This window comes from Lissotriton helveticus, chromosome 4_1, assembly GCF_964261635.1.
Source record: "Lissotriton helveticus chromosome 4_1, aLisHel1.1, whole genome shotgun sequence".
Classification (NCBI taxonomy): Eukaryota; Metazoa; Chordata; class Amphibia; order Caudata; family Salamandridae; genus Lissotriton; species Lissotriton helveticus.
In genome coordinates, this window is record NC_136063.1 from 2,110,125,187 (window position 1) to 2,110,269,365 (window position 144,179).

Sequence of the window (144,179 nt, forward strand, 5' to 3'; positions counted from 1 at the left end):
CCGCTTCCACAGTAGACACGAAATCCACTCGCACTCTGCACAAACATGGAAATATAAATACATGTTCCGGAACTGAACCATCAGCGCTAGACTCCCCATCAAAGAATGCGCTAGGTAAAGTCTATCCATGTGCACAAAAGCAGCAAGTCGAAATGTACATTATCAAAGGGTTCTTCCTTGGTCTTCCAAGTGTCAGGGACTAAATTTCCATATCCTCGCGGTGAATGATAAAATTCAGGCAATTTAATCCTCTGTCAGTGGGTCCAAATGTAGATCGTCGCCATAAAATGTAGTATGTAGTTAATGAACAAATCCCATAACGAAGTGATCCACTTTAAAAGTAGGTTTAAGAGAAGCAAAGGACCCACTACCTCCTGCTATCTCCAACAGTTTCTATGCAAGTTTTCAATAATGCCAAGTACTAACATTCTAAAGACTAAAGTTCATCATACAACATTCCTAAAATGACATACAAGAATTCGATATACAGCATTCTATGAAGATAACTCTAAATTACATTACCATATATTACACAGTCACAGGTTATTTATAGGTCTCGCCTGCCAATGCGCTTGCGCATTGCAGCTCGAGACATATAGAGGCGCATCAGGAAAGCTTACAAAGAGGGCTTTGGCAGGTGGATTACGCACAGTGCATGTGTTCTGTGCACGCGCTTGCCATTTGCTCCCCGATGCTTGGCATCAGACTTCAAAGTAATCCCTTCCGCTCCCTGCCCCCCACCACACCAGCCACGTCACAAACCACCATTTGCCTTGCAACAGACATTTGTCTGTGCCTCCCGCCTCCCGTCACACTTCAAAGCTGCCGCTCCCCGGCCCCCGCATCAGAGCAATGCTCTCATCTTCCAATGCTCTGGGCTGCCGCAGCTCGGTACCCAGCCGGTTCTCTGCCTTTATTTGTTTGCCTTCCTTCCATCTTCAGCAGCTCACTAAGTAACATCGCGTTTCGCCACAACTCTGCTCTTTGTTCCAAAGCCAATGAATCACCCTGATGTGGCCTGCTTTATCTGCCGGTCTGCTTGCCAGCGTGTGGCTTTTACTTAAACTGGGACAGCTCTGGATTCCTTACCGCACACCGCTGCGGACACCAGTTTGGAGGGCCTACCATTAAGCTGTTTTAATGTTCGCAAGTGCCAGTTCCCAGCTTTTCACTGCACTTCATCGACCTGTCTGGTATCGGACACAATCCTTCTGGCGCTTGGACTTGTTACAATTGAGTTTTTTAAAACCAATGAACTTCCACAAGGGGAAATAATTTATGGTAGTATGTAACCAGAGTGTGAGGTTTGAAGAAGTTGCCACTCACTTCATTACGTTTGTCTTTATAAATTTCCGTGGGCAAGTGTGGCAGGAAGGAAGCACGGAGTACAACACACAGTTCAGTTCAGGTGACCCAGGCGCGTGCACAAGACTTCGCTCCCCCTCCCACAAAGTAAGACAAGACAAGACAAGTTAAGAACATCAAAGCGACCGGACGCTTTGATTCCATTTGCCAGCAGCTACTTCACGCGCTGCAGTTCATAAACAGGACCATCTGCTCGTGAAACATAAACCTGTCTTTCCACCAACACACCAACAAAAACGCCACAGCAATGCCGAGAGCTTGTTCTCCTTCTGCTCTGCTTTACTGTCCCTGTCTCCCCTTCTTTCTTCTACTTTCTGGCCCTTCTTTTCTCATGTTTCCTCTAATTTCACCGTTTTGCTACCTTTCTCTTCCTTCCTTTGTCCCTCTTTTTCTATTCTGTTTTATCTTCCTTTGCACTGCTTTCCTCTCCTCTCATTTTCTTCCTACTTCCTTTTCAGGCTTTCTCTCTCTCTCTGAGTCAAGGGCTGATAATGAAAATAAGCCCCGATCCCTACAAATGAGTGTAGACCTGCCAACACTGGCAGAAATTAGGCAATGTCTGGGCAGGCACTGGCAGGGAAAGCCATTCCATTGGATTAACAGATAATCAGCTATGGACAGCGCTCTGTAGAAGGTTTGACGTAGGCTGTGAAGGTATCATAAATTTACCTAGTTAGTAGTAGATAGTGTGAAGGAAGATAACGGACTACAAGAAATATTGCCTTTAGTACTCTTCCAGCCACAGACGCTGCTTAAATGTGTAAGTCAAAATTTTGTCCGTCCGCTCCTTCTGTCTGTCTCTTCTCTCTCTCTCTCTCTCTCTCTCTCTCTGCCCCAATCTATTTATCAATCCTTTAGATCTAGCTATCGAAGTGGAATTATTCTCTGCATTTTTTACGATTAATCTAATGACCATAAAAGGAAGCAGCTTCCGGTACTGTCTCTAAGACCATTTCCGCCATAGCTATGAAGCTAGCGCTTCTGCAGTTTCCTAGGTGAGAACCTATCATTTAATACACATGCAGCGTCGAGAAGCCTCAGAGAAACAGATCCTTGCGGAGTTTTTCGGGATGCTTTGAGACTAGAACACTTCCAAGTATATGTCCAGGACAAAAGGCAGAATTGTACTGACAAGGTACGAGTCAATGAATGTACTGACATCTATTTATGAGTCGTTCAGCCTATAGACTTCACAGAGGAGCTGAATTAGATTCGAATTCCGTTTCGCCCTCATGGCGCCATCCAGTGTAGAGAAGAAATTGTTCTCTTTACCCATTCACGCACCCCACTAACCATACGCACTGCGCATTCTGGCATGTTGTTGTGTTTGGACTGATTGGGGTTTGAGATTCAGCCTGACGTCATTACCGGATGACCCCTCTCAGAGCACACTATTTCATTCCACATATGAGCCGCTTCGAAACAGAGGCAGGCCAAGACCAGCAAAGACACCTCAGGCGAACCATGCAATCACGGCATCCGCCATTTAAGAATTTGATATCTTAAAATTTGTGTTTCATTCTGATTTGGCACCCACTTGTCTTGGTGGCAGAGGGACCATAGCGTCCCTGGGGGGCATATTTACAAGCTACGTGCGCCGCCAGTACGTCACTTTTTCCCATATTAAAAGTGAGGGTCCGGCGGCGCAAGTGGCTTGTAAATAAGCCCCTTTCTTTTCACAGAATCCCTACATTCCTCCTGGGCTTCCACACACACACCCACGCAACGCCCCCCACCCACGCAACGCCCCCCCACCCACGCAACCCCCCACACACACAAATCTACCCACACACAACCACACACAATCCCACACACACACACCCCACACAAAACCTCCCACACCCACACAGTCCCCCACAAACACACAACCCCACACACACAGCCCCACACACACAACCCCCCACACACAACACCACATACACACACCCGACAAAACCCCCCCTACACCCCGACACACAAACCCCCACACAACCCACCAACACACACAACCCCCCACACACACACACCCCCACACACACACATAACCCCCTCACACACCCCCACCCACACAGCCCCCCCACACACACACAACCACCCACACACAACCCTACACGCACACACAACACACACACACAACCCCACACACACACACACCCCCCACACACAACCCCCCCACACACACAACCCCCAAACACCCCCCCACACACACCCCTATCTATCTATCTATCACCCTCACTCTATCACCCCTCACTCTATCTAGCGCCCCTCACTCTTTCTATCGCCCCTCACTCTATCACCCCTCACTCTATCTATCGCCCTCACTCAATCTATCTATCGCCCTCATTTTGTCTATTGCCCACACTCTATCTACACACACCCCTATCTATCTATCGCCCTCACTCTATCTATCTGTCGCCCTCACTCTATCTATCAATCGCCCTCACTCTATCTATCACCCCTAACTCTATCAATGTATCTCTCTATCGCCCTCACTCTATCCATCGCCCTCACTCTATCTATCTATCGCCCTCACTCTATCTATCGCCCTCAATCTATCTATCTTTCGCCCTCACTCTATCTATCGCCCTCACTCTATCTATCGCCCTCACTCTGTCTATTGCCCTCACTCTGTCTACACACCCCCTATCTATCTATCTATCTATCTATCTATCTATCTATCTATCTATCTATCTATCACCCTCACTCTATCTATCTATCGCCCCTCACTCTATCTATCGCCCTTTCACTCTAGCTATCTATCTACCTATCTATCTATCGCCCTCACTCCATCTCTCTATCGCCCTCACTCTATCCATTGCCCTCACTCTATCTATCGCCCTCACTCTATCTATCTATCACCCTCTATCTATCGCCCTCACTCTATCTATCGCCCTCACTCTATCTATCTATCGCCCTCACTCAATCTATCGCCCTCACTCAATCTATTGCCCTCACTCTGCCTATTGCCCTCACACTGTCTATTGCCCTCACTCTATCTATCTATCGCCATCACTCTATCTATCTATCACCCTCACTCTATCTATCGCCCTCACTCTATCTATCTATCGCCCTCACTCTATCTATCTATCACCCTCACTCTATCTATCGCCATCACTCTATTTATCTATCTATCTATCTATCTATCTATCTATCTATCCTATCTATCTATCGCCCTCACTCTATCTATCTATCACCCTCTCTATCTATCTATTGCCCTCATTATATCTATCTATTGCCCTCACTCTATCTATCGCACTCACTCTATCTATCTATCACCCCTCACTCTATCAATGTAACTCTCTAACACCCTCACTCTATCCATCGCCCTCACTCTATCTATCTATCGCCCTCACTCTATCTATCTATCGTCCTCACTCAATCTATCTATCGCCCTCACTCTGTCTTTTGCCCTCATTCTGTCTACACACACCCCTATCTATCTATCTATCTATCGCCCTCACTCTATTGATCTATCGCCCTCACTCTATCTATCAATCGCCCTCACTCTATCTATCACCCCTCACTCTATCAATGTATCCATCCATCACCCTCTATCTATCGCACTCACTCTATCTATCTATCTATCACCCCTTACTCTATCAATGTAACTCTCTAACACCCTCACTCTATCCATCGCCCTCACTCTATCTATCTATCGCCCTCACTCTATCTATCTATCGTCCTCACTCAATCTATCTATCGCCCTCACTCTGTCTTTTGCCCTCATTCTGTCTACACACACCCCTATCTATCTATCTATCTATCTATCGCCCTCACTCTATTGATCTATCGCCCTCACTCTATCTATCAATCGCCCTCACTCTATCTATCACCCCTCACTCTATCAATGTATCCATCCATCACCCTCACTCTATCCATCGCCCTCACTCTATCTATCTATTGCCCTCACTCTATCTATCACCCTCACTCTATCTATCACCCTCACTCTATCTATCGTCCACACTCTATCTATCTATCTGTCTATCTATCTATCTATATATCGCCCTCACTCTATCTGTCTATCTATCTGTCTATCTATCTATCGCCCTTACTCTATCACCATCACTCTATCTATCGCCCTCCCTCTATCGCCCTACCTCTATCTATCGTCCTCCCTCTATCTATCCATCGTCCTCCCTCTATCTATTGCCCTCCCTCTATCTATCGCCCTCCCTCTATCTATTGCCCTCCCTCTATCTATCGATCGTCCTCACTCTATCTGTCGTGCAGGCCTCAGCCAGACCTGCTAGTGCAAGGGGTTCGCCCTTATGCGCACGAAGTCCTCAGACCCAAAGAAAAAGTTGGCACGGAAACTGGAATTGCAAAACATAGAATTTATTACACCTCATGAGTTGGTGCTAAAGTTCAGACAGTACCCTTCGGTACTATGAGAAGTAGCACACAGGGCTACTGGACACATGGTTTATTTATACCCACACAGGGGCTCAAGAGAAGGCGGTACAAAGCATAAGAGCACATTTTATGTCCATACAAGATAATATCGAGAAGCACAATCGATCAGTGGGAGGAGTCAACAGTCTTGGGGTCTCGGCTAACACATTCCAATCTAGGGTTAATCACCAACAGATGCAGACCCTAACGGTCAGCGGCGAAACACAGAGATGCTATTATTAGACTGTTGCCGGGCAGATTCATAGGCCATGAGCAGAAAAGTAGGACAACGCACATGGTCGACACGAGGCAGCGTGTGGTAGACAAAATGGCTGCCGTGAATTCAAAATGGATGCCGCTAAATGTCAAGATAATGGCTAAAACTCAGATGTCTTTCGCTAACGCTCAACTCAATCGCCGTCATAATACAACAGACAACCCTTTTAGCGTTGGCTAAAGACATATGCCCTCTTTGGATAATCTGTGCATTCATCCCGTATATCTATGCACATTATATTGGCCACTTCTTTATCTAATGATTGTTGCGCTTTTACGGCATTTCGTTTGGATGGTATACAGGCAGTTATGCACATGGAACATAGCATTGGGCCACAGTGTATAAACATACAACAGGTGAAAATCAATGTAATTGCAACACTCAGGATAGTCAGTAACTTCCAACCCCAAGAGGAAATCAAAGCCCAAAACCATCCAGAGAATGTCAAGGTACCATTTTTCTCATGAATATCAGAGGCTATCTTATGCAGTTTAAGAATTGCTTCATATACAGAAGGTGAATTATCAGGTATGTACACACAACTACTTCCGATGACTTTATATGGTCCTCCTCTATCTGCTAACATAACATCAAGAACCATTCGGTTCTGAAGAGTTACAATTCTAGCAACTTGCAGTTCCTCAGTAATGTTACCAAGGGCTACAGCAGTTTCATTGGTGACAACTTCCACAACCCTAGTTAATCGTCGTATTTTCCTGCTATTTAAGGCAGCACCTACAAACGGAAACAAGCCTAAATTAAAATCAACATATTGCTGCAGACTAGTGTCTGTTTGATCGATATCATCAATCCGAATCGTTCGCTTATAACGGTTCATAGAGATGTTTCTAAAAAGTTTAAAATCTCGGTGATAAGAAGCAGGCGCAAGAAAAACAGGGGGTAATAGGAAAGATACATAACAAATACCAGACCATCCTACAGGTAATCTATGATACCCATGACTTCCACATACTAGATATGTGTTATGTGAAGCCAAAAATGTACTATCATTTATTCCATCTATATTCAACACAATAACACATTCACAAACTCCCACGGGAATTCGTCCAGTACTTTGCACACAGAGATAGCTTTAGTTCGTGTTACAGTAATGACAGATTCATTGCTCGTAGTAGAGTCTCTTGTATGAGTAAAAACATAAGGTGTAGAAGCATTGTCCGGTCGATATTCTTCCCACTCCCATATAGTTCCATTCGCTTGAGGATAACCATGTTCATCTTTGTTAGAAAGGCGATCCCAGGGGAGACAGAAGGTGTCTGACTGCCCACCCCGAGACACACCTCTCCGTATAGAATAGGCCGAGCGCCGTAGGGAGGCCTCCGTGGCGAGGCTCCTCTCCTACAATCGTAACAGCGGAGTAATCACACTACTACAGACGGACACCACACGAAAGGATATTCTCAGGATCTTTATATAATCAATGAAGGTACGTTATTGTCGTAGCAGAACACAGGGGTCGAGGGACCCGGAAAGTCTTGGATTCGGGGAAAAACAGGGGGTAGCGGAACAGTCTTGGCACCAACTGGTGCGTGGATAGTTCCAGGGGTCGGGCCGCGACAGCGTCAGCAGGGCCTCGAGATAGTTCAGCGTTGATCAGGCCGCGACAGCGTCAGCAGGGCCTCGAAGGTGGTTCAGCTTGGTCAGGCCGCGACAGCGTCAGCAGGGCCTCGAAGATGGTTCAGTTCGGTCAGGCCGCGACAGCGTCAGCAGGGCCTCGAAGATGGTTCAGTTCGGTCAGGCCGCGACAGCGTCAGCAGGGCCTCGAAGATGGTTCAGTTCGGTCAGGCCGCGACAGCGTCAGCAGGGCCTCAAAGATTCCAGGTGCAAGAGTTCGGATCAGGATCAGCCGCGACGAGGTCAGCAGGGCTTCGACTCCAAGATACAACTGAAGCCCTAATCCAGGGCTGCCTCAGATATAGGACTGGAGTCCTTTGATGTCCGGACCCTCGCGCCTGGGGGTCAGAGGGGCCGGGATGAAGGTGTCCAGACACCCAGCCGGGGGTGGAGCCAGCGCCCAGGGAGGCTGGAGAGCGATCGATAAGAGGCGTACGGGGACGGCTGGAGGCCCATCGAAACTCCCCTTCTCCGGGATCCGCCAAGTGGCCACTCTACCACCTGGGAGGATCTTGGTGCCTCGATGTCGGGGCTTCGCTGGGGCCGGGGCCAGGCGGCTGCGGCCACGTGCTCGTGACGTGCTGGGCCCAAGATGGAGTCGGGCTGGAGATGGGGGCCTGGCATGGCTGCCAGACCGGCCGGGTTGGCGAGTAGGGTCCGCCAGGGTCCCAGGGTGGGAGAGCCGTAGGTTGCCAGGGGGGCTGCTCTCGTCGAGGTTTCATGAAGGTTCGTGTCAGGGGGGTCGACAGCGAGTCGATGGAGGGCCGATGTCGTCCTGGGCCCGCCATGCGGGAGGGGTAGGACCATGCCACGAGGCCGGGTCCAACACACGTCCCCTCCAGCTGAAGGCGGGGAGAGTCACCCATCTTCCTGGGGACTCTCTTTGTCGAGGCGGAAAAAGCGAGACAGGCCATCAGCGTTGGCGTGGTCGTTGCCAGGGCGATGCTCCACAGTGAAGTCCATCCCTTGGAGGGAGATGGACCATCGCAGCAGCTTTGGGTTTTCGCCACGCATGTGCATCAACCACCGCAGTGGCCAGTGGTCGGTCTGCACCCGGAAGTGGGTGCCGAAGAGGTAGGGCCTGAGTTTCTTGAGGGCCCACACGACGGTGAAGGCCTCTCTCTCAATGGTGCTCCATCGCTGCTCTCGGGCCAGCAGCCGCCGGCTGATGAAGGCCACAGGATGGTCAACCCCCTCGGGGTCAATCTGAGATAGGACCGCCCGATGCCGTGCTCTGAGGCGTCGGTCTGGACTACGAACTCCCGGCTGTAGTCAGGGGCTTGGAGCACAGGGGCGGTGCACATGGCTGTTTTCAACGTCTCGAAGGCCACCTGACACGCGGGTGTCCATTGCACTTTCTGTGGCCGGTTCTTCGAGGTCAGTTCTGTGAGGGGGCCCCACAATGCTCCCATAGTTTTTGATGAAGCGCCGATAATATCCAGTGAGCCCCAGGAAGGCTCAGACGGCGGTCTGGGTGACCGGGGGCTCCCAGGCCATGATGGCGTCAATCTTGGGTCGGAGGGGAGCCACGTGGCCGCTCCCCACTTGGTGTCCCAGGTAGGTCACGGACCCCTGACCTATCTGGCACTTGCTGGCTTTCACAGTTAGTCCGGCCCGCCGGAGGGCCGTCAGGACCTCCCAGAGGTGCTTCAGGTGCTCGGCCCAGTGGAGGCTGTACACCGCAATGTCGTCTAGATAGGCGGCACTAAATTCTTCTAGCCCCGCCAGCACTTTGTTCACTAGTCTCTGGAAGGTGGCCGGGCCGTTTTTCATGCCGAAGGGCATCACCTTGAAGTGGAAGTGGCCATCGGGTGTTGAGAAGGCCGATCGCTCCTGGGCGCCAGGGGTGAGGCCGATCTGCCAGTACCCGGCTGTGAGGTCGAAGGTACTGAGGTACTTGGCGGCTCCCAGGCGGTCGATTAGTTCGTCAGCCCGGGGGATGGGATGTGCGTCGGTTGCTGGTAACAGCATTCAGCCCCCGGTAGTCGACACAAAACCGGAGTTCTGGAGGGGTGCCAGGGGCGTCGGCTTTGGGGACCAGGACAACTGGGCTGGCCCAGGGACTGTCGTAGGGTTCGACCACCCCCAGGGCCAGCATTTTGGTAACTTCTGTCTGGATGCAGGCCCGAACTCGGTCGGGGACTCGGTAGGCCCGGCGTCGCACTAGCTGGCTGTCCCCGGTGTCGACATCGTGGACACACCACGGGGTAACCCCGGGGGTGAGGGAGAACAGGTCTGTGAATTGCCCCAACAGCTCTTGGCAGTCTCTGCGCTGTGCGGGGGTCTGGTCGGGGGAGAGAGAGATTCCCTCGACGGAGCCGTCCTTCTCTGCGCACCTTAGGAGGTCGGGCAGGGGCTCGGAGTCGTCCTCGGCTCCATCATCGGTAGCTAGCAGCAGGCTCAGTTCTGTGCGGGCGAAATGAGGTTTGAGCCGGTTGGCGTGCAGAACCCGGAGGGGGTTTCGGGGGGACTCCAGGTCCACGAGGTAGGTGACGGGGCTCTTGCGCTCGATCACTTTGAAGGGGCCCGACCATTTGTCCTGGAGGGCACACGGTTCGACCGGGGACATGACCCAGACCTGCTGGCCCGGCTCGAACTCGATGGATGAAGAGTTCTGGTCATACCAGCGTTTCATGTCCTCCTGACTGGCCTCCAGGTTGGCTTCAGCAAGGGCCCGGAACTTCCGAGTCTGGTTTCGGAGGGTCAGGAGGTACCGGTAGACATCCGGCGGTGCGTTTTGGACTGTCTTTTCCCAGCCTTCTTTGACCAGGCTGAGGGGACCTCGGACAGGGTGCCCGTACAAGAGTTCAAAGGGGCTGAACCCCAGGGATTTCTGCGGTACCTCCCAATAGGCGAACAAGAGGCAGGGCAGCAGGACGTCCCATTTGCGGCGGAGGGGCTCTTCTAGGCCCTGGATCATCCCCTTGAGTGTTCGGTTAAACCGCTCCACCAGTCCATTCCCTTGGGGGTGATACGGGGTGGTGAATTTATACGTGACCCCGCACTGTTGCCACAGGGACCGCATATACTTCGATATAAAGTTGGTGCCCCGATCGCTCACGACTTCCCGGGGGAACCCCACTCTGGAGAAGATCCCCATCTGTGCTCGGCCCACCACGGGAGCCGTGATGGTTCAGAGGGGGATGGCTTCCGGATAGCGGGTGGCGTGGTCCACCAGGACAAGGATGAAGCGATGCCCTTGCGAGGTTTGGGGGTCCAGGGGCCCCACGATGTCGATCCCCACTCGCTCGAAGGGGGTAGTCACTTCTGGAAAGTGTTGGAGCGGGGCCTTCACCTTCCCCCCGCTCTTTCCGCTGGCTTGGCATGTCGGGCAGGTGCGGCAGTGGTTATGCACATCGTTGCGCATTTTTGGCCAATAGAAATGGGTCACCAGGCGGCTGTAAGTTTTGTCCTGCCCCAGGTGCCCGGCGAGGGGCACATCGTGTGCCAGGTTCAAAAGGAAGTCTCTGAATAGTAGGGGGACCACTAACACTCAGCTGGCCCCCAGCTCGGCGATTTTCTGTTCACTGTATAGGAGGCCGAGGTCCCAGTAGACCCAGTGGGACCCCGAGGTGTCCCCGGTAGCTTGGGCTGCGGCTTGCTGTCGGGTCCCCTCGAGGGCAGGGCAGGCCTTCTGTTCCTGCCAGAATTGCTCTCGGGTGGGACCACCCTCCTGGCGCCATTGGGCTAGTTCGGGTATGTCGCTGAGCTCGTGGCTGTCTTCGCGGTCGGGCTTCGATGGCCTGGGCTCGGAGTCGGCTTCTTCATTGACTGCGGGTGGTGGTGGCGCGGGCCACTCCGGCTCTTCGGTCGGGGCGGCCTCGGTCGCCGCCGGGGCTCGGGCTGCCATAGATCGGGTCGTCGCGCAGACCCACTCTGGTAGTCCCATCATTCCTAGGTGTTCTCTCCGCTCGACTTGGGCCCAGGGAGAGCTCTCGAGGTCGTTTCCGAGGAGGCAGTCCACGGGGGCATCGTCCCGGACGGTCACCTTGAGGGTGCCCGGCACCCCCCCCCCCACTCGAAGGGGATTCGGGCCATCTGACACAGAGTCTCGGAGTTGTCGGCGGCCCTCACGGGGCATCGTACGTTTGGTATGATCTGTTCGGGGGTCACCAAGTGGCAGCAGACGGCCGTCACACTGGCTCCCGTGTCTCGGAGGGCTTCGGTCCGTCGTCCATTGATGTGGACCCACTGACGGTATTTTTGAGTGTTGCTTGGTAGCGGGGCCTGGGGGACCATGTCTCTTTTGCCCAGGCAGGCTAGGGCCATGGCGGCCGGTTCATATTCTGTCTGATCTCCATCGTAGACCTCTTCGTCTTCTTCTCCCCCTTCTCCCAGGGCGGCAGCAGCGAACTGGCGGGTCGGAGGCCCAGTGGTGCCGGGACGCTGGTTCATGGGGCAGAGGGGGTCACTGGCATAGTGACTGGGACGCTGGTATCTGTGGGAAGTGATGTTCGGGCGGGGCCCCGGCCGTGCTGGAGGGGGCCCCCTCCTGGTCAGGGATGGCGAAGTGTTATTCTGGGGGGACCCCCGAGGTGGACTCCGTCCCGGGGCCGGCGGGAAGTCTCGGCTCCTGTTCTGGCCTCCTCCGCTGCCACGCTGGCGGGGGTGCCCCTGGCCGTTCCGTCCCGTTTCTCCTATCGGGGTCTGGGGGACCCGGGTGCTCACCCATCGATCCGCCTCGACGGTGAGTTTTCGGGGCTCGGTCAGCTTGCTGCCGAGGAGGTGCTGTCTGAGCTCGACAAAGCAGTTGTTGGAGAGGTGCTCCCAAACGATGAGGTCAAACAGCTGCTCGTAGGTGGACACTTTGCTGCCCTTTATCCATCCTTCCAGGGCCCTGCTATAAAAGTTTACGTACTCTACCCACGTGGTACCGGGGATCTTTTTGCAATCTCTGAACCTCTGTCGGTACATCTCGGGTGTGAGGCCATACCGGATGAGCAGGGCGTCCTTCATGTGGTCATAGGAGGACATCACGTCCTCGGCTAGCTCTAGCAGGGTGTCTCTTCCTTCGCTGACAAATCTCCCCCATAAGCCGGCACCCCAGTCTTTTCGCGGAATGCGGTGCGCGGTCATGGCAACTTCGTACGCCTTGAACCATTGCTGAATATCGTCATTCTTGTAGTACTCTTTGACGACATCCTTCAGGATGTGGACCTTCGGGTCGGCAGGAGATGAAGGGTTCCAGGTTACCGCGGAGCCCGCCTCTTCAATCTTGGCTTTGATCTCTAGTTCTTTGAGGCCACGCTCGTGTTCGTACGTGAGTCTTTTTTCTTCCAGTTCTCTTTGCCTTCGCCTCTCTTCCAGATCTCCCTCTAATCGTAGTTGTTCAATGGCCATTTTCTTTTCTGCTAATTGAAGTTCCCCGTCCAGCCGGAGTCGGGCGAGCTCTAGTTCATGGAGCCGACTCCTCTCTCGCTCCTGGGCGTCTTCGTGGGAGAGGCCCGGTTCTCTGTTGGCGGTTCTCTCTTCCACTGGGGCTATGACGGTACTCACGGGTACTTTTAGGACAATGTCATCGTTAGTTTGGGGTGGGGTCGCTCCGGTCTCCACCCAGGTTTGCAGCGTTTCTTTAAAATCGTCTTTTGTGCTTAGTCCGGTGGTAGTGATACCCAAGGCTTTGCAAAATTGTTTAAGTTCTTTATGGGTGTACTCCTCTAATAGTTCTTTCTGGAATTCTGTGGTCGTTCCGGCTTCCTTAGTACTCATGGTTGCTGTGTGCCCCTGTTAGTAGTGGCGAGTTACTCGCTGTACGATTTGCGCGGGCTCGGATCCCACCGCTGCCACCAATGTTAGAAAGGCGATCCCAGGGGAGACAGAAGGTGTCTGACTGCCCACCCCGAGACACACCTCTCCGTATAGAATAGGCCGAGCGCCGTAGGGAGGCCTCCGTGGCGAGGCTCCTCTCCTACAATCGTAACAGCGGAGTAATCACACTACTACAGACGGACACCACACGAAAGGATATTCTCAGGATCTTTATATAAGCAATGAAGGCACGTTATTGTCGTAGCAGAACACAGGGGTCGAGGGACCCGGAAAGTCTTGGATTCGGGGAAAAACAGGGGGTAGCGGGACAGTCTTGGCCCCAACTGGTGCGTGGATAGTTCCAGGGGTCGGGCCGCGACAGCGTCAGCAGGGCCACAAGATAGTTCAGCGTTGATCAGGCCGCGACAGCGTCAGCAGGGCCTCGAAGGTGGTTCAGCTTGGTCAGGCCGCGACAGCGTCAGCAGGGCCTCGAAGATGGTTCAGTTCGGTCAGGCCGCGACAGCGTCAGCAGGGCCTCGAAGATGGTTCAGTTCGGTCAGGCCGCGACAGCGTCAGCAGGGCCTCGAAGATGGTTCAGTTCGGTCAGGCCGCGACAGCGTCAGCAGGGCCTCGAAGATGGTTCAGTTCGGTCAGGCCGCGACAGCGTCAGCAGGGCCTCAAAGATGGTTCAGTTCGGTCAGGCCGCGACAGCGTCAGCAGGGCCTCAAAGATTCCAGGTGCAAGCGTTCGGATCAGGATCAGCCACGACGAGGTCAGCAGGGCTTCGACTCCAAGATACAACTGAAGCCCTAATCCAGGGCTGCCTCAGATATAGGACTGGAGTCCTTTGATGTCCGGACTCTCGCGCCTGGGGGTCAGAGGGGCCGGGATGAAGGTGTCCAGACACCCAGCAGGGGGGTGGATCCAGCGCCCAGGGAGGCTGGAGAGCGATCGATACCAGGCGTCCGGGGACGGCAGGAGGCCCATCGAAACTCCCCTTCTCCGGGATCCGCCAAGTGGCCACTCTACCACCTGGGAGGATCTTGGTGCCTCGATGTCGGGGCTTCGCTGGGGCCGGGGCCAGGCGGCTGCGGCCACGTGCTCGTGACGTGCTCGGCCCAAGATGGAGTCGGGCTGGAGATGGGGGCCTGGCATGGCTGCCAGACCGGCCGGGTTGGCGAGTAGGGTCCGCCGGGGTCCCAGGGTGGGAGAGCCGTTGGTTGCCAGGGGGGCTGCTCTCGTCGAGGTTTCATGAAGGTTCGTGTCAGGGGGGTCGACAGCGAGTCTATGGAGGGCCGATGTCGTCCTGGGCCCGCCATGCGGGAGGGGTAGGACCACGCCACGAGGCCGGGTCCAACAATCTTGATAACACTCTTTATTCAAACGGAAGAGAAGTCCACCTACTGCAGGTTTTCTGTTAGAAAAGAGAAGAGTGTACCAGGCTCGACAAGAACCATTATGCGAAAAAGGAAGTGGAATAAACAGTGTTCCACCTTTCTTTTGATGAGCTGGAAGCATACACAAATCCAGCAATTTGTAGCATTTGTGGCATCGTGGGTATGATGCAACATTTGAACAAAAGTGTTATTCAGATAAGATTCTCAATGCTTATGCTCATGATAGGGAAGAGTAAAATGCTGATGCTCTTCCGGAATCGGAGTAGTAGGAACCATAAGAATTTTTCGAGCAGGACTCACTATTTCAACTGACCAGGTGATCACTGCTATAATCGTTAAAACAACAAAAACACCTAATACTCCTAAAAACTTTTTCTTGGTAGTATTCATAGTCACAGAGTCTTCTTCAACTAAAAAAACAGAAAAAATAAAAATAGTCAATGAGCTCTTTACTCTGGGCAGACGTTGGTTTCTTCAACACAAACCAAGACAGGTGTCACTACACTACGCAGGGCTGATCCCCCTCCCTTGTCATATCGGCTCTCCGTTTCCACTACCCAGAGCGGTTGCTCAACCAGTCTCGCAACAAAAACAAAACTTCAAAACACTTTCTTTGATCTCAAATCGTAGCGTGCTGCTCCAGGAGTCGCCTGGTCCGGGAATAACTCCACAGATCCGTCAGGTGATACAGCAGGGCATTTCTCCGTAGCTAGGATATCCCGATGATCGGTCAAAACAGCAGGTTCCACCAAGGTCGGCAATACCTTGCGGCAGTGGACACTATGGATCCAATTCCTTTTGTTGGTAACTCGGACTGCCGTTCTCATAGCGAGGAGTACTTGCTCTAGTCCACGCCACCTTGGCTCCAAGCTGCTTGACCTCTCGAATAATTTGATCATTACATGGTCACCGGGAAGGAGTCCATGGCCCTCACCTTGGGATTTATCCGGGAGCGCTTCTCGAACCTGTTGATGAATGGAAACCAAGCTGTCCGTTAATTGTGCCAAATAGTCATTCATTAAAACACAAGGTACATCGTACACAGAACTTGGCTTCGGAACTCCCCAAATATTTATCGGTCGTCCGAACACCACCTCGTACGGGGTAAGACCCGTCCGAGAATTTGGTATCGATCTAATGGACAACAATGCCAATGGCAGCGCATCTGGCCACGTCAACTTTTTGAATTTTCGCAATTTTGAGCTTGAGAGTGCCATTATACCTTTCCACCAATCATGCAGATTGTGGATGGAACACAGCATGGAACTTTTGCTTGATTCCTAATCCCTTCAGGACATACTTGATAACTTCCCCAACAAAATGAGGTCCGTTATCATTCCATAAATGTCTGCAAACACCAAACCTCGGGAAGAACTCCTTCAGTAGCACCTTAGCAGTAGTAATAGCCGTATTATCTTTCGTAGGGTATGCCTCAATCCATTTACTGAAGGCACAAACCACCACTAGGATATACTTTAAATTATTACACCGCTCAAGTTGAATGTAGTTCATTTGCAAGACTTCAAAAGGTGCAGTTGGTGTAACAAAACCTCCAGATGGAACTCATGTCCCCTTTCCAGGATTGTATTGCAAACAAATCAAGCAGGACTGTACTACTCTCTTAGCTGTGTTAGTAATCTCAGGATGCTCCCAAGCTTGCGTAAGCATTTTCGTCATCGCAAGAGCTCCCACATGTGCCACCCCATGCTCCATCTGAACCATAGGTTGCACAAAAGCTATAGGCAGCTTCCATCGATCCATTTGCTTATTTCTCCAACAACCTTCATCATCTAACTCTCCCTCTTTAGACCATTGTTCACGCTCTTTGTCAGAAGCTGTCTTCTGTATCTCTCGCACTTCCTGCCTAGCATCGTGCCATCTTTCAGCTTGCGACTTCACTACATACATAGAAGTGGTATTTCTCTGCATTGCAGTGTCACGTGCTATACGGTCTACAAAAGCATTTCCTTGTCCAATCTTGTCTGTGACTTTCTTATGTGCACTGCACTTCACTATGGCAATTTTCTTCGGCAATGTCAATGCAGTCAAGAGATTGTGCACTAAATGTCCATGCATTATCTGCATTCCATGAGATGTAAGAAAGCCTCTTTCCTTCCAGAGTAGGCCAAAATCGTGCGCTACTCCAAAAGCATAGCGGCTATCTGTGAAAATGTTCACACACAAACCAGCACTGAGCTCACATGCTCGCATCAGCGCTATCAATTCAGCTGCTTGAGCCGATTTCTGTGGTATGCGAGCTGTCTCCACTATTGTCTCAAGCGTGGTAATTGCATATGCGGTTGAGGTCGTACCATCTGGTAATTTCAAACAAGACCCATCAACCCACAATTCACCATCTACATCTGGAAGGGGCGTATCTTGTAAATCAATGCGACCCTTTGTCTGTTCTTCAGTCAGAAAAATACAATCATGTGTGTCTTGTGACTGAGGCTGAGTCACCGGATATGGCAACAAAGTAGCTGGGTTCAAGGTTGCACATCTCTTCAATGTAATGTGGGGGCTAGCAATGTCAGTTCATATCCTGTAAGACGAGCGCTAGTCAAGTGCTGCGTCTTTGTCTGATTCAAAAGGGCATCAACAGCATGTGGTACTAGCACTAACAATTTGTGTGACAAAACTATTCCCTCACTTTGTCGAATTGACACCACTGTAGCTGCAACTAAACGAAAGCATCCAGGTAATGCTCTAGCAACAGGGTCAAGAACTGCAGAAAAGTATGCACACGGTCGTTGCTTATCGCCGTGTAACTGGACCAACACTGACAATGCACATCCATCTTTCTCGTGCACGTAAAGTGTGAAAATCTTTCTGTAATCTGGTGTACCTATCACTGGTGCTGAACAAAGGGCTTGTCGTAATTGTCGAAAAGCACTTTCACATTCTTCTGTCCATGGAAGAGGTACTGGGGTATCTTTCGTCAAAAGTGCTAACAAAGGCTTAACAATGTGTGAGAATCCCAAAATCCACTGTCTACAAAACGAAGTAAGACCCAAAAATGCACGTACTCCTTTCTGTGTGGTAGGAACTGGCATGTCTAAAATTGCTTGTATGCGATCTGATGTCAATGCACTTCCCTCCTTAGACAAAAGGTGACCTAAGTAGGTTACCTTTGGTCTACAGTATTAGAGCTTCTTTCGAGAGACTTTGTGATGGTGTGAAGCAAGAAAAGAAAGCAAAGATAAAGTACATTTTTCACACTGCTCTCGAGTGTCGGCTGCCAACAAGATGTCATCGACATATTGTATAAGAGCCACACCTTCAGTCAGTACGAAAGAATCAAGTTCCCTTTTCAATGCTTGGCTGTAAATACTCGGACTTTCAGTATAACCTTGAGGAACTCTACAAAATCGATACGATGGGTTATTCAAAGTGAAACCGAACAAATATCGGCTATCAGGATGAATAGGGATCGAGAAGAAAGCATTCTTCAAATCGATTACAGTAAACGTAGTGGCAGTTGGAGGGACTAAAGTGAGGAGTGCTGTGATGTCAGAAACTACAGGATATTGTGGAATAACTATCTTATTTACCTCCCTCAAATCAATAATAAGCCTGTAAATTCGTGTGTCTGAATCTCTCTTCAAAATCGGAAGAATCGGGCTATTGCAAACATTGTATGGAACTTCCTCAACAACCCCAACTCGTATCAAATCATGTACAATTCGTATGAGTGCTTCTTCTCCCTCCTGTGAGATGCGATATTGTGGCAAACGAGGTAACTCAGCTCCCTCCTTGACACTAATCTGGATCGGAGGAATAACCATCCGACCCACATCAGTGTCTGAGGTAGCCCATAAGGATTCAGGAAGTGAGGCTAATGCAGTGTCTTCTTTAACCAAGCAGATTCTATCACGTTCAGTGTAGTTATCACTCAAAATGACACGCACCCCTTCAGGAAAACATCGTATTGTGGCTCTAAAGTGCTTTAACATATCAAGGCCCAAAATATTGTCTGGTGTTTTCGGGGAAAGCAAAAACGGACATGGAGCATCAAATTTATCAACAGAGAATAAGAGTGGCTGGGACAATGGGCTAAGAGAAGGTGTTCCATCGAAACCTATCGAAGTAATAGTTGTGCCAGACAGGGGAGCCCTCGGAACCAATTGTTTAGACAAAGCGCTACGTGTAGCTCCTGTATCAACCAGAAACCGATCAGTAGAGCTCAAAACATGTGCTGTAACATAGGGACCCATGTGATCTACTGGAACTTCAACTGATTCCTTACCCCATCCTAGGCAATCCTATGCATGAGCAGAATCCTACAAGTCAGGCTGAACATAATCGGACACTTGATATTGATTTCGCCTATCGAATGTATTCTGTCTCTGTTGTGGGCGTGTATTCGTGTCGGATCGGGCACGATCATTCATATTACCTCGAGGCGCCGAGAAACCTGATCCAGGTCTCCCTTGGCCCCGCCCCCTAGCATCCTGTTGAGGGTATAGCACCGGACAATTACACGCCCATTGACCATACTGCTTACAATATCCACATTGATTTGAAGATACATCCGTTCGACCATAAGGAGCATTAGAAGGCGTTCGGCCACCTCTATCATAATTTCTATCAGAGCCCCTATCGTAACCTCTAGAAGGCGGACCATACACCTGGGCCAACATAACCTTCGTTTTTAACTCTTTCGACTTCTTGTCCTCAGTCCCCTTCGCCTCTGCCTCCTGGCACTCATAATACTGAGCCATCGTCAACACAGTGGCCGGAGAGGACGTAGTCCAAGAACTTTCGCTAGCTTTTAAGCGACTTGCTATTCCAGGTAACAAATTCGAAACATATTTATTGACAAAACAAATGTCTGCCGGTATCATCGGTAAGGGACTGACCGCTAAAATCATGAAAGGCTTTCTCGAAACAAGTAAAGAAATCAGAAACCGATTCATCTGTCTTTTGTTTACAGGACTCTAAAACAGTCCAATCAATCTTTTTAGGGGGAATAATCGTTTTAAGTTTAGTCAAAATAGCTGCAGGGAGATCTAATATTAGTTGATGCGGTTTTTGGGCGGGCTCTCTATCCGCATCCATGCGCTCTATCTCCTTCCACTCGGCACCAAGAACAGCGCGATCATCAATTTTACGAACAGTCCTCCACATATCTGGGGGTAGAATAAGACCGAAAAACAAATCTATATCACATAAAGTCATGACACAAGAATTTAAAGCACCCTCAACTTCTTCGTAAAAGGCGGCTGGGTTTTTACGCGGGTCAGGCAACGCATTTTTAAGCGCCATTACATCTGCTCTATTCCAGGGAGTGTACACCCAATTATAAATAAAATAGCCCTTCGCATCGACAGAATTTTTATCATCATTCTCACCCGTTCCTTTAGGAGGAACATATAAAGGCGCGGCTTCCCGCATAGGTTTCATGACAACTGGTATTATCTTATCTGTCACGAAGATAGGACGTTGCGTCTCTCCGGGCGGATTAGTCTGTGGAACGGCATCCGCAGCCTTTTTCTGCTCCTTCAGATGTTTTGCCTCATCTCGTATTTTAACCAGTCGTCTAATGAAATCATGCGCCTGGGAAAAAACAAAAATACCATCACGTACTTGTTTATGATCAGTTGCAATATCAGCAGGTTCTAAAACTGCGGAATATTTTCGAAACATTTCTACAACTTCATCGGTAAATGACGCAGTGAAATATAACTGCTCCCTTTCTGACCAATCTTGTATAACTATATCAAAAACAATGGTTCCACTGGTGTAATCGAAATGATATGAATTAATTCTATAGCTCAATGGCAATGAAGATTAATACTGAGGATTGACAAGGATGGCAAAAAGAAATGTACGTACAATTGTGTATATTTCTCTCGTTTTTTTACTTCATAGTATGAATTTTGTTGAAATATGTCATACAGTACATTACATACATAAACAAAAACATAGACAGTACACAGAAGTGCAGTGTGTCCCAAGTGTATCAATAAAACCAAACTAACAATATACAAAACATAAATTCTCTTAAGGCACAGTGGTTTCTAAATGGATATATAAAAAAGGAAAAAGACCAAAGAAAGATAATATGATTGTTAAAAGTGCTTCTACACAATCGTAGACACTTTATTTAAGGTTCTATTCCTTGTGGCGTCGACGGCGTTTCGACCCTTAAAGATGTGGGTCTCATCAGGACAGGACAATGACAATGAAGGACATCTGAATTTTATCATGTGTGCATGTGTAATATAGTCTCAAGGTGACTGCTGTTGCACCTGCGGTTAAATTGTAATTGGCGCGGATAGTCCAATATGTAACTTTAGGAGAGTAGGGTCTGCTATCCTATGGTCACCCCAAATTTTTGCTTTTTGCTTCACTGGTTTTCGTCTACTGAGGCTGTGGGCCTGCTGATCAGACCCCCAGCCTGCTGTTCTCTCACTAAATTAATGATACATGTGCTATAGGCACATACCACAATTGGAAATGGACTCCTTGTCAGCCCCTGTATAATGCACTATAGGTGCCCAGGGCATAGGGGCCACCAAGGCCTACCAGGGGCTGCAGCATATATTTTGCCACCCCTGGCTGGTTCTTAAATTGACACAACTGGCTGATCACTCAGCTGGGGTAAGGTGGTGTAATCACCCCTTACTTAGATATAGTATACCTATATCTAAACCTATATCTGGACACATATTAACCTATGAGCCACTCCTATGGAAGGCCTCATCAATCCTGGAGGCAGAGTGCGTGGTTTAATGTGAGATGGAGCTCTAGCATGAGCTGAGCCTGTCTGCAGCTGTCGGGAACAACTCCCTAAGCTGTTTCAGGATAATGCCATACCATATACTCTTAAGTGCATTATAATCCTCGCGGTTATATAGCAACTTTGGTTTGGCTTTATCAAAACATGTCGTGTAAGGTGTCATACGATTTGGAATACTATCCCCTCGCCAGTTCTGGCGACGGGGATAGCATTCCACCCCTCTAGAGGGGTAAGACATGTTACTTTACTTAAATGCGGTTAATTTCTAAAAGGACCTTGGATCCACAAAATGGATGCCTCTGCCACAGACACGAGTCTGACCCCCTGAAGCTGACCGAAACTCAGCCAAATGGGGCCTGGACAAAGGGTTTCCTGTCGCAGGGAGGTGTTACACCCCCCCAGACAGGAGATAGTGGATTGTAGCAGGGAGGTTTGAAAGAAACCAGACACTGCCTGGGGAGCACAAGGCTGCCCCTTGCATAATCCGGCCAAACCGGTTCTGGGGCACTCCAGCCCTCGTGCCAGGGCGGCCTGGATCAAAGGAAGGGGGTGTATCCACCCACTTCCTGGGTCCCACCCATAGGGGGGGGACCTAGCAGGTAATCCAGCCCCCCAGATTCGAATAAGAGTGGGAGCAGTGCCAATGCACTTCAGATTATCCTGATGAAACATAAGAAATGAAACTCTGGACCCTTCGACATCCTACTCGACGTAGAAGCCCAAAGAATCTCCCTTGTGGTCAAGGAGTGACCACCCTGTGCAAACAGGCACCATCCAGCCATCGACGTCTGCTTTGTCGCAGTTCCCGCCGGAACTCGAACGACAGAGATCGACGAGATCAAGCTTGCCTGCCTTCTAACAGCCCGATCCACAGTCCCTGCAGAGCTGAGACCCGTGGAGGCGACCGGAAGCATGGGGCACGCCATCTTGGAAAGACCACGAGACGCTGACCGTGCAGCCCACGAGTGACCCTCAAAGCTGTACACCGGGGTTTGAGAAGCCCCAACCCTGAGCCACTCTTGCACCGAAGTTCAGCCCTCCACACTCGACGAGTGCTGCGTGGGGCCCTTCTGCTTCTTTTGGTTCAACGCGTTGGCCCGGTCACTTGCCAGCCGGCTTGTGGCCCCTGTGCCGACGAAACTTGAAATTCGACCTGCGATTCTGGTGGCCCCAGATTTGCACCAGCTCCCCTGAAAAGGAGCCCCCACTCTGACCCTCCTGGTTCGAGTGAGAAGCAATCTCCCGGTTCCGCGTGGATTGCTTTTGCCAAGTGTTGTTTGCTCCAATCTTGAAGCCGACAGCGCCGACGGCGAGAGCCTGCGTGGGACAGATCGTGACCCGCTCCTGGACGTCGTAGAAGCCCCAGAGCCCACGTGACAGCGGAGAGAAGCTCCTCGACGACCACCTGATTGCGCCCGACATTGCCTGGTTCCGTCCTGGTTCCACCCTGGTCACTGCTGAGTGACCCAGACTCTGTCCCCTCTGCTTTAAGGTACTTTTCGACTTGAGTCCAACCTTGGACTCCACCGGACACTTCTCTTTCACCCCGCCTGCAGCCCTTTCAGCTCCAAGCACCAAGAGCCTGCGTGACGAAACCCGACTCAACTTCGACCCTGTGCACCCGCTTCCTGTGGGTGAGGTAACATTGCAACGCCGGTGTTCCCACACTGGTACACACCTCTAGGGTCTGTGTCTTAAGTTTTGTTTCTCTAGGTTCAGCGGAAGTGTCCTTTAACTCTAACTTTGTAACTTTTACGCACCATTGGTTAACATTGGTGCATGCGTGCACTTTCTGCACTGCACCCGAATCCTGCGGGCTTTTCCCGTCTTCAGCATTGCTTGTCCCGACTGCTCCCAGCGATTCCCTAGGCCCTAGGCCTAACCACTGTTCGATTGGTATCTCTTATACCATTTGTTTAGTATATGGTCTGAGTGGCCCCTCGCCCTCATCCATATTTGTGCAACTTTGTATGTCATACTGTGCTTTTGATTTAACGCTTGTGCCCCTTTATTCATAAAGAATACTGGGGATTGTTTTTAGTAATAAATACATATATTTTTATAATATATACTTGTGTGGTGTCCTTTCGTTTGATATTACAGGATTGTATGTGGTAAAACAGCTCGCTTAACACGACCTCTTAAGTTAAGCCTTTAGGCTGCTTAGTCCATGCTACCCCTAGGATAGCTTGTCTAATAAGGTTGACTTACAACCAGACACCATAAGGGATTGTTTGGTCTGATAACAGGTGGTTCCAGAATTGGAAACATCACCTATCAGGCCAACTTCTCACATTGGTGAGCAGCGGTGCGGATTTGAGCTTGCTGTTGTTTTCCCATTGCAATCTTTTATCAAATTGAAAGATCACATCAAGTACCTCTAGGTACATATAAATCAAAAGCTTAGCATATTTAAGTTCTACTGAACTTAGTAGTTGTAGATTAAAGGGATTAGCACACCCTGACTACAACTCACTAGCAAGGTACATTAGGGAAACACTTAGTGTAGGTAGGTGCATCACTTACACCACACTAGAGTCATGTCTGACACAGGAAAAGCCTCAGGGTCTGCTCCTGTGACAGTTGACCTTACCCAGGCAACTTCCAGCTATGACAAACTAACCCACAAAGACTTGGTTGCCTTGTGCATCTCAAGAGGGTTAAAAATGGGCAGAAGTCCCACCAGTCCTTCCCTGATAGCCATTCTAGAGCAGGATGACTTAGAAAAGGTGAATGCAGTTCCCTTAGAGTCAGGAGATGGAGTGAACCCCCCTGTAACTGATACCCCTCCAGAGGAAGAAGAAGAGGAGGAAGAGGAGGAGGAGGAGGACTCAGATGTAGAGGACCCAGAGAAACAGGATCAGAGGGGTAGCCAGGTCCTAGTTGCCAGGCTTAACCAGGCCAACTTAGACCTACTGGGAAATGGAGAGGGCCAGCACCTCCCCAGATCCCACCATGTCATTCTCCCAGGCAACAGAAGAGTGAGATCTCCCTCAGGGGACTCTCATATTTCTAGTGCCTCAAGAGAATCTCAGAGAGGTATGACTGCCTCTCAGAAGATAGAGCATAGGGCCAGGATGAGGGCTGTCATCTCCAAATAGAGAGGGAGGAGGTAGCCTTGGCTCAAGCTAGACTTGCCTTGGCAAGAGAGCAGAAATTGTGTGGCTTAGATGCCACTGGTGGCAGCAATATTCCTAGAGAAAAAGACAGGAGCTATGATAATAGAAACCTGACAAAAATTGTGGCCCCCTACAAGGAAGGGGATGACATCCACAAATGGATGACTGCTCTTGAGAGAGCCTGCATGGTACAGCAGGTTCCTCAGGATCAGTGGGCTGCAATTTTATGGTACTCCTTTTCAGAGAAAGGGAGGGACAGGCTCCTCACAGTTAGACCTGAGGATGCCAAAAACTACTCTGTCTTGAAGAGTGCTCTTATTGAAGGGTTTGGCCTAACCGTTGAGCAATACAGGTTGTTGGTCAGAGACACCCAAAAAGCACAGACTCAAGACTGGACTGATTTTGTAGATTGTGCCGAGAAACCTGATCCAGGTCTCCCTTGGCCCCGCCCCCTAGCATCCTGTTGAGGGTATAGCACCGGACAATTACACGCCGATTGACCGTACTGCTTACAATATCCACATTGATTTGAAGATACATCCGTTCGACCATAAGGAGCATTAGAAGGCGTTCGGCCACCTCTATCATAATTTCTATCAGAGCCCCTATCGTAACCTCTAGAAGGCGGACCATACACCTGGGCCAACATAACCTTCGTTTTTAACTCTTTCGACTTCTTGTCCTCAGTCCCCTTCGCCTCTGCCTCCTGGCACTCATAATACTGAGCCATCGTCAACACAGTGGCCGGAGAGGACGTAGTCCAAGAACTTTCGCTAGCTTTTAAGCGACTTGCTATTCCAGGTAACAAATTCGAAACATATTTATTGACAAAACAAATGTCTGCCGGTATCATCGGTAAGGGACTGACCGCTAAAATCATGAAAGGCTTTCTCGAAACGAGTAAAGAAATCAGAAACCGATTCATCTGTCTTTTGTTTACAGGACTCTAAAACAGTCCAATCAATCTTTTTAGGGGGAATAATCGTTTTAAGTTTAGTCAAAATAGCTGCAGGGAGATCTAATATTAGTTGATGCGGTTTTTGAGCGGGCTCTCTATCCGCATCCATGCGCTCTATCTCCTTCCACTCGGCACCAAGAACAGCGCGATCATCAATTTTACGAACAGTCCTCCACATATCTGGGGGTAGAATAAGACCGAAAAACAAATCTATATCACATAAAGTCATGACACAAGAATTTAAAGCACCCTCAACTTCTTCGTAAAAGGCGGCTGGGTTTTTACGCGGGTCAGGCAACACATTTTTAAGCGCCATTACATCTGCTCTATTCCAGGGAGTGTACACCCAATTATAAATAAAATAGCCCTTCGCATCGACAGAATTTTTATCATCATTCTCACCCGTTCCTTTAGGAGGAACATATAAAGGCGCGGCTTCCCGCATAGGTTTCATGACAACTGGTATTATCTTATCTGTCACGAAGATAGGACGTTGCGTCTCTCCGGGCGGATTAGTCTGTGGAACGGCATCCGCAGCCTTTTTCTGCTCCTTCAGATGTTTTGCCTCATCTCGTATTTTAACCAGTCGTCTAATGAAATCATGCGCCTGGGAAAAAACAAAAATACCATCACGTACTTGTTTATGATCAGTTGCAATATCAGCAGGTTCTAAAACTGCGGAATATTTTCGAAACATTTCTACAACTTCATCGGTAAATGACGCAGTGAAATATAACTGCTCCCTTTCTGACCAATCTTGTATAACTATATCAAAAACAATGGTTCCACTGGTGTAATCGAAATGATATGAATTAATTCTATAGCTCAATGGCAATGAAGATTAATACTGAGGATTGACAAGGATGGCAAAAAGAAATGTACGTACAATTGTGTATATTTCTCTCGTTTTTTTACTTCATAGTATGAATTTTGTTGAAATATGTCATACAGTACATTACATACATGAACAAAAACATAGACAGTACACAGAAGTGCAGTGTGTCCCAAGTGTATCAATAAAACCAAACTAACAATATACAAAACATAAATTCTCTTAAGGCACAGTGGTTTCTAAATGGATATATAAAAAAGGAAAAAGACCAAAGAAAGATAATATGATTGTTAAAAGTGCTTCTACACAATCGTAGACACTTTATTTAAGGTTCTATTCCTTGTGGCGTCGACGGCGTTTCGACCCTTAAAGATGTGGGTCTCATCAGGACAGGACAATGACAATGAAGGACATCTGAATTTTATCATGTGTGCATGTGTAATATAGTCTCAAGGTGACTGCTGTTGCACCTGCGGTTAAATTGTAATTGGCGCGGATAGTCCAATATGTAACTGTAGGAGAGTAGGGTCTGCTATCCTATGGTCACCCCAAATTTTTGCTTTTTGCTTCACTGGTTTTCGTCTACTGAGGCTGTGGGCCTGCTGATCAGACCCCCAGCCTGCTGTTCTCTCACTAAATTAATGATACATGTGCTATAGGCACATACCACAATTGGAAATGGACTCCTTGTCAGCCCCTGTATAATGCACTATAGGTGCCCAGGGCATAGGGGCCACCAAGGCCTACCAGGGGCTGCAGCATATATTTTGCCACCCCTGGCTGGTTCTTAAATTGACACAACTGGCTGATCACTCAGCTGGGGTAAGGTGGTGTAATCACCCCTTACTTAGATATAGTATACCTATATCTAAACCTATATCTGGACACATATTAACCTATGAGCCACTCCTATGGAAGGCCTCATCAATCCTGGAGGCAGAGTGCGTGGTTTAATGTGAGATGGAGCTCTGCAATGAGCTGAGCCTGTCTGCAGCTGTCGGGAACAACTCCCTAAGCTGTTTCAGGATAATGCCATACCATATACTCTTAAGTGCATTATAATCCTCGCGGTTATATAGCAACTTTGGTTTGGCTTTATCAAAACATGTCGTGTAAGGTGTCATACGATTTGGAATACTATCCCCTCGCCAGTTCTGGCGACGGGGATAGCATTCCACCCCTCTAGAGGGGTAAGACATGTTACTTTACTTAAATGCGGTTAATTTCTAAAAGGACCTTGGATCCACAAAATGGATGCCTCTGCCACAGACACGAGTCTGACCCCCTGAAGCTGACCGAAACTCAGCCAAATGGGGCCTGGACAAAGGGTTTCCTGTCGCATGGAGGTGTTACACCCCCCCAGACAGGAGATAGTGGATTGTAGCAGGGAGGTTTGAAAGAAACCAGACACTGCCTGGGGAGCACAAGGCTGCCCTTTGCATAATCCGGCCAAACCGGTTCTGGGGCACTCCAGCCCTCGTGCCAGGGCGGCCTGGATCAAAGGAAGGGGGTGTATCCACCCACTTCCTGGGTCCCACCCATAGGGGGGGACCTAGCAGGTAATCCAGCCCCCCAGATTCGAATAAGAGTGGGAGCAGTGCCAATGCACTTCAGATTATCCTGATGAAACATAAGAAACGAAACTCTGGACCCTTCGACATCCTACTCGACGTAGAAGCCCAAAGAATCTCCCTTGTGGTCAAGGAGTGACCACCCTGTGCAAACAGGCACCATCCAGCCATCGACGTCTGCTTTGTCGCAGTTCCCGCCGGAAATCGAACGACAGAGATGGAGGAGATCAAGCCTGCCTGCCTTCTAACAGCCCGATCCACAGTCCCTGCAGAGCTGAGACCCGTGGAGGCGACCGGAAGCGTGGGGCACGCCATCTTGGAAAGACCACGAGACGCTGACCGTGCAGCCCACGAGTGACCCTCGAAGCTGTACACCGGGGTATGAGAAGCCCCAACCCTGAGCCACTCTTGCACCGAAGTTCAGCCCTCCACACTCGACGAGTGCTGCGTGGGGCCCTTCTGCTTCTTTTGGTTCAACGCGTTGGCCCGGTCACTTGCCAGCCGGCTTGTGGCCCCTGTGCCGACGAAACTTGAAATTCGACCTGCGATTCTGGTGGCCCCAGATTTGCACCAGCTCCCCTGAAAAGGAGCCCCCACTCTGACCCTCCTGGTTCGAGTGAGAAGCAATCTCCCGGTTCCGCGTGGATTGCTTTTGCCAAGTGTTGTTTGCTCCAATCTTGAAGCCGACAGCGCCGACGGCGAGAGCCTGCGTGGGACAGATCGTGACCCGCTCCTGGACGTCGTAGATGCCCCAGAGCCCACGTGACAGCGGAGAGAAGCTCCTCGACGACCACCTGATTGCGCCTGACATTGCCTGGTTCCGTCCTGGTTCCACCCTGGTCACTGCTGAGTGACCCAGACTCTGTCCCCTCTGCTTTCAGGTACTTTTCGACTTGAGTCCACCCTTGGACTCCACCGGACACTTCTCTTTCACCCCGCCTGCAGCCCTTTCAGCTCAAAGCACCAAGAGCCTGCGTGACGAAACCCGACTCAACTTCGACCCTGTGCACCCGCTTCCTGTGGGTGAGGTAACATTGCAACGCCGGTGTTCCCACACTGGTACACACCTCTAGGGTCTGTGTCTTAAGTTTTGTTTCTCTAGGTTCAGCGGAAGTGTCCTTTAACTCTAACTTTGTAACTTTTACGCACCATTGGTTAACATTGGTGCATGCGTGCACTTTCTGCACTGCACCCGAATCCTGCGGGCTTTTCCCGACTTCAGCATTGCTTGTCCCGACTGCTCCCAGCGATTCCCTAGGCCCTAGGCCTAACCACTGTTCGATTGGTATCTCTTATACCACTTGTTTAGTAATTAGTCTGAGTGGCCCCTCGCCCTCATCCATATTTGTGCTACTTTGTATGTTATACTGTGCTTTTGATTTAACGCTTGTGCCCCTTTATTCATAAAGAATACTGGGGATTGTTTTTAATAATAAATACATATATTTTTATAATATATACTTGTGTGGTGTCCTTTCATTTGATATTACAGGATTGTATGTGGTAAAACAGCTCGCTTAACACGACCTCTTAAGTTAAGCCTTTAGGCTGCTTAGTCCATGCTACCCCTAGGATAGCTTGTCTAATAAGGTTGACTTACAACCAGACACCATAAGGGATTGTTTGGTCTGATAACAGGTGGTTCCAGAATTGGAAACATCACCTATCAGGCCAACTTCTCACAGTAACCGGTTCAAGAATCCATTGATTGCCGTATTATTCAAAATGAGGAAAATGCCTCGCTGCTTTGGAGCCCGATCGCGTCTCACAGCTCTCTCCTTCCGTCACGGAAGGAGAGAGCTGTGAGACGCCATATATTACTAGTGCCCTCGATCACACATTGCTTATTGAAATTCTTTGACCACTACAAGTGTGCCCGGCTGGGTCACTTGTTAGTGAGTAAATCCTTTCCATTTTTTCACCGTGCATGGGTGCACACATGATAAAATTCAGATGTCCTTCATTGTCCTGTCCTGATGAGACCCACATCTTTAAGGGTTGAAACGCCGTCGACGCCACAAGGAATAGAACCTTAAATAAAGTGTCTACGATTGTGTAGAAGCACTTTTAACAATCATATTATCTTTCTTTGGTCTTTTTCCTTTTTCATATATCCATTTAGAAACCACTGTGCCTTAAGAGAATTTATGTTTTGTATATTGTTAGTTTGGTTTTATTGATACACTTGGGACACACTGCACTTCTATGTACTGTCTATGTTTTTGTTTATGTATGTAATGTACTGTATGACATATTTCAACAAAATTCATACTATGAAGTAAAAAAACAAGAGAAATATACACAATTGTACGTACATTTCTTTTTGCCATCCTTGTCAATCCTCAGTATTAATCTTCATTGCCATTGAGCTATAGAATTAATTCATATCATTTTGATTACACCACTGGAACCATTGTTTTTGATATAATTGTTGGCCCTGGTTCCTTTGTGAGTAGGGTTTCCCTTGTTTTTCGTTGAAGACAATCTTGTATAACAGCTAAAAGATCGGAAGCGGAATTTGTGCCACGTAATGCTTTACGAGCAGCTTGTCTGATTTCAGCTGCGCGTTCCGTAGTCAACATGGATCGAGTGTCCCGCGCTTTCTGTTGTCCCGAGTCGGAATCCTCGCCATCCCCGGACGGAGCAGACGGAGCGATATACGGAGGTGGAGGTCAATCTAATAACAAAAAATCATCTTGTGGTTTATTAAGGACAGGATAGAGAGGCTGACGGACAGGATATTGGCCAGATATCTGTAACCTACGTTCTTTCTCCTCTCGCTCCTGTATTTCTTTCGTTTCTTTCTTCCTCAACTCCAGCGCTTTCTCATACACAGTCTTTCGCTGTTCTTTTTCAATCAACGCTTGCTCACGTTTCTCCCGCTGTCGTACTTCTTTCTCCCACATTCGCAGACTCTCAAACATATCACGCCTAGACTTTCGCTCAAACAAACATCGCTCCACATAATAAACCTTTCGCGCATCAAACGACCCATGCACTGGCCATCGTAACTCAGGATCCTTCTTGGTATATTTATGCCACAACGTGCTGTACATTATGGCAGAAAGACCAAACTTCACATACATGTCTCGATTAGGAGTCCCCTCGGGGGGAGCCGGCTGTGATTCCTCAAGTCGTAAACTGGTACCACCAAACAAGCAGCACATCTTTCGAAATGCGCGGCAAACAGGCGTGCTCAAAAATAGTGCAAGATATACACTACTATAGGGAAACAGCGCTTACGGTACTTTCTTAGTACGTTGCGCTATACATATCAAAAGCTGAGAAAAACTCCATGCATCGCCTGCCTATATGAGTTGCAACACATATATAGGCAAAATTCAAACAATCATCTCAAACAAAATCCAAAGTAGACAAGTCTATCCCAAATACAAATCTGCTCGGGTAAGCATTCCTAAGACTACCTTACCAATACAAGAGCTTCCAAATGCCAAAACCTACAACAGGCGCCGCAAAACGGCTCTTACCAATCATAGGTTCTCCAGGTTCAAACTGCCAAGTTCTAAAATCGACCAAACGGTCACTGCACGGCAGACCAGCAGAAGAGATCTCAGTCGAGGACCGGCGCCACCTGGATGGTCGGATCGGAAAGTAGGGAAGGACACCTTGGATGCCAATACACGGGTCTTCTCTGGCAGCGATCGCGTCCTCAGCGAGGTTCCGAACCTTCGTCCTCCGAGTCGCCGATGAGCCCCACGTGCCGGGCGCCAATTTGTCGTGCAGGCCTCAGCCAGACCCGCTAGTGCAAGGGGTTCGCCCTTCTGCGCACGAAGTCCTCAGACCCAAAGGAAAAAGTTGGCATGGAAACTGGAATTGCAAAACATAGAATTTATTACACCTCATGAGGTGGTGCTAAAGTTCAGACAGTACCCTTCAGTACTATGAGAAGTAGCACACAGGGCTACTGGACACATGGTTTATTTATACCCACACAGGGGCTCAAGAGAAGGCGGTACAAAGCATAAGAGCACATTTTATGTCCATACAAGGTAATATCGAGAAGCACAATCGATCAGTGGGAGGAGTCAACAGTCTTGGGGTCTCGGCTAACACATTCCAATCTAGGGTTAATCACCAACAGATGCAGACCCTAACGGTCAGCGGCGAAACACAGAGATGCTATTATTAGACTGTTGCCGGGCAGATTCAAAGGCCATGAGCAGAAAGGTAGGACAACGCACATGGTCGACACGAGGCAGCGTGTGGTAGACAAAATGGCTGCCGTGAATTCAAAATGGATGCCGCTAAATGTCAACATAATGGCTAAAACTCAGATGTCTTTCGCTAACGCTCAACTCAATCGCCGTCATAATACAACATATCTATCTATTGCACTCACTCTATCCATCTATCGCATCACCACAGCATCACTCAGCACCACCACAGCATCACTCAGGGGCACCACAACATCACTATGCGCTACCACAGCATCACTCGTCGCCACCACAACATCACTCAGCGCCACCACAGCATCAATCTGTGCAACCATTCAACAACAACTGGTTCAAATATGTGCTCTCAATGTTTCAAGCTTTATTACAAATGTCACAAAAAGATGTTAATATTTCACTTCTGTTCTTGGATTTTCGTCACAATAAAATACACTGAACATAATCTTCACAAAAGTTTTTTACAAAAGTTTAAGCTATTGCCATTATAAATTACAAAACTTTTATTTAAGCATTAATTATTTAAAAAAATTAAAAGCCATTGTTATTTGTAATATCAATACATCCAAGTCACGTAAATACAACACATATTGCATTACAAATGTTATAGGTGTCACATTTGCAAAAGTTATAACTATTGGCATTGTAAATGACAAAGCTATTAATTTCACTATTTTCAAAACCAACACATAAATAAAATATTTGTCATTTACAATACCAATAGCTCAAACATTCCTAATGCGAGACATATTGCATTGCAAATGCTTGTTCTTAATTCTGCAAAAACAACAATTGATGGACAGAATGCATAACAATGTCATACATTCACCCCAGTACAGAGATCTGGGGCTAAATCCATCGTTTTTTGCACTCCAGACCACCCCAGGTCAGACATGGCCATATGCAAATCAGCCTTGACCCTGTGCCTCATGGGAACAGTTCAGCCCGAACTGCCAAGCCATGTCTTTCCTGGACCGGAATCAAGCATCCAAGGACCGGTTTCTGGCTATCAGCCGTCATCAGCCTGGATAGCTTGACTCCAGTGGTGTGGAGAGCATGGGACTCACGTCTGAGCATACCCATCCCACTCGGGGTGACAAATGCAAAAACAACAATTGATGGACAGAATGCAGAACAATGTCATACATTCACCCCAGTACAGAGATCTGGGCCTAAATCCATCGTTTTTTTGCACTCCACACCACCCCAGGTCAGACATGGCCATATGCAAATCAGCCTTGACCCAGTGCCTCATGGGAACAGTCCAGCCCGAATTACCAAGCCATGTCTTTCCTGGACCGGAATCAAGCATCCAAGGACCGGTTTCTGGCTATCAGCCGTCATCAGCCTGGATAGCTTGACTCCAGTGGTGTGGAGAGCATGGGACTCACGTCTGAGCATACCCATCCCACTCGGGGTGACAAATGCAAAAACAACAATTGATGGACAGAATGCGGAACAATGTCATACATTCACCCCAGTACAGAGATCTGGGCCTAAATCCATCGTTTATTTGCACTCCACACCACCCCAGGTCAGACATCAAGCTGTATTACAAATGTCACAAAAAGATGTTAATATTTCACTTCTGTTCTTGGATTTTCGTCACAATAAAATACACTGAACATAATCTTCACAAAAGTTTTTTTACAAAAGTTTAAGCTATTGCCATTATAAATTACAATAACTTTTATTTAAGTATTAATTATTAAAAAAAAAAATTAAAAGCCATTGTTATTTGCAATATCAATACATCTAAGTCACATAAATACAACACATATTGCATTACAAATGCTATAGGTGTCACATTTGCAAAAGTTATAACTATTGGCATTGTAAATGACAAAGTTATTAATTTCACTATTTTCAAAACCAACACATAAATAAAATATTTGTCATTTACAATACCAATAGCTCAAACATTCCTAATGCGAGACATATTGCATTGCAAATGCTTGTTCTTAATTCTGAGCTTTAACCGAGACAAGAAAAAAAAAATCTACATTTTACCCATGTAAGTGGGCATGCCGAGACATTATTGTGTTTCAGTGGGCGGGAGATGGTATCCTTTTTTAGGTCTCGCGTCAGCGAAAGACCTATTTCTGCCTAGTTAGCGCTGAAGGGACCACAGACCGGGGCACGAGCGTCGATTGCACCTCGTGGACGCGCATGCCAGCCCCCCCCAGCCGTGCACATCTTTTGCTCTACATTCCACAATCACAGCGTCAGCCTCTCTCATTCACGCGCGCACACACAGCTACACTCACGGAAGCACGCACGCACGCACACGCACGCACACATGCACACACACACACACAGACACAGACACACACCCCCACGACTAAGCCCCACTTACCTTACCGCATCAGCAGCCTCGGCGCCTATCCTGACTTCTGCTGCCACCGCTCCTCTGGGCCGGCCATCCACTCCGTGGGCGCATAAGACGGAAGTCCCGCCCCACGACAGCCGTGAGCGTGCACATCCCGACACCGGAAGTTCGGGAGAGTGCACGCTCACGGCTTGTTCCTCCTGTTGAATTTATAATCACAGTCTGTCCTCTTCACCCAATCAATACATCCTCATCAGCCGACGCCCACTGACATCAGACAGAACTCCACACTGTCAGAGAGTGGGCTTTGAGAACGGTAGTGACGTCACGGCATTCACTGACGGACCTTTTCACTGGGACTAGCACACGGGCACGCGCACACACTCACCTCCTGGGGGCGCGCTGCTCTCCTCTACTGAGGTCGGCAAATCACTCAAGGCCGGGACTAAGGTAGACCTGAACAGCGGGAACAGAAAGCCCTGCAGCTGTCTCCTGCCTCGGGAAGTAAAGGCATAAAGAGGACAGCGGGGAGCGCCTCTTGGCGCCCAGCCCACTCACACAGGGAAGGTGAAATTCACAGGGATGCGAGAGGGCGCTTTATTTGCAGACTTTGCCCAGACCAGCCTGTTCTCTGCGAGAAATGGAAAAAAATCTCACTGCGAAGTGCCTCTTAAGGCTGGCTGCATTCCTTCAGCGCCAGGGCAAGGTCCGTCCTCGAGTAGGCCCCAGGCGCATCTCACCCCGCCACGGGCCCAGAGCAGCTCGAAAACCGACTGCGTTTTACTGAAAGTGCGTGACCTGAAGATTCCCATGTTCTCCTAAAATAGACGCCATTACGCTACCGAAGAGACGGCTGCCAGGACTACACTATACTTTAATGGTGCCACTGAGACTCTCCACTAGAGCCGCTGCAGTAAGGGAAGTATAACTCTCATCCACCTTACAATAACACCAGAACCTTCGTAGCTTTTTTTACGGACCTTGTATCTTTCCTCAACGCACTAAAGTGCCTAGAGCACCTAGGTAGAACGTGCGCTCCATGCACATATTTTATATATCCTCTATTTCCCCGTGTAGCTGTGATTGTCTGCGGGGAACTTTCAGCTAATTCACGTTTTATTCTCCAACATTACTTTGTGACTGGGGCTAAAAAGGATGTGCCATCTTAATCGCGTTGTTTCTTTTTAACCATTAAATCTGCATGTAACTTTGTAGGTTATTTTGCTTGCTGCAAATCAGTGTGTGTTTTATATTTTTTTTGTTTTGTGCATAGGTTTAAATAGTCTTTGGGATCAACTTCTAATTTTTCCTGGTTTAATGTGTATAAAAGCTCTGGTAACAGCCCATAAACATCCTGTTGTTACTGGGGGCTTATTCTCGCATTTCAGCTAGTTTTCACGGAACCTTTGAGGAATGCGCTTCCTCGAGATAAGCCCAACTCAGGAGGCGCTTTTGTTAAAAATTGTCTGCATATAGCTGCTAAAATTTGAGATTGCTATATGTGTCTTTTTCTTTATTTTATTGTAATTATAACTTATATTTAACAACTGTAAGCAACACTTTCTCGCCAGCAAAAGCAATCAGTTTTGATGTTCAGTGCAATGCGTAAAGACTGTAAAAGGTTTTCCCCCTACCAACTGTGTGAATATCGGGTTATCATTTATATATATTTCCAGATGTTGCCTAGTTTTGGTCCGCTTGGTATTATTATTTTGGATTACATTTTATTTTTATGCTATGCTCTTTTTGTATTTTGCTAAGCGGGTGATGTTCATGAAATGCAAAAAGTTACATCACCTGCAGATCACTTGCATTCTAGGCCAAAAACACACTTTTTTTTAATTAGAGCTGTTTAGTGTGTGCTGGTCGTCTTTTAAGAGATTACATTTAAACTTGCTGCTTGGTATTAAAGCTGCACCCAGGTGCTCTTGATATTGTATGCTTTATATGCACACAAAAACAAATCACCTCAAAGGAGCTCCGTGGCTTTGTGTCCGTCTTTCTGGAGCCGCAGCTAAGTACTTCACAGTCTTTTAAAGGATAAACATTGTGTGAATTTACTCTCACATCAGTGCCGCAAGCCGGCAGAAAACAGTGACTAAATACCCTTTGCTTTGGATCAAGGTTATGCAGAGACTGCTGCACGACAAATAGCTCTGTGCTTCCTTAGCTCGGTTGTGCTTGAGTTGTCCCAAAACATGCAGCTCCCCTTTAAATGCACCCACCCTCTTGTGTGGTAGCGGTGTGAAGAATGCCCTTGGAAGTCACTCACTCCTGGGCTCTTAAATGCACATATTTTTATTGTCTATTATTTTGGGTTTGAACACTTTTATTTGTTGTTTGTTTTTATTTATTAGCATGTGCTGTAAAATGCCCATCTTTCCCCATAAAATAGCTATTGGTGCAGATATCTGAAGCTGCCCCATGTTAGATGCGAACACTTCATCCAGCCGTATTTTATATGCTAGGATACTTTAGAGTTACTGTACATGCTGCTAGAATGCTAGTGCATCTTAGCGTCACATGATTCAATACCGAAGGCGCCAGCATAGCCTTTCATCTTGTCCAGGTCGATAAGTAAAAACCAGCCCACTGGAATCAAAAAGTAATTAAGTGGGCTCCATATATTTTACCGGCGCAGCAAGGTAAGTCTTCCCTTCCCAACCCGGAGCTGTAAATGGTCCTTCATTTACTCCTTTGGTGACCCTGCCGAGGCTGCTCTCTTCCAATGATACCAGCAGAGCCAGCATTCCTCGCTTTTTTTCAGGAAGCCCAATACGACGGACAAACCTGGCAACCGCAATGGCCTATAAATATTAGGCCCAAAGCACTGCCATTACCAGGCCCAAAGCAACACCATTATCAGGCCCAAAGCAACGCCATGTATTTTGCCCAAATGTTAATGTCAGTGCACACAAGCCTTGGTAGAGCAATAGCAGCGAACGCTCTCCTCAGTGTGGCACACTTCTCTGCTGCACACTGTACTGTAGCGCACACTGTAAGCACACATTTTATATTTCATCATTATTATTATGAGGCTGTACCTGTTTTTCCCTGTGTAGCTGTGACTCCCTGCTGCTTAGGGACATTAATGTAGTTCAGGTTTTATCTTCCAACGTAACTGTGATAGGGGCTAGGAAAGCTGTGCCAGCTTGGCTTGGTGTTAAGGCCGCACCAAAGTACTTTGCAGGTATTCTTAAAATCGTGTGCTTCACGGGCACAAAGAAACCAATAACTTCAAAGTAGCTGCGTGGCTTGACGTCAGTCTTCTTGGAGCCACAAGTAAGTACTTCACAGGTGTTTACAAATAGCATGTATATGTGTAAAAAGCTGTATTGTTTCTGTTAATTAGAGGGCTTGCATTTCCAATGTTTTACTTCACAAAACTCTCTCACCCCTGCTAGTCTTACTCCTGCTCCACCGTTTTTAGGTCGAGCAATTTAATGCTCTGAACCTATTACATGTGACCAAACTCTCTTAAACAAGCGGATTTCTCACAATGCATGTTAAGTATTGAAGCGTGACGCTTCACCAGCGCGCGCTTGGCCTCAGTCATTCCCTCCCACTTGCTGGCTCCCCTGCTCCCCCACCCAACTTGAAAGGAAGCCTCGCACTCCAACATTTGTCTCTCACACCACAGGCTGCTGCTCCCCCCCACCCAGCAATGCCAAGAGTTATTCCCACCCACTTGCTGGCTCCCCTGCTCCCCCACACGACTTGAAAGGAATCCTCGCACACCAACATTTGTCTCTCACACCACAGGCTGCTGCTCCCCCGCCCACCCAGCAATGCCGAGAGCTTGTTTCCCTAACATCCTGAAGTTCGTGCCATGGCGCTCTCGCATTCTACCTCTCGGACGCCCTTGCCTTTCACAAGCTGTCTCTTCACTTTTTAATAGTTCAAGCCCTTTCCAGGCATCAAGGCGCTACACCCCACCCCCCCACCAGCACTATAGGCTTCAATTCATACATCCAATTGTGATATTAAATCCATAACTGGTTCCTTCATTTCCTGATTTACTTCCATCACTCTTTCTTCCCATCTCTACTCCTTCACCCTGCTAACTCTTTACACACTCTTCTTTCATTCACATGCTCATTCCTTGCCCCCCATTTCCCTCATCCTTTTCCGTCTTTCCATAGTTGTATCTACCCCAATCTACCCTAATTTCCCCGACTTCCACTGAGCGCCTCTTTCCCATATTCCCTCCTTGTACCAAGGTCTCTTTTCTCTCACCTCCTGCCATTTCTAATATCTTTTCCTCTGGAAACTTCCTTCTACCACCCTCTGTTCTGCGAGCCCTACTTTCTCTCTTCACTCATCTCTTACCTCCCGCCCCTCTCTCGCGTTGGCCTTTCACCCCAGCCCTTCTTGCCCTTTTCCCCACTCTACTCAACCCCCTTCCTTCTCTCTGTCTTGGGTTGTTTCCTTATTTCTAGATTATTCTCTCACTCGTCTTTTCACCTCGTTCTCTTTTCTCACCTCCCTAGCTTGACTCCGTCTTTCGCCGTTTCCTTCCTTCCTCCCACTGTTTCCTTCACTCCCAGTGCATTTCCTCACCTCCTTCCTTCTCTGTTGTTCACCTTTTATCCAAAGTCTTCAAGGTTTTCCTTCCCTTCTATATGTACTCTCTCGCTCTCCTCGCTTCTTTCCCTTTGGTTACTTTTTTCACCTCCCCGCTGCATTTTCCTTTCCCTTCCAACCTTCTACTTTTCCTCCTTTCCCACCAACCCGTTTATCAAGTTCCGTGTTATTATTGAGCACAACAGTCGGGCTCTGTCCGTTATCTTGCCTCTCTCCTCTCAGGTTGTCCCTTTCCTCCTGCACACACTCCCGCCCCCCCTCCCCCTCCCAATAACTCCCTTGCACATAACATATCACCACGGCTCGGCCTAAACTGGTTATTGAATATAAGCACCGCATCACTACACACTGTATGATACCTATTAATGTGATTATTGTGAGTGTCAGCGTTATTCCTGTTGTCACTGTCACCGTGATGCGAGTTACTTTCAAAGTTACAATTGAGTTCTATGTTGAGATGTTTACAGCGCCGTGCCGCCATTAGTGTGCATCGCAGAGCTGTGCTGCGTACTGTTTTATTATGGTCATTATTCGTATTACTAATTCCATTACTGTTCTCCTGTTCATGTGGTATACCATTATAATTAGTATACTGTAGTATAATATACTGAGTATTCTTTCAATATTTCTGTTAAGTTTTTGTTTCTAGCACGAGTCGTAGTATCTTTCTGGGGAAGTATGTGTCCCTAAGTCCGTTGAGCTTGCCCGAATGATACATGTAGGCTAAAAGCAAGGCTACGGAAATTATACCATTGTGCGGTCGCGTGATTTTCGCATAATTATAGATTTTCCGCATTTACAACATCGTCTGCATATTTTAACAACAATATTTTTTGTTTCTAGCTCAAACGGTTCCAACAATACTAAAAATGCAGCTGCGTGGTGGAAGGCCCTTTTCAAAACTTGTTAACCGCGCTAACTCTTACATATTCACTTGTTCAGAGCACTGTGTTTTCCCCGATCACTTTCGTTCACCCGTATTTAACTCATTAACCAGCAGGTTTAATGTGTGGCATCACTTGCACTGATTGCAGCGCTGTTTCTTGTTAGGCTACGTTACATTTTACTAATGCTTGTTTGCACGTCCATAGGTAAATAGGACCATCTGCTCGTGAATGCTGGCATGCTTGCCTAGCTCCCTCACAGCGCTCGTGGCACATGCATTCTTTTGTGTCAAATTTTTTTTCCACGCTCGCGGCTCCCATTTCACGGCCGCGTTTATGCTCTTAACGTTTCCCCACATCTCTCACTTTCTTCTTAGACGCTGCGGCAGCGCGTTGTCTGTTTTCTACTTCTTGTGACCCCGGGGCTGCATTCCGGGTCTTGGAGTACTTCTTGAAGTCACCACACCGCTAACTTCACTCCCAACGGCGTTTACTAAACACCGACATGGTTGGCTTCGGCAATGTGAGCTTCAAGCACTAAGGTATGCCCGACGGCCATATTTCTCTGAACTTTTTAACCGCGCTAACTCTTACATATTCACTTGCTCAGAGCACTGTGTTTTCACCGATCACTTTCGGTCACCAGTATTTAACTCGGTAACCAGCAGGTTTACTGTGCGGCATCACTTGCACCGATTGCCGCGCTGTTTCTTGTTAGGCTAGGCTACATTTTAATAATGCTTGTTTCCACGTCCATAGGTCACTTTTTTTTGTCCGTGTCACACATCTAAAGACACATTTGCTTTTTTCAGCAAGATTCCTTCTCTTTGTTTTGAGCTCACTCACTGATTAGTGTCACAGATCCATTCAAGTTCTTAACCCTTACATTTGTGTGTCCTAAGCACATTTCTTTTTCTCCTGTTTTCCGCACATAAATGCCTCGGAACACGTGAATTCACTCGGGTATTTTTAGATTCAGTATTTTCACCCACACGCTTCGCGCAAAACGGGGCGCCCTACTCAGCACCTTCTGCTAGAGTCTTTTACTGCTGTAGTTTTGTTTCCTTCACCCCAGACGTAGCATTTTGCTAGTTGAATGTTTTTGTCTTGCTCGCAATCTGTCTTCTTGGATTCAGACACGTATTTCAGTTGTTTTACTTCCCAGAAAATCCCCCCTTTTGCTCGTTTCAAAGTGTAATTAGCATCAACACATGTGATGAACTGTCCTATGATTTAATCGGACTGTATTTACAAGGATTGAACATTTACGTTTCATATGAAGTAATAAGGAAAAATAAATCCACAAATAAACTACGGATATCTTTGAAAGATTATGCCTGTCTCATTGCTTTTCTGTAAAAGCGATTCTCATCGCCTCTGGAGTGCTTCAGATTTTAACCCTCCCACACCAACCACCACCACGTCGTCCACCACCACCATGTCCACCACCACCACATCCACCACTACGTCCACCAACACCACGTCACCACCACATCCACCACCACCACATCCACCACCACCATATCCACCACCACATCCACCACTATGTCCACCACTACGTCCACCACCACGTCCACCACCACCACATCCACCACCACCACGTCCACCACCACATCCACCACCATCACATCCACCATCATCATGTCCACCACCACCACCATCACTACGTCCATCACCATGTCCACAACTACCATGTCCACCACCACCATGTCCACCACCATCACACCCACCACCATGTCCACCTCCACCACCATGTCCATCACCACCACCTCCTCCACCACCACGTCCTTCACCATGTCCACAACCCCCACGTCCACCACCACCACACCCACCGCCACATCCGCCCTCACACTATCTATCGCACTCACTATATCTATCACTCAGCACCACCACCACAGCATCACTCAGGGGCACCACAACATCACTATGGGCTACCACATCATCACTGAACGCCTCAGCATCACTCGTCGCCACCACAACATCACTCCGCGCCACCACAGCATCAATCTGTGCAACCATTCAACAACAACTGGTTCAAATATGTTCTCTCAATGTTTCAAGCTTTATTACAAATGTCATAAAAAGATGTTAATATTTCACTTCTGTTCTTGGATTTTCGTCACAATAAAATACACTGAACATAATCTTCACAAAAGTTATTTACAAAAGTTTAAGCTATTGCCATTATAAATTACAATACATTTTATTTAAGTATTAATTATTTAAAAAAATCAGCCATTGTTATTTGTAATATCAATACATCCAAGTCACGTAAATACAAAACATGTGCATTACAAATGCTATAGGTGTCACATTTGCAAAAATGAACAGTATTGGCATTGTAAATGACAAAGCTATTAATTTCGCTATTTACAAAACCAACACATAAAAAAAAAAATTGTAATTTACAATACCAATAGCTCAAATTTTCCTAATGCGAGACCTATTGCAACTGCTTGTTCTCACCAGGTTTCCAGAATTGTGCTTAGACATTCCTTAACTGAATTTGTTATTATTGTTTGTTAGAAACTCTGAGGGCTCGCTCTTACCAATCAAAGCAAACGTCTGTAGAGTTTTCCCTGTGCTTGCATCAGAGACTGAAGATACTGACATTAAGTTAATGGCGCTAATATTGTAATTCCCAGCCTGCCTGCGTCAGATATCAGGCGGATACAAAACCGTACGATTTAATTCGTTCACGTGCAGATAGACGTCATATTAGAGTGCGCAGGCGCACTACTACAGAAACCCAACCCGGATACTATCAACTTAAGGTTCCAACTCGGCTGATGTTCTGTATAACGGCCATCTTGAATTTTTCTATGTTTATTGATATTAACTTAAACTCTTTAAATAATGTACTGAGTTGAGACTAGCTTTCGTTGTAACAGCACATTTTATTAATAACTTTACGTTGCATAGTTTACAATAAATTATCTAATTACTTACTTTTTTTCGTAGAAATTACAGTTGATTGTACTTGTAAATGGTTCGACCTGTATTTGTATTATTACTAATTCGCTAACTTACTTTCAAAGTTATGTCTTTCCCATAAACAAATTGTGTCTCCGTTCGCTCGTACTTCTATTCAATGTAGCCATTTTTTCCTCCTGCGTCTAAGTCTGTCTTTCCTTTTTCTAGTGCGAAATGGTCTTTGGAGCCCGCCGCTTGCTGGACCAGTGACCGTAGCTGCTTTTCCCTGCTTCGTGATTCTGGGTTTACCGGTCTCATGGCCTCCACAGTAAGTGATGGATCGTGTCAGTATACCGTGGATACCCTGCCATCACATTTTAGAACGTACAGAGGCTACCCGGTCTACCCACCCATCTGAACCAGTGCCCCAGCTCGTCTTTTTCAGTTACTCTTCCACTTTTCTTAGACCCTACGGATGTGGCATTTTCTCACAACGCAGATCATGGGTGGGATGCGCGAGGGGTTTTGGGGGTGATGGATGTGGCCCCAGTTTTTTCAATCCTATGATGGTGGCAGAACTAGTGTACTTTGAGGCACTATCGCAGCCTCACTGCAGGCACACTCTCCAGTATGCAATTTGTGTGAATTATGACCTAGTTTTTGTGCATACATTGCTGGAATTAGTTCACAATGCCAGAAGGACATCGCTTTCCCATCCTTTTTTTTTTTTTGTATAACAATTTTTATTGCAGAGGTATTGCGGGTTATACCATTTATACACCAGTTTAGTCTCAGGATCGCATCCACATCTGTGCTTTCCTCAATCATTTACACAGCCTTACAACCCACATCCCGGAGGCTGGGTGGCAGCTAATCACTTATGGCGTACAATCTCCAGCCACAGATGGCACAATGAAACAACCCCCTCCGCTTTTGGGTGTTCTGCCCCCCTTTGCATCCCCTCGTTTCGTGGTGGCGTATGAGCTCCCTACGTAGTGGTGATCAATTTAATTGTTTTCTCCCGCCCCCCTCCCCGTGTCCCTGGTGTCTGAACCAAAGTGTCATGTTCGTGAACTCGGGCGAGTTGGTGTAAGTAGGATCTAGGAAACAAAGCTCCTCGCTTTCCCATCCTGCCTCTTTATTTAACAGCGTAATGTACTCTTAGTTCCAGTCAGACTAGGCATTGTGTTTGAAATTTGTCCTTTGCATCAACGAGAAGCTAATTTAAGCTACTTGGCGTTAGAAAGGTGTAATTGATTGTCATGTATTTATTTAATGCAATTTTATATAGCACGGACTTTACCCAAAGGTGTCTGAGCGCTTTACGATAGAACCAAGTACGTAACATAAGGAGATTTACATACTTACACGGTACAAAAAAACAAAATACTGGAGTAGAATACATGTTTACAATTTTGGGCTCAGGTGAATGCCTTGGGGGCATGAAAAGGGATGTATTCTGGAATTAATTGTTCAGAATGCATGTTTTGTTGTGGAGTATTACATTAACTTGAGGTGATTGAAGAGGTTAGAGGTAATCCCAGAAAGGATAGCCACGGATGACCAAGAAATTGACGGCTAGTCTTCGATGGGCAGGTGATAGTCCGATGAGACTCTGTGCCCGGTACGCACTGTCGAAGATTTACTCCGAGCAACTTTAAAATAAATAAATAAATAAGCTTAGCATCTTTGTATTCCTTTCTATAAACAGACACACCAAAGGTTTTAATCAAAATATGGCAGTTTAACAATGGGTGTATTTCTTTTCTCCCTCACCCACTCCCTCTTTCTCTTAAATGGTTTTTGCTGGCTAGAGCTATTGTCCTTACACACTAGGCGTGCACAGGGACGGGCGATTAGAGCCCTTTTCAACTGTCTGTTCAGCTGGTTTTATGCAGGGGCAAAACGGCTTGAATGTCAGAACTGGTATAAGCCCAAACCATATTGTGCATGTAACTTTCTATACATGTATATCTTGTGCTCTCCCTGTTATCAACATCCTAAACTATGAAGCCACTTTTACCTTTTCTTTGATATTACAGGAGACTGGTCTAGTGGTTTCTTGTTTGAATCTTGCCACAGAACTATTTCTACAACTTTCAACAGTTTAATTCCTCAGAAGTTACAAGAGAAGAATAAAGCATTGGCAAAGCCAAATTACCTTGTCTTTCTTTATAAAGTGTTTGTCAACATATTGTCTTTTCCAATGCTTATTTTAAATTTTGGAACGGTAAAGTAAAACAACCAAAATGGCCACTGGTGCGTCATGATTCATGTTTGGTAACAGGTGCATTATAATGCATGCTTAATGTAAATGTCGGAATTTGTAAAGCGCACAGCTACCTCCACCGGAGGTGTCCCGGCGCTGTCCGTATACCACTTAGGAACCCTTCCTGGCTTCCCTGGGAAATGTCCACTCCTGGGCACCCCCCAGGTGCAGCCAGGCATCCCAGCGCTTTTGGGGCCGTTGATGACACATATTCACACACACTGGCTGTCTTGTATGGCGTTTATACGTTCCAATATTACAGCCGAGAGTGTGTGGTTGCTGGGAAAATAACAGAGGGAGCGGTCTTTCTCGGATGCATGTAACTTTAAATAATGCTCTGTTAGTCTTACATTCTATTTCTAGTCTCCTCATCCACTCTAGAGACCTCTTGGTGTAATAGTCAAATTAGGCCCTAAGTAATGAATGACACTGGTGGGTGGGTAATATATATTTCCCTGAAACCCAACTCACCATGTGTCCTATTTTGCCAGCAACCCACACATTCATTGTGACACACTGGTGACCATTTTAGTTGTTTTATTTTCACCTTCCAAAAATTAAACGAGCATTGAAAATGCAATAGGTTTGGCCCTCGTTTAAGTTAAAGCAATTCTGTTTGTAATTAAGTGGTTTTTAGGTCTCGCGACCTATCGATGCGCGCATGCGCATTGAGCGGAGCGAGAATTCAAGTCGGCAAACTGCTCGTGAAACCACCAGCTTTTTGCCTGGCGTTTTCACGAAGTTCACGTGAACCACGTGATCAACACGAACGCGCATCAGCCTCCCTTCCTCCTAATTGCATCTTGCCGCAGAGCACATCAAAGGGCTTCGCCCAGCGTGCGCTCTGCGGCTTCTCGGCTTCTCCTCCCCTAACTTCCTTGCATTTCTCCTCCCCCTCCCCAGCCAGCTTCCCCCAGGCCGTGTTCCCCCGTCCACTTGAGCAAAAACAACCCCTATGAGTACTGTGTTCATGTCACTGTGTAGGATTTTCCAGTTTACATGTACATTCAGATCTATTATGCATGTTATACTATAAACTGAAATAGCAACAGCCATACAAGATGAACACGAGATAACTGCTGTGGTATTACGTCGACAGAAACAGAAACGCCGTATTTCCATAACAACTCACGCCTGAACTAAGTCCAATTCTTGTGTAAAATGTACTTCACAGTTGTCCCTCCCTGCAAGCAACATATTTTTAGATAATTACACATCGAATGAGAAAGAGAGGATATGGGTGGTGTCTACAGAGGCCCGTAAAAACATCCCTCTAGGGCAGCGACGAAAGCGCATCATGCGGAGGACAGAAGGCCGGAGGTTCACCCCAAACGGTGCACATGATAACACACAATCGAATTGTTATCTGCAACCAACAGAAGCACAGGGCACTTCCTTGGCGGAAGCACTCATGACAATACCATCCGAGAGCGAGCATGTGGCGCTCCATGTACACTGCTTGGTTACGGCATTTTGTCTATTTTTAAGGCGCGCTTCATCCCGCAGCAGTGAGGCACGTTAGTTATTTGTATTACATTTACCGAACCTGACACAGATGAAAAGTAGAATTGTATATATATATATATTTATATTTTTATCTGGGGCGCAATGGTCTCTTCCACTGACATCACGCGCAATCTACAAACGTAAAGCCCAAGATGATTCTGCGCTGTTGCCTGGCAACGGGTCTGCGTCCAGTGCGCGAAGAATCTCGCACTAAGGAACGAGCTCATTTCCGTCACTATGAGAACGTTGCCGAGTATTTCGCACGTGTGACACACGAAAATCACGGCATGATCTGGCAGGGCCAGGCAGTGAATCATCAGCACCACATGGCAGAAATCAGCGCAGCCCGCGGCCCACCCATGCTCAGGAGGAAAGAGGCCTGCCAAGGCGTGGGAGAGCTGGAGGGAGCATTGTCACGGGCAGGGCTCGCCGTGTGGTAATCTTAACCAAATAGTCAGTGATTTGCTACCATAGATTCTGTGCACACTGGAGCTTTCCTGTTGTGGGTGGCCGTTTTAAAGTGCAGTATACGCAGGGTCACTGGAATTACGCTGCTGAGGAGGGCCACATTATGTGGCAGGGTTGACTAACTTACACTGCAAAAAAGGGCAAATTATGGAGCATCATATTTCGTGACAGTGTTACTTCATTATTTTGGAAAAGATTCTATTTTATTAGTACCACTTTAACACCCAAATACAATAATAAGCAAATGACAGCGACAAGTCATCCTTTGCGAAGGGTCTTACAGTGTGTAGGGACACGTGTTGTCATGTTTTTAGTAGCTTTTAAACCGTTTGAGCTAGAAATGCCCTAGTTAAATTTGTTCATACGTAAATCGCAACAGATCCCAATTTCTTGGAATTGTTTGTATATTCAATGTTATTCTCATGAATGGCGATCTATAAATGCACAAAGTAGGAAGTGTATGTTTGTGTATGTTTAAACATGCCACACAACGTTAATTTGCTAAATTTTTCCCTATTCATCTATTGGAGATTTATACTTTTATCTGTGGAGAAACAATTTTGTGGTTGTTTGCATCCCTTCCCAGCCTAAAAATGGATTTACTTGGGTCTCTGACAAGAGTGAATCTGCAACAAAAAGAGGACTGGTTGATGTTGTAACAAGCTAGCATTACTATTACTCATGTTAATTTTACCGAATCTGTGGAACCCTGAATCTGGATAGTTTATATGAGGCACCTGTTAGAATATGCTTACTGCAGTTTCTCCCTCGTCCAGGTTGCGTTTGATTTCATACATTTGGGCACTCCAAAGATGGAATGTATCAACACCACAGAGAGACACTCTCTGCCCATTGCCAAACGGAGCTGACTTAAACAAGCATTGGCATTGCCAATAGGTCTCGCTTGTGGGACCTTATAAGTATTTAGTTTTGCAGCACAATATCCGATTATGCAACAAGGATATTGTGCTGCAAAACTAAATACTTATAAGGTCCCACAAGCGAGACCTATTGGCAATGCCAATCATGTTCCTGAAAGCCATTTTAAGCCACATTCACACAGAACCCCTCCTTCTGCAGCACACTTTGGTCTCAGCTCTTTATCTGGTCACTCAGCAGTCACTTTGAAGCCTGCTGCCCTCCGAGTAGCTAAGCAGCAGACAGCCGGGATAAAGGAGCTGTTATCAGCCTTTCTCTCCCATAGATTTTCACTTGTGTACACACACAACGGGGCAGAGAATCAGAATTTCTTGCGTTAGTGCACATGCTGCTGAAAGTACAGCTCGGAAACACTGAGTAGTCCGTTGCTTCATACTGTTTCCGAGCTGTGCACACTTTAACTCAGAGAAACTGCGAGTTAATTACATGCACTTCAAAAACTACAACTCTATAAAAAAAAAAAAGGACACACAACTCTCTCTGGTCCACGTGAACATACACCCTCGTGAAATGGCCCCAGAAGTCAAATAGTTTCTGATAATGTCCATTCGGCAACAGAAAATCTACGAACTAGCACAAGCCAGAGATAACGAGTGGTTGTCCTTACTACCAAAAACAAGGAAAGAACGCACTCAAAAAAAGTGCTTGCCAGTCAGCCACTGTTTATTTTTGCATCACGCTTTGACTTTAAGCGCGATGCAAAAATAAACATGCGGCCTGCTTTCCTATACTTTTCTCTTTTTGAGCCGTCCCACTTGGACTGGCTCGTCTGCCTTCCTCCCTGCCGTAAAAGGTTTCCTATCTTTATGGGGCCATGTGTTTGGCCCCATAAAGATAGAGATAGATAAAGGTAGTATAAAAGTATAAAGTTTAGCATAAACGGTGACGCTGGCCAATGGGGGAGGGGCGTGGCTTAAAGCTCGCTAGTGAAAGCTCCTCAAAATCATTAGATCTCGCCAGCGAGACTGCGCATGCGCAGCCTACGCAGGCGAAACCTAAAAACAATAATAACATAAAAGCACTGGGTAAGCTAAGATCATTTGGATTTGCTTGAGCGGGTGCTTTTAAAAAAAATATATATATATTATTTTGCAACTTCTGGGGAGCAGGCTCGACAAATCTAAAACATTTTACTAGTCCTGCAGGTCTAGTAACTTGGAAAATCCCCTCGACCCAACTGCAACCTTCTTGACCTCTGTCTCTGAAAACGGAGCAAAAGTGACAAGTTAACAAGATTTAAAGGCATCTTTATTGCTCAGTCCCTTTGAGCAATAAAACTGCCTTTAAATCTTATCTTGTCACTTTTGCTCCGTTTTCAAAGACAGAGGACCAAAGTTAGTCTGTCTTCCTACTCACCATAAAGAGCGAGTAGGACCTAAAAATAGCTTGTCCTCATCCATTCTCCCTCGCAAATGTGAGCGGGCGAGTGCATTTGTCGCGCCCTGGGGAGTGAGTACAGAAAGAAGTGATTGGTGATTTTCCAGTTGGTGACATAGTAACATGTTGTTTTATGACCAATCCTGCATGACAGAGCCTTCACTCTGTGAACTCTACTACTTTCACATGCCTGATTCACGAATCAATATATTCTACCCCTAGAGAACAAGCTAATTTGGTTCATGTGCAAAATTTAAAAAGCTGAAAACTGAATCGATCCGGCTTTGCACTTTTGCATTGTGTAGGTTGAAAAGGATAAGTGCAAAATGTAGGTCAATAGGCAGAATATTTGAAAATTATTTGCAGATACAGAATTGAAGTGCAAAAAGGATCAGTCAAACACCCGCAACAGAAGCAAAACCCGCAGAAGGTATGTTCGTTGAGTTAACGAAAGTCTATCAAATGGTTCCTTTGATTCTCAAAGTGCTCTTTGTCCAAGATAGAGGAAAGCAGCCAAAGATTGATAAAATGGCAATATTACATTCCTACTCTTTTGTGCAAAGAGCATGGCTCCGAAAATCCAAGTTTTTAGGGATTTGTTGTGGGTCCTTTACCTTATGAGAACATTAAGACTAAGACTACAATGCCAATGCTGAAAGCTGGTGCAAATTGTGCACCTATGACTTACCTCTAACATAGTAGAGTAGTGTAGCATAGATGTAGTAATTAGCGGGTGTCAAATTTGCCTCTGATCAGTTTTTCATCGTTTGTTGTCGTTTACCTGTCCTTTTCAATCCACCCACTTCCACCTTCCTTAGATTTGGAATTGAGCTCTTCTGCTACTGCTTCTCTTTATGCATCCCAGCTGGGCTTGTGTGAACTGAAATCACATTTTTTGCACATGCAATTTTAGATTTTTACCTGCCACAAATTGCTTGCCCCAACTTCTTCATTTTGCAGTTTGTATTTGACTTGTAATCCTTTATCAGACTTGCATCTCAAATGAACAGGTTTGGGGCACCATTGTAATGATGGTCTTTATCCTGAGTTGTGCATAACACCATAGTATTTCAGGTTGCACAGTGAATGTCTCTTGAGAAATGGGAAACTAATATGGGAATCACTATTTTTGTACCCGATTCGCACATTTTGGCATCTTTTTCCTGATGAAGTGCATGGGGGATTAGGAATCCAGTTTTACTACATCCCTTAGTATTCACGATTCTGAATGAAGGCCTAAGTTTTCAAAAGCAGTTAGATGAACTAAGCAGCTCAGCCTCCAAATTAAGATAGGTTTACAAAATTTGAGGCCTGCCACATAGAAGTGATTCTCCTTCTGATCAAATTTTTCACTTGGACTTAATTTCAAAACTGCCTTGATGTAATAATTCTCAATGCTTGCATCTCTTTGACGGAGTCTTCTAGTTCATCCCCAAATCTGAGTTCACTGTCTTTCTCTTTTCTAAGGAAGCATGTGAAAGTTTTACTTCAGAAGTTGGACTCAAACTTTTGGCATGTCATCTCTCTTTTGTCTGTCCTACTTCAGAAGCATTGCATGAGAGTTGCAGCCCAATCTTGGGTTGTATGTCCACTCTATGTATTAATTCTAAGATATTCACAAGTTGGTGGTAGCTGAACTGCTTATTATAATGCAAAAAAACTTGTAATTGATATTCTATTAACAAAGGGTGACCCTATAGCGTTTGAGCCAATTGATAAAGAGCACTGACAACTAGGAATCTGGGAATTCACTTGGTTTGCAATTTTGCAGTAGCAAAATACTTCTGACCAAACTGTTTCTCATCTACAGGCAGGCTTTCTGTTCAGTGGATATTCTGGCAAAAATTCCAAACGTTTTGCCCACGTTTAACTTTATCTGGAAAAAAAATAGGTTACAAGATGTTGTGGTTCAAAATAAATATATCCTGTAGAACTGTTGGAATTTAAGCCCCCTCCGCTCCCCACCAAGATCCTATCTGCCACCTGAAAAGGGTGAGACGAGCTATATCCTTCCCCACCCCCCCCCCCCCCCACCCCCCAACCCCCAATCCTCTCCCGGGCTATTCATCTCACATGAACTCCATCAACACAAAGAATATTGAATTCCACCCCCTTTTCTCAAACATTGAAAGAAATTAGTGCTAGATGTATGAAGCAACTGGATAGCAATTGCCAAATTGCAAATGTTTGCAAATAGCGATTCGATAATTGCCCTTCGTCATGTATGAAAGAACATGCATAAAATTTAACTGATCAGTATTTATTCAGTTTGTTTTTTAGGAAATCACGATTTGTGATTACCTAAAAGGCGAATAGGGTCGCAAATAGCGAATGTCTCATTTTGATTATCTTTACTGATTGTCAATTTCCAATTGGTGATGTCCTTTGTATTAGTCAATTTTGGAAAAAAAATGCAGCCCCATTAATACTGCTGATCATATCATTCAAATGAGGGCCAGGATATCGCTCGCTCTCTCAATAACTGTTTAGAATACTCATATCAACACAAATTCTGACATCTTCAGTATTTTTCTTTCGAACAATTACAACGGGTGACACCCAAGGTGTTGGTCCTGTCACTTTTTCAATTATGTCTTGCTCAAGCAGTGGCTTGATCTTTCTCTACCCTTGCCTGCAAATGAACAGGTATTCTTTGATGTGTGTGCGCTCTGGGTCTTATTGTTTCATTTATATGCAGAGTAATTGTTTTAGTCCTTTAGTTTACCTAATCCCTCAAACAGTTTAGGATATTTTCTTAAAACTGGATGATCCATTGACATGTTACAGTTCATTGCTAACAAACCCATGTTACAGTTGTTTGCTAACAAACCCATGATGTGAGCAGTGGCATTGCTCAACAGACTAGGTCACCGAACTTCACCCTTTAAGACATGTAGGTCTTCTTTTCTTGTCACACCCCCATATTGTAATGTTTCTTCAAACTTTCCTAAACATAAAACAGGATTCTTAGCTCCAAACTGGAAAACGCTAACATTCGAAGGACTTAAAGGAGGTTGTTTAAGGAATTTTCATATATTCAGTTACACACATTGTTAGACGTTGCTCCATTATCTAGTACAAATGGAACCTTTTGTAAACCAACCAATAGATCCACACGTGCGCTTTTTTTTTTTTTGTTGCTCTTTTAATAACAATGAATTGTCGAGGTTCACTTTCTTCTTGCATCATGTAAAGTTGTTCAGAGTACTCCACCTCTTCTTCATAATCTTCAACTCCTACCGTTTGTCTTACATACTTTGTGTTTACAAAATTCTTTACAGGCAGATTTACTTGCTTCCAGTCTTCTCTTTCATTACAAATTTTTTTTTCTTTTTCTTTTTTGAATCTACGTACACTTGCAAAGTGATTGTATCTTCCGCATTCTTTGCATTGCTGTCCCATTGCTGGACAGGTTTTCAAATGTGGGAATTGAAGTCCACTTCTACAACGCAACCTCCTTCTTTGTTTAGCCTTTCTACTTTCTCTCTAATATTTATTTTCTTTGGCTTTTGTCTCACTTCTTCTGTTTTCATTTTCCCGTCTTTCATATTTGCAGCATGTTTCTAAGCTTGCATATCTGTTTTAGCCATTCTCAAAATCTCCTGCAGATCATAATTTTTTTTCTAAAAGTGTCTCCCTAAATTATATTGAGTTTCAACCTTGCATCACAGTCTTATTGCCTCTTCACTGCTAAATTGATCAAATTCACAACATGTCACCAATTATTTTTAGTGTTGTGACATAGTCATCCATTTGTTCTTCTTCCTGGTGACAAGCCATGTTAATATTGTATCTATCTTTCAAAATCTACATTTCTGTGAGGCTCAAACATGTCTTTAAAAACGTCATAAGCCCTTTATACGTATCTCGTTTTTGTTCTGGGAATGTAATTATTAAGTTCTCAACATCATCCCCTACAAGATTAAGTAACAACTCTTTTGCTTGCTCATCTGTATATTTTTTACATGTTGCTTTTAAAAAATGTTCAAATCTCCTCCATTTTTCCCATCTCTGCGCAACATTTTGTTGGTCAGATAAATTAAAGGGCATCGGTCTCCTACAAATTGTGCTTGAGATTTCCTGCATCATCCTCTTTATTATACATTTCTAAATTCATATTAACTGTAGCTTCATTGTTTGTATCTTCAACTGTCATGACTGTATATAGTCTACAAGGCCTGGTGAAACTCCATGTCCCCTCCCGACAGTTGAGATCATCCAGCCCTTTCACTGTTTACATTGCCCAGGTTTTGTCTTGCGCGCATGAAAGGAAGCTCATTTTCTTTCTGAGGCACGAAGCTCTGAAACTCTCATCCAGCTGAGCTCAGGAATTGTCACTCTTTGCTCACCTTCTGTAAGAACCTTAAGACCTTGTTCTCCAGTTGCCAGGTCTGACTCTGTCTTTGGGGTTGTTGTTTAGCAGTCTATGTGGCTCTGCCTGCTGACCTGTCTAGCGCCTGGAGACCCTTGTTTGGTAGCTGTGCCCTCTATAAATACCAATACAATACTGATAACTGGCTGAACGTGCTGTAGAAATTGTTTTCTGTTACAATTTCTATTCCACAACTTCTCCTCCTGGGCTGGTCATACTGATGTTTAATTTTGTCCCCTACTTTCTACCACAGGTAATACCAATGAAAAGCTAGCATTAAAAGTTCCATAAATCAAGGCATTTAGTTAACTCCTATCTAAATTTACTAGTAAATAATTTCAGTTATTGGCATAGTTGCGCAAATCATCAGTGACGCAGAGTGATTTGGACAGGTGCACAGAACTCGTTGGGACCATTCCTAAAATCCTGCATTCCATTGTACATGACACACTGTAGAGCTGAAGACATGAAACAGTGTTGGAGTTTGGAAGCTAAATGGCTTGAGAAATACAGGTACATAGACAAAAGCTGTTCCAAAACGCTACATTAGTGCAAAGCTGCCTCCATAAGAGGTGTTACTCCAAGTTTCTGCCCTGTGTGTCTTGATTTTGGTAATATCCCTGGAATGATCCGTTGCCTGTTCATTGGATAGATTCCACGTTTGTGCTAGCTCCTATTTCTGTATGGTGGACACCTCAGTATTACTCAAAGAATTTGCGCCTGTGCCAGGTACTGCCAACAAAGTTAGTTGGCGGCTCGTGCAATCATTCATGCATCTTGAATCCTCATACATTCAAGAAAGCAATCTTCACAGTAAACTGCTTGAGAAAAGGGTTAGCTGGCAACTGGAGAACCATCTGGATAAATCAATTTTTTTTAAAATCCAAACAAGTACAGCTTTTTTTTTTTTGCCATAGTACAGGAAAAAGCAGCCTCAGTATGCTGCTACTCCTGTAGTTCTCTAATACCTTGAACCCTTCACGGTTGCTCTCATGTTTTCCAGGGGTGACCATTGCATACCCTGCTTCTGCCTAGAATGGGTGATGACCTTGGCCATTATGGTTTTTTCCCAGAGGGGTGAAATCCTTTATGGCTCATGGACCCAATAGAATTGTCATGAATCTTCGAAAAACAGATCCACATTTATCATCAAAGATTCTGACTCCAATATTTAAGGACATTCTTGGATCTGTTCTATGCCTTATGCATAAAAAGAAGAGATCTAAACCGACCGGTTCAGTATCTCCTTTTAACTGTCCTGGAAGTGGAGCTAAACTATATGTTAACCCCTGTTCCCGTATTAGAAGAGTTTGGTGCACCTGATGTGCTTATGGATCTGCAGCAAGAGGGGTTACTGCATTACACTCCTATATCTTACTTTCCTGATTTTATGTAGATTTAGAGTCCTTTCTGCCCAAACTTGGACGTGAGAGTCTCTTGATGTATGCTTATGACATGGTATATTTAGATTAGAGAAGGCTTACAGTGATCGTTGGAAGCACTCCATGTTTACAGAGATGACAAAGATCTCCTTGTTAGCCAAATCAAAAGTTCTGAGGTCAAAAGAGAGCATTTTACTGTCAGTTGGATGATACCAAGTTGAGGATATGGCTGCTTGTAAATATTTGTACTATGAGATTGTGAAATACCCACACACAGTTTGTAACTAGAAATTGGTAAGTAAGGGAAATCATTTTAACCCCTTCAGTGCTGCGCGAATTTCGCTGCAGTGCTGAAGGATTTAAAACCGTATTGGCTCATGACGGAAATGTTCCGTCATCAGCACCGGAGCACCGACGCTGATGACGGAACCGTTCCGTCATGAGCATGGAAGGGGTTAAAGAGCATGAGCAACGCTCAACCAAGCTACAGTGTGGTCAGGGTGCTGCATCATTGTTTAAGTCCTTGTAAACTTGAAAATATTTAGTGACTTCTTTGAGACCCCAGACATGGTGCAACTTTTTCTGGTTTGGTTGTTACAAATAGATGCAATGTCGTTTACATTTGCATGACCGGGAGGAAGCTACAAATAGGCCTACACCGGAGGCTAGAGTGGGAGACCAAAGCAGAATGGAGAAGCTGGTAGTTTGTTAATTTTTTAATTACTCAACCCTGGCAAAACACAAAGTTGTTTAAGGACAGACTTAAATGGGACTAAATATTGTGCCATTCCTTTTCGGGTCGATTATAATTTGGTCAATTTTAGGTCTAGCCTAGCGCAGATTGCGCTGCGCTAGGAGATGACCTCCTGGAATCAGTCTGCACTTTTCTGAAACTCGTGTGTGTGGCGGCCTCCAGCTAATTGGAGCAAGCAGGGGCGCGCAGGGTGCCATCTGTTCCTTATCATTTTTCCAAGGGTAGCTTTTACTTTTGTGGGCGCGCTTGTTATCTGCCTGTTCCCTCCACTCTTTTCATATGTTTCCTCTTCTTTTCTTTATCTTGGCACTCTCCACTCTCTTTACATAACCCCACCTTCTTTGTATATTCAGATCTGCAATGGTGGACGCTTCTCATGTTTGTCTGCTTGCTTTCACTTTTATTTCTTTTTGACAATGCCGGCAATTTGACTTTCGCTATCCCCTACCACACACACCACTCGCGGCACTGCGCCGTCATGAAAATGCACTGTATATCTGCCACCCTCAGCCCGGGCCCCCAGTAACCGTTGCCATGGCCTGTCAACACCACAAGGCCCATGAACACGCGCCAGTATTCCGGGCGAGGCCAAGAATGTGGTGTCCTGGGCAGACACGCCCCTCACATCAGCTGAGCAGTGGCAGTCAAGAACAGAGTGCCTTTGGGGGCTCCCCACCATGGTTGCACCTGGGAACAGCCCCAACCCCGCCACTGTACAGCAGCTGAGCGCATGCAATGTGCTGAACCAGTGAGTGCGAGACAGACCAACCCGCAAAAACACCTCCCAAAGACATCAGCAGCTGCACTGTCTCCATCTTTCCCCACCCAAGTGCAACAGTGTTGCGCTGTGACTCCACAAGAGACAAGGTACCACCAAATCGCCACCACCCCAGCGTTTTTTTGTTTTCTTTTTACCCGAGGAAGGGCCAAACATCCCTGTTGAAAACACTTAACTATACAATGATTGACTGTATACTCCCAAAACTACAAACCGTCCACTAAAGCACCAGGCCAGTGCCCCTCCATCTCTGGTGACATGCAGCAGTCTCAAGATTCACATAGGGCCTCTTGTTGCTCAAATGGGTGCAATCCCTGACATCCATGCTCTCCTCGTCTCCACTGCCCGACCTCCTCTCTCAGATAGTGTCACCCCCAGTGGCCGAAATGTCACTCGCGATTACACCAAAACCATGAAAATGTTGCACACAGCAATCCAAAACCTCAGCAGCCATGTCCACATCCCAAAACTACTCTACTTGTGCTATATTGTCCGCAACATTAAAAGACTCCGTCCATTGTCGGAACAGCGCCAACCCCGCACAGACCAGATGTGAGGGAATGCCCAATGGCTCACAGCCAGCCCCCGCCCGATCTCCTTATCTGGAAAATTCCCTCTTTTGGACTGTCTTGTCTCCCCCACCACCCCTCATTAACCCTGCAACCAGACCAGTCGCTGCCTCCTCTCCAGCTGCCCAAACCATTTCCCCCTGCCCCCCCACCCGTGCCGCGCTACCGTCTCCACCCAAACCTCCAATCACTGTAAATGCGTCTGCCTTCACGAGCACCCCCTGGGTCACACCCGGACCCCCCCCCCCCCCCCCACCTCTGTCCGTGCTATTCCGAGGACACCAAACAATTTGCCCAGGATCACCGAACGTCGATCCACACCTCAATCAGAATGTCACATCCAGTGCCCCAAAGTCGACCGCTCCACCCAGAAGGCCCTTCTACTTCCCCCGGGACCCTGACACTGCCTGCCATTGCCTGCCTCAACAACACTGCGCTCATGATTTCTCCGCCCCTTCTCCCCCCTGCCCCCTCCGCATGAAGAGCACAGTACGGCAATATTGCTTGTTTTGCATTCCTCAGCTTTTACTTTTTGTTCATTGTTTACAGTCCTTTAGGTTGCAGCCTTGCTCTATCTGGGCATGAATTGTATTTTCAGTGTTCATTAAATAGCAGGAAATTCTGACCTTGGTTGTGTGTGGCCGTTCACCAGTGCCACGTGACACAACAAAAGATGCTGTAGCACCCAGAATAATATGCTGCATGGCTAAACACTTATTAGGTCCCAAAGGCGAGACCTATTGGCAAAGCCAATGCTTGTTTAACTGGGAATAGCCTATGGCAATATCCTGTGGCATTTAAAACTGTGTGGACTTTGTAAGATGTGAATAGCACCGTGAAATCATTTCCAATACCTACCCTTTTGTTTTGACTTGCCTCTTCTGGACCCCAGAGTGACATTTGGATCTACAAGCAGTGTATATAAGCATGGGCACACTTTTGTGTGATGTGCATATGGAACATTTTAATAGGAAATCCACTGCATTACTTGTTAAAGGTACAAAGAGGTCCTAAAAATCTTCCCCCTTCGCACACATCCCCAGTCACATGCCTTACCCTTACTTGTTTACTGCCATTATAGGATCAGGGTTGTAATTACAATCTAAACCCAGATAGCAGACTCTTCTCGGAACATCGAAGGATGGTGATATGTAAATTCTAAAATTGCCAAGCTATAAAGGACATCCAGCACCTAAATTTGCTAAAGTATAAAGGACATCCAGCTCCTAACCTAGTGTATGTTCCGTAAGGCATATATGTATGATTATTTTGCTTTGCTTATAACTTTGCTTATAACGCGCTTTGGCTTGTAATTTTACATTTCTGCAGCTGTGTTAGCGCGTTCTCCCCAAGCGCTCTGTTGTGCTCCCCCCTCCTCCATTTTGTTGGTTGTTGTTGTCTTGGTCAGCCCGCCCCGCCTCCCAGCTGAGTCGCCCTCCCACAGAATACAAACTGCGCCTCCCTACCTGGAAGCGCTGTGACTCGCTCTTCGCTCTGGCCGGAGTGGTCGCTCCCAGTGCTCCCTGGCGTGTACTGGTATCGTTGAAGAAGCGCTTTTGTGGATTCTGCCTCCTATCTGTCTCATATAGCTCGGCCTGGCTGCCGCTTTGCTTATAACGCGCTTTGGCTTGTAATTTTACATTTCTGCAGCTGTGTTAGCGCGTTCTCCCCAAGCGCTCTGTTGTGCTCCCCCCTCCTCCATTTTGTTGGTTGTTGTTGTCTTGGTCAGCCCGCCCCGCCTCCCAGCTGAGTCGCCCTCGCCCCTCCCCCTCCACTACCCATATATGACAGTAGTTCCCACGCGCAGCGTTCACGCGCAGCGACCGCTCCCAATCCGCGCCGAAGGTGCGCCGAAGGTGCGCCGAAGGTGCGCCGAAGGTAAGCCCGTCTACGCCCGTCCGCGCCTGGACCGCGCCCAGCGCCAGTCCCCCTGGCCCACCTCCCTCCCACCCCGCCCGCATTACCTACAATGCCACCACGCTCCTAGCCCTTAACCCCGGTCGCGCCCCTAACTGCGTCCAAGCCGCTCCCGGACATACCCATGGACCTTTCTCCTGCTACTCCTGCAAATTCAGCGGCACCGACAACATCTCCGCTACGACCACACCACAGACTCCCGACCCCAACCACCTACAATGCATCCTTCTCAACACCCGCTCGGTCCACAGACACGCCATTGACCTATGGAATATACTAGACACCATCTCTCCAGACGTCGCCTTCCTAACGGAAACTTGGATGAACGCCTCCTCCGCCCCTGACATCACCATTGCCATCACTCGCAAGGACCGTACCGGCCACACAGGAGGAGGAATCGCTATCGTCCATAAGAAATCAATCCGCATCTCAACCAGCTCTGACACCAACCTCGCCAACTCCGAACACCTTCACTTCCAGATCCACATCGACCCCAAGACCACACTCAGAGGCACCCTCCTCTACAGACCACCAGGACCCCGCGCAAAATTCAGTGAAGACATCACGGACTTCATCACTCCACACGCGCTCCCCTCCAAAGACTACATCCTTCTGGGAGACCTCAACTTTCACCTTGAAAAGATCAACGACCGAAACACCACCACCCTCTTGGACAACCTCGGACTCAAACAACTGGTCACTTCCCCCACCCACATCGCAGGTCACACACTCGACCCTATCTTCACCTCCAGCAACCATGTCTCCTTCAGCCACACTACGGATCTCCTCTGGACTGACCACAGCTGCGTTCACTTCACCTTCAACAAGCCAAAACCCATCAACCACCTCCAACCAACTCTGCAAAGACACTGGAACAAAATCACCACCGACCAGATCTCCTCATCGCTCCTTCTAAACACCCCAGCCCACTCTTCTAACCCAGACCAAGCCGCCGCTAACTTCACCCTATGGTTATCCAACACCGCCGACACCTTAGCACCACTGAAAAAACATCAAAGCAAACCTGGCAACAAGAAGGCCTCATGGTTCAACGATGATCTTAAGAAGTCCAAGAAACTCTGCCGCTCCCTTGAAAAGGCCTGGAAAAAAGACCCAACCACTAGCACCAAGGACGCCTTCAAAAACGCCACCCGCACACACCACCAACTAATCCGAAAGGCCAAGAAAACAGCATTCAAGGATCGACTTGACAACAACGCCCACAACAGCAAGGAACTTTTCAACATCGTCAAGGAATTTTCCAATCCCTCGGCCAACTCCAACGACATCACCCCCTCTCAAGCCCTCTGCGACTCCCTAGCCTCATTCTTCCACAACAAGATTGCAGACATCCACAACAGCTTCAACAACCAACCCGGAGACCAACCCGCCCAACCATATGCTGAACACTCTCCCCCCCGTGAACACCCTTAACGACTGGAACCCAATCTCCACTGAGGACACCATCCGCCTGATGAACTCCATCCACTCAGGATCCCCCACAGACCCATGTCCTCACCACATCTTCAACAAAGCAGACTCCGTCATAGCACCGCACCTCAGACGTCATCAACTGCTCCTTCAACTCCGCAACCTTCCCTGAGAGCTGGAAACACGCTGAACTCACCGCCCTTCTGAAAAAACCCACAGCGGACCCCACCAAACTCAAAAATTACCGCCCCATCTCGCTCCTTCCATTCCCGGCAAAAGTAATCGAGAAAGCTGTCAACAACCAACTCGCCGCTTTCCTCGAAGCCAACAAATCCCTCGACTCCTCACAATCTGGCTTCCGAGCTAAACACAGCACTGAGACCGCCCTCATCGCAGCAACAGACGACATTCGAACTCTACTGGACAATGGAGACACAGTCGCCCTCATCCTCCTCGACCTCTCTGCAGCCTTCGACACAGTCTGCCACAGCACCCTTTTACAACGCCTCAGTAACATCGGAATACAAGGAAAAGCACTTGAATGGATCACCTCGTTCCTCTCCGGAAGAACCCAGAGAGTCCGCCTTCCACCATTCAAGTCCGAGGCCACTGAAGTCATCTGTGGCGTACCACAAGGATCCTCACTCAGCCCCACCCTCTTCAACATATACATGAGCCCCCTCGCAACCATCGCCCGCCAACACAACCTCAACATCATCTCTTACGCGGATGACACTCAACTAATCCTTTCTCTCACCAATGACCCCAGCACCGCCAAAACTAACCTACACGAAGGAATGAAAGAAGTCGCCGAATGGATGAAACACAGCCGTCTGAAACTGAACTCAGATAAAACAGAAGTCCTCATATTAGGTACATCCCCCTCTGCATGGGACGACTCTTGGTGGCCGGAAGCCCTTGGAAAAGCACCCATACCGACAGACCACGCACGGAACCTAGGCGTCATCCTGGATTCTTCACTCTCAATGAACAGACAAGTCAGTGCCGTATCCTCATCCTGCTTCAACATTCTTCGCATGCTCAAAAAAACATTTTGCTGGATCCCCACCGAAACCAGGAAAACTGTCACCCATGCTCTGGTAACGAGCCGACTGGACTACGGAAACACCCTCTACGCAGGTACTACCGCTAAACTCCAGAAGAAACTCCAACGAATCCAAAACGCCTCGGCCAGAATCATATTAGACATCCCGCGCAACGAACACATCTCTGGTCACCTGAAAGACCTCCACTGGCTACCCGTCAACAAGAGAATCACTTTCCGACTACTAACCCACGCACACAAATCACTTTACGACATCGGACCAGAATGCCTCAACTCACGACTGTCCTTCTACACCCCCTCCCGCCAACTACGTTCTTCCAGCCAAGCCCTCGCCACTGTACCTCGCATCAACAAGACCACCATGGGAGGCAGATCCTTCTCATACCTGGCTGCTAAAACATGGAACTCACTCCCTACTTACCTTCGCCTTACCCAGAACCACCTAGCATTCAGAAAGCAACTTAAAACGTGGATATTTGACAAATAATCCTCCTCCCCTTCCTAAGCGCCTTGAGACCCTCTGGGTATGTAGTGCGCTATATAAATTCTTTGACTTGACTTTGACTATTATTTCCTCCTGTCTCTCTGACTGACATTGTTTAGCATCTAAATAAGACTGAGCTCCTCTTGGGGGGAAAGGTATAGATTTCTGAGGAGTTTACTTGGCAGGTTCTGTTTGTCTTTCCGACAATAGTTACTTGCTGTGTGTCAAATGTAATCTTTTTGACTATGGGCAAGTCTAAGTGTGTTACGAGCAGAAATGTTATCTTTTATGTGCAATCTAACTCGTAATCGGTTTTTTTAACTGTTGTCCTTCAGGATTTTGGGATCCGAGTGGACCTGGCTTGTAAAGCTGGAGAAGAATTTGTTAACATTTACTATGATACTATGGATAAAAGGAGAAGGGTAGGTCTGCTGTTTTTTTGTTTTTGTTATTCTCTTCCATGAAAATGCATATATATGCCTGTTTGGAATATGTTTTGTGCTTGCAAGTTCTTGCCCTTTTTAAGTTAATGGTACTTCCTTTTCACTTCTCTTTCATAACTGTTGAAAAAAGTATACTCCGTTTTGTTTCTAAGACAGACTGTTGGTGCACGTTTCATAACTTGCCCTGAAGGTGCGAGAGCTCTACTTTTTACCTTGGATTTTTTTTAGGTTGTTTTTACCTTTGCCCACAATTATTGTCCACGTGAAATTGTCTCAATGTTATATTCACAATATAAGCTGCAAATTAAGGTTATTGCTTTTGACTTGAAGATCTCCTACTTTTATCAACTTTTGCTTCCCTGCTGTTCGAGAATAAATATCAACAGTGTTTCATCAAAAGCATTTTAAAGATCAGTGCCTGGTTTGTTGATATCCTGTTGGGGAGCTGTACCATGTCCCGCATAGGTCAATTAGAATAATGGAGATTTTAGGGATATCCACATAAGATCAATTTAGATATATTGAACTATAGTTGGTCAGTTGTTATCAAAAAAACCGGGTATGATCCTGTCTTGCAGTGTACACCACTAATCTAGATGGGGCTGAAAGACTAATGTATATTTTTTACCTACTATTTACTGCCTGTGACCATTCTTTGTTTAGATGCTCACTGCAACAGAGCGTTTGCTGGTTAGAGAGGGTTTGCAGCAACATCCAGCAGTTGTTTTGAACCACTATGGTATTTGTTTAATCACATCATAAGTAGAAGGTGGTTGTATTTTTCCATCACTTCATTGCTTATGATTGATAGAGAGCAGTAAAGAGTTGCTTTGCTCTCCTTCCTGAGTCACAGGAGGCTTTTGCCTACAACCCCTTCCAGATAAGCTGTGCACCATGATGACACTAGGATCAGTGTCCCACATTGTGACAAGCACTCTACGTTCCAGCTAAAGTACATGGGCTACAGCCAATCTGGAACATGTGGGTTAGATGGGTGAAATACCAGAATAAAATTGGGACCGAGTTATGAGAAGAAAATGGAATTGATCGGAATGTGACTATGAAGTGTGACCGTACCAGACTTGTATATTTCTTGATTTGTATATGTGAAAAAAATCTAATTGGTGATAAAATGACCTGAAGAGTTGGCTGAGGCTGAAATTGTTCTAATTTATGTAAAGTTAAAGATTTTGGAAGAAGAATAGACACCAAAATCTTTGAACTATTTTGTTTAGACATATATATATATATATATATATATTTTGTGTGTGTATTCAGAATTTGAGTCTACTTTGGAAGCCTTGTTGAAGGCAGCTGCCCTTGCTTCGTAAGTCTACTCCTTCTGCCCCTTCATCAAGGCTGGCTACTGTCGTCCAACCTTCCTTTGTTGATACTTCTGTTGGTGAATTTCTTTGGCATAAGGTCACCTTGAGGATTACCCCTTTTTCTTATGTTTTTGTTCCTTTCTCTTAATGTGAACTCCTGTGTTTACCATGGTGGATCAGTTACTACATAGTCCTTCTTTCCCACACCTCACATTGTTCAGAATAGAATTCTTTGTTAGTTCAGAACAGATTTGGTGGGGTAGAGGTGGTTCTTGGTCAGGGCAGTTATGGGTTTCCACATCTTGGGCACTTTGTGGCTGGCTTCCATGTATGTGCGCCTGCATCTGTCGCGCAAGTTCAAAATTCCTAGACGTGACACCATTTGCATGGGACCAAGCAACCTTTTACTGATGAAGAAACTTGACAGCTTGTGTGGTTGGTAACATTGTGCCCGAATAATGTATATTTAAGAAGTACTGGCATAAACGTTTGCAAAAGGTCCTAGGTGCTTAAAAACGGTGTGTTTGCACCCTATTGTGATTCTGTTCTCAGATAAAAACTTGCCTCATGGTTGAAAAGATGTTAAGTATCCACAGAATGCAGTGAAAGATGTTGTATTTCTTGACTTTGAATTCTCTCATTTCACTACTTTTTAAAATGTGTTTACATTTTTATTTATTGTTTCCAATTACATTCATCAAACCTAGTACACACCCAGTGTCTAACGGCCTAGTACGGTTTAATTTTTAATGTAAGATTTATTAGCAAAAACAATGATATGTAAAACGATATGTTTGTCTGTATATAATCATTTTACATCGCCTTCCCTTAGCTGCTAAGTAAACTCTATCTAGACAAGGCAACATTAGTGTGGAATGGAAATGCAGTGTCTGGACAAGAGGCTATCATGGAGTTCTTTGAATTGTTGCCAACCAGTCAGTTCCGGATCAAAGTTCTAGACTGCCAACCAGTTCATGGTAAGATTTTATTTCAATATCAATATTTGCAGAATTTTTTTGAAAAGGGCTATTGCAAGACTATATGGAGTTTCCTTTATTACCATGTAAAAGCTTAAGTATGCGAAAGTCCCTTCAGTCCAAGGTGGCTGGCTGGTTATGTACTTGGGGTGTGTCTGGTATGGCCTTCCTTCTGATATGCGGTGTCCTGCTCCACCCCCTTTATGCAAAGACCTGTATTTAAAATTGTAGATGCAAAATTAATTTCCACAATATTGCACAATCCAAGTAGCCATTTTCATAACTGCTGTCCTCTTCAACCATTGCAGTTCTAGATCCTGGCATGTTTTTAGGAGGAAGTTGAAACCTCAACTTAGTAATAATGTTATGCAGATTTGTAGAGTGCACTATCCCTTAGGAGACTATTCTGATACTGAGTAGTTGTGAGTCTACCCAGACCTGTGACTTAGTGGGACTGCTCAAAGTCAGGTCTTCAGCTGCTTGTAGAGTTCAAGAAGTGAGGAGGAGGCTCTTACGTGTGACAAGTCATTCCATACTTTAAGAGCAAGGTATAAGACTTGATTGCCAGATCTGGTTTTCTGTGTGCAGGGGATGTGTGCAAATAGTAGTACTGTTGAGCAGAGGTTGACTGAAAGTTTTACGAGAGCAGATGTGGAGGCTACAATTATGCACATACTTCTATTTGTTGCCCCAACATGCAGCCACCCTTTGTCTTTAATGAAATCAAGATTTTCTCTACATAATAATTGGGGAGTCGTCATCTTGAGGTATGCTGGGCCAGCATTATGTAATTCTTTGAAAGTATGGATGCAGTGTTTGAATTGTGCTCGTTTGTGTATGGGGAGCCAGTGAAGTTGCTGCGTGTGTGTATGGCATTGGAAGTTGAGGGATTTGAGCACAGAGTTCTGAATGGTCCGCAGTTTTACGTGAGTTATTTGTTTACACATCGAGGGTGTGCTGTAGTCTAGCTTGCTTGTTAACAGGAAGTGTGTGACTGTTTTCTGGGTGCTGATTGGGAGCAGTTGGAAATCTCTTGGCATCTTCAGGGTATGGAAGTATGAGGCAGTGATGCCGTTGACTTTCACAGTCATGTTGAGTTTGCTATCGATGCCGATTCTGGGGTTCTTGCTGTGGGTGGTGGAGGCGGGTGTCTGTCCTATCTCTGTTGACCAGCAGATGGAGTCCCACAGTGCAGTGCTTTTCCCAAAGATCCCAATTTCATTCTTGTTGGTGTTCAGCTTCAGACAGTTGATCTTCATCCAGAGGGCAATTACCCTTATTAAAGGTTTCAGCCATGGGAGGATGTTAAGAGGAGTTGGACCAAAGGACTTGGGTGCCAATCTCAAAATAAGATGGAGGTCACCCAAAAAGTGGATATCTGAATTGTGGCAGTCCTTAAACTTCTCACATCTGCAGTCTTGGTGACTTGTTGATATGTTCGTCCTTTTATGTGCTCTAACCATGAATTTAGTGTATTCATAACAAAAGAAACATTCGCAATCAGGTTCTTTGTGGTCATTTCAACGGGGCTAAGCAAAACAAACATCGGAATCAAATGAAACGCAATGGGGAAAAATGGGTATGGGCAAGCTTCTCACACCTGGCATACAACAATCTACAGTAGACGTAACTTCAACATCTGGAAAACAAATTCAAAAGCCTCTCGAAGGAATTCAAGGCAGTGAAAACATCCTTCATTGTGGAACAGTTAAAATCTACACACAATCGCCACTGGTTGCTAGTTTACATCATTAATAAGTTCAGTCCCCCTCCTAGTGTGCTGACAGATCCCTGCCTAACAGACTTTTTAAAGAAATCTAGCTGACTTTTTCCCTGCTAAGTTTATTACAGTCTATGAGCCTGTGATCAACTTAATTGCCAAGGTATGATCACTAGGTGCATCGGTCTGTAGATTTTAAACCTGGTCTCACTCGAGCAACAGTAGAGGTCCAGTCACTCTCTAACCTTGCTTGGGTAGTCCTGTGATCCAAGAGTTGCCTTTATTGGGTCCAGAACCGCTAAAGACCATCTTACTTTTTCTGAGATCTGTATCTCTTTATGAACCATGCCCCATTGAGTTCTTCAAAGGGTTCTTTCCAGCAATTGAAGACCGCCGCTTAGCAGCTATTAATCTGTGAAGGGAGGCCTAGCGCCCAAACAAATATTTAAAAAAATGGGTGGTGGGGGAAGTAGCTTGAATGCGACTGAACTATTAAATAAAAATGTAGATCAATTACTCTGTTGCCTTTTGATAGCAAAAGTGATAGGGAAGAACCTGGCCTCTTGGCTGTCCAAGCTCTTGGAAGAGAGTGAGATCTCAACAAGTATCATGCAGGTTTTTGGCTTAAACACGGCAGGTAGGCACTGTTAGTGGCAGCATTGGGCCAAATAAGAATTTGGCAACATGAGGGGCATTGCGAAGTGATCTTACATTTAGCTGTGGCATTTGACATAGTCAGAAATGATATCTATCAAGACCAGCTAAGGTATTGAAATTCATAGAAAAGGGACTAACTTGGTTCACCTCCTGCCTGAAGGACAGATCTGAGTCTGCAATGCTGTCATTCTGTTCTCCTAAGGCTCAGCTCTGTCTCCTATTCTATTTTTGTCAGCCCCTTGTTGGTTTGATACATATACATATACAGATGACACTCAGGTGCTCCTGAAATTCAATCAAAGATCAACAGATGCTGTTGCAAGGCTGAAACTGTCATCTGAGCAACCATAATTGTGTGACCAGTAATTGTTAAAGCCGAGTAAGTGATAAGATGGAGGTGAGGACTTTGAGCACTAGTCTCCTAATCTGTGGACACAACAGGTTGGGAATGCTAGTTCTCCAGGTTCCACAGTAAAGAACTTGGGAGTGTTGTTTGATCAACGATCCTTTCGACCTCACATGCATTAGGTCTGGACAACCAAAGTAAAAGTAAAGTCCACATTTGTATAGCGCACAATCACCCGTAAGGGTCTCTAGGCGCTGGGGGCCGTCGGGAAGATTAAGCGAGCTATTGCCCAGAGTCACATGGTGCTGGGCTAACCTGCCGCCGGAGCCGGGGATCGAACCGTGGTCCCCAGATTCCAGCGTCAGTCGCCCTGGCCGCGGCGCCACACCTCTCCCCTAACCAGATTCAGCCTACTTTAAACCATGAGGAAAATCTGTTGCTTCTCCCCTGTAGTGCTGATTGGTCATATGGTGGGTGCTTGTGTCCTCTCTCATATGGACTGCTATAAAGCTAGCCAGATGCGTCTGCCCGTCAGTGCAAGAGTAAAAGTACAGTGCATCCAGAACATGCAGTGAAAATAGTGTTAAATCAATTTGATTATGTCTCACGTTGGAAAGGCCGTTTAAGCTGGATGCCCGTAGGAAAGAGGATTATATCGAAGACAGCTTCTTTAGTCCATAAGGCATATTTTAGGCCCCATTTTGAGCTGCTGGTAGATTACACCCTTCTGCACATTGTAGGGTGAAGAACCCTCCACTCAAGTGTCTAAGAGTAAGGAAAAAAAGACATGGCTTTTCAAATCGTGGGTTCTATCTATACTCTGGAATGAGCTGCCACTGGATATTCAAGTGATTCTGAACTTGACTGCATTCAAGAAAGCACTGCATTCTTATCGCTGTACTCCAGTTTAGACACAGATGTGCAGCCACCGCAACTTTCCACCTCTTTGTTGTGCACATAGTTACCGTGGCAGCAAAATAAAGCTACTTTGCAGAGATCAGTCTTGAAATTAGGAAGTGGAACGTGTTGCACGCGTTTAATCCCCACTTCCCCCTCCCCCCCCCCCATTCACTCCATAAGACATTGGAGATAAAGGTATTTAAGGTGCAAGGGGCGGAATTAGACTCATAGACTCTACTCCACTTCAATCTGCTCCACTCCACTGTACCCCAGTCCACCGCCATCTACCCCACTCCAGTACACACAATCTACCCCACTCCATTCCAATCTACACCACTCCATTCCAATCTACCCCACTCCAAACTACCCTACTCCAATCATCCCTCTTCCGTCTACCCCACTCATTGCAATCTACCCTTCTCTAATCCACTCCACCTCACCCCACCGCAATCTAACTCTACTCTACCCCGCTCCACTCTACCCACTCTATTACCCTACTACAATCCTCCCAATCTACACCACTGCAGTCTACCACGGTTCAATGTACCCCTCTCCAATCCACCCTATTCTACCCTCCCCACACCACTAACTTTTAGCCATGCTGAACAGCAATCACACTGGTGTACAACCTGGTTAAAACACATTGCCAAAGCCAGTAGCTCTTGCATAGGCGAGACCTATTGGCCTTGCCAATGCTTGTTAAACTCTACATCCTGTACATTTCATTTTCTGATGTCACATTTATTTTTCACAGAACCTTGCTTTAGATTATTTCTGTTATACATCAGTTAAATCAAAGTTAGTCTTGGAAAGTACAGAATGACTATGAAACCACCCAGCTCTCACCTTCGACTTTGGCTCCCTACTTCTCAACAATCTGAAAGGCAAAACGCCTGTCACCACTACGAGGAGTAGTGTAATTCCAGATTTTCTTTATAAATGGGTATGAAAATTCAATTTTAGAGTTTGTATTCCCTCTTTCTTTTGCTCGCGTGACGAGATTGTGTGAGAAGGGGCTATAAAGAACTATTTTTAAGTGTTTGAAATCATGATATTTAAAAAAATGCTTATATAAAAAAAAAATGAAAAATGAGTGCCATGATCAATAATGATTTTCAGCACACTAGAGAAAATATCCAAAAATAGAATTACATTCTGTTAGGCACACTAACAAGAGTAGAGTAATAATCAATTGCAACAACCCAATACCTTGTGTCTGAATTTAGCAAAGCAAATGGTCCAGTGAAGTCCAAAGCAAATACCTCTGAGGGCTGGCTGGGCAGGATACAGGTTGGAATTATTTTTGTGAAACCTTCAGTGCTTATCAGATAGTAGACCCCTCTGGCTCTTATTTACATGTTTTCTAACATACTGATCTGATCCTTGCCACCAACATGTCAAGGTGGGATAACCCACAGTCAAATGAAAGACTCTGCACAGGAACAGATAATGAAGGTAAAGTTAAAATTTAATTGAGAAGTAATTACTCACGACCGGCTCCAAGAAGACAGCACTTCGGGATCCATCAATGGGCAACCGAAGAATGTCGGATGGCTTCTAGAACCAAAGTTCTTGGGAATGCCGGCACAGAATATAAAGTGTACAATATAAACATATTTATGTAGTACATATAATTATAAACAAACCTGCACATGTAAATCTCTACCCTTAAGAGATTGTCATTGAAGGCATTTTTTTCCTTTTACTCACTTTGCTTGCACCTGCTTTTCTACAAGACTGGAATGCTCTGCAAATGTTTGTGGTGGTTGATTGTGCCAGTTTGACTCGTTGAGTGGGAAATTACTATGCAGGTTTAGAGACTGCTGCGGAGACAGTCCTTGCTCTGTCCTGACTTGAGAGGCACCTCACCAGTAGCAAGAATCTTTGTGAGTTTCTGTGTGGCCAGGTTGGACACCATTGTCCGTCTCTGTCGGAGCATGCCAGTTGCGACTAGTTTCCAAGTGCCCACTGTCTTCTCAGCAGCCTTGTGGCGTACTGTGCCGTGAGCAGAGGCCTGCTATTTTGTTCTCCAGTTTTGTTAATCATTATCAAGTGGCTGGTGTCAACGTGCAAATCTGTTCTCATAATTTTACCAGCAGCTCAGGCTGGGAGCGTTGTAGTCCGTATAGGACTTTGGTGCTCCCAGAGTGGCCTGGTCTCTATTTCTTGTGATCTCAAATCAATAGTAGGAACCATGACCTTCTCAGTAAGAACGATAGACACAGCTCAAATTTTTGAGTTTATATAAAGAATTATTCAGTAAAATATATTAAGTACATCATAAATACGGTTGGCAATAAAGAATATAGGTCCAAAGAACTCAGTAACGTTTGATGAAAAATCCAGCATAGATTTGCCTTATAAAGGTCTGAATGGGGGTCCCTGGTTACAGAGGAAAGGGACATAATTTTACAGGACTTCAGACAAAGGATTTCATGAACTACTACACAAGTACATGGATCTGAGGATATAAACCAATGAGGGAGAAGGAAGCAGAAACATTTTACTACAGAATATATTCAAAGATTCTCTGATAATACTGTTGCATTGAATTCAGTTGCTCTCAGTTTATTGAAGCACTGTAATTTACACATTGTATAAACGATGGTCTTAGGCAGTTGGATTGTCCTTGGTTGGGTACAGCGTGGTGAGGAACCTATCGGACTGCTCACCATCTTAGTGAAAAGCTTACAAATCTTTATTTAACAACCATGATCATGTGTTGTGCGGTGACATCCAAGATTGAATAAAGCATAAGCTTTGTTCATATTGGCACAAGCTCAATCTCTAATACATTTAAATCTAAAGAGCAAACGTCTCCCACAACCCCCTCTCTAATGACTTCTAAATTATCACTTTACATCTTATTATAGTACATCAGTCATCAGGTTTGGGTTCTATTCCTTGGTTTCACCCAAGTCCCTCATAATGTCCTAGATTCCTTTACATCTCTTCGACCTTTATATCAATCCTTTCTTTTGCTTCCTCTCGTTGCTGATAGCTTCTTAAACCCACAGTTCATCCCATTGCTTGATAAAATTCCCTTGCAGAATTTTAGGGTGAGAAGCACACATGCAACACTAATTAATATAATCAAAAGAGGAGTTAATGGCAATTTCAGTATTTCCCACCCATACTTCTAGACACTCACCTACCATAGCGAAACCTCTTCCAATAGGCCCAAATACAGAGCCTATTCCTTACCAGGCACCTGTCTCTTACAGTTTTACAGTTAAGTTAGCTCATTGGTGATATTTGTAATGTTCGCAACATAGCTATTTTGCTGGTTATCTATTTTCTGGATATTGGCACAGCATTCCTAGGCATGAATGACCTTGCAGGCTCTGCCCTTTTTCGCAAGAAGCAAATTCAACTTAAGGTGGTTCTGCATGACCATAGCTCTCATAGCAAGTAATTCTTCTTCTTTGTTAAAAAAAAAAAATTTAACATCTGTTTTTAGGGTTTTTGGTTTAAAGTCAAAACATACCAGGTACGCAGGACAGGAAAAAGCATTGTACATGCCAATGAGTCATAGATCTAGTGCAGTGCAATGGTACATACATACATTCGTCGATTACAAGATGTATTTTATATGGTAGATACAGCATCAGTTTAATCATCATACATGTCATGTGGACCTTATAGTATGTAATACAACCCTCATGCAATAGTATTCTCAGGAATCACATATAACATCATATATACATAAACGATCCTGTGTACTTGTCCAATCAAAGGAACGCCTTGTCACTCCAACATCTTTGTTCTCATGCCCTTGCGGCTATACCAACCACCCTCAGCTCTCACTCTGCAAGTGGATTACTGCCCATCACATCCCGGGCAACTTCACCTCGTATCCTATTACAACTCCTCTCTTGGGTGAGCCAGCAAATATCCCCTCAATGGAGCCCAGACATCCCTGGGCCGAGAGGTCAGTGGTAGCAGTTCCGCATAAGTCGAGAGTCTCTCCTGGCACATCACTAAATCAACTATCCACTCCTTAAACTTGGGTGCCCGCCCTCTACCCCAACGGCACGCCACCCGTCTTTTAGCCATGAGAAGTGCCAACGCAGTAAATTTGCGATGTTCAGAGCGAAGTGTGTGGACATGCCCCTACAGTGTCATTAACGGGGTGGCTGCCACGGATGCAGAAATCATTTCCCTCAGTGCCTGAAACACCTGCTCCCAATACTTCAGGGCACTCCCATGCTAAGTGTAGAAAGTCTGCCCCCTCCACGTGGCACCTATCGCACATGTCATCCTCCGTAGGTTGAACCTATGCATTTTGGCCGGTGTGTAGTACAATCTATGTAAAAACTTATAATGAAGTATCCGGAGTCGACTACTGGCTGATACACGCACAGTTTGTGAACAACTCTTTTCCCACTGCTAGTCAGTCAGTTCCATCGCTAGTTCCGAATTCCATTTCGCTCGTGCTGGAGTCATGTGTTTCTGTGCCGTATGATATATCAATGACACCAACCTTTTGGGTGTGTCCTGCTCCAATCCTATCTGCAGTGGTACAAGAACTGGCGATTCTGCTGGAAATGCAGGAGTAACCGATCTCATCCCATTTATAAGTCTAATATATATAAACACATCTAAAGGAGTTTTCTGCCCCGTCTTGAACACGTGATCAATATCTTGAAAGTGCCCCTCATGGTACAAGTCTCCCCAAGTGAATATGCCAGTCTGCTGGTGGAATCTCCTAAACGGCCCCTCCTGCAGCAGTGGCACGTCCGGGTGGTCCGCAAGGGGCAGTAGAGGCGAATATATCATGGGTATTTCTAGCATACGTTGCAGGCGTTGCCAGGCGGTAATTGTGCCCGTAAGTGCAGTGGCCGCCCTATCCCTATTCGTGGCAGCGACATATAAAGCACCTTTCTATGGGTGTGGGGTGCGACATCCAATGTTCGGCTGCCACCTGTGGCATATATTTAGGCTGCTTCACCCAATACCAAGCGTAATGGGCCTGTGCGCTCAGAAAATAGAGTTCAAAATTTGGGATTCCAAACCCCCCTTCCCATTGTAGCCTCGGCTGTTTCCCTCCCCAAACCAGCCGAATCATCTCTGACCTCCGTGACTTAAAGAAAAATGCACCTGGATAAAAAGGGATGTTCAAGAAAAGGTAAAGCAGCCGGGGGAGTACAACCATTTTAATCAAAGACGCACGGCCCGCCATAGATGGGGGCAACGCCACCCGGCGGGTTACGCATTCAGTTATGGTATTCATGGCCGTGCCATAGTTCAGCCTCAGGAGCTCTTCTTTGTTTCTAGTGAGACTGATCCCCAAGTATTTCAGGTCATCCTCGCACCACTCCAAGGGAAAATCAAGAGAGAAGCGCGCCGTGGCCTCTGTTAATGGAAAAACACAGGATTTGTTCCAATTTATTTGAACCCCTGCAAGCTGCCCAAAAACGATGAACTCTCTCAATAACGGGTTTAGGTTTTGCTGCGGGTCCCGAAAATAAAGTGTGATGTCGTCCGCATACAAGGAGGCTAGTACCTGTCGCAAATTGCATCGGAGTGCCTTATCATTGTGGTGTTGACCTAAACGCGCCGCCAGAGGCCTGTAGCTATAGCAAAAAGCAATGGGGAAAGGGGGCATCCTTTTCGCGTCCCCCTCGAGATGTTAAAAGAATTTGACGTTTGTCCGTTTATAAGGACCTTGGCCACAGGCATGCTGAATAACAATTCTATCCATGACCGGAACAGCGGGGGGGAAACCCATACGTCTCATCACCTCAAATATAATCCCACTCCATACAGTCGAATGCCTTGGTGGCATCTAAAAACACCGCAGCCAGAGGTATATCAGGTGAGACAATATTTAGGATGGCAAACGGTGTTCTCCGGTTGTGGGAGGTGGCCCTCCTGGGCAAAAAGCCCGACTGGTCAGGCAGGATCAAATGCTCCATTAAGAGACTCAGACGCGTCGCAATAAGTTTGGCCAAAATCTTCGCATCACAGTTGAGGAGCGATAACAGCCTATAAGATTCACAGTGCGCTGGTTCCTTACCCGACTTAAGCAACGACAGTATGAGCGCCTCCCTCATTGATGCCGGCAGATGCCCCACCTCTAAAGCATCCTCGTACACTTCTTTGAGAATAGGAGCCATCATATCTATGTATGTTTATAAAATTCTGCCGGAAGGCCATCTGTTCCCGTGGCCTTCCCGGACTGTAGCCCCATTATAGCCTCCCGTACCTCATCTATCTCAAACGGTGCACATAAAAATGCTCTCTGCCCGTCGCTTAGCCAGCCGAGTGTAATATCTCCTAAGAACCCGTCCAAATCTAGTGTATTCTTTCTAGTTGTGGTGTAGAGTGTTTTGTAGTGCTTCGAGAACGCATTAAGTATAGTAGGTGTCTCTCTGCAGCTCTCCCCATCGGAATCCACCACTTCCATTATATAATAATTGCACCTAGGATGCCTTACCTTTTGCGCCGGCCCCTTACCAGGCCTCTCCCCTTCACCAAATTGCTGAGCTACCCAGTGTTTGCCACGAAATCGCACCTCTCTCCGAGCCTCCCCCATATAATCTGTGAGTGAAAGCTGCCTGTGTTGTTCCCCTCGCGTTCTCTGCTAACTCCACTTCCAAGTTTTTTAAGGTCTACTTCTAGTGTCCACAGGGTGTTCAATATATCCCTAAGCACTCCGGCCCCCTTGGCTATACAATAACCTCTGATTGTGACCTTAAAAGCTTCCCAGACCATTTCCAGACTATCGACCGAATCTTTATTGCACTCTGAGAAGACCTCAATCTCTTCTCGCTTTTCCTCCTGGAATACCGTATCAAGCAGGCTAGTGGCATACAGTCTCCAAGGACTGCGTGGCGTGCCAAAGTCAGCAGAGGAGAGTCCCAGTACTACAGGCGTGTGATCAGAGTAGGTTCTAGCTAAGTGCCGTACTTTAACTATCGCCGTCGCCAGTCCCCTTGACACCAAAAAATAGTCCAAGCGAGCCCATGTTTGCGCATGCGCCGTAAAATGCGTACCTTCCTACCCGCCTGGATGAGTATGTCTCCAGGCGTCCACTAATTGGTAGGCAGCCACTATGTCTTGAAGCACTACCTGCGCTTTAGTGACGTGATGCTGAGCAGGGTGCGATCTGTCCAATCTGAGGCAATATGTCACATTAAAGTCACCTCCCCACACAACATGAGCGGAGTCTGCCTCAAAGATCTTAGCCCATATTGTGTCGAAGAACCCAGGGTCATCTGTGTTCGGCCCATAGCAGCATGCAAACGTAACGCGTGTTTCCTATTCAGCCCCACGCGAGGCAATAACGTTCCTCCGAATCCCAGTGAGTATCGTCCAGGCGGAAGGGGACCTGTTTTTTTATCAAAATCGGCGTTCCCCATGCATACGTGGAGTATGAGGAGAATATTATATGTTCTGCCCATCTAGCGGCGAAAGTATCTTGTTTCTACACCCCAGATGTGTTTCCTGTAGCATAGCAATATGCACTTTCTGCCTATCTAAGTAGGATAATATATATCTTCTTTTCCTAGCGTCGCCCATACCCCTAACATTCCACGTTATAATTTTAAGTGTACCCACAGTTGTACTAGCCATACTGTGTAGTTAGTTTCCGATCCGCAATTACATTCCATGCATTCCCACCTCGATCTTGCATTTGCTCATACATATTGAAAGCGTCTCCCTCATGATGCTGTACCATGTCCATTCCTGTCACTCGTTCACCCCTTAGGGGGGAACCTTGTACCCCGCCCACCTCTGTAAACCAAACATCCCAACACCTTCCCCTCCCACTGAAGCAACCCAACTTTGCCAGAATCGGAGTCCCTCCCTCCACCCTCAGTCCCCAAATACAGTAAACACATCTGTATATCCCTTCCACTTAACTGAACATTTTCTTCCAAGGGGGTTTGCCCGTGGTGGGACATAACTAGCTAGCCACGCAGTCTCTCCGCTCTTTGCAAGCCACCCCTGGTTAGTGTCTTGTTCCGCAGGGGGGGAAGCTGAGCCTGGAACATGAATAACATAACCGCAAATGATGCAATCGGAACCTTCTCACCTCACTTGAACCGTTCTGTGTGTTGATACTCCACAGTTCTCTTGCCACCTGACTGATGGATAACGTTATTGGTACTGGGGAGTAATCATTACATATCTTCGTTGTCGCCATCTCGTTCAGGCTGCTGCGCTGCACCTGGGCCGCCTCCACCCCGTGCCGCACGTTTAACTGTTCAGAGATAGTCCTCCGCCTGCTGCGGGTTCGTGAAGAACTTCTGTTTTCCCTGGTGCGTGATCCTGAGTTTCGCCGGGTGTAGTAGGACATAGTCTATTTGTGCTGCTCTGAGCTTTTTCTTGACCTCTATGAATTTGCACCTCTCTTCCTGTACCATCTGAGTAAAGTCAGGATATATTGAAAAGGTACTACCATTGTATGTCCGCGTTTGTTTGTGTCTTGCTGTGCAGGGGGCCACATCGTGATCCCTATAATTGAGCAATCTTGCAATGATGGGTCTCTGGGGGGGAGGGGTGGGGAGTGGGAACGGGGGAGGGTTGCCTGGCGTCGGGCGCGGTCCAAGTGTCCTGTGTGCTCTTTCCACTATAAACTGCGAAGAGAATGCCTCCTTTCTGATGAATCCCATCAGAATCTTCTCGACGTAGTCCTCCATTCTACCTGTATTCGTCGATTCTGGTACGCCATAGCAAGCAATTCTTTATCACAGTTAGAGCTCCTGCTGTATTAGTAGCAAGCTGTTCTACTAGGGTTGGTAGCTTTCACATCTTAACCTAGTTTAATGTAACTCCTATTGAAAATGTAAATGCTCCAAAAATATCACAAAGATCTGCTCCAAGATCTGCTTGCTTCGTTTTATATATTGATCAAGGGATGTCTAGCTCATTAGTGTGATAGATTCTGGGGAAGATCAAAGCTGCATAACCGCTAACTACCCAGTAATGTGGTAAATGGAAATGCACATATAAACATACACATCATACACACCTACTTTTTTTGATACTCCCTTCTAACTCAGCAAACGTCCTGCTTTTGACTAAATATCTAAGCTCACATTCACTCCATCCCAATACCTCTAGTCTTTCATCATCCTCCTGCTTCCTTACGATACATAAAGTTCCCCTTTTAGCAATGTCCGTGCTCAATCTTGGGGGTGGTTCCTTTAAAATCTCTGTTCCATTCCCAATAATGTGCTTGAGACAAACGTTCTTTTTCCCTTTCTCTTCGTCTGATTTTTAGTCTCATTCAACCCTCTACAAAAACTCTTTCGTCTTTGTTAATCCTACAGGTTACATCATACATGCTCTGATTAGTTGTGCGATTAATAGTCGCTGCAATAAAGAATTTTGTCATACTCATCCCTTGATTTAAATTCTTTGAAAATGTAGTAGCCCACAAACACAGTTGCGTCAGTCACGATTGGTACATGTTGTGCATTATTCCGCCACATAGTGGTTGGGTCCGGAATTGTCTTTTTCTTTCTTTCTTTTTTTTTTTTTCCTTCTTGTTTTGGTCACTATTGACCACCATTTGGTGCCAGATACGTCTCCTGTGTGACGTCAGACGGTATCCTGGATGTTGACGTGCGTGGTGGCTATCTTCAGATGGTTTTTCTGCCGTTGGGTCTGGAATCAAGGCGGAAAGCTCTGAAGATTTTTTTTGTTGTTCCCCAAAAAAACTATTAAACAGAAGAAGCTTATCAAAAAACATCGATCATCGACATTACCGAAAGTTATCAGCGATCATCAACGTCGTGAGGGAGGCAGAACCAGAGAACCACGCAGGTCCACAAATGGCGAGGTTGGGGTGATGGAGAATAACCCCTTCAAGTTCTGTTCTAAGTGTCACCACAAGTATGCACAACGCAACCCACACAACGTCTGCAACCTCTGCTTGCCCGAAAACCACAGGGACTGTGAGGCCTGCGCAGTGTTCCTACCGAAAACGCTACGGACGCGTCGAAGTCCAAGACAGGTACACTACGCCACAATGTCGCAGACAGCGAAGAAAACCTCTCTAAGAGACCTGGGTTTCTCGAGCGAAGACGAGGAACATGAAGCACCAGCGGAGTCGACCCACGAGGGATCGGACGTCTAAGTCACAGATGGGGACTCCGTAAAAATCCACGCCGATAAAGGCTAAGGATCAAAAAAGAATGCCGAGAAGGTAGGACAACTTAAAAATGTGTCGGAACCGAAGGGCAATGAACACAAGGCAGCCCAGATGCCGAGCAAAAAGGCGATTGAATGCCAACCCCCGATTTTAAAGAACCCCACAGGACCCAAACAATTGTCACTGAGGAGGGTAAAACGCTGAAACAAGGGGTCGACGCTGAAACCCGCAATAAAGACCACTACACCGCCGAAGACTAACGTCGACGTCTGGGTGGAAAAAGAAAATCTCTGGCCATTGACGCCGAGAGCGCTTTCGAGGTCGAAAAGAAAAGAAGGCTCAAGGAAGAATTGGCAGCTCCTGCAAAAGTAGGACTTCAATGCCTCATTGAAGGATTATCGTATCCTGAAAACACCGGCGCCTGAACCAGAGCGTGTCGACGCAGAAGACGCCGCAGGAGAAGAAGCTATCTTCGACTCTCCCCCGACACCAGAACATCAAGGCGAAGAACCCGAGGAATACGGAGATTTACCGAAAGAGGAGGAGAACTCGGAAAATTTCGAGGAACGATCTCGAACCGAGAGTCCGGAGGAAGAGATTTGCTGCTATCCTTCAAAAGGTGACATAGCATTCTGCAATGACATTGTCAAAAGAGCAGCAAATCCATTTGGAGTCCCTCTAGAGGTGGGCCAAGGGGATACATGTTTCTTGCTAGAAACACAGGCACCAGCTTAAAAAGGGACACAATAGCTGCCTATGCTGCCAAGTATCCTGGACCAAGGCAAGAAGCATTCAAAGAACCAGCTTTAAACAGGGGGTAACCCCCAGAGTAGAGAAGAAGCACAAACCCTCCTCAAAAGACCCAAAATATGTTCAGGAAAGTACAGTACCTGACTATCATTGTCACTACAGCCAGGAGGAGAGGCAATGCAGTCTCCAACACAGGGCCACCACCTGAAAAGGAAAGCAAAAGGGTGGACATGGAGGAGAATGGACAAAGAAGCAGCAACACAGTGGCACATTGCCAACTCTAATGCCCTTTTGAACAGGTACGGACACCAACAGTGAGATGAAGTAGAGGAGTTGCTGAACAAACTCCCCGAGGAGTACAGGAAGAGGGCAAAATCTATTGTCCAGGAAGGGAAAACACCTGCCTAAAGTTAGCCCTGGACTTATGCACATACTGCAAGCAGGCAAATGTGCATAGGAACCATCTTCGGAAGAAATGCCTGGCTCAGAATTTCTGGGTTCAAACAAGAAGTTCTGACCTCAATTTTCAACTGACCATTCAACGCTGAAGCTCTGTTTGGCACAGAGGTGGGTGAATCCCTCCAGCAAATTAAAAAAGACAATGAAACAAGGGCTATGTTAGCCCTACAGCAAAGAGGTTCTTTTAAAAGAGGAGGATTCTCTAAGAGAAAAACCACACGTAGAGGCCGCTTTGCTAAAGGACAGCAAGCGACACAACCATCTCGGGGGCAGAACCCAAACCAACATATGGGTCAACAGTCTAGCTACCAATGTTGGCAACAACAGCAGAAACAACCCTGTCGAGGAAGACTGAATGGCCTAGGAAGAGGCCAATCCTCTAGAAGAAGAGGAAACTGGTCTAACTTACTTAATCATGGAAAAGGACCCACACAAAATACCAGTGGCCAGAAGAATATCCCTTTTCCACAAAGAATGGAAAAGGATAACAGGCAATTGGATATTAAATTTAGTACAATACGGATATTGCATAGAACTCGCAAAGACACCACCTACAAATCCACCAGAAACAAGAAAGTTAAACAGATCAGAAAAAACATTGCTCAACTTAGAAATCAAAGAACATTACCAAAAACAAGCAATTGAAAAGGTACCAATACAACAGTGCTACAAACAAAACTACTTTCCATACTTCCTAGTACCCAAACAGGACCAAACTCTAAGGCCAATCATGGACTAAAGATTCATAAACAAGTTCATACTAACACAGCATTTCAAAATGTGTACCCTTCAAAAAATAATTCCACAGATTCAAAAGGGGGATTACTTGGCAACAATAGATCTCAAGGACGCCGATTTACATAACCCTATGAACAGAAGGCACAGGCAGTACCTAAGATTCCTACACAACGGAACACACTACCAATTCAAGGTACTCCCATTCGGAATAAAATCTGCTCCACGGGTGTTCACAAAGTGGCAGCACACCCGAGAAGAGATAAAAATCCACGTCTACCCTGATTTAGACGATTGGCTAATAAGGGCATGCACAAAACAAACATGTCATAATCATGTTAAAAAAATCATTCCAAACACTGGGTTTCTCAATAAACCACAAGAAACCTTCAACACCAGAAAAAGGGAACTTTCCTGTAGGCAAGACTGAACACAGAAAATGCCAAGGCTTATCCCACACAAGCCAGAATACAAGCTATCCTTCGAGAAACAGCCCTCTACCAGAGGGGACCGTCTCTGACAGTAAGGTAATGAAACTAATCAGCCTCCCCTAGAAGGATAACAAAATAGTGGGAAGCAAAAGCCTACAACAGTATTTCAAAACTATCTCAAAGATTACAAAACATAATGAAAACCGAAAAAAGAATCTGAAGATGGCCACCACGCACGTCGACCTCCAGGATACCGTCTGACGTCACACAGGTACCTGGCACCAAATGGTGGTCAACAGCGACCAAAACAAGAAGAAAATAGAATGTAAGACGATTCCGGACCAAACCACTAGATGGCGGAATAATGCACAGCATGTGAATCCAGAAAATTCTTCGAGCTGCAAAACAACTACTACTGGTAAGTAACCATTTCGTTTTCAACTGGTATGAAAATCTTGTGTGTGTTTGTTTTGCTGTTTCCATTTCTAAGGCCATTGATCAGCACCTACTATTACCTCTCGAAGACAGTTGATCAGTTCTGTCTTTTTGCTCTCATCTGACTTCTGCTGTTTTTGACCAGACCAGGGTGGTCTTGCGGTTTAAATCCATAATCGACATCTCTCTGCGCAAAAGAATTGGTGTTGAATTCCCTCTTACCTACTCCTCAAAGTGGCGTTTTAAACTTTAGGTTCCACTGAGCCAGCCAATGTATCTGCAAGAAGTTGTCTGCAGCTTTGTCGTTTGATATAAAAAGCAGCCCTCCCCAGTGGGGTGTGGAAACTGAATACTGATCTTTTGCAAAGGCAGTTTCTTGGTGTTGTGTACTGGCCCAGGAGTAAAAAAGCTGTTACTTGAGATGTTAATTTTCCAGATTCCTTTTCTTTTGCACTGTTTTTAGTATTGCGTGATTTTCATTGGATTTACTTATACCCATTTGGAAGTATGTGTATGTATTTACAGATGGTCTTTTGTGCACATGATCGACGGCGCATTTTGTCCATGGGTCCTTCCTTTTTAAGGACTCTGGGGCAAAGAACATTCGTGCTTTAAACCATTATTGTTTTAACAATCAAAATGTTTATGGTTGTTTATGGATGGAGGCCAGTTATAGAAAATGTGGTGGTTTTTATTTATTTTTTCTGTGTCTAGTGCAAGTTAGAGTCTGCAAAGATTTTTTAAACGCAAACAATATCACTACTGCTGATCAGTGCGAAATGAAGTGCCATTTGACTTGCGAGTAAACGGGATGGGAGGGTATACACTTATTCATCAAAAATCACCCCAAGACATCTGTTGCTATTTTTTTTACATTGATGTTTTTAGCTTTCAAAAAGAAACAAGCATTGGCATAGCCAATAGGTCTCGCCTTTGGGACCTTCTAAGTGCTTAGCCATGCAACATTGATGTTGTTGCACAAAGGATATTGTCCTGCATAACTAAATACTTATAAGGTCTCAAAAGCGAGACCTATAGGCTATGCCAATGCTTGTTTTATTTTGTTAGAGGAACTCTTGCTGTCAATCCTACAGTGTGGTCACAAAACAATAACGTTCTGAATCAGGTTCAGGCGTCCACTAGGACCAGACCTGGCATAGAAGGCATCCCTCTTTTACTACCCCAAATCAGGTAAAGCTCTGACAATGACTAGGAGTGGCCAGGTGATGTCCCCTGATGCCCTTACCCAAGGGCCTCCTTTTCCCAGCAGGCCGATGTCCTGCCCTGCTGTGTTCACCAAAGAGTCAAATGAAACTAACCACTGCGAGAGAGCCACCTATGGGACGAATTCACCCCCCACATGCCAGCCACTCAGCAGTGAAGGAGGGAATCAGGTGGGTGCCCAAAGCAAGGCTATGCAGGGATCAAGTGGAGGACAGGGTGTGAGCTGGAGCAAGTACCCACCCAAGAGCCCAGGAACTGGGGGGCACGAGCACAATATAGCCGCAGAATGGGTGTCACCAAAAGCAGATCTGAGTGTGATAAGTGACAAAGCGCATGTATGACGAGATTGAGTGTCTTTCACCATTAGCTGAAAAAGCACTTTCTGTTATAAGGCAGACCTACAGACATCCGCAATGTTTGGTTAATGTGGGGGCAGGATTGTGTTTTTTTATGTAGTAAAATAAAGACTGGCCTAGAGGAGCAGTTTCACTTTTATGGACTGATATAGTGGGACAGACTCGGAAGCAGCTGTTGGTAGCCTGGCTCCAGAGACAATTGTGTCGTAAGCATTCTGGGCTGTTTTCATGCACATCTGCTACGTCCGATCCCCGGCGAAGCACCCACCTGGCGCTCCCAGCATCCTCCAGTGCATTTCCCTTCCACGCGCCCGCCATCTCGGGAAAAGTGCGAACTATTATAATAGAGAAAAGGCAAAAAACAACACATTGGTGAGTATTTTAAATGAACATTAAACAATGGCAGAAATCGTTATCTGCAGATGTAAAGTCATTATTGCACTGGGAACCTTAGGCGATTTCGCAATGCACGTGGTACGCGGGCCTGATGTTGTCAGCTGTTCCGTAGGAATTCACTTCCGTCCTTATGAAACCTGCCGTTATTGAACGCTCATTGGCTGCGCAAAAGTGAAGCGAAATTCTGGCCTGCATTCTTTGCTGTTCTACTGCCAAGATTTCTACGTTGGAAGATGTAGGCCCGGATGACAATGTCAATTCTGAAAAAAATACATTTAGTAAACCCAGCAGTAACGAATGAATTCATGCGCAAATACTCTGTTCTTTTTTCTCGTTATCATGTTTGCACATCGGTACGCGGTGCATATTGTGCAGCTGCTAATTAGCACATCGTAGTGCCACTGCAAATTTGGCAGAGGGGAAAGCACGGGAAATAAAAACAAGCAGAAACACGTGAGACGGCCTGCGGCCGTCAAAGTGAAGTGGACACGGCGGGCAGGGGAGGGGGCGGAGCGGGGAGAGCGGCATGAGGGTGTGAAGCAGCAGGGGCCTGAGACGAGGCCGCCTTGCCTTTGATGTGGTAATGCGAGGCAAGCGGCTGGTGGCATTGTGCACGCGCTTTCACGTGCACTGGAAGAAATCGCCTGGGAATCGCCTGATCTCGGTAAGCTCTGTTTAAGCCGCAATAGATCGAGCTCCCGCTCTCAATGCGCATGCGCATTGAGATAGGTCGCTCGACCTAAAAATGCTGGCCAGCCTACTGTCTGGCAGCCGTTTTTTGCTTTCTCTAAAAGTGCCTGTGCTATGACAATATCATTTAAAACCAAGAAGAATTAGGTAGGTACCAGGGGGCAGACTACGGCAACGCCCTCTCCATTTTCTTTGTGCTGTAGGTGTCTGCTTGCTGGCGATAGGTTTCTTTTTTGTTTGCTTTCAGATTATCTAGTTATTTCCTCGTCACAGCCTCTTCTGAACCCCTTTGAGTGCAGTTCCCTTTGAGATGTATTGTAGTAAACAGTCAGAGATACTGCAGTTTGTTGATGGATCTGAGATGTCCCTTTTCTATGTGCTGATGCATTTTCTTCTCTTTATGTCAAGACGAAGCTACTGGAGGCCAGACAACCGTCCTAGTGGTGACCTGTGGAACAGTCAACTTCGAAGGAAATAGACCGAGTGACTTCAATCAGAACTTACTGCTGACAGCACAAGTGACACCTGGCAATACGGTCTGGAAAATTGCAAATGACTGCTTCCGCTTTCAGGAGTCCTAGAGCCGTAGCAGCATCTTCTGGACTGTGCTGGGTCTCTTGAGGTTTTTTTAAAAGGGCAACATCCAGGCATTTCTAAGACCTTTTGGTGTATTTTTACCGAGATTACCCCAGCATCAATGTGTTACCCATTTTATATTTTGTTAAGATAAAACGAGTAACGTTTCTGGTTCAGTAGGTTATTTACACTCCTAAAGTTTAATGCGGATTTCAACACCGACATTGGAAACCGTTTGTTCAAATCCTAAGGAAAGAGGTATTTCCCATTAACAATTTCACAATATTCAGCCTGTTGGAGCAAATTGTGAGGATTTGTCACCTACGAATCCACCCACTACCACAACGCTTGGTTTTACAAGTTTGCCTTGAAGAAAACGCCTCTTTTTTGTGTGTGTGCGCTTCTAATGTTACATTTTCACGATTGGGTGTTCCTCTATAACTGCTACACTAACCAGTTTACACACCCCCAGGCTCCTGCTTCACACCTATTCCTGAAGTGAACAGCTTTCTAAGAAACTACTGGGAGGAGGAGTAGCTTGCTGACAAAATTAGGAATGTTTATGCATGTTCCTTTGTTAATACCAATGATGGAAAGTTGTCAATTTATATAAGAAGGAATTGAAAACGGAAAAATATTTATGAAAAAACATGAAATATATACCTTTGGCGTGGAACAAAACTTTGAAATAAACTACATGATTTTGGAACTCCGTCTATAACAAGAACCTCAGTTTCTTAGCTAAGCGCAAAGTAACTTGCCAAGAGTGTAAGTCGGTTTATTAGTTATGTGTAGCCTTTAATAAAAACGATTTTACTTTTACATAGTTGCCAACATGGTTTTAGTTGCCATGGAGTAGTTGCCAGCATGTCAGTTCTCGGACATCATGCTACTTGTTTGCTGCTTTCTGTAACTAGTTACTACAAATAGCCGTAAATATTTAATCTGTGAATGCGTTGGCTGTAACAGACCTCTGTGTGTGCTTATCAGGCCAATGAAAGCATCAATTGATGTGATTCCAATATGGGAGTAGTGTGATTTAGCGGCAGGAGTAAGAAGCTCAGAGGGAAGGAATTACTATGAATGTTATGGTTTAGGCTAGGTTACACTGTTGTGCTAAGTTCAAGTTCTTCAAGACCTGGCCACGCTCAAAAAAATGAATCCGCAGTATAAGGACTTCACTGCCAAAAGCAGAAGTAGGAAAAGAAAAGGCTTAACTTGTTCTTGAAGGATGTGTAGCAACCTACAATGGAATTAATCTCCCTAAGGTACAAAGATAACCAGCATTGGCATAGCCAATAGGTCTCGCATTTGGGACCTTATAAGTGTTTAGCCATGCAACAGTTGGTGTTGTTACACCAAGGCTATTTTGATGCATAACTAAATACTTAGAGGGTCCAAAAAGCGAGACCTATTGGCTATGCCAGTGCTTGTTTTTAGTTTTGTTGCGGTTTTGTTTAAGTTGCCAGAACTTCAATAGCTGGACATGGTTTTTGTTAACAGTTCTTTGCATCAAATGAACTTGTTTTCATTGTTGGAATGTTTCCATTCTGGTTGTAGAAAGCAGTCATTCCCAGGGGTGTGGGGGCTGCCTATCTGTGCGCATGCACCGAACTTTTCAAATGAGAAAAAACCTGGTGCAGACGTAATTTACAAGTGTGGAGTGAGTAAGCCCCAGGCAGCTTGACTCGCTCACACAAGAGTTCATGCACTGCACCTGCATACTCCGCATGGTTTAAGGAAACTCGACCCACTCCCTCCCAGGCATCGAACACATATTTTATGACAAAAAACAACCTAGGCAACTAATATTTGGCAATGTAGTATACATAAGGACAATTGGCTACACATTATTATAAAAGTACATGTTTTTATTTATACATTTTTTAAAACATATAAGAAAACAGATAGCATAAATAAAAAGAAGAAAAGGACAATAAACACAGTTGGAATCATACAATATCAATAAAATTCATACATTTATAACATTTTATGTAAACAAAGTTTAGAAAACTTAAAACAATTATTATAAGTGGCGGAATGAGTCTCTACGCGCGTTTCGGCGAACCAGCGCCTTCTTCTGGAGTAAGCCACATAAACTAAAATAAAAAGTGAAAATACACCGAAAGTTGATAGAAAATATCAACTTTCGGTGTATTTTCACTTTTTATTTTAGTTTATGTGGCTTACTCCAGAAGAAGGCGCTGGTTCGCCGAAACGCGCGTAGAGACTCATTCCGCCACTTATAATAATTGTTTTAAGTTTTCTAAACTTTGTTTACATAAAATGTTATAAATGTATGAATTTTATTGATATTGTATGATTCCAACTGTGTTTATTGTCCTTTTCTTCTTTTTATTTATGCTATCTGTTTTCTTATACGTTTTAAAAAATTTATAAATAAAAACATGTACTTTTATAATAATGTGTAGCCAATTGTCCTTATGTATACTACATTGCCAAATATTAGTTGCCTAGGTTGTTTTTTGTCATAAATTCTGCTTTCCCTGACCTAGGAACTATTGTATCCATAACCTCAGGGGGTCCTTGTTGAATATACACCAATCGAACACATATTTACCAAGAAACTCTGAGAAGAGCCTGCCTGCTGCACTGATGGCTGGTGGTGTGTGTGCCTGGTGAAAGCATGCACTGACGGCTGGTGGTGTGTGTTCCCAGTGAAAGCGTGCAACGACGGCTGGTGGTGTGTACCTGGTGGAAGCATGCACCGACGGCTGGTGGTGTGTGTGCCTGGTGGAAGCGTGCACTGACGGCTGGTGGTGTGTGTGCCTGGTGCAAGCGTGCACTGATGGCTGGTGGTGTGTGTGCCTGGTGCAAGCATGCACTGATTGCTGGTGGTGTGTGTGTGCGCCTGGTGGAAGCGTGCACTGATGGCTGGTGGGGTGTGTGTGTGTGTGTGTCTGGTGGAAGTGTGCACTGACGGCTGGTGGTGTGTACCTGGTGGAAGCATGCACCGACTGCTGGTAGTGTGTGACGGCTGGAGGTGTGTGCGCCTGGTGGAAGTTTGCACTGACGGCTGGTGGTGTGTACCTGGTGGAAGCATGCACTGATGGCTGGTAGTGTGTGACGACTGGTGGTGTGTGTGCCTGGTGGAAGTTTGCACTGACGGCTGGTGGTGTGTGTGCCCAGTGAAAGCGTGCACCTGCGGCTGGTGGTGTGTGTGCCTGGTGGAAGCTTGCACTGATGGCTGGTGGTGTGTGTGCCTGGTAGAAGGGTGCACTGACGGCTGGTGGTGTGTGCTTGGTGGAAGCGTGCACTGATGGCTGGTGATGTGTGTGCCCGGTGGAAGCGTGCACTGACGGCTGGTGGTGTGTGTGCCTGGTGGAAGCGTGCACTGATGGCTGGTGGTGTGTGTGCCTGGTGGAAGCGTGCACTGACGGCTGGTGGGGTGTGTGCCTGGTGGAAGCGTGCTCTGGCGGCTGGTGGTGTGTGTGCAAGCGTGCACGGACTGCTGGTGGTGTGTGTGTGTGCCTGGTGGAAGTGTACACTGACGGCTGGTGGTGTGTGCCTGGTGGAAGTGTGCACTGACAGCTGGTGGTGTGTGTGCCTGGTGGAAGCGTGCACTGACGGCTGGTGGTGTGTGTGCCTAGTAAAAGCGTGCACCGATGGCTGGTGGTGTGTGCCCAGTGAAAGCATCCATTGTCGGCTAGGGGTATGTACCTGGTGGAAGCATGCACCGACGGCTGGTTGTGTGTGTGTGTGTGTGTGTGTGTGTGTGTGTGTGTGTGTGTGTGTGCCTGGTGGAAGCATGCACCGACGGCTGGTGGTGTGTGCCCCCAGTGAAAGCGTGCACCTACGACTGGTGGTGTGTGTGCATGGTGGAAGCGTGCACTGACAGCTGGTGGTGTGTGTGCCTGGTGGAAGCGTGCACTGACGGCTGGTGGTGTGTGTGTGTGTGTGTGTGTGTGCGCGCCTGGTGGAAGTGTGCACTGACGGCTGGTGATGTGTGCCTGGTGGAAGTGTGCACTGACGGCTGGTGGTGTGTGCCTGGTGGAAGTGTGCACTGACGGCTGGTGGTGTGTGCCTGGTGGAAGTGTGCACTGACGGCTGGTGGTATGTGTGCCTGGTGAAAGCGTGCACTGACAGCTGGTGGTGTGTGTGCCCAGTAAAAGCGTGCACCGATGGCTGGTGGTGTGTGCCTAGTGAAAGAATCCACTGACGGCTAGGGGTGTGTACCTGGTGGAAGCATGCACTGGCAGCTGGTGGTGTGTGCCCGGTGAAAGCGTGCACCTACGGCTGGTGGTGTGTGTGCCTGGTGGAAGGGTGCACTGACGGCTGGTGGTGTGTGCCCCCAGTGAAAGCGTTCACCTAGGCTGGTGGTGTGTGTGCATGGTGGAAGCGTGCACTGACGGCTGGTGGTGTGTGTGCATGGTGGAAGCGTGCACTGGTGGTGGTGTGTGTGCGCGCGCCTGGTGGAAGTGTGCACCTACGGCTGGTGGTGTGTGTGCGCCTGGTGGAAGCGTGCACCTACAGTTGGTGGTGTGTGTGCATGGTGGAAGCGTCCACTGACGGTTGGGGGTGTGTACATGGTGGAAGCGTGCACTGACGGCTGGTAGTGTGTGTGCCTGGTGGAAGCGTGCACTGACGGCTGGTGTGTGTGTTCCTGGTGGAAGCAGGAGCATTCACAGTGATGGAAGACACAAATGAAACTGATGAAGAAGAGGGGGAGAAGGAAGGGGGAAGTGCGAGCAGAGGAGCATGATTCACAGCTAGAGGACACCAATTAAGCTGACCAGGAGGGAGGGAGGGGGGAAAGGGAGGGGTGTAGTGCAAACAGAGGAGCTGGATTACAGCAATAAAAACACATGGCAGCTGTGCACGAGCTCGTGAACGCAAGCTGTAGGCCAGCAAAAGCCTCTGGTGGCACTTTTAAAAGCCACTTACTAAATGTCTCGAAGAGACCGCACATGCGCTGTCTCGGGCGATACCTAAAAATGGCAGTAGGTGATGGTTTGAGAATAAAGATTCCACTGCAGGTGCCAGTAGTCCAACTCTCATCATGAAGTCTGTTTATATCGAAGTTACCTCCCAACCATCTTCAAGAATACGAGGTCAATGGAGAATCACTGGTACAACTCTTCATACTCTGAATAAAATGTAAAGCAGTTAAAAAAAAAAGTATCAGTTTTAGATTTAAAGCGTTGTTCTGTTCGAGTTAGCAGAGACAAGTTATGATTGTCTTTGCTTTGAGGCTGTTCTATTTTCCTCTTGTTTGTTTTGCCACCTCTTAGCCATGGCGGCCCGCTTGAGATGGATTGTTTGCTGATATTTAAACGTCAAAGGCAGGTGTGCTAGCTATCATACGTTAAAGCATACAAACACTGGCATGCTCAAATGTTACAGGGTGATAAAGGTAGTCATGATACTGATGTCTAACGGTATTTAATGGTTCTCGTAGTGGTATTAATAACTCACACTCAAGTCCTGCAAACATCTAAAAGAGCCTATCGTATTTGCTTTTGTATAAAATGCATCTAAGAATTAAAGAATTGAATGTGTTGATTAAGTGTATTTGTCAGATGTAAAATAGCCCCACGTTCTTGACAAAGCAAGCACTCCAAGGAGGTGGAATGTTTCAGCAAATAGCATGAGGTAATTGATTAATGCTCCTCTGGGTGGTGCCAAAGATCACTGAATGCTTATTTTGAAGATTGATAACAATATATCTTGCAGGAAGTTATGCTGGTAATCCAGACCCAAATATTAGGGCCCTGCATACAGTGATCCACAAAACTGCTTGCCTCTCCAAATTACCTGTTGAATACAAAATAATGTTCCTAATCCTTCACAAAACAAGAAAATAGGAGCAGTTCAAATAAGAAAACAAGGTAACTGATTCAAGCACAAGTTTCAAAAGTGCCACTAGATCTTGGTAGCCCTCTTGCCTAGACGTTTTTACACAACTCTGGGTACAACATTGAATTAGGTTAGCTTTAAATTGTTTTACTCAATAACAAAAGTGCTAACAATTTTTTCACAAGATTAGATTATTTTAAAACCAGTCAAATTGCAAGTCTCTGAACAAAATATATGTAGATTTTGTTTTTTTACTTTCTTAGTAATTTGGGATATATTATGTACAGACACATTCGTAATTAAGTCAAAATGACATACAACAGAGTTAATTAGCTACAGATAACTAGAAAATGGTTCCATAGGATTGACTTTTTTTTTTTTTTGCTGCTGCAGCTTATTCAATGACCATGGTGTTGCACACAAAATTCAACAACAATGACATTGAAATGAGTAGTAATTATAGCTTAATAAGTACTGGGCCTGCAAGCGAAGAGTTTAAAGTGGGCTTCTTTAGTAAACGGGTGTTGTGCTTTATACAGAATCAATAGAAAGCAGTTCCATGATGAGGTTTAACTTGCATCAAGAACCCAGCTATTTGCTTCAGTTACAAAAACCATTGGTTCCAGATACTGGAGGGTCCTTTCACTAGATGCCATAATGTATAGCCTTTCCACATATTTCATCTGATCTCTAAAGCAGAAGTAAAGTACGCGTGGCATGGTACTTGGGTTCTTGCAGACTAATCTCGCTGTAATAACCTAGTCGGAGCTCAAAGAAGTGCCGAAGTAGCCTATTTTGCATGGCACAATCTGTAGACTTGCTTGTCTGTGTGTAACCACAGCCATTCACCTTTCAAGTGTTACCAGGGGCAGCTACATTACCTGAAAGTCTATGAGGGGGTCATCTTGTTAACTATGTAATGTTCATTCGTTAGCTCTTTGTGTAAAAATTGTGATTTTTATTTTCATGGAGGCTTCTTGGAATCACTGAATAGTATTTAGTGCAGTCATTGGTATTATTAATTTCAGATTCACAACGTTATCATCCTAATGAGAATAAATTGAATATATCGATCTGATAATTCAGCCTCAACCACACCACATTTCCTTAGCGCTATCTTTATGTTCTAGTTTGATAGACCAGGATAAAGAATGTGATGACAGAGGAGGTTGTATATACAAAAGCTAAAAATGGCTGAAATGCTTGCATTTATCCAGCTCCCCAGCACCAGAGGCTCACAGAGAACTCCTCTACACTAGAAACAGGGTGCGTCCTACCTCATTAAAAAAATAATAATAATAATTGATGGTGAATATATTTTATTCTATACAGTTGTATGTCAGGATAACATCTCATTCATAATATTGTAGCACCAGAAGTTCAACAAGGTAAGTATAGGTTAAGTATAAGTTCACTTCATTTAACTCCACACGTATGTACCCTAATTTTTGTTTGAATATCTTATTGCATTTCTTATTTGGATTGCATTACATATCAAAGTACCTGTAATGAAAACCTATCTCGACAAATCGTAATCATGTGTGTGTGTGTATATATGTATATGTATATATGTGTGTATATATATATATATATAAGATACAATTCAAGATAAATCAGCGCCACATTGCCTAAGGTGCCGAGAGGTGCAGGGGATACATGAGACAAAAGAAATGCAAGGTGTGTATGGCATCGTAATCTGTTAAGTCATTTGTCTTAGCAGCCGATTATTCTGTTCCAAAGGTGTATTCTCATCCATGTGCCTCTAGTAATGTGTATCACCATACAGTTATAGAATCAGTGTGAAGGAATCCGCTAGTATAGTCATCGGGACGAGCCCAAAGGGATACTTGTACAATTCAATATTCAAAAACCTATCTGTCTTCAAAAACTGCAACAACAACTTGATAAATGAGAATAAAATATAAGAAATCAAAAGGAAAGAGAAAAAAAGAGGCTGGTTGTCAATGTTGTGCTACCGCTAATGTAAAGTGTCTAGTGTGTGGCGTGGCTTTTCTGAGAGCCGGGGGGATACACTAGTGATCCGGTCCGAGGGGGTTGGGGAGAGGGGGGACCAGCGGGGGGGTGTAGAGGGTCAATAGCGGTCTCAGTGTCAGCAGTGGGTTTTCAGCATGTTGGGAACCGAGCTATCGGGATTCAATGAAGGGGCATTTCAATGCTGCTCCGTTAAAGGCTATTCCCCCAGGTGGGATCCAAACGCGAAGTGATAGCACTGGGCCACTTCTTGTGATAGTATCTCGCTCGAGGGCTGGGTCAAAGGGGGTGCGTCTATGTGATTCCACATTGAAGGCATGTCCGATGAAAGGCATCCAAGGTGTCATCCCAGGACTGTGCTATGGGATATGCACGGAGTCCTGCCGTTTCTTCCCCATGTAGTGTTATGCTTTCTGCTCACGCCCAATTATCAAAAGAGCTGCACAATGTGCCGCCTGTGGGGGCTCGCTGTTTTTCCAGCGTTTAGTAATTAACCTTTTTGCCGTAATTAAACCGAGGTCCCAAAATCTTGTGGGAACTCTTGTCTGCTTCGTCCTTTTGTAGAGACCCAGGATGCATGTTTCCCATGTGTGTTGCAATTCCCCACCCACACCTGCAGCCAAGGAGGCTGTTACTGCGCGCCAATAGTCATGTAGCGAGGGGCAGGACCAAAACATGTGCAAAAGGTCTGCAGCGACTAGTGCGCATCTTGGGCACGCAGACGTTGTGAGCCCGAAGTAGCGATTGATCTTGTCTGGAGACAAATATGCACGGTTTATGATGTAGAGTTGAATGAGTTTAAAGCGAGAGTTGCGTGGTATGTTTGTTGCGCCAGCCAAAATCACCGCCCATTCCTTGTGTGTCCGTCCCCTGTCCTCCGCCCACCTGTCCCACAGGCGCTGGGAAGAAAACTGCGTGTGGATGTGTAGGGCCTGTGCAAGCCAGTGCACCACGTGATACCCGTTCCCCATGAAGTGCAAATATTGTATTAGCAAATGAGTTGGTAGCTCTTCAGAAAGGTCGCCCCAGGCCTGTGTTAATGTGCGTATAAGTGTTGCATGTAGCAGAAACTGCCCTACTGGGAGGCCCGTGTCGCCCACGGCGCCGTCCCCGGATGGCATCGTCCCCGATTCCCCACCCCGGTCCGGATCCGGCGTCGTATTGGCGCTGCCCGGCGCCGTCTTCAACGCCGATCGGTGAGCCCTTCACCGACGACCCGGCTCCATCATTTATTCCTGACTATCAGGAGATGGATGACGAGGGGGATTGGGAGGGGTCTGAGGACCCTCTGGCACTGCAGTGCCAGTTGAGCCAGGACTGGGCAGACGAGCTGGGGGAGGCCAGTGGTCTGGACACTTCGCCCCACACTAGATTTGTCTCCCCTCCTACCGTGACTACGAAGGAGGGGGCTGCTTATAGCGTGATGTTGACTAGGGTAGCCAAGGCCTTGGCTCTTGAGCTCCCAGTCGCGGCTGTGAGGACAAACCTCCTCCCTGAGGTGCTCAAACCGCAGGCAAGCTCCTCGAAGCCTCTCCTGACGTTTAACGAAGCCATCACTGACGTTCTGTTGGGCACCTGGTCCAAGCCCTCTACAGGCCTCACTGTAGATCGGAACGTGGCCCGGCGCCACCGCCCGGCTCCGGGCGACCCTGGCTTCCTGTCCGTTCACCCCACCCCTTAGAGCCTGGTGATCCAGGCCTCTACCTCCCAGACCGCATTCTCGACCGCTCCTACGGACCGGGAATCTAAAAGGTACGATCAGTTTGGGAAGAAACTGTTCTCCGCACTCAGTTTGGTAGGCCAATTTTACAAGCCTTTTTAAAAACGATGACAAATATTTTAGACCATGTCTTTATATCAGATTTAAAAAGATCGGCTGGGACACCATCTGGTCCTGGGGCTTTATTACTGGTCATTAGACTTATGGCTTCTGCTACATCTGACTCTGTCAGCGTCAGAGTGTATGCCTCGATTTAACTATAGTACCAGAGTGACCTTGGGTGTTCTGGTCACCATACACAGATTTAAAATGGTTATACCTGGCCTGCTCCTGTATGTTACAATCAAGGGGAGTATTCATGGAATCTTGGAAGAAGGGTTTGTTAACTTTTCAAAATTTGGCACTATTTTTAATGACGTTGATAGATAACAAATCGTTCCAGGCCTCATTTTTAATCTCCTTTTTATGTTTTGATTGAGACAATTTATAGCTTTTCCTTAAGACTGCTATGGCACATTTATCCTGTGGTTTAGACTCTAAAGCTGCTAACAGCTTGCGATGGGCTGCTGAACAGTTTCGGTCAAACCATCTCTTCCCTTTAGTTGGCTGCTCCTTACAGGGCCGCTTAAGGTCAGTAGCTCTCTGGGTACAAATTGTGGTTTAAGCCATAAGGACATCAGCATCCCTGGTGTTCTCTTCTAGACAGAGGTGCATCTCCCTTCCGACCTCAACCTGCAGATTAGCTTGAAAGTCCTGCGGCACTACCGAGCATCATTTAATTCTACGGGCCTGGTCTGTGGGTCGTATGCCTAAAGTACCAGCAGATCTACTAAGCTTGTTGGGCTTCTTAAGACCGTCCACCAGTGTCAAAATAACAGGGTTGTGGTCACTGTACTGGGACCAAATAGTGGTATAACCTATCACCTTTGAAGTCAGGGCTGCACTAATGAAGATGTAATCAATAGTTGAGTGCATACCCCTGCCTTTAAAAGTTGGAACAACTGTGCCAACATCAGATTTATTGGGATAAGTTAGACCATTATCCGCCACAAGACTCTCGAAGAAGCCTCGCTGTGATGAATGTTAAAAATGTATCTGATTGGTCAGCAGGACCTAGACTATCCCAAACATAATAATTTTGGTTACAGCAATGTACATTAAAATCACCTAAAACAATAACCGAATAAGAAGTTGTTGGTTTCTCACTATACAGTTCAAGAAAATGATACAGACTGACCAAATGTTCATTTGTAGAAACCTTATCGAATGCATTATAAAAATTGACAATAAGCAGGGTTCGCACATTAGTAAGAGTAATCTGTACAGCTAGACAATTTACAATGGATCCCTGCAATTTTCAGGGAGATCAGTGTCAATAGTCCACCCTTTGCCCTGCATGGGGATGCTTTCGCTGGTACCAAATAGGTGGTGTAACCATCCAACCAGAAAAGATTATTAATATCCCAAGTTTCCTGCAACCCGGTGATGTCAAAAATCACTCAAAAAATCTGTCCACCTGACATCATCTGATTTGGTTTTTCAGCCCTGCTATGTTCCAGCTCAATATGTTTGCGCAAACTCCCTAATTACTCTCGACCCCCTGAGTAAAGTTATTCAGACAAACCAAATTATTTACTCCACCTTCGTTTCCCCCTTCCGGACAAATATCTAGTCTGTCATTATTATCCAGCTCACTTAATGGGTCAAATCTATTAAATGTCGTGAACATGCTTTCACAAAACCTTTCATCTATAGGGGTGATCCCTGTATAGTGGTCTCGGGTATGATCAACAATGCCAACCCTGGGGAACTGAAGGGAGCTGTGCGCTGTTTCAACCGCTGGACTAAATGGCCTATTTCTTACCCTATTACGTTGTGGCCCCTGGCTATCTCTGCCCCGAGTACCTATGACAGGGGGATAGAAAAAGCCCAGAGGTAGAGCAATAATCCATCCTGCTCCCCGATTGGTGCTCCCATGGAGAAGCCACCCTGCCACATCCGTCCGGTCAAAGTTGATCACGATACATTCTCCGTCTTCGGGCAACTTCCCAACCAACCCGCCTTGCCATTATGATGTGTGTAGATGCCCTTAGGCCCCCTCAGAAACCCTGCTACACCAAAACCTAACTTTGCGGATAAGCTCCTCTGTGGTCTCAACGCAGTTACCTTTAACAGGGGATACCCCTACTAAGACTGCTACTAAGAGGGTAGCTTCTGGTGGCAAATCCAATCCTACCTGTTCAACTCTAAGGAGTTTTGGCTCTGGCTTAGGTGGTGTACTAGGCTTCTGTTGACTGGAACTAACTAGCCCTTTAGCAATCCCTCTCGTTGGGCCATTGTTTGCGTTATATTTACTAAGAGCCCCTGGAGGAACCAAGGTGGGTACCCTAGCCTCAACATCTCGAGCCCCAGCGCAAAGCATATGAGCGCTCCCACTCCCTCCAGCAACGCTTAGGCTGTTTGCACTAAGTGCCTGACCCCCTCCAACACTGAGGCCATCAAGTGTAGATTCGATTTTAGTTAACCTATCCAACACCCTGTCTAGACCAGATTGAACATATTTAAATAAATCCTCCTTTAGGGAACCAATAAGCAAATTAATATGTGAAATAGTCAGGTCCAGGTCCACATTAGTCACATCAAGGCGTGTCTGCTTTGCCGATGGCCTTTGAGTAGTACCACCCTTACCCTTACATGTTGATGGCCTCTGTGTGGTAGTATTGCTTGGTTTCAGGATCCCCCCCCTCTCACTTTTTCACCAGGGGCTGCAGTCCCACAGCTCGCAGCGTCCAAGCTCCCTTTCTCTGAGCCTCCACATCCTGAATCTCGTTAGAAATAGCCTCTACAGCGGTAGTCGGGTAGGAAATAATGGAGGCACAATTGCGTGGGATGTTTGCCTTAGAGATAGTAGAGTCTGCAGAGCAAAGGTCTTTTCGCTTACCCATGGTGAAGCATCGCTGTAAGAGGGTATGCCCGGTTCGGTTGCTGACGGAGCGGACGGGCCCGCCCTTGGCCCGTGCATGTCCCGTGCTGCTGGAGAACCGCACTGTTTTTAACGTCCTCTGGTGCCCTCTGATCGCGCCGCTCAATGCCTGCTGGGAGATGTAGTCACCAGCTTCCCTGTTGCAGAGCAGCGTATGGGCGTTGAGGCCAGCCGTTCCCCTCACGGCGGAGAGTGCGTCCAGGAGTGCAGTGGCAGTAATGATAAGGGCAGCCGTTCCCCTCACTGCAAAGGTAGGTGCTTGTTTGCGGGCTCCCATGCTGCGGGAGGGCTGCTCTGTTTTTAACGTCCTCTGGCGCCTTTGGTGACGCCCTCTGATCGCACCGCTCAATGCCTGTTGGGAGATGTAGTCACCAGCTTCCCTGTCGCAGAGCGGCGTGTGGGCGTATGGGCGTTGAGGCCATCTGTTCCCCTCACGGCGGAGAGAGTGTCCAGGAGTGCAGTGGCTTTAACGATAAGGGCAGCCGTTCCCCTCACGGCAAAGGTAGGTGCTTGTTTGTGGGAAAACCATTGAAATTCCTCCGTTATAGTTAGTTGTACAAACTGTAACTCTCGCGCCTGCAATCCACTGGTGATGATGTCACATATTACATCATTCATGACATGGTCAGTGACATCACTGATGACATCTGATAACATCTCAAATGACATCCCTGATGCCATCATCCAGTGAATGTGGTTTGGTTTGATATTTAAATATGATATTTAAATATGTATTATTATATAAATAGCAATCTGCATTTAAGAATCAGTGAATATATTCCTATCGTGAGGGAGGATTTAGCAGCAGTATGATTGACTGTTTACTTGACTAATTGATAGTATCTCACTAAATATATTGGATTGTGACTAAACGGTGTGAATATTTGTATTTTGTCAGTTGATGTGTAAACTGCTGCACCAGTTAGTTACTAGCTACGTGAAAGTCTATATTAGTTATTGGTTAGTTAACTGATTATTTGTATAGGAGAGTGAATCTGTGTGTAGTTCAGTGGGGGATCTGTGACTGCCCAAAGATATGTTAATAGTTAATTCAGTAGGTATATGACGTTAAGACTACATGTTATAATAGTTGTTTGGGTGAGTGAATATCTTTATGGGTGTGGTGATGAGCAAATATATTTCTCAATGGTACATGTCCAACAAAGTAGAAAAATTAAAAGGCAGTGTATATGACAGTCGTTGTATATACATAACTATACATAAAACTAATTAATTGCATGAGTGACTGTATAGATAACTGTATACTTGTAATAGTGATTGCATAACACACTAAGTATCAGTTACTATCTATATGAATAAATGAAGAGCTATTAGTATAAATGTGTAGCTGAGTAAATGTAAATATGATACATTATTTCCAAAAGTGAGTAGGATGACTGCATAGGTGAATAGGATGTGTGCTGGTGTGTAATATCAATATAGGTGTATAACTATATTTGATAGTGTTCTGTTGATTATAGACAGCATGTATGAGTGAATCTCTAGGTAATTGATTAGATGTATGTGTAGATCTAGAAATCACTGAGTAGGTTTTTAGATACCTTCCCAAAATAATATATCCCCTCAACAGCACACTAACTCAACGTTGAGAGATGTGGCAGCCAAGTATGTATAAGGGAAAGAACTCTCACATCAACAATAATGTACACAATGCCAAGACTATCGGTGGAATGCTATACACAATTCACTATACAAACCAAAAACTTTTCCATGTGTAGATATACCATTGATAAGTGTAGGGTACTGCATAGTGGATGCAACCATATTATCTCAGACACTGGGGAATATTTTGGTCATGTAGCGGAGTTCCTCCCCTCCACCCCCTGCCCCCTTTGAAGCAGTAGCAGAGTGGGCTGGTCCATCGTACGCAACGTCAGCGTAAGACTATAAATAATTAGGCTATGCCTTGGGTGTGGTTCACTTCTGCAAAGAGAAGAGACTCCACCACAGCGAAGGTCCTCACGCTGCCACGTGACTGCTGCCATGACCACGTGCCTCCTCAATACAGGCCCATTGTGAACTCAGCACCACATCACCGCAGACTTATGTTTGTATCGACTACTGCCTTCGATCTACAGTGCGGACAGCAGGGTTCACAACTTAAATTCAGCTTTGGATCTACACTATTGACAGCATTGAAGTTAGCCTTGATTTATGTAAGGCAGAGACAAGTGTACTCTATGCCCTTAGACTTTGTTAAAACAAGTGACAAAAATTAATTGTCGATATCTTTGCTGACTACCACCTTCGATCTACAGTGCGGTCAGTAGAGTTTACAACTTGATACCAGTTGCGGATAAGCACTACAGACAACATTGAATTCAGAAATTATTTATTTAAGGTACAGACAATTATACTAAGTCCTCAGATTTTATTAAAGTATGTGACAAAAAAGCATTCCTTGATGTCTGTGTCAACTACTGCCTTCAATCTACACTGCGGACAGCAGGGTTCACAACTTGAATTCAGCTTTGCATCTACACTGCGGACAGCATTGAAGTTAGCCTTTATTTATTTTAAGGCAGAGACAATTTTGTTAAATGATGCAATAAAAAACATTCCTCAATGTCTGTACCGAGCACTGCCTTCAAATGTACACTGCGATCAACAGAGTTCACTACTTGATACCAGAAGCGCATCAGCACTACAGACAACATTAAATTCATTTTCGATTTATTTAAGGCAGAGACAATTGTACTGTGTCCTCAGATTTTGTTAACTGTGACAAAAAAGCATTCATCGATGTTTGTGCCGAGTACTGCCTTCGATCTACACTGCGGACAGCAGGGTTCACAACTTGAATTCAACTTTGCATCTACACTACGGACAGTAGGGAAATTCACCCTTGATTTATTTAATGCAGAGACAATTGTACTGTATGTGTTCAGCTTTTGTTAAAATGAGAAACAAAAATCATTCGTCCATATCTTTGCTCAGTACTGCCTTTGATCCACAGTGCAGACAGCAGGTTTCTCAACTTCAATTCAGCTTTGAATCTATACTATGGACATCATGAAATTTAGCCTTGATTTATTTAAGGTAGAGATAATTGTACTTTATGTCCTCAGATTTTGATAAAGGATATGACAAAAATAATTTCTTGATGTTTGTGATGACTACTGCCTTTGATCTACATTGGGAGGGCTCACGATTCAGGTGGAATGGCGATTGCACATGACTCATTCCAGACATTGTACCAGTGCAACCCGCCGGAACCACGAATCATTGCAGGGTGCGCATACGCTGAGTTCTTCAGGTACCACTAACTCACTGCAACACAAGTCATCTCCCGGTGACTTTATTAAGGCAGAATTTACTAAGCAAAAAACATTGCTCCTAGTGCAGCCTGCCCGGACCACGCATCATCCCAGGTTACGTACACGCTCAGTGCCAAACCTACTACTAACTCAGTGCACCATAATTAATTGCCACATGACTGTATTGAGTCAGATGTCTTATTTTGAAGAAAACATATAGTTTTTGGAGATCTACTGCAACTTACTCCCATAAAAGGACAACCAGTATTTATAAGAAAACTTGATTTTAAAGAGCTTGCTACTAGTGCGACCTGCTCGGACCATGCATCATTGAAGGCTCCACAGAACCTTGCTGCTTAAGGTGCCACAAATTTTGTGCACCACTTATCATCGCTGGCTGCTCACACACTGAATTACCAATACTGTGCAGCTCTACTCGTGGCCTCTTGCTAACCGATGCCTCCTGCCTACACTGCAGGCATAAGAACTCACAATTAATTAGACTGTTAATTCATTATTTGCAGAGTACAATACCAAACTAAGTATAACATTTATCAAACCCTATACAATATCCCTTTAGTATACTTCCTTTAAGAACTTCTAATATATCAGTTATAGATGTAGTTGAATAATAAAATTCACGCTGCAAGTGCAAAGGCACACTTAATGACAAGGCTTTATTAAGGCAACATTCAGTAGTCAAAAAAACATTGGGGCATATTAGCAAGAACCTCGTTAAAATTATCACAGTTTTAGTGGCAGGAAACTGCCGTCAAACGCCGATAATGGGCTAACTAATATGCGTTATAACATTCCAATAGATGCCCAGGTTAGATGTCCTGCACATCCCCAGTGCGGCCTGCCTGGACCACGCATCATCACAGGTTATGTACACGCTCGGTTCCAAAGGGACTACTAACTAGTGCATCATAATTCATCACCACATGGCCGTATTCAGGCAGAATTCAACTGATTCTTCATTATTTATAGAGTGCAGTACCAAACAAAGTATAACGTCCCTCAAGCTTACACAATATCCCTTTAGTAGCTTTCATTAAAAAACTTCTTTTATATCAGTTCTAGGTTTAGTTGAAAAACAAAATTCATGCTGCAAATGCAAAAGCACACTCAATCGTAGTCTATACTGCGGACACCACAGGTCACAACTTGAACTATATTGTCTCTAAAACATACATATTTCGACAATGTATTCCATACATGTTTCATCTTTTATTTCAATCGTAATTACAGATTATGCAGTCCAGTAGGCAACACGCTGAGTACCAGACGTACCACTAACTCAGTGCACCATAAATGATCGCCACATGGCCTTATTAAGACAAAATTAAGTAGTCAAAAGACATTCTTAACAGTGCGGGCTGCGTGAACCACACATCATTGCAGGTTCCACACAAAACGACCCTACCTTAGTGCACCACAACTCATGAACCCTTTACGATAGAATCTTCTGTGTATTATTTCACATGTAGTGCTCCTACCTTTGTACAGCAGAAGTCATAAATGATTTACGATTGACCATCTATGTATGATATCATGATTACTATTCTTCTTGTTACCAACAGCAACGTAATAAAATGCAGTCAAGCACACGTGCCTGTACACACTTCAACTCTCTATTTGTGTCTGTGTATTTATTATGTTTGTAAAATGCTGCTCATGCGCCCTACCTCATTAGATTGTGATATAGCGTATACAACCATCTCACCTCTGACAGTAAGTGTGGGCTATTCCTCCTTTAAAAAATATTTTTTTTAGCATATTTATATAGCGCAAAATCAACCCAAAACTATATCAGCAAATTACATGAGCATCGTATTTACAGTACATTTTCAGGCACGCGTAGATTACGTCATTACTTTACAATAACAGGATGTGGACGCAACTCCGAGCCTCGAACACTGATTTCCAACACCAAGTTCAACAGTATACCCGAATGACCACATACGTACATATATTATCTGCCTTTCATGTGCCAAAAACTGCAACTTAAACCTTTCACATCCCTGTATTACTACAGCTACAACACTCCACTGAATGTACAACAAACATTCATAATCGCAGAAATGTTTCATGTCCACCATCTTTTATGTATGCAACTATGAATGAATATAGTCAGCGATACCCCGTACCTTCCATGTTGGCCATTTTGTGGAACTTTACAGATATAATGACACATTTGCGTTTAAGACCCAGGTGATGTCAGCACTACAAGACGGACACCCGAATTACTTGATTTCTCATATAGCTCACGACAGAACCATGCCCATAGCTCCGGAATCATGGTTCAGAGCCTCGCGCAGCACTTGCATACGTCAGGCCAGCTCACTCCGCTTACACAACATTGCTCAGATTTCCATTGTACTGATTTTTTAGTTCCAGGCCTAGTTGTCAGAACAGCAAACACACACACACACACTCCCTCATGCCTGGTATACACCCACACCACACCCATCCAGCACATGCATCTCTACACACGTGACCCTATCAATAAAAAAGACGGGGTGCACGTGCTCTACGCCATTTTAGAGTTGCTCCCATCGCAAGCGCTGTGAATGCCCGTCCTAGTGGTTCTGACGCCTCATGTAGTCCTGACCCACCGAGTACAAGGGCCCACCACTACGTGCGTGGCCTCTTTGGTCACTGAGTTAGTGGTACCGCAAGGACTGAGCGGGTGAGGAGCCTGCGATGAAGCTAGGTGCACGAGTATGTCCTTTCCCATAGCGATATCAAGACTGCACCATATGTGAGACTTCCTGGTGGCTGAACGGGACTGCATGATGTAGAAGGTGCCCTGTCCACGAAAAGGTGAGCAATGAGGCCTGGGTGCATAATCTGTATGGTGCGCGACTCCAGCGCGTTTGGTGCACGGCTTCTACGCGTTTGGGAGCCGGCATTGCTTTTCCACATTGGGAGCTGCTAACATGCAGCTCCCCATGTGGAAAAGCAATCTGGTTTGGATTTTGAAAGAGAGAGCAGATTTCCCTGCTCTCTCTTTCAAAATCCAAACTAAGTTTGCTATGGGAGGGCGGGAGCAATGAGACTCCCGCCCTCTCATAGCAAACAGCAGTGTCCCGGGGGTAGGCACCCCAGGACACTGCACGAGCTGGCCCTGGGGGCTGGCGGTCCCCAGGGCCCTCGTGGGCTCCAGGTGGGGGCCCTCCTCCCACAATACAGAAAGCCCCGGGGGTGGTCATCCCCGTGGCTTGGGGGGGTCGTTGAGGCCCCCCACCACTGATTTTGCAGGGGGAGGCTTGAAGCCCTCCCAACCATTTATTTTATAGCCCAGGGGGGGGTGGCAGTCCCCGGGGCTATGGGGCCCCTCTGGGCCCCCCATACATTTTTCAAATTTGCCCCCCGGATTTGGCCTCCCGGGGGCTAATTATAAAAGAAGCCTTGTTATATATATTTTTTTTGCGGCCGGATGCGCGCACCTGTCGTGTTTTTTTCTTTTTTTATTAAAAGTTTTAGCCCTGGCGGTCCCCTAAACAGGTCTAGATGATCAGGATATTTCTACCCTGCCCCCTTTATACGTTTTGCACACTTGTTCCACTGACTTCTTCAACCTTGCTTCTACCGAGGCACAAAATGGCTGCCAACATTTCCTGGTTTTGAATGTTGACAACCACTTGACAGCCAATTAGCATTCAGCACGTGATCGAAAGGGTGCGCTCAGGGTGCGCGGATCCACCGCGGCCATAGATATATAAATGATTTTAATTGTCATTTCTCAGGAACTACTGAACAGATTGACACCATTTAAGCAAAAGGCACGAGTCTGAACTGAGGTCTACCTCTTTGGCAAATTTGGTGTAAATCTGTTCAGCAGTTCAGGCTGTAGCTACGTCAAAAGGTCCTATGGAAAATTGCGTGGGGAACACACATTTTGGGACCCCCCTTTTTTCTCAGCCCCAGCTACACGAATCATCCCTTTCAGAATAGGAGCAGACGAGAGCTGATAACTAGTTTGGAAAATTTTGCGAAGATTCATCAACCGGCACCAAAGTTATTCCAAATAGAATGTTGCGGATTTCCTATGGAACACCGCAACACAAAACGTCAGGCCGGTCTGGCAGGCTCGTTGAGCATTTCTACATTTAGATTGTGGTTACAATCTCGTCCAGAACCCACCACGACGCCCGGAGGACTCAGCGGTTAGGAAGTACTCATACTTTCTTTTTGGGTGACCGGGATTCCTGTGCCGACCCCCGTGAAAGGCTCCAGGCGAAAGGGTTGCAGCGGGAAAATGCAGGGGATTTGAGGGGGCACTGGATTGTGGAATTGCCTCACCTTCCATCTTGCTTTGACTCTGTGCCTGCTCTCGATGTCCAGTCCGTGAGTGTCACCCCGCACAGCATCTCCTTCCCTGCGATGCACCACATTGCGGCATTTTGGGATATGCAGTTCGTGTCTACAGGACTACACAGGAGAGCCCAATCACATCAGGGGGCGGAGCAAGGTGTAGTTATCTCCATCGAGGAAGGGTTGCCTACGCCGCAGAACATGAAGCAGTTGGAGAGGAGCGCAGATGAAGGCAGACACGCCGAAATGCATTCGCTAAGAACAATTCTCCAATAAAGTGCTTTTTTGAATTCCCTCCATTGGTCATTACTCGTTTCTTCGGAGGAGGCTTACTTTCATTAATACATGCGACAGCCAGCACGCATTTCAGTGAACCACCGCAGCACAAGAGGTCAGGACGGTCTGGCAGGCTCGTTGAGCATTTCTACATTTAGATTGTGGTTACAATCTCGTCGAGAACCCACCACGACGCCCGGAGGACTCAGCGGTTAGGAAGTGTTCATACTTCCTTTTTGGGTGACCGGGATTCCTGTGCCGACCCCCGTGAAAGGCTCCAGGCGAAAGGGTTGCAGCTGGAAAATGCAGGGGATTTGAGGGGGCACTGGATTGTGGAATTGCCTCACCTTCCATCTTGCTTTGACTCTGCCTGCTCTCGATGTCCACTCCGTGAGTGTCACCACGCACCGCATCTCCTTCCCTGCGATACACCACATTGCGGCATTTTGGGATATGCAGTCCGTGTCTACAGGACTACACAGGAGAGCCCAATCACATCAGGGGGCGGAGCAAGGTGAAGATATCTCCATCGAGGCAGGGTTGCCTACGCTGCAGAACATGAAGCAGTTGGAGAGGAGCGCAGATGAAGGCAGACACGCCAAAATGCATTCGCTAAGAACAATTCTCCAATAAAGTGCTTTTTTGAATTCCCTCCATTGGTCACTACTCGTTTCATTGGAGGAGTCTTACTTTCATAAATACATGCGACAGCCAGCACGCATTTCAGTGAACCACCGCAGCACAAGAAGTCAGGACGGTCTGGCAGGCTCGTTGAGCATTTCTACATTTAGATTGTGGTTGCAATCTCGTCCAGAACCCACCACGATGCCCGTAGGACTCAGCGGTTAGGAAGTACTCATACTTCCTTTTTGAGTGACCGGGATTCCTGTGCCGACCCCCGTGAAAGGCTCCAGGCGAAAGGGTTGCAGCGGGAAAATGCAGGGGATTTGAGGGGGCACTGGATTGTGGAATTGCCTCACCTTCCATCTTGCTTTGACTCTGTGCCTGCTCTCGATGTCCACTCCGTGAGTGTCACCCCGCACAGCATCTCCTTCCCTGCGATGCACCACATTGCGGCATTTTGGGATATGCAGTCCATGTCTACAGGGCTACACGGGAGAGCCCAGTCACATCAGGGGGCAGAGCAAGGTGTAGTTATCTCCATCGAGGCAGGGTTGCCTACGCCCCAGAACATGAAGCAGTTGGAGAGGAGCGCAGATGAAGGCAGACACGCCGAAATGCATTCGCTAAGAACAATTCTCCAATAAAGTGCTTTTTTGAATTCCCTCCATTGGTCATTACTCGTTTCTTCGGAGGAGGCTTACTTTCATTAATACATGCGACAGCCAGCACGCATTTCAGTGAACCACCGCAGCACAAGAGGTCAGGACGGTCTGGCAGGCTCGTTGAGCATTTCTACATTTAGATTGTGGTTACAATCTCGTCGAGAACCCACCACGACGCCCGGAGGACTCAGCGGTTAGGAAGTGTTCATACTTCCTTTTTGGGTGACCGGGATTCCTGTGCCGACCCCCGTGAAAGGCTCCAGGCGAAAGGGTTGCAGCTGGAAAATGCAGGGGATTTGAGGGGGCACTGGATTGTGGAATTGCCTCACCTTCCATCTTGCTTTGACTCTGCCTGCTCTCGATGTCCACTCCGTGAGTGTCACCCCGCACCGCATCTCCTTCCCTGCGATACACCACATTGCGGCATTTTGGGATATGCAGTCCGTGTCTACAGGACTACACAGGAGAGCCCAATCACATCAGGGGGCTGAGCAAGGTGAAGATATCTCCATCGAGGCAGGGTTGCCTACGCTGCAGAACATGAAGCAGTTGGAGAGGAGCGCAGATGAAGGCAGACACGCCAAAATGCATTCGCTAAGAACAATTCTCCAATAAAGTGCTTTTTTGAATTCCCTCCATTGGTCACTATTCATTTCTTCGGAGGAGTCTTACTTTTATTGATATATATGTTCCGAGATGGCTCCTGGTTAGCAAGACCCCTGGCGCTCCAAGATTCGGTGCAGGATTCCTCAGCTGAGCCCAGCCTTAAATATGTCGCACACCCCCTCGCAATGAGGGATTGAATCCGCACTCACAAAGTTTCCAAGGTTTTCCAATTTTTTGTTTATTTTCTTAGTATCAGCTCATCAGTCACAAAACCTTTTTGTGACTGATGAGCTGATACTAAGAAAATAAACTAAAAATTGGAAAACCTTGAAAACTTTGTGAGTGCGGATTCAATCCCTCATTGCGAGGGGGTGTGCGACATATATATATATATATATATATATATATATATATATATATACGCTCCTTGACTCCACTTGTCAACTAGAGCACTCGTGAACGGGTGCAGTGGTAGTGGACAACCGCGTAATTTTGTTGCTCCAACTCTCCCAATTCCTGGAAAAAATATGCTGTACTCCGAGGGGACTTTTACAAAGTGTTTATTTTCACCGCAAAAGACACAAACGTTTCGGCGTGAGCCTTCCTCAGTGTTACTGACACACTGAAGGAGGCATGTTTTATCCCATGATTCTCGTGCATTCATGAAAACAAAGAAGGGACATTCATTTCGATGCATAAAGCAAGTGCCATTTTGTAATGGTATACAGACCTAGAGCTTCTGGTCTATTCATACTTTAAAAAACATTTCCAAAGCAATGATTTGAACATTTCACTACGGGAAAACATCTATATGTATGTAATTCATTGCGATTGCTAATAATTGCTATATTGCTCCGTACTTTGCTTATTACCCAGAAAACATCATGTTACTTTGAGTATACAATCCCGCCGTGGATCGGCTAATGTCCCCTCTTACTGTGTTATCACACATTATTTCCATCCTAAAAGATAATTGCTAGCATGCACTACAAACATTTTTTATAAGTTCCATGGGTAGTTTCAACTCATCACACTCTTGTTCTTATGACACACACATTTTTCTCAGAAAGACTACTTGATACACGTGAAGCAAAATTCATAAAACATACAGACTCAATCCCTTAACAGACTATACTTTCTAGATTTCATTCAATTTAAAATTATGATCACAAACAGTAATTCTCCTAATTTGATCGGATTACACCTCACATTGAATGGTATGATAATAATAATATTGAATGAAACAATATTGAAAAAAATATCCCCTACCCCCAAAGTCATATTCTAGGTAATTCAAGGGCCCAAATGGACAGCTAACTCCTCCCCGCTATTCATCCCTCTAGGGGGCTTAGTTAACAGATCTATAATATACCTTGACTCTAAACGTCTAAGTTTGCATAACCTGTTTCCTCCTCTTGGATTTACCGGAACGCAATCTAGACCGAAATACTGGATTTTATCTCTGTTGCTTTGGTGGAATTCTGCGAAGTGGCGAGCCACTGGATAAGAAGGATCTTCTTTGTCTATGGCCCTCATATGCTCTAGAATTCTGATTATAAGTTGATGTATAGTACTGCCTATATAACGCAGCCCGCATGGGCACACTAGGCAGTACGCGGCATAGGGGGTGCCTTACATCTCCCGCAGGGGAAGAAACCCTTCATTTCTTTCAGGGTTCTGCCCTGCTGTTGCGGTTTTTCAAGATGACTCCTGACTAGCATGTCACAAAGTGATAGTGATTTTCTAAATGTTACCAAGGGATAATTGGGGATATCATCCTTAATGGTGTTGTCTGTTTTTAAAATATGCCTGTTTTTCTTAAGCATTTTCTTCAGGTAATTAGCCTTCGCTGAATAAGGTGTAATCATACCGAATTTATTCTGACCATCTTCTACATCTCTCTCTCTACTCTCCACAATCAGCTTCTCCCTAGGGATACATCTCACTTTTTGCAACGTCTTTGTAAGTGAAATGGGATTCTGCCCCCTCAGCACAAATCTCGCTAGGCTCTCCGAGGTAGCCGCCTCGAAGTCCTGGTTCCTGGTGCTATTTCTTTTAATCCTCAGGAACTCTCCATAAGGAATACTTTGTATGAGTTTGGGTGGGTGATTGCTACTAGCAAACAGCACCGAATTCCCTGCCGTTGATTTATGGTAGAGTGCAGCATAAATATTTTGATCTTCTACAAACACCTTCAGATCCAGGTAGTGCGCTGCCACCGGACTCACTGTTCCCGAAAAGTGAAGGTTTAGATCATTGCTGTTCAAGATCTCTATGTAGTCATACGCTGACTCTACACTGCCCTGCCATACGATGAATAAATCATCTATATACCGGTGCCACCGCACCACTCTGCCTGTACTTCTACCTTCAAGGGCTTTGGGCACCTGCTCCTCCCACCAGCCAACGAACAAGTTCGCATAGCTGGGGGCAAAGCAGGTGCCCATCGCCGTCCCGGACAATTGTCTGTAGAACTGATCTTCAAACAAGAAGATGTTATTTTTTAGGCAGAACTCTACATATTCCAGTAGCATCTGGTTGTGCATGGCATAGCGTAGCTGTATCTTCTCCAAACAGGCCTGTACCGCTCCTAGACCCTGCTCATGATTTATGCATGTATACAGGCTTGTTATATCTAAAACCATTAGAAGGTAGCTGGGATCCCATGATAGTGTTGCTATCTTGTTTAGAAAGTCTTTGGTGTCTTTAATATAGAACTCCAACTGTATCACAAAGGGGACAAGAAATGGTCTATAAACTTGGACAAATGTTCCGTTAGGCTATTAACTGAAGAAACGATTGGTCTCCCCGGTGGATTTACACTGTCTTTGTGCAGTTTGGGGATATGGTAAAAGGTGGGAGCCACTGGGTTGTTACTTCTCAGAAATAAATGCTCCTCTGTTCCCAACATAGATCTTCCATACCACTTGCTGATTAGATCATCATAAGATTTTATACTCGCTTCATAGATCCCACTCGACACCTTTTCATAAGTTGTGACGTCGGACAATTGATGCAATGCTTCTTTCCGATAAAGTTCTCTGGTTTGAACAACAACCTTTCCACCTTTATCGGAAGGCTTAATTATTATAGATGCATCTTTCATCAAATTTTGTAAGGCTGTTGTTTCTGCCATCGTGATGTTTTTATTGTAGGATTTTTTACTAGATCTGAACTTTAATAGATCATTTGTCATGGCTTCTGTGAACACATCTATGGCGTCCGGTGGCATTTGAGGATTGAAAATGGATACCGGTTTGAACGGACTTTCCTCCCTGTCCTGTTCAATACCCACATTCATAGCTCTTTCTGGTATGGACCTCTGATCATAATGATTGTCTCTGTTTTCAAACTGTGCATCCTCCAGGATTTCGATGGTTGACAGATCTTTCCCAGTCAATGCATCGGTGGCAGTTATTGTATTGGACTCCTTTTTCTGATTTTTCAAATGGGTCCTCAGTTTGAAATATTTATGTAGTTTCGATTTACATATGAAACTAAAGGTCTATCCTTGTTTGAGTATATTCTAGGTGGCTCGTAGGGCAAAATGTCAATCCAAGACTTAAAACTTTATTTTCAGTTTACGTGAGTTTACGTGGGGTCAGGGTCACTGTTAGATTTGTGGTTTTTGCCATCGCCTGCTGGATCTCTTCTTGTTGCGATTCACCCAGGTTGCCTGCGGCTTCCCTTTTCCTGCCGCCACCCCCTCTACTGGTTCTTCTCCTCTTGTTTCTGGGGTTTTGTTTTTGCCACCCCGGAGCCAAGATTGGCCTATTATCTGAAACTCGTCGTGAAAAGGGACTTTCTTACTCTGGGCAGTACTCCCATGTTGCTCATCACTCGACTAATTTTCGGTCAAATCAGATTCCGAGGTTTCTACCCTTTGAACCACTTGTTGTTTCTTCCAGTTAAATTCCTTTCTGGGTGCATTGAACTTTCGGGCGAATGTTAGGACCCTTCCTTGTAAATAATCGTTTTCATCACGGACAAACTTTTCTTGCTTCCTACTTTACATTTTTTGTTCGTATTTCAATAGTCAGGGCCTTCAACTCCTCCACCCGGTTCTTGTTATCCTCCTTTGCCAGTTCTTCCTCAAGTTCTTTTATTTCTGCCAGCGCCTTTTCACGGTCACTCCAAGCATATTTCACAAGTATGCCTAGAGTGCCACGGCAGTATTGTGCGGTATGCTCGGCCCAATCTGTCAAAAGCTGAGGGTCTGGATTCTCATACGATGGGACGGTATATACCCTTAGTCCCCTAGGGACCCTATTCTCTTCAATATAACTCTGAAGACTGGTGGCCTCCCACCATTTTCTAATCTCACATTCATGCAATCTTTCCATTTTTGTCAATAATTCAGTCATTTTGTTTTGTGGCTGCGTTTGTGGTGGTCCTCTCAACTGTGTCCCACCTCCACCCTGGGATTTAAACATGTCTTTAGCCTCCTCGCGGCGCGTAGTTTCGCAAAACATGCCTCCTTCACCAATAGTCACAATACCGTATAATGCGTATAAGACGCACTTTGTTTAGTCCCCCTACTACGTTCTGCTGTTTAATTACTGCCACCTCCACAATTGGAAGAAATCAGGCTTACCTGCATCGTGTTCTGGCTCGCACACTCACTGCTTCCTTCTCGCAGCTCCACCGATACTTGCAGGCTTCTCCAAGACACAGTTTTTCTACCGCAGGAATAACCGGTTTTGTTACCCAGTCCTTATGTGTGCATATGCTGTGTCTTGACCAACTTATCCTCGCCCGTTACTCACAGCCTCGTGCCTTTATACACACTTCTCTGCTTTCCTTACTGTCACCCGACCAGCTGCTTCTCCCAAGCCGGCTGTTTAGCAATGGTACTCCGTGCAGTTCTTAAGCGTAAATGATGTATTTTGACCAGCTCGTCTACGCTTAATACTCGCAGCCCTCGTGTGCAGTGTTCGTTTGACGGCTCGCCTTAGTACACTTTTCTCCGCTTTCCGTGTTATCGCTCAGCTGGCTGCTTATCCCAAGCCGGCGGTTAGCACTAGAGCTCCGTGCAGTACAAATGCGGCGTTATCGCGGGTCCTCCTCCTCTGCTTCTCTAAAGCCGGCAATTCACATTTGCCAACTTGTCTTTGCCAGTTACTTGCAACTCTTGTGTGCAATGTTGTTTTACTGGCTCGCCTTGATGCGCGGTTGAAACGCGTAGCTGCTCTCTGTTGAGTGAAAATAAAACAACGTACCTGAGCCTGGTGGTCCGTCTCCTTCTTCGCCGGCGTTGCTTGGCTGCTTGCCGGAGGTTTTGTGGAGTTTCTCGATACATATATATATGTGATCAAGCCTCGTTTGGGAGGTGAAACGCGTTATGGCGGATGGCTGGTGTTATACTTGCACAATAAATCACTGAAGAATCAGCACAAAACTTGGGCTTACTCGCGTTATTCTTTTGAAAAGGATGGTGTTTGTGAATAACGGTTTCGTTATATATATATATATATATATATATATATATATTTATATATTACCTACTGGCGGTCATCAGTAGGTAGTTATAGTTAGGACCTAGTTACCATAGGAAAATCGCAACATTCTATTCCCAATAACTTTGGCTCCAATTGACGTATCTTCGTGAAATTTTCAAAACTTATGGCCCGCTTCGGTCCGCTCCTATCTTGAAAGTTTTGGGGTGATTCGGCAAGCGGGGTCCGAGAAAAAAGGGGGGTCCCAAAACGTGTTTTCTCCGTGCAATTTTCCATAGGAAACTTTAGACACGGCTACAGCCCAAACTGCTGAACGGAAATACACCAAATGGTGTAAATCCGCTCAGTGGTTTTTTAAATATTAATGGAAAAAGAAATGTATATATATCTGGGCGGAGCCTAACCACACATCTCCTCGTGAGATCTGATTCGCTGTCAGCACTTCATCAAAGAAGTGTTGGCAGCCATCTTGGGACCAATATACATGATCGCACCTCATTAAAAAGCATTGAAGTTAATAGAAGGTTTTAAGACTTTAGTTACATTATAAATCATTTGTTGATGGTACCACACTCATTTTAGGAATTGTGGTGTGTTCTAAGGTGATTTTACCATGTGAAGAAGCCTTCTGCTGGGATATCATGAATCAAGTTTGAGAGAAAACTATTTTTTCGTTTTTCCCACAGAGGTTTGGAAGAAGATCTATAAGCTAAACTGAGCGCATATTTTCTGTAAATCCACATTATCTTTCTCTGTCATGTGAGAATGAAGTCTCACATTCTCAGTGAAACGTGTACATCCAACAAGGGCAGAAACTGTCAGTTGATTCCTTTTGTGTTCTACTGCAGCTTCCCAGAGTGTTCTAAAGAACAACTAGAGCGCTAACTGTCCTACTTATGACAAACGCATAGCACACCAGAAGCCACCTTGATTGGAATAAAGCGGTAACTCTTAAAACATTTCATTTAAAAAGGAACAAAATGAGGGGGTTCATTTTGCCATAGAGAGTATGATTAGTGCTGCAGAAAGAAAAATTAGGGCACATTTTGAGTGAGTTTACAAATCCTCTTCTATTTCATTAAAAAATTCTGACATGCAGACTGAAACATGCACTTTCAATACCAGCAGCAGACTTCCCTGGTGAGTAGTAGCTTTACTACAGTGATCTAATAAGCAACTAGAGTGCTAACATTCTGAATTAATGGCAAATGTGTGACACATCTGAATTTTTTTTGGTGGAATCAAAGTTAAAAACTGAAAGTATTTCCTACTGAGGAGACTGTAGTAGATGAGGAAATTAGGAAACTTCATAACAAATAAGTCTCCCAAGATGGCTACCAGAGACAAAAGAGCCCAAATGTAGCACAAATATCATCCAGATGTAGCCCACGTATAGCTCAATGACAGAATGTCCCAGAGTGTTCTTAAGAACAACTAGAGCGCTTACTGCTTTACGTATGACAAAAGTATGGCACACCTGAAGCCATCTTGATTGGAATAAACTGGTAACACTTAACATTTAATTTAAAAAGGAACACACTGAGGGGGTTCATTTTTCCATAGAAATTATGATTAGTGCTGAAGAAAGAAAAATTAGGGCACATTTTGAGTGACTTCTCAAATCCTCTTCTATTTCATTAAAAAGCTCTGACATGCAGACTGAAACATGGACTTTCAATACCAGCAGTAGACTTCCCTGGTGAGTAGTAGTTTTACTACAGTGATCTAATAAGCAACTAGAGTGCTAACGTTCTGAATTAATGGAAAATGTGTGACATACCTGAATACCTTCTTGATGATAACATATAGACCCTATATCACTTTCTTATACACCACTCTCAATGTTAAATGTAGACTATAAAATCCTAAGCAAACTGCTCACACAGTCATTATGGACATTACTATAACTTACACTGGTCCAGCCGGTTTATCCCTTCCAGAAACACATCCTTGAACCTGAGCCTCTTAGATATATGGTCAATCTCTTGTCTGGCCTTACTCCTTCTGTATACCCACAGACATGGAACAGGCTTTTGACACCCTACTGTGGGACTATATGTATTTATTATTAAACCAGTATGTGTTAGGCCCATTCCTGATAAACTGAATCCAATTGCTTTACCCTGAACCTACAGCAAAGGGCTAATGTTAATGTGTAAGACTTGTAAAGCGCTCTGTTACCAAACGGTGTCCTTGCTCTGACCTGCTGATGAAAACCGAAAAAAGCTGGTATCTTACTAGAAATCGGAAGTACTAAAAAGCCAATTTTTCAGCTCCTGCCTGAAGTTAAGTAAGGAAGAAGCTGAATGAAAGGATATCAGGAGTTTATTCCATATTTTTATGGTACCTAAATAGAAACTTCCACCCTAGTTCGTTCTCTTAAATGAAGGCATCACCAAACTTCTGGAATTGTAAGATTTAGGTGATTTGCAGGGTGTGTGCCATATAAATTTCTGGTATAATTCTTAGGGTTCTCGTTTGTGCAGTGCTTTATACGCGAAGCACAATGCTTTAAAATGAGCCCTCTCCTTCACTGGTAACCAGTGTAGTTGTTTGATGGTTTTCCTAACAGATACTTACTTTGGTATACCGGAGAGAACTCTTGCGGCTGCATTTTAGAGCACATGAAGCTTCCTAAGATGCTGGGCCTGCGGGAGTCGTGGGTAGGCAACGTGCTATAAGTTCTGTAGTAGGGGATCTCTGTGTATAGTCATAATCTAGTGAATAGTCCCGCCCATGTGCGTGGACCCCGGAGCAATCAAAAATAATCTCTTACAGTGTCAAAAAATGCAGAAAATGCATAGACACTTAAGAGAGAATTTAAAGACAGATAATGCAGCCAAAAGGCTACACTGTCCAGTACTTCAACTAGAAATTTCCACCATAAAATCCACAAAACAGCAAAGCCTGTACAGATTTCCCTTGCTTAACAGCAAAATCCCTCAGGAATGATAGAGAGAAGAACCTGGACAGACAAGCCCCATAGGCTGCCATTATGTGGCTTAATTAGGATACTGTGCCTTTAAGAGAACCTTCCAGAACCTTCTCTCAGTATCCCAGAATGCATAGCAGGTCCAACTTAGCCTCAGTTCTTTTTTCCGGCTCCTGCAAGCAGGACCCTGGAGCATTGAGCTCTCCCTTTCAAGGGTTTTTGTTGGTGTTTTACACTGATTTCGATTTTTGGTACTTTTAAAGTACTCTGGTGACTTTCTTTCTGTGTTTCTGCACTCTTTTTTGTCCAATAATGCCTGCATTATTCGACAAGTGCCCTGAGTGCTCAAGAAAGAAGGCCAAGACAGACTCCCATGAGGTCTGTATTCTCTGCCTTCCCTCTTCCCACATCCCTGAGGAGTGTAGGATCTGCAGAAGCTTCTCTGGAAGGACCCTGAAGGAGAGGAAGAAGATCAGGCTTCAGGGGCTTGAGGAGAGGAAGCTGAAGGCACGAGGTGGGTCAGGAGGGGCTCCTTCTACCCATGCTGAGGCCTCTGGGGGGCTCCCCAGGGGCAGGAAGACCAGCCCGCGCCCAAGGTCTCCGTCTGGGTCAGTTGCGCTGACCACGACGTCGAGGGGACGGTCAACGGCCAGTTCCAGGTCTCCCCAGGGCTCTGGGTCGAGAAAACGTCGCCCGTCGACGTCGAGGAACGTGTTCCGGCCGCCGTCGAAGCCGGTGTCGATATCCTCGTCGTCGCTGTCGGCGTCGAGTGATCGACATCGGAGGGCCCGGCGTCGGCGCTCGCCGTCGAGGCGACACCGCCGTTCGCCGTCGAGGACATCGTCGTCGAGGGGATCCTCGTCGTCAAGGTCGCCGTCGAGACAAAAGGCATCTCCGGCGCCGAAGAGGTCGACGTCGAAGCATTCCAAAAGGCCGACGTCGAGACGGTCGAGAAGATCGACGTCGAGAAGGTCGGAGAGGTCGACGTCGAGGAGATCCAAAGGGTCTCCGTCGAAGCGATCCAGGAAGTCGACGTCGAGACCGGCGAAGAGGTCGAGGTCGCCGTCGAGGCACCATCGCCCGTCGTCGAGGTTTCGTGGCTCGTCGATCTGGTCGGGGTCGACGTCGAGACGAAGACACGGTTCGACGTCGAGGAGTGTGATTCGGTCGACGCCGAAGGACCGTTCGACGTCGAGGGGACATCGGTCGTCGTCTGGACACCGGTCTTCAGCGTCTGTAGGTCCTAAGGACAGGCCCAGGACTGTGGGGGGCTCCCCACTCTCTGGTAGAGGTGATGGCTCGCCGGGACCGGCGCATTCCGGGGTGGATACTCCGATGAAGCCGTCTACGCCTCCTCCGCGGCCTGCTGGGCCGAAGGGTCCTCCTCCGAAGGCCCCTACCCCGCCTCCGAAGCCGGCTCCGCGGGACCCGCGTCCGGTTGCCCCTCCACCCCCGATCCCACCGAGGGAGGTGTCGATGCCTAAGTTCCCGACGCCTCCGAAGAAGACTCCTAAGAAGCCTGGAGCTCCTGACCCTGGGAGGCCGAAGGAGCGTCCGAGGCCCAAGAGGTCGAGGTCTCGCTCGGGGAGACGGGACAGATCGAGGAGTGGCCGCGGATCTTCATCACGATCCAGGCATCATCACAAGAGACGTCGGTCCAGGTCACGTTCTCCTTCTGGGACCCGTTCCTACTCGCCCACGCTGTCCGATTCGCCGGAGACTAGGGTGTCTCCGATAGACGATATTAGCACATTTCAGGAGGTTCTCCTGCGTGGTGCGGCGAAGTTGGGCATTGAGGTTGAAGCGCCTACGGCTTCTACCTCGGTAATCTTTGAGACTTTACACAAGAGGCACTTGTCTCGCCCCCTGTTACCTCTGGTGCCGGGGCTCCTTGAGCCCGCCGAACAGCTATTCCTGACGCCGGCGACGGTGAGATCTGTCCCTTCCAGGATACTGAAAAAGTACAGGGCTCCGGACTCAGACCCAGCCTTCTTGAGGAAAGACCCGGTACCGGATTCAGTCATCGTGACTGCTGCTCGGAAGCTTCATTCCACCTCCCCTGCGTCCACGGTGCCTCCGGACAAGGAGAGCCGGTGGATCGATTCTGCTGGTCGCAAGGCGTGTGGGACATCCGCCTCGTCCATGAAGGCAGCCAGTGACTCGGCTTTGCTGGGACGTTACGACCGGTCCCTTTGGGACTCGATGGAGCAGTTCGCAGACCTCGTCCCTCGAGACCGCAAGGAGGACTTTGTGGAGATCGTCAAGGAGGGGATGTTGGTCTCTAATCAGGCCATCGGCGCTGCAGCAGACATATCGTTGCTGTCCGCGCACGGATATTGCCACGGGATTCACCAGAGACGCCATGCTTGGCTCAGGTTGACATCGTTGAAACCGGAGGCACAGCAACGCGTGGCGAATCTCCCGTTTTCCGGAGATACCCTCTTCGGGAAGCACGCGGATGATGAGATGGCCAGGATGAAGGCCGAAGCGGAGACCCTGACGGCAGTGGGCCTGGAAAAGCCCAAGGAAAAGAAACCCTTCCGACAGTACCAGCGTCGGTTTGGGGCGCAGGGTCGTGGAAGGGGGCAGTCTGCTGGTCAACATCAACAGCGGCAGCAGCAGCAGCAGTACAGGCAGCCCTTCCAGAAGCGACAGGGTGGTAGAGGTCGTCAACAGTCCTCTACCGCGACCAAGGGCCCGGCCGGGTCCCGTCCCTGAGCTGTTACTTCCCCCTCGTCCGTTACCCGCTCCGGTGGGGGGAAGCGTTCAATTTTTTCTGGCAGAGTGGAGAAAAATTACTCAGGACAAGTGGGTGCTGAATATTGTTTGCAATGGATACAGTCTACGTTTCACCAGCCCTCCTCCATCGATTCCTCCCGTCAGCTCGCAGTATCAACTGCGCGAGCTTCAGACGGAGGCGGACGTTCTGCTAAGGAAAAGGGCGATCGAAGACGTACCTCTGTCTCAAAGAGGAAGAGGTCTGTACTCTCGGTTCTTTCTTGTCCGCAAGAAGGACAAAAACGAGTTCAGGCCCATTCTGGATTTGCGGCAGGCAAACAAGTGGATTCGCAGAGAAAAGTTTCGCATGCTGTCGTTGCATCAGATCTACCCTCAGCTGCAACGGGGAGACTGGATGTGTGCCATAGATCTACAGGACGCATACTTCCACGTGCCCATTGCATGCAAACACAGAAAATTTCTGCGCTTTCAAGTCGGCACCAATCACTATCAGTACACGGTGCTACCCTTCGGACTGAAGTCTGCACCCAGGACATTCTCAAAATGTATGGCAGTGGTAGCGGCACACCTGAGGAAGAACAAGGTGTTTGTCTACCCGTACCTGGACGATTGGTTGATCAAAGCCTCCTCCTTCTCGGAAGCTCGAGCACACTTCCAGAAGACGTGCGTTCTCTTGAACAGGCTGGGGTTGCACATCAACATGTCCAAGTCGGTCCCGATTCCGGTGCAGTGCATCCAGTACTTGGGGGCCTCCATCAATACGCTGTCAGCAAGCGTGTCTCCTTCGGAAGAGCGACGTTTATCACTCGTTCGGAAGGCTCAGGCTCTCATGAAAACTCCGTCTACGACGGTGAGGACCGTGTCTTCTCTACTGGGATCGATGGCCTCTTGCATTTTTCTCACTCCTCACGCACGGCTACAGATGCGTCCTCTGCAGGAGTGCTTGGAGGATCAGTGGGACCAGAGGAGAGGTTCTTGGGACGACAGGATACGACTGTCTCTACATGCTCTTCAGTCTCTGAAGTGGTGGTGCTCGAAGGAGAATCTCCTCAGAGGCGTTCCCTTCCACAAGGACATTCCCACACAGACCATCGTGACGGATGCGTCTCTCCTAGGTTGGGGGGCGCATTCCGGAGATCTGCAAATTCAAGGGACGTGGTCCCCGACGGAGTCCACGTACCACATCAATTTCCTGGAACTGAGAGCTGTTCACTTGGCACTGAAGGCCTTTCATCCGTCCTTTCAGACCAACTCTCTGCTTGTTCAGACGGACAACACGACTACGATGTATTACCTCAACAAGCAGGGGGGCTCGAGATCGCGCACTCTGTCGCAGGAGGCGCAGGCGATCTGGCACTGGCTTCTGGCTCGAGGACTGTCGATAACGGCCACCCATCTGCCAGGTGTGCAGAATGTTCAGGCAGACGAGCTGAGCAGAATCGTGCAGGAAAACCACGAATGGGTCATAAACGACGAAGTACTAGGAGAAGTCTTCGCAAGGTGGGGAACTCCAGACGTAGATCTGTTTGCCACCGCCGAAAACAGCAAATGCCGAGGCTTCGCCTCCAGGTACTACCAGCCAGGGACGCTGGGGAACGCGTTATGGATCGACTGGTCGAACAGCTTTCTGTACGCTTTTCCACCAATTCCCCTGATTCCGGCGGTTCTCATCAAGCTGTCTCAATCCAGGGCGAGAATGATTCTGATTGCCCCGGAATGGCCCAGACAGTGGTGGTTCACGGACCTGCTTCACCGATCTCTCCTTCCTCACATGAAGCTGCCGTGCAGGCCGGACCTTCTCACGAAGTTCGGGGGGCGGATGGTGCACCCCAACCTCTCGTCTTTGAGTTTGGCGGCATGGCTCCTGAAATAGTGCAATATGGCCATCTGAATCTCCCAGAGGATTGTATGGGCATACTGAAGGAGGCTAAGCGACCTTCCACTAGGACTTCCTATGCTTACAAGTGGAAGAGGTTTTGCATCTGGTGCAAGTCTAAGAACTATGACCCTACGTCATGCAAGGAAGATGTCATCCTTCCATATCTGCTTCATCTGGCGCAGTCGGGCCTTAATGTCCATTCCATTAAGGTTCATCTGGCTGCTTTGACTGCCTACAGGAAAGGCCCTTCACAGACTTCCTTTTTCCAGATCCCTGTGATCAAAGATTTTTTGGAAGGCTTGAAGAAAGTGTTCCCTCCTGTCAGGCTTCCTTCGCCTTCATGGGACTTGAATGTGGTGCTGTCCAGATTGATGAAGGAGCCTTTTGAACCCATTCATAAGGCTTCGTTGCAGCACCTGTCCTGGAAGGCGGCGTTCCTCGTGGCCATTACATCGGCCCGCAGGGTGAGTGAGATTCAGGCATTGTGTTGCCAAGAACCTTATACTGTATTTCATAATGCTAAAGTTGTTATGCGTACTCACCCTAAGTTTCTTCCCAAGGTTGTTTCTGATTTTCATATCAATCAGACTATCACTTTGCCTACGTTCTTTCAGAATCCTTCATCTCCGGCGGAAAGGTCTTTACATTCCCTGGATGTGCGGAGGGTGCTGAAGTTTTATCTTGATAAGACTAAAGATATTCGTAGGTCAGACCAATTGTTCGTCAATTATGGCTCAGTCAGGACAGGTCTTGCTACCTCTAAACAGTCCATCTCGAGGTGGATTGTGTCCTGCATACAGTTGTGTTACTACAAAGCTAATAAGACCTTAGGAGGTAAGCCTAAGGCTCATTCCACCAGGGGCAAAGCTGCTACGACAGCTATGCTCCGTAATGTTCCCATTGCAGAGATCTGCAAGGCGGCCACTTGGAAGTCGGTCCATACCTTTGCTAAGCATTACTGCCTGGACACTGATGCCAGGGCAGACGCTCAGGTTGGGCAGGCTTCGCTGCGGAATCTGTTCGCACAGTAGTGGCGTTATTTTATTCTCCACCGCCGCTTGGTGTGGGGATGGGCTTGCCATTCTATTCACTAGATTATGACTATACACAGAGATCCCCTACTACAGAAGGAGTAGTTTCTGTCCTGTAACTCCAGTTCTGTCGTAGGGGTATCTCTGTTATAGTCATAAGCGCCCTCCCGCCTCCCCGGTGGAGTGTTGTTCATGATCATAATGCTACAGGTCTGGCGTTTCCTACGCCCTCGAAAAGAACTGAGGCTAAGTTGGACCTGCTATGCATTCTGGGATACTGAGAGAAGGTTCTGGAAGGTTCTCTTAAAGGCACAGTATCCTAATTAAGCCACATAATGGCAGCCTATGGGGCTTGTCTGTCCAGGTTCTTCTCTCTATCATTCCTGAGGGATTTTGCTGTTAAGCAAGGGAAATCTGTACAGGCTTTGCTGTTTTGTGGATTTTATGGTGGAAATTTCTAGTTGAAGTACTGGACAGTGTAGCCTTTTGGCTGCATTATCTGTCTTTAAATTCTCTCTTAAGTGTCTATGCATTTTCTGCATTTTTTGACACTGTAAGAGATTATTTTTGATTGCTCCGGGGTCCACGCACATGGGCGGGACTATTCACTAGATTATGACTATAACAGAGATACCCCTACTACAGAACTGGAGTTACAGGACAGAAACTACTCCATCTCTGCTCTCTCATGCACCATTATGCAAAATGGTGATGCTTCTGCGTCCCCTGTATTATTTTGCCAAGACCCCCTCCACAATACCAGCATGTATATTTCGTGACTTAGATGCACTGCTGGACCAATTGTTTTGGGCTGTCATCAGACCCAGAGTAGCGGTAAGTAAATTAAAACTACCTTCAGAACACCGGATTTCCAAAATTACTACCTGGCAACACAAATACAATGGGCAGCCTGGTGGCTGGCTGATAAACATGTGGAGGAGATAGGGTTGACCACCAGGAGAAGTGAGGAAGCTATCCTCCTAGACTGGTTCTTCCCTTGCCAGCAGCAACACCCACCCTTAAACATACTGCCTGCTACTGCTCTGAGTTGCAGCCGTATCAGAGGGGTGGGAGACCATGATAAGTGCTCTGACTGACACAGAAAAAGATGGCACAATGCCCCCAAATGGAGATTCAGCTTCCTTTCACACCAGAGATTAAAGCTTGCCTACTGGGACGTGACCTCCTACTCCCCCGAGCCCATCGGGGTATGCTTGTGCTCAGTCCCGGAACGCACTCACCTGGCCCTATCCCTCAGATATGCTCCCGCCCAAAGTTTGTGGTATCGCCTCACTAGAGGTCCAGCGAAATCTCCTGAATTCAGTTTCCTTTAGCGGTCAGAATACAACGATATACATTACTCTCATCGTGACGTGTCGGTGGGGATTGTTAATTGTTAGATTGCCTTGAATTTCTGTTAGAACTAACCCGATTGAGTAAACCACACTCTTACCTGATGAAACCAGGAGAAACAATTATTCATGATAGGATGGCAGATGTATTGCACTGATCTGTATTGCATAATAACAAAACTCATAAAGAATAGTAAAAAAGATGTATGTAATTTAATAGCACTAGATACATAATTATATTTGCCAAATAGTCATTATTATCCTATGGGGATTTGTTTAGTTTCACTCAGGATCTTCAGGGGCACTTACGTTCATATATATATATTTTTTTAAGCAGGAGTCAAACTAAAAACATCTCAAATTTGGGCCTGTGATACAGTTTACTTAGAGTGAGAAGGTAAGCTGCTGGTTTTCTTTTTTCTGGGGGGAGGGGACTTCACCTGGGATAGTTTGATCATTTTACCTCACTTGCATTTTGCTATGCCACCTTGTGCTTTGATTCAATAAGGGCATGGGCAAGCAGAGAGTCCCCAAACAGCATGATTTGGGTCAAACAATCGTTTAAAGGTGGAGTTGGGCTAGTGTTTTAATAGGAGTAACCTTTTTAATTTAGCATGGCTATGTTTAGACATTTAAAAAAACTTCTAGAGTGGAACTATCATTTAAAGAATCGTGTACTAGATCAGAAGCAAAAAGCTGAGGGGGCTAAAAGGGACCCATGGTATAAACACAAACTTAAAAGAAAGAAGTTTTCAGAAGTTTACTAAATAGGGAATGCAAGGAAGTTTTATGAAGTTCCAGCGCCAAAGTGTGGGGCACAGAAATCAGAAGGATCTTCCACTAGCCCAAGATCACCAAAGTCTGTGTACTTGCAGAAAGGTTGAACAGCGATACAAGGCATATGCATTTACCACGCATGGTAACTATATAAAGTATGTAAAACATGTATTATATCCTTGGAGCCTGCCGTAGCGGGCTGTACCAGCCATTAAAGTCATGCTACAGCGTTAAAGGCTCTCGCCTTGGGGCTTTAACCCTGGAGCGGGCTTTTAATGGCCGGTAGAGGCTGCTGCGAAGAACTCTAAGGCAATTGGAACATTCTGCCCTTAGAGGGCAGTATGTTCTAATTTGTAAAACAAAGACCCCACGGAGCCTGAGGGGGTTGAAATCCCCTCTGGCTCTGTGAGGCCTTTGTTAAACATTGGAATGTTGATGCTCCTGGCTTCTACTGGCCATTAGAAGCTCGGAGCACTCCATTCTTTTCAATGGATGAGGGGAGAGGATTTGGCCTAACGGCTAGGGCGGTTGACCCATATTCTAGGGGAACCGGGTTCAAGTCTCGGCAATGACGCTGAACATCCTGTGAATCTGGGCAAATCACTTAATCTCCCAATCCAATGAATGTGTTCTCGTGTAATGTAACTGGTGCTATATAAGGGGCTCTGATATCTGATTCGGGTCAAGTTTGCGCTATATAAAACTCTGTAAAAAAAATATACAGAGTTGCAGAAACAGAGAAGAGGAGTGCAGAAAGAGGCAACAGGGGTGCTGAAAGGTAAGACAAGTGCAAAAGCAGGCAGAAGTGTAAAAAGAGGCAAGAGAAGTGCTGAATGAAGCAACAGAGGTTTAGAAAGAAGCAAGAGAAGTGATGAAAGAGACAAGATAGCTTCAGAAAGAAAGGAGAGGTGCATAGAAATAGCAAGATAAGTGCAGAAAGAGGTAAGTAAGATACAGAAAGAGGCTAGAAAAGTACAGGAAGAGGCAGGAGAACCGCAGAAAGTGACAAGAGGTGCAGAAAGATGGAAGAAGAGTGCAGAAAGTGGCAAGAGGGATGCAGAAATTTACAACTGAAGTGCAGAAATAAGCAAGGGCAATCTAAAATGTAGTTTTGTATGGTGAAGGAGCGTGTTTGCTGGTCTGTGCTGCTCCCCTTTGGCCCAACAGAGAGGATTGGCCAGACTGTGTTAGCTCCTTGGCCAAACTGCAACTCCAGGCAGGCTTGTGAAAAGGCATATGCTAATGCAAGTCATTAGAGCTTAATAACCATTATCATTGCCTGATCTGCAAGTATAAATGAAGAAGATTGAGCAGTTCAAACTCCTTTCTACCTGGGTTCTGCGAATACTTGCAGCTGATTGTTGGTGAAGTCAAGGCATTACAACAGGGAGTCTTCAACATCAGCTTGTTTTGCGAGGCACTGGCTGTTTGTAGGGTGAGAACCTGTCAGATGCCGGGATGGAGGTTGCAGGTACACCGTTGGCGTTTAAGGGAGGAGGAGGAGGAGGAGCTAGCAGCATCTACACTGGTAATGATTCCCTGACTTTAGGAAAGTGGGTGTACCAGCAAGACTTTATATACATCTGGTGAATGAGGCAACTGGTAGGAATAGCAGCTCATAGATGTACAGGATACTGTCAGAGTGTAATGCCATGAGCTTACATATGTGATATGGGAGGGGGACTTAGACATGATTCATTGAACTGAATTGAATTTAATTGAATTAGGAACTTCTATAGGGTGAAACTGCCACACTACGGGTATCCTGGCGCTTAGAAAGATGAATAGCCACCACAGAGCAGAGTCAATTGTCAGTGAGGGAGTCTACGGATCCTTCCTTAGAAATAGCCAAGTTTTCAAGTTCCTCCTAAAACAGGTCAAAGAATTGGCCTGTCTAATGTTCTGAGGCAGCTCATTCCATAAGCACGAGGCAGCCACGCCAAAGGCTCTGCCCCCCATCCGAGATCTCTTAAATCTAGAAGTTGTAATCAGGTTTACATTCGAGGAGCGGAGCTGCCTCCCAGGATTATACCAGGTAAACAGCTCCTGCAAGGGGACTGGGCCCTGGCCGTGTAGTGCTCTGTAGACAATACAGAGAGATTTAAAACAAACTCTCTCCTTGATAGGCAGCCAATGGAGATCTCTCAAGGCCACCGTCGTCGGGGACCCACGCTGTCTGTTCAGCAACAATTTTGCTGCCATAGACTGGACTCTCTGCAACCCCTGCACAATATATTGTGGTGCTCCCAAATACAGGGAGTTGCAGTAGTCCAGTCTACTCAGAATTATACTTCTCACTACAAGAGATCGAGTATCTTTTGGGAGTAGTGGGAGAACCTTCCGAAGCATGCGTAACAGGGATAGGCAGACACTGGCAGTTTTATTTGCCTGTGATTCCATTTGGAGGTTGTTGTCCACCATAACACCTAAATTACGCACCACTTTGGCCGGAATCAATGGTTCATCCTCAGGAGTAAGTTTGAACTCCACCAGTAGGTGTCGAGATATTCTAGAGGCAGGACAATACACCACCTCTGTTTTCCGCCAATTAAACTGTAGGGAAATCTCCCTGAGCCAACCAGCAGTCTGGTGCATACACTCCTGGAAGGTATCCATAGATACCGCATGTTTTCCTTCCAAGGAGAACACCAGTTGGGTGTCATCTGCATAGTTGATCAGGTGTATGCCATAGGATTTGATAATGGGGAATAGAGGGCGCAGGTAGATATTAAAAGAAATTGGGCTAATCACAGAGCCCTGTGGTACCTCATGGAGTACTGGGGACTTGTCCGAGGTGAATGGAGTCAGAGACACAACCTGTTATCTTCCTGACTGGTAGGATATTAACCACTGCAAGGCAGGTCCCTTAACCCCTATGCTTTCCAATCTCTCCACTAGCACTGTGTGGCTCACCGTATCGAATGCTGCTGACATGTCCAATAGCACTAGGACAGAGGAATTCCCATTGTCAGCACGCATTCGTAGATTATTCATTACGGTTATCAAAGCCGTCTCAGTACCATGTCCCGGGCAGAAGCCAAACTGGTCCCTATCCAGCACAAAAATGTCCTCAAGATAGCGTGATAGAATTTTGCTAACTGCCTTCTCTAAGATTTTGATCGGGTATGGCAGGAGGGAGATTGGTCTAAAATTTGCTGGATTGGTGGGATCCAGAGATGTTTTTTTTAACAGGGGGGTCACCACTCCTTGCTTCTATGCCTCAGGTACCTCTCCTTCCTCCTACGACTGACAGCAGATCTTCCATAGCCAGGGGAAGATTTCTTGACCAAATATTTTCCAGATTTTATGTGGAAAGCGATCTAGCGGGGAGCCCGAGAAGACACTTTGGCAAGCTGATTAAAAAAATCCTCCGTTGGGGCTGGAAAAATTTCCAAAGAGGCATCTACCTGAGATCCTGTATTTAACTTCCGAGCTGGAGCCTCCATACCGCTCGGATGTAGTTCTCCGACAATTTTATTTAGTTTTTCTTTGAAAAAACAGTAATCTCGTCAAAAAGTTCCTGTGACGCGACAACCTTATTGCTCGTGCAGGCAGGATTAGATAGATCCCTAACAATATTAAAAAGCGCTTTGGTGCTATTTGGAGCTTGCAGAATAGACTTAGCATAATAATCTGCTTTGGCCTTAGCAATAGACTCCTTATATTGAGCCTGAGCTAATTTCAAATATTTTTTGTCTGATTCTGAGTAGGCCCTCCTCCATTTTCTCTCGGCTTTTTTACATGCTATCTGTAGCTGTTTTAACTCATCATATACCAGGGGGCAGAGATTTTCTTTCTGTTTTTAAGGTGTTTTACCGGAGCTCGTAAGTCAAGGGTTCCTGCTATATATCTGCAGTAGATTTGATAATTTTCCCCAACAGAGACAAGAGTAGTAAAGAGCTTCTGATCAGGGAAGGTCAGCAGTGCCCTATTTTTGACCAACTTAGCCCATTCTCTTCCCTTACGATAAGTCATTGACTGATTGTTATTAACCTCTAGATTAGGTAGCGTAATGCAGAATTGAATTAAAGAGTGATCGGTCCAACTTTGGGGCAATATATCGACCACTTCAGTTTCTGCCTGATTCGCAAACAGAAGATCCAAAACATGACCTCCTGAGTGCGTTGGTTGTTGTACCATTTGATGTAAATTAAGGTTCTCACAGGTGTGCCTTAAATCTCTCAGATGGTGGTCTAAACTACTGTTATCTCATAGATGAAAATCTCCTAATAAAATCATTCTCCAGTGGAGTAGGCTCAGGTCTATGATGGAGTTAAGAAGTGCTTGAAACTGGGTGTCTGCGCTTGGGGGTCTATAGCAGACCACCCCTGTAAGTAGCCTGCCCTTCGCCTTTTGAAGTGAGAAACCTAATAGTTCAATCCCACTGACATCGTCTACTTGTAGGGGGGAAAAATCCCATTTCTCCTTAAAAATCACCCCGACTCCCCCTCCTCTCCCAACGGTTCTTGGTTTATGGAAAATGTTATATCCATCTGTACTTGCGAAGCCCATTTGAACCAATGAGTCAGTGCTAGTCCAAGTCTCTGTTAAGAAGAGGACATCCAGGTTCATATTTTCTAACACATCGGATACCTCTTTTACAATGAACCAAGCTTCAGAAGCTGTTCCCTGGAGTACTTTATCCTGCCCTGACTTTGGCTGTTGCGGACAGCATGGCTGGGGCTGTGCGGGACCGGGGCGCAGACGGGCGCAGACGGGCTTGCCTCTGGCGCGCCATCGGCACGCCCGCTCGCGAGCGCGCTGCGCACTTGCATTGCCTTTTCTAAATAGGCAGGCAAGTGATGGTGGCCAAAAAACTAGAGAGCAAGCCCAGAAGTGCCCCAAATCACAGGTCCCTACATCCAAGATGGCGCTGGGGAGGAGCTGCGATTTTCTATTCCCGCCGAGTAGCGAGTTGTTTGTGAGTCAGTTTTAAGTGCAGGTAAGCGCCTATAATTTTAGATCAATTGTAGAAGATATTTAAAACAGATTTGTCAGTTTTGCAATAAAAATGCTCCCAGTGGCATACAATGACAAAAGTAAAACTAAAAAGCTCAAAGTATTTCCAAGGCTTATGTGCACACAATTAACAACAAATAGGTCGGGTGGACCCTGACACACCGGCAGCTGCGATACTATTGGACGCCGAAAATGCGTTTGACTCATTAAATGGCCCTTTCTGATGTCAGTGATGCGCCGCATGGGTATCCCAGAGTGCTTGGTCAACACAGTTGAATTGTTGTACACTCTACCTGTCGCCTGGCTCCGCCTCAATGGTACCCTCACTGCCCAATTCCGATTGGCGCGTGGCACGAGACAGGGCTGCCCTCTATCCCCCCTATTGTACATTCTAGCAATTGACCCATTGGTCCGACACTTCCAGGAGATGCACTTACATCGCGGCCTCCAATTCCGTACGGGTCCACTTCTCGTCTTGCTATATGCGGACGATACCATCCTCTATGTTAGGCACCCGCAAGTCAATCTGGAGCCATTACTCCTGGAAATCACCCTCTTTGGGAAATTTTCTGGCCTTCGCATTAACTGGCACAAGTTGGTCATATTCCCGCTTACGACCAGCACGGACGAATGGTCCAGCCCCTTCCCTCTTCAATGGGAAGTCTGTGAAGTACATAGGCATCCATATACATTTGGAGCCAGAATCCATTCTCAGATTGAATTACGGCACTGCACTGGCTGCCCTGGAGGGACAGATTGAGAGGTGGAATAGACTCCCATTATCCATGGCTGGCCGCGTCGCTATCATCAAAATGATAGTCTTACCTAGGTTTCTATACTTGTTCAACAATATACCCATACCCTTCACCAAGATTTTCTTCACGCAGCTCCGCTCTTTGCTCCTGTCGCTGGTATGGGGAAACAAGACCCCAATGGTGGCATGGCATGTGATAACCCTCCCATATGAGCGAGGTGGACTGGGCGTCCCTGACTTTTACCTTTACTTTCTTGTGGCACAGTGCTCGTACGCCTACCCATGGTTTCACCCTGACGCCAGGATTCCGTACTTGAAGCCAGAGGCCGATTTGGTGTTGCCGGGTTTATTATCTACTGCACTGCCGGCCTTCCACAACTGTATTCTCTGGCCCTTCCACTGCCGAATGGCACTTGGCTCCCGATAACTGGGGAAACGGTGGTGCGTCACACGATGTCCAAGTTCCACATAACCATGATCGGGGATTTATTCCCGGAAGGGCACGCCTTTACATTGACTGAGGATCACAGATTTACTGAAAGGACATTCATGGATTCGTTTGTCCTTACCAGGCTACGCTCCTTACTGCGCGCTTCCTTTTCGTCGTTCCCCCTCTCCCCCCCCAGGAGATGACACCCCTCACTTTCATCATCCAGCATCCATCGAATGCGCACCTGGTCTCCAAGTTGTACCGGATGATCTGCGATATCCTTCCCTCTCGAGACCAAGTGGTACGTTCTGCCTAGGAGGCTGACTTAGGATCTTCTCTCTCGGATGACCAATGGCTATGGTGCTACAGGGCAACCAAAAACGTTTCAATTAATAGCAAACACAAACTTTTACATTTCAAGTTTCTACGTAGGCTGTACTTTACGCCAGCGCGACTCCACAGAATAGACTCATCACGTCCTCACACCTGTCCCAAATGCGGCGGCCAATTCGCAGATTTCGCTCACCTCTCATGGACCTGTCCTAAACTGCATGACTATTGGTCCCAGATACACACGACACTTGGCAACATGCGCCATCTAACACTGGCCCCCATACCGGAAATTGCTCTGCTGGGTTATGTTGCGGACTTCCCGAAGGCGGTGCGCAGACTAGCGGCACTGGGCTTTTTACTGGCCAAACGAGAAGTTGCGCTTAGATGGTGCGATCGACGTCCCCCCCTTCACAGCTCCTGGCTCCGGAGCATGGCACAATGCAACCTCAACAGCACTGAATACTCTGAAATGGTCCCCACCACATCACGGCTGGTCGACATCTGGGGCCCATACCGTACATATATAGCAAGCACCATTGGAGGTACTCAGGATACACCAGCTCCCGAGAGGGCCCCGGAGGGTGTTGGCTGAGGGATGGAGGTCTGTCCGATGGATGACCGCTGGTTGGATGCGCACTTGCTTGTACGCCCCTTCCTCCCCTTCTTGGTTGGTTTCCTCATTGTCTGGAGAAGTGCCCTACATACGTGCACGATTGATGGCGCTGAGTGGATATGCCGTCCTGAGTGACCACCGTAGATATTGTCCCCTGACGTGGGTTTTCATTCCTTTATTGGCCGAGCAATTGGAGTAGGATTGAGATATGATACCATTGAAGAATGTGACTGAAGTGACACCTCATGCACAATCATGTCATATTGCAATTGTTCGATTTTGTTTATTTGGTATTTCTTTTTGGAAAAATGTTACTACATTATATGCATGTTTCTTCATGATATTCTTGACACAAAAGGTTCAACTGTGACAGCGGGCTAATTCCGTATTGCACTCGGTGCACTCTGTGATATGTACACTAATGCTGAACGCCACCGGGCCTCCGGGCTGTCGGTGCCATGGCTGTGATATCCCATCACACACCTGATCAATGCCCATACTTACATTCTGCCGGCCCCAGGGTTGTAGGTGAAATAGCTGTGTACCGTGTGAAACTTGCAATAAACAGTTGAACACCCAAAAAACAAAAAAAAACAAATAGGTGGCTGTTCTTCAGTCTAGGAGAAATGAGTGCATCTTCAGTCTCTCATGGGGGTGGGTGGTTGACAGTCATTGTAGCTATCAGATGTTATTGGAGAGTTGTACCGCCTTACCATAATCTGGGCAGGCCTTGTGTGTGATACACAGATGTATGTAAGGCCTTCATGTAAACCACTGCCCGCCCTCCCAACAGCTCACACACACACCACATGGCGATGCTCTTTGCCTCCAGTCTAGTTTCATTTAAATTATGCAAAAAGAAATGCAATAATGTTGTCTGTGAATTCAATAAAAGTGGGCAATACTTAGTCTGGACTTTGAGGGCCCCTGCAGTGAAAGTGGCACTGTTCTAAGGCATTTTTCATTGTCAAAGTATTTCCAAGGCTTATTATGTGCACACAATTAACAACAAATAGGTGGCTGTTCTTCAGTCTGGGAGAAATGAGTGCATCTTCAGGCTCTCATGGGGGTGGGTGGTTAATAGTCATTGTAGCTATCAGATGTTATTGGAGAGTTATACCACGTTACCATAATCTGGGCAGGCCTTGTGTGTGATACACAGATGTATGTAAGGCCTTCATGTAAACCACTGCCCGCCCTCCCAACAGCTCACACACACACCACATGGCAATGCTCTTTGCCTCCAGTCTAGTTTCATTTGAATTATGCCAAAAAGAAATGCAATAATGTTGTCTGTGAATTCAATAAAAGTGGGCAATCCTTAGTCTGGACTTTGAGGGCCCCTGTAGTGAAAGTGGCACTGTTCTAAGGCATTTTTCATTTTCTTGTTTTTTTGGCTAAATATTTAATTGCCTTTTTGAGAGGTTTAAAGATTTTTTTTTATAAATCTTTTTATTAAACAATCATCGACAAATAAGCAAATCCAAGACCTATGCAGTATCAATCAAGGCAAGACAGATTTGAGACAGCAATCATTTACATCATACACAATAAAGACATTTCAGGGAGGGCGCAGGTCCTCAAGTTCAATACTCTGCGGGGCGGTGCAAATGTCACCACAATATGAGTTCCACTGTGTCCAAATGTGGGACCACTTTCTAGGACAGCCTCGGGCAACATATACCGTCTTTTCCCTGATCATACACTAGTCCATACTTTTTTTCCAGGCCCCCTAATGTGGAGGGATCCGCCGCTCCCCAGGCCCGAGCGATGTTTCTTTTTACCAGTGTGAACCCCAGAGTGGCCCACTGAGTTTGTTGGGTATTCAAGTCAGTCGGTTCCCATATGTTTAATAGGCATCTACGTATTTCAGGGTGAATAGCGAGACCGAGGACTGTCCTCATGACTTTGCGTATCTCCCTCTAGTATGTTTGAATGTATGTGCATTCCCATATGATGTGCATGAAGGTACCTATATGCCCATATTTTCTGCGACAGTCTCCTGTTTCAGCCCTTCCCATGTGCAGCAGCCTGGGGCCAGTCATATATACCCTGTGCCGGATTTTAAGTTGTACCAGTCTCAAGGTTTAAAGTTTTCTGACCCAAAAGCTATGTTTGACTGATGTGTGCGTGTGTGACTCCACTTACCTTTGTATTATTTAATAACATCATTACAACGTGGCTTTATTATTGTAAAGTTACAGGTATTTTTTATGTCTTGAATTATGTTTGAGGTCTTGCCTATGAACATCTTTAGCAGTGTGTTGTCAAAAAAAACAATTGGTTACAATAGCAATACTTTTTTTTTGTTAAATTCTTTATTCACAGCTGGTAAGCATCGATCACAACATTACAGTAATCATTTTGAGTATTACAGCCGGGTTTTATGTTTTCTCCCCAACTCAGGTTTCTATTTCGTGTACAATAGCAATACTTAACATTGGGCTCTGGGTCAACCCATTGCTTTATTTCTTTTAGCTGTCCAACCTCTGGAATATGACTTCTTAACCAACCTTTTGCTTGAAAGGCTTGTCTCCTTCCATTACTTCCATTCTGATTTTTTTTTCTTTTGCCTTCAGCACCCCATCTCAGCGCATGCATTTCCTTACTTTTTCCCTGAGTGCTGCTTCCCCTTCACATGTTTGCGCTGTTTTTGTTGCTCTACTCCCCTGGTTTCCTTTGTTGCCCCCCCCTGCTCACTGCTGCTTGGCTGCGCTGAAGACTTGCTGTCCCCAAGTCCACATGCCTCCTTTGCCTCTCCTGCCCTCCTCTCCGCATTCCTTTTTTAAAATGTATATTTTTGTCATCCTTTTAGGATGGCCTTGCGGGTGCAATATCCTACTAGGCAGCTCATTTCCCTAACTAACCTTTTACACACCTATAATAAAGGTTTGCTAAAGACATCTTGGGGGCATTCAGAAATTTGACCTCGGAATGCTGCTGAAGTGGGGTTCATTGGCGCTGAGGTGGGACTATGCTGGTGCTTAGGTGGAGCTGCACTGGTGGTGGTGCACTGATGCAGAGGTGATGCTGAGATGGTACTGTGCTGATGTTGAGGTGGTGCTGCGCTGATGTTGAAGTGGTGCTGCGTTGGTGCTCAGGTGGTGCTGTGCTGATGCTAAGGTGGGGCTGCCCTGATGCTGAGTTGGTGCTCCCCTTGGTGCGGTGCACTGATGTGGTAGTGCTGTGCAGATGCTGAGATGGTGCTGTGCAGATGCTCAGGTGGTGCTATGCTGATGCTGTAGGGGTGCTGCACTGATGCTGTGGTGGGGCTGCGCTGATGCCTGAAGGGGTGCTGCGCTGATGCTAGTCTGGAGCTGAAGTGTTGCTGAGTGATATTGAAGTGGTGCTGAGTGATAATGAGGTGGTCTGAAGGTGGTGGTGTGCTTGTGCTGAGGTGGTGCTCAGGTAGTGCTGAGTGATACAGAAGTGGTGCTGAGTAATGCGGAGGTGGTGCCAAGTGATGGTTTGGTGGTGCTCAGGTGGTGCTGTGCTGGTGCTGAGTGATGCTGAGTTGGTGCTGCTCTAGTCCTGAGGTGATGCTGCACTTGTGCTGAGGCGGTGCTGTGCTAATGCTGAAGTGGTAGTGCGTTGGTGCTGAGTTGCTCCTGAGGGGGTGCTGCACTGGAGCTGAGGTGGTGCCATCGCTTATGCTATGGTGGGCCTGAGTTGGTGCGGCGCTGCTGGTGGTGTACTAAAGCGGAGGTGGTGCTGTGCTGATGCTGAGGTGGTGCTGTTAAATTTAAACAATGGTTCTGTCGGGTATGCGACCTGATTACTTCAATATTTGCATTATTTCATTTTAATTCACAATGGTCCTTTGATTACTTAAGACTGTGCTCCAAGCAAGGAGCTTGCTCACAACGCAAATCCAATACCACACGGGTTCAGGGTAACCAATTGTTTTTAATCTATGAATTTCATTTTTCATTCATAAATAACCCTGTTTACACATGATTTATTTACAATTTACAAAAGCGGCGCAGAATAAAATTAAGTGAATATAACGTGACATCAAGTGAAAATGGTGACATTCAAACGTGCTTATCTACAAGTGAGTGAAGTGGAAGGGAAGGGGGCAGAAAAAAGGCTTATTTGGTCAGTTACAGTTGGTAATTGTAATTATCCCAGTAATCCACTCAATTCGGTTATTATAAGGACTGGGTATTCTCTACTGATCCAATATTCTTAATATCGTCGACGTTTTGACCCTGTAGGACGCCTTAGTTGAGGGTCTAGCGCGGGTCTTCTTCAGGACAAGGGGCAGGGGTATAGCGCCAACGGGTCTCCGTAAGATAGACCCCAAGTTGTTGTAGAAATTATTTCAGGTGTAGATAAATTGTAGATCTACTAGCTGAAAAAGGTGGTTCCTGCCATAATCAATAATGGGGGTCCTCTTTGGGCTTGAAATGAACTATCATATTCCTTATAGCCAAGTAAATCGGACGATCTATTTAGAATAAATCAGAAGTGCATCACGGAGCGAGATCCGTATCATCCGCTCGCTCCTGCGGCATTCAATCGATGTGTTATTGAGGTGGTGCTGAGTGATGCTGAGGAAATGCTGCACTGGTGCTTAATTGATGCTGTGGTGGCACTGAGTCATGCTTTGCTGGTGCTGAGTGGTGCTGTGCTGAGTCATGCTGAGGTGGTGGTGCTGCGCTGGTGCTCAGGAAATGCTGAGGTGGTGATCGGTGATGCTGTGTTAAGGTGAGGCTTCGCTGATGCTGAAGTGGTGCTGAGTTGCTTCTGAGGTGTAGCTATGCTGGTGCTGAGGCGGGGCTGCGCTGGTGGTGGTGCGCTGTGTGCCCGAGATGGTGCTGTGCTGATGTTGAAGTGGTGTTAAGCTGGTGCTGAAGAGGCGCTCTGCTAGTGCTGAGGTAGTGCTGCACTGATGCTGAGTTGGAGCTGCACTGGTGGTAGTGCACAAATGAGGAAGTGGTGCTGGGATGGAGCTGTGCTGATGCTAACGTGGTGCTCAGGTTGTGCTGTGCTGATGCTGAGGTGGTGCTAAGTGATGCTGGTGGCAGTGCTGAGTGAACCTGTGGTCATGCTGAGTAATGCTGAGGTGGTGGTGCTGAGTGATGCTGTGTTGTTGCTATGCTGAGGTGATGCGTGGATGCTGAGGTGGTGCTGTGCTGATACTAAAGTGATGCTGTGTTGGTGTTGAGTTATGCTGAGGTGGGGATGCACTGGTGTCGAGGTGGGACTGCACTGGTGGTGGGGCACTGATGTGGAAGTGGTGCTGTGCTGATGCTGCACTGATGAAGAGGTGGTGCTGCGCTGATGCAGAGTTGCTACTGAGGTGGTGCTGTGCTGGTGCTGAGGTGGTTTCGTGCTAATGCTTTGGTGGGGCTGCACTGATGCTGAGTTGGTGCTGTGCTAGTGGTGGGGCAGTGATGCAGAGGCAATGCTGTGCTGTGCTAGTGTTGAGTGATGTGAGGAGATTCTGAGATGGTGCGGAGTGATGCTGTGGGGGTGCTGAGTGATGGTGTACTGGTGCTGAGTGATGATGTGGTGGTGCTGAGTCATGCTGAGGTGGTGCTGCACTGATGCAGAGTTGCTACTGAGGTAGTGCTGCGCTGATGCTGATGTGGTTTTGTGCAAATGGTTTGGTGGGGCTGCGCTGATGCTGAGTTGGTGCTGTGGTGGTGGTGGTGGTGCAGTGATGCAGAGGCATTGGTGTGCTGAGGCTTAGGTGGTGCTGTGCTAGTGTTGAGTGATGTTGAGGAGATTCTGAGATAGTGCTGAGTGGTGCTTAGTGATGCTGAGGTGGTTGTGCTGCACTGATGCTCAAGCGGTGCTAAGCTGGTGTTCAGGTGGTGCTGAGTGATGCTAGGTTGGTGCTGTGCTGAGGTGATGCTCCGTGGAGGCTGATGTGCTGCTGTGCTGATACTAAAGTGGTACTGTGTTGGTGTTTAGTTATGCTGAGTTATGCTGAGGTGGGGCTGCACTGGTGTCGTTGTGGGCCGCGCTAGTGGTGGTGCACTGATGCAGAAGTGGTGCTGTGCTGATGCTGCACTGATGCTGAGGTGCTGCTGCACTCACGCAGAGTTGCTACTGAGGTGGGGCTGTGCTGGTACTGAGGTGGTTTTGTACTAATGCTTTGGTGGGGCTGCGCTGATGCTGAGTTGGTGCTGTGCTTACTGGTGGTGCACTGACGCGAAGGCAATGCTGTGTTGAGGCTGAGATGGTGCTGTGCTGGTGTTAAGTGATGCTGAGGAGATTCTGAGATGGTGCTGAGTGATGCTGTGGTGGCACTGAGTGATGGTGTGCTGGTGCTGCGTGAGGGTGTGCTGGTACTGAGTGATGCTGTGGTGGTGCTGAGTCATGCTGAGGTGATGGTGCTTTGCTGGTGCTCAGGTGGTGCTGTACTGGTGCTCAGTTGGTGCTGAGCGATGCTGAACTGGTGCTGCAGTGGTGCCGAGGTGGGGCTGTGCTAGTGGTGGTGCACTGATACGGAGGTGGTGCTGTGCTGATATTGAGGTGTTGCTGCGCTGGTGCTGAGATGTTGCTGTGCTGATGCTAAGGTGGTGCTGTGGTGGAGTTCAGGTGGGACTGTGATAGTGCTACACTGATGCTGAGGTTGTGCTGAGTAATGTTGTGGTGGTGTTGAGTGCTGTTGTGGTGGTGCTGAGCCATGCTGAGGTGGTGGTGCTGCACTGATGCTCAGGTGGTGTTGAGCTGGTGCTGGTGTTGAGCTGGTGCTGAGTGGTGCTGTGCTGTGCTGACGTGATTCTGCGCAGATGCTGAGGTGGTGCTGCTGCACTGATTCTGAAGTGGTGATGTGTTGATGCTGAGTTGCCGCTAAGGTCAGGCTGCGCTTGTGCTAAGGAGGTGGTACTGTGTGGATGCTGAGATGGTGCTGTGCTAGTGCTCAGGTGGTGCTGATGTGGTGCTGCACTGGGGTGGTGATGTGCTGATCATGAGTTGATGCTCTGCTGGTGCTGAGCTGCTGCACTGGTGCTGAGGTGTCGGTGAGTGATCATGAGGTGGTGATTTTCTTGTGGACAGGTGGTGCTAAGTGATACTGAGGTGATGCTGAGTGACACTGAGGTGGTACTGAGTGATGCTTTGTGGTGCTCAGGTGATGCTGTGCTGGTGCTCCCGTGGTGCTGAGTGATGCGAGTTGCTGCTGCACTGGTGCTGATATGGTGCACTGGTGCTGATGTGGTGCACTGGTGCTGAGGTGGTGCTGGGCTAATGCTGAAGTGGTGCTGGGTCAGTGCTGAGTTGCTGCTGAGGTGGCATTGCACTAATGTGGAGGAGGTGCTGTGCTGATGCTGAGGTATTACTCTGGTAGTGTTGAGTGATGCTGAGGAGATGCTGTGTTGGTGCTGAGGTGGTGCTGAGTGATGCTGTGGTGGCACTGGGTGATGATGTGCTGATGCTCACTGATTCTGAGGTTGTGGTGCTGCACTGATGCTGAGGTATTGCTGTGCCTGTAGTGAGGTGGTCCTGTACTGGTGCAGAGGTGGTGCTGCGCTGGGGCTGAAGTGATGCTGTGCTGGTGCTGAAGTGATGCTGAGGTGGTGCTGTGCTTTGTGTTGTGTTGCTGAGTGATGCTTAAGTGGTGCAGTGGTGGTGCACCTGAAGTGGTGCTGAGTGACGCTTACTGGTGCAGTGGTGGTGCTGCACTGATGCTGAGGTGTTGCTGAAATGGTGTTGCACTGTCTACCTGCAGGATATATTGTTAAGTAGCCTCACATTACATGCTGCATTTGGAAAGCATCAGGAGGCATCCTTTGTTATTGTTTTTTTTCACCATTGATTGCAACCTAAAAGTAAGCATCAAAAGTTGAAAGCGCGCTACTTAAAGCTGCTTATATTTTCATAGAATGGAGCAATAGCAGCATGCTTATCTCTTTAATTGTATCCAAATAATCACGCTGTCAAAAGCACAATGTAATTAGTTTGATCCTATTGTCAGCCGTCTTCTTAAACTACACACTCGAGTCAAAAATATCGATTGACAAAATATCGACTCCCTATCTTCAAACAGGTAAGTACCAAAATATCGACTCCAAAATATCGACTTACAAAAATATAGACTGTCAAAATATCGATTTTTTTAAATGTCTTAAAATTAAGTTAAAACTAATATAGTAATAAATATATTTAATATAAACTTAGAAATAATTATTAAAAAAATGTAATTTTAATAAATAATTTATATAATTAAAAAAATTATATCACCAAAAATAATACATATATATATATATATATATATATATATATATATATATATATATACAACACGAAAAAGCGGCGTGCTTCTGCCGCTTGCACGGCGGGCGCTTGACAGGATCGCCGATCCTTTAAGTAAGTCAAATACTGGTATTATCCTTTGTGAAGAACCAGAGTCGAGGCCCAACTATATTCTCAGTGCTCAAGGTTTATTTGGCAGAAAGATTCAACAGCCCCAACGCGTTTCGAGGTACGCCTACCTCTTGGTCACGGGTGGAGTAACATCACTTCGCCATTCTTTTAAAGTAAACAACGAGATGCATTCCGTCATGCATCACGTGCACACATAGAAAATGAAGAAATACTACGATTAGGCTACAAAGTAACAATAAATTCGCCTTCACTATAGTTTTTGCTGATTGCATCTTTCTCAACAAGATAAAATAAACAGTATGCATCTTGGCTTTTCAGCTACAGATACAGGCAACTATTTACATCGTGTATCACATTTATCAACATTAACTAATAAATGTCAGAAAATACATAAATGCCTGTTATGTATCAGCTTTCTCGAAAATCTCTGCCCAAGTGGGCTTTTAACCTTCCAAGTACTGTTCATAATGTCGAGTTTAAATTCAAGTCCTGCCCCAGTGGGCGTGAAGTCCTTCCCCTGAAACAAAAGACGAAACAGTCCTATTTTAGCCTGTGTACTCCCATCCATCACTATGCAAATAAATCCACAAGTGCTATTAAAAAATCACATTTCTTTAAAAGTTTTACACATTCTTACAGAGACGCGACAACAAGTAATTAGTTCTTTCAAATTGCACCAGTTACTCATAAAGGTGTACTGCTAGTTCTTCTCCAAGGTTGTGCCCAATCGGTTGGATGGTATTATATTTAATTATATACTTGGATTCTAGTTTACGTAATTCTAGCCATCTGTTCCCACCTCTCTCTTTATTTTCAACGCAGTCTAGCACCGTAAATGTCAGCAGATTGGGGTTCTGATTGTGTACTGCCGCAAAGTGCCTTGCTACAGGGTATTGGTGGTTCAAGTTTTTTATGGCTCTTAAATGTTCTAATACTCTGAGTTTTGCCTGTTTTGTGGTGCACCCAATGTAAAATTTGTCACATGGACAATGTAATGCATATATAGCATGGTCAGTCGTGCAACTAAGGTGTTTGGTGATCTTGTGTGCCTCTTGATCTTTAGAAATCTTTATTGACTTACAATTTCTGCTGGTCTTGCATGCTTTGCACCGTTTACAAGGAAAAAATCCTTGTATAGCATCTGCTTTGGGACGTTCTCTGATTAATGTAGTGCTCAGGGTGTCCTTCAGTGATTTTGCCTTCATGTAAGTCAATGACGGTGTCTCGTGTATGGCCTCACATAGATCTTTATCCAATTTAAGGATATCCCAAAACTTCCGTAAACTCCGTCTCACTTCCCAGGACTGACTGTCATACCGGGTTATGAATCGGATTTTATCATCCATAGGACGTTCTTTAGGGATCAGAAGTTCTCTCTCTTTTTGATCTACCTTTATTTCTGCCTGTTTGATGATTACATTGGAATATCCCCTTTCACGAAATCTTGCTATCATGAGTTCTTTTTCTTTTTCATAGTGCAGCTCTGTGCTGCAATTTCGTTTGGCCCTGGTCAACTCTCCCAGAGGTATGCTTCTTATAAGTGTAACAGGGTGACAACTTTCAGCGTGTAGGAGACTATTCCCCGCTGTTTTTTTGCGGAATAAGGAGCTTGTTAGAACACCATCCTGTACCACAAGGTTGACATCCAAAAATTCCAACTGTGTCTTACTCATGTGGCTCGTGAATTTAAGATTAAGACCATTATTATTGATGATCATTTCAAATTCATGAGCTTGTTCACGGGTGCCCTTCCAGACACAGAAGATGTCATCTATATAACGCAGCCAGAGGACGGCGTGGGTACTAAAGTGGGAGATGTTACTCACCACTTGCTCCTCCAACCAGCCCATGAAAAGACCAGCAAAGCTGGGGGCAAAGCAAGTACCCATCGCCGTCCCCCGTATCTGTCTGTACATTTTTTTATCAAATATGAAAAAATTATTTTCAAGACATATCTGCATCATACACAATATCATGTTAGTGTGGCTCCAGTGGGAAATAGACCGTTCCTTTAGAAAGTGTCTGCATGCCTCTAACCCCAAATTTTGGGGAATGCTCGTATACAAACTGACAACATCAAAACTGATCATCCAATAATCAGGATTCCATGTAAAGTTGTTAATTTTTCTGAGGAAGTCAGATGTATCCTTGATATAAGACGGTAGGGACTGGACTAACGGTTGTAAAAAGTGATCGATGTACCTAGAAGTTTTTTCTAGTAAACTACCCACTGAGGAGACAATCGGTCTCCCAGGTGGTTTCCCAAAATCCTTATGTAACTTGGGCAGTAGGTACAGTGCTGGCATCATGGGGTATTTACACAACAGGTATTTATACTCCTCCTCTTCAATGATACCACTAACTTTCCATTCAACCAGTTTATCAAAAAACATTTGCTTCATATTGTTATATTCTTGTCTTGTGGTCAAAACATAGTTCTCTTGATCATTAAGTTGCCTGTACCCTTCTTCTAAATACATCTCAACCGGCCACAGTACAACGTTACCACCTTTGTCGCTGTTCCTGATAATTACATCGGTCCAGCTCTCCATCTCTTTCAGTGCTAGGAATTGGTTATTGGTGAGATTGAGTTTAAGTTTAGGTCTTCTTTTTTCAATTTTACGCATTTCATCTAACACCCCTTGTTCAAAACTATCAATGTAGATATTGGCAATGTTAGGTACAAATATCGACTTAGGTCTAAACCCGCTAGCACTACACATATCAACCCTTTCTGATTCCATCAGATTAAGCAGAGGATCTATATTCACATTTTCACAACCTGCTAGTTCTTGAAAGGCCTGTAGTGTTTCTGCATCATTCGGGGTTAACACACTAGGTTTCTTAACAGTATTGTCCTTTTTCAGTCTAATTTTACTCGCAAACCACTTTTTTAATTTAAGCTTGCGGGTAAACTTGAACAAGTCAATACGTGAGTTAGTGAAATTAAATCTTGAGGTGGGACAAAATGACAGACCACGTGATAGTACTTGCATCTGAGCAGCCGTTAATGTACGTTTAGAAAGATTTACCACTGTTTTCTTCATCATTTCTTCGCAATCTTTCCTCTGGTGCGCGTTCCCACTGGGCTGGCCACCTCGTGTGAGCTTCCTCCTCTGTTGACCTTGCTTCCTCCTCTGCCGCCTCTTCCACGATTCCTTGGGGGCGTGCCCATCTGGCGACCTTGTACCATTAGAGCAAATTCCTTTAAAATTCGGTCTTTTGGTTGGACCGACTCTAGCTGCTCCGAGGTGTCGCTTTCTTCAGATTCACTTTCACGTATCACCAGGGTTCTTTCAACTTGTACTCCCCCAGTTTGATCAGCCCCACCTGGGCTTTTGGTGGCTCGCTTCGATTTCCCTTTCGTGTTGGCAGAGTCTCTTAAGGCATCAAACTTCTTGGCAAAGGTCAAAATCTGACCTTTTTTGTAGTCAACCTCATCACAAATGAATTTCCTTTGCTTTTTTTCTTTTATTTCCTGTTCGGTTTTTTCCAAGCGCTTATTGATTTTGGCCATCTCAGTTGCAAAGTCAGTTTCTGTACATATTTCTTTTAACTTGCTAGTTATACTTTCAATCTCTTCATTCAATTTGCCACATTCCTTTTCTGCGTCTGTTATCAGCATTTTCAACATATTGATGGAGCAGTTATGATTGTTTTCCATCCAATCATTAATTAGAGCAGGGTCCGGTTTCTGAAAAGTGGGTACAATAAAGATACGTAGTCCACGGGGAATGCGGTTACATTCTATGTACTTTGTGAGAGCTGCCGCATCCCACCACTTTGAAAGTTCACGTTTTAATGCTTTCCCCAGCGCATCCCAGAGTTTTTTACTTTCATCCACTATTATAACAGATGGTGCACTTTCCTTCGCAGTATCTCCCTTGCTGGTCCCAGCATGGGAAAACAATTTCTCTGCCGCGTCTCTCCTCCTGCTGTTTCTCAGCTCCGCCATTCTCACCTATACAGCGTGCCCCCCGGCGTGCCGCTGTGAGCACTGAAAAACTATCCGTCTTGCCTGATATATATATATATATGAACATATTATTAAATAAACATATATAACATTTTTAGCGTAGCATAGAAAATGGTTAAAATTTATTGTTACAACTATAGTGAGTTCAACATTAGCAAAAGTGTTGGATAGCGTAGAGGTAAAATTTACTATTCCCACTCCAGTGGGTGCAACAGTAGGGAAAGCGCTGGATAGCGTAGGGGTTAAAATTACTATTCCCACTCCAGGGATGTATGACGTTACAACGCATACTTTTACAACGCCTACCATTACAACAAAACTTTTACAACGCAAAAACTTTTACAACGCATACATTTACAACGCAAGATGTTACAACGCATATACCTTTACAACGCATACCATTACAACGTAAGTATTGGTAAGTATATAATAATTTTTTGAATATAAATTAATAAAAAATATTATAATATAATTTAATTTTATTTAATTTTATTAAATAAATTTAATTTAAATGTAATTTTACTTTATTTTTACAAAGTACCCCTGTACCCCAAAAACCCAAAACTGACCCTGAACCCTAAAAATACCCCTTTACCCAAAAACTGAAAACTGACCCTGAACCCTAAAAATACCCCTTTACCCAAAAACTGAAAACTGACCCTGAACCCTAAAAATACCCCTTTACCCCAAAAAACTGAAAACTGACCCTGAACCCTAAAAATACCCCTTTACCCAAAAACTGAAAACTGACCCTGAACCCTAAAAATACCCCTTTACCCAAAAACTGAAAACTGACCCTGAACCCTAAAAATACCCCTTTACCCAAAAACTGAAAACTGACCCTGAACCCTAAAAATACCCCTTTACCCCAAAAAACTGAAAACTGACCCTGAACCCTAAAAATACCCCTTTACCCAAAAACTGAAAACTGACCCTGAACCCTAAAAATACCCCTTTACCCAAAAACTGAAAACTGACCCTGAACCCTAAAAATACCCCTTTACCCCAAAAACTGAAAACTGACCCTGAACCCTAAAAATACCCCTTTACCCCAAAAACTGAAAACTGACCCTGATCCCTAAAAATACCCCTTTACCCCGAAAACTGACCCTGAACCCTAAAAATACCCCTTTACCCAAAAACTGAAAACTGACCCTGAACCCTAAAAATACCCCTTTACCCAAAAACTGAAAACTGACCCTGAACCCTAAAAATACCCCTTTACCCCAGAAACTGAAAACTGACCCTGAACCCTAAAAATACCCCTTTACCCAAAAACTGAAAACTGACCCTGAACCCTAAAAATACCCCTTTACCCAAAATCCCAAACATATAACATTTAAAAAATAATTATATACTTACCAATACTTACATTGTAATGGTATGCGTTGTAAAGGTATCTGCGTTGTAAAAACATGCTTTGTAAATGTATGCGTTGTAAAAGTTTTTGCTTTTTAAAAGTTTCGTTGTAATGGTAGTGCATAGTAAAAGTTGCATTGTAAACGTTGCATACCCACTCCAGTGGGTGCAACAGTAGGGAAAGTGTTGGATAGCGTAGGGGTTAAAATTACTATTCCA

At 46.1% G+C, this 144,179-nt stretch overlaps 1 protein-coding gene across 1 annotated transcript; it reads left to right on the forward strand.

The window, feature by feature from the left end:
• The first annotated feature begins 43,143 nt into the window (after positions 1-43,143).
• LOC144829549 (NTF2-related export protein 1-like) lies at positions 43,144-85,574 on the forward strand. The gene is made up of 4 exons (XM_078688789.1): positions 43,144-43,243; positions 62,563-62,649; positions 64,828-64,972; positions 84,585-85,574. The coding sequence occupies exons 1-4, from the start codon at positions 43,232-43,234 to the stop codon at positions 84,755-84,757; spliced, it is 417 nt and encodes a 138-aa protein (XP_078544915.1). The 5' UTR covers positions 43,144-43,231; the 3' UTR covers positions 84,758-85,574.
• Positions 85,575-144,179: the final 58,605 nt, after the last annotated feature.

Bases quoted from the DNA above. Each gene is read 5' to 3' on its own strand.
- LOC144829549 (XM_078688789.1), top strand. The intron at 62,650-64,827 runs GTAGGTCTGCTG...GCCTTCCCTTAG, and splicing joins CTATGGATAAAAGGAGAAGG to CTGCTAAGTAAACTCTATCT. The intron at 64,973-84,584 runs GTAAGATTTTAT...CTTTATGTCAAG, and splicing joins AGACTGCCAACCAGTTCATG to ACGAAGCTACTGGAGGCCAG.